Source organism: Plasmodium brasilianum, chromosome 5 (assembly GCF_023973825.1).
Source record: "Plasmodium brasilianum strain Bolivian I chromosome 5, whole genome shotgun sequence".
Classification (NCBI taxonomy): domain Eukaryota; phylum Apicomplexa; class Aconoidasida; order Haemosporida; family Plasmodiidae; genus Plasmodium; species Plasmodium brasilianum.
In genome coordinates this window covers 1,547,619-1,691,797 of record NC_090118.1, presented here as the reverse complement: position 1 = coordinate 1,691,797, position 144,179 = coordinate 1,547,619, and the positions used below count along the sequence as shown (strand labels likewise).

The window sequence follows — 144,179 nt, the reverse complement described above, 5'->3', positions numbered from 1 at the left end:
AATATTATAATTTCTTTTGAACCTAACACCAAATAAATATAATAATTGAAATATAATCATGAATTTTATTATAAAAACTGTTATATGCAAAAACATGCAACGTACATTCATTTGATTAAAATGTATCTAACCAAAAATGTAATGTCATTCATCTATAAATTATGTATAAAAATAATAATACATTTTTTAATATTGTTGTATAAAAAAAATAAGCATTATAAATGTAAATGAATTAGCAATAACATTATAAACTATATATATTTATATATATCCTTAAAATCTTATTAATTTATTATATGATATATTTATAGATATAAAGAAACTATATATATAAAGTACTTTCATTTTAAGGTATATATGTAGAAAATAGATATTTTTTTTCATTGCCCCTAAAAGTAATATAGCTTTTCACAGATCTATGCACATATTTAAAATTGCACTATTGTGGAAAAGCATAGAAACTAATTTATTCACATTTTCAAATAATATATAATTGCATTTTATTTTCCGTTTAACATTTTATTGATGTAAAAAAATAAAAAAAATTATGTACTTTTTTTTTTCTATAAATTTTCATTATAATATATATATAGCTAATTTATTCTAAATTAAATTAATTCCAATAATATGCATTATAAGAAATTAAAAAATGCTTCTAATTATTCATTTAATTTTTTAAATATGGAAACAATAAGTTCATAATTATAAATAATTGTTATTTAATAAAAATTTTATTTTTATTATATATTTATAACTTCAAATATATATCATGAAAAAAAAAATAAAAATACGTTAAAAAGCTTTTTACAATAAATATCTTTTTTTACAAAATTGTCATGAAATATAACTTATAGAATAAATATTATGTTTTTTTTTTTTTTAAATTTATGAAAATCAATTAAACGTAATATAATTACTTTCTTTTCATTAAATACGAAATAGAAAACATTTGCTGCTAATATAAAATTAATAATGCATTTTCTTAATAAACCAAAAAAAATAATTCTTTTATATTAGAAAGGAATAAATACATAAATTCAGAATTTTTATATTATATTCAAATTACCACATTTCAATAAAATTATATGAATAGTTCTATTATGTATTCATTTTAAGATATACACATTTATTTTTTATGAGAATCTATATTAATACAAAAAATATTTAGATAACCATCATATTTAGCAAAGATAAAACAATAGCTTACAATACATATATAAAAATTTTAAAATCTAAAAATTGTCAAAAAAAACTAAGGCCATATATTTTTATTGTTCTATATCAAAAATAATAGGTATAAGAGTGCGTATTTATAAAATTTAGGCAATAAAATGAATATTTGTTATGAATAAATGTAATGATATTATTGATATTATTCCAAATCGTATAATTCATTACATAAATAGATATATTTCGTAATATTACTTTTATCTTTTCCTAAATTTAATCTTTTCATATTTCTTAACTTTTTTATGATAATAAAAAACCCCTAATATAAGTGTGACACCTAATATAAAGAAAGGTATAAAATATATTAAAAAGTCCGTAAAATTCACTGAATAATCTATAACTCTCACTTTTTGTTCCTTACCACTCACTGATTTAGTAAATTCTTTCATCACACTCTTGAAAAATTCACCTATAGGTGATTTATGCAGTAATCCATTTATTTTCTCGTGCCACGGTAATGAAGTAATTTTAAACAGCTGAAACAATCCATTTATAAGTCCATAAGAACCAGAAAAATCTAGTATGATCGATAGTAAAAAAAAAAATAACAGTAATACAGGTATAAAAATCCGTAATCCGAATTTTTTACGTATTACTTTTTTATATACCTTATCGCTAATTATTCTGTCGTTTTTAAGAAAATCTATGTAATCCAATTCTTTGAATATTTTTTTTTCAAGACGAGAATATTTTTTTGTTTCAAATATATTATAATTATTTTTCATAACTTTTTTATTGCATCTTTCATTCTTTGACAAACCTCCACTTAATTGTTTCCTTTTTTCTAGAAAACCTTTTTGGTTATTAAAAAAGTATTTTTCTTCCTGTATTTTATTATCTTTTAAATTTTGATTCAAAGCTACATAACAGGAACCATTAAACTTTTTACTTCTCGCTAGTATTCTATAAAATTTCAGTGATAATTTTTTACCAAGAATGTAATTATTTTCCAAATTTTTGTTAGGCTTACACTAAAAAAAATATAAATATTTATTATTTATCTAATACGTAATTTTCATACTCATAAACTTACAAAAAAAAAAAAGAAAATAAAGAATAATGAACTTATGCTTAAATAATATAAAAATACCACATCATTATTAAAATGACATGTCCAATTTAAAAAGATAAACCAAGAAATTTTAATAAATAATGGTATCTTAATACTTTTTTCCATCATATATATTTTCAATATTGTATATTCTCAGAAAGAAAATACTACTAATAATATAATATTCTTCTAATGATGAAGTGTAATATATAATTTATTTAATTTTTTATCTAGATGTTGTTTATTCGTTTGTAAAAACATAATAAAATATATTTATCTATAATCTTCTATACAGTAACTATAAAGAATAACTTTAGAAATATATTATAAAATTAATATCTTAAGGATATTTAATAGAAAATTTAATTTATATTAAAATAAAACATATTTATTTCTTATATAAATATTAATATATATTATTTAATTATTTAATATAGTAGATTAATTAAATAATTAATTTGTTAAATCATATACAAAATAAAGTAAAAAACTAAAAATACAAATTTTCTTAATTTTTATAAAAAGTGAATTTATTCAGATTACGTTTTCTACAGTTTATAGTACTTACAAAATATGGGATATACTTCATATAGAAAGTATAGAATACAGAATGTATATAATATAGAATGGAGAGAACGTACAAAATAATCCTTTTTGTATATTCAGATAATAACAATTATATTTATAAATTCTTTTTACTAATAAATCTAATATATGAATATTATGTTTTGGCAAAATTTTTGGTTATTTTTAAATGACGTTACATATTATGATAATACAATAGTATTAATAATAAATAGATAAAACTATATTTTTTTACAATGCTTTGTATTATATGTTTTATAGCATTCACCATGTTACCACTTAAACATGAATTCTTTTATATTTTGTAATATATTTCAAAATATAGTTTTCATAATATACAACCAAACATTTAAAATAATATATATATAGGTATTTGAATTATAATATTTCAATTTTGTATAGTATGTTTAAAAAAATACAATTTTTAATTTTGTTTAATTCATATGATTACTTGTAACTTAAATATTTCTAAATTCTACTACTTCATTTTTTTTTCCTATTTTTTTTTTTAAAATATACATGTTTAGCAGAAATATAATAAAAAAAATGAAATCAAAATAACAAAAGAAATAAATTATAAAATAACTTTTTCATGAAATGTGCTAACATCAAAATGATTTTGTTGGAACAATGTTTTAGCATAATTACTTCATGCATAAAAATATATAGTATGTCTAGTTATGTATTTTTTTTATCATAATGATTGAAGTAATTTTAATAATGTACTATTAAATAAACAGTTGCGTAAATATAATAATAAATTATTAAATGCAGGCATAATCTTATCTGTTCATATATTATAATGATAGAAATTTATTAATAGTCCCCTACATCAAATTTTTACTGTTATAAAAATTACACAAAATTTTTTTTAATATTTTATAGAAATAGTATGAACTTTATTATTTAATGAAAAAAGCTACATTTGTAATTATAAATTATATATAAAAAAAAAAATTATTTTTTTTAGTATTATTTTATTTAAAAAGTTACTGTTATAATTATAAAAAGATTAATAATGATCAATATAAATTATACCTATTTTTATATATTTTAGTAATAATACTATATCATTACTTAATATATTTATATACAACCATAAAAAATAGTACATACATATAATGAAAAAATTATAAAAATAATATATTTATTTCAATTGATAACTATATTTTAAATTGTTAAATATATATAACTCTTCAAAAATTTAGAATTATGTTAAACAAAAAAAAAAAAAATTTGTGCTTAATATCTATAAATACATAACCTTTAATTAGTTAACATAATATTTGAAAAAAAAGAAATAAGAAGAAGAACATAAAATGTATCTATTCATTAATTTTAAATTTAATATATATTTAAATACTTCTTGTAAAATTGTATTTACACAATAATTAAATACAAACATAAAATAATTTATGGTTCTTTTATTTCAGTTGTATATACATAGTATATTCATGTTAGTAATTAAAAATAATATATATTTAAAAGGTATATTATTTTATTATTTATTTATAATATCACATATATACAATATAGAAGAAACGTAAAATATATAAAATTTTTACATTTAATACATTTTATTACATATTTCACATAAATGATATTTCATAGAACAAGTATTATGTTTCTACTACAGTAAAATATATTTAGATAAACATCAACTCAAAAAATTGTATTCAAATTATTAAAAACAAATAAGACACATTTATTGTTAAATTAAAACTAATAATACGTTTTATAAATTATCTCAACAAATTATTATTTTTTAATTAAACTGGACGAAAAGATAAAATTATTTTTTAGTTAAAATATAAATTAAAATGCTTAAATAAAATTATATTGTTTGTGTTATTATATATATTTTTTACCGCGCACATATGTATTTTTCACAACATTTATTTAAATTCATAAAAATATATATTGATCTTTAATTTTTAACTAAGCTAGAACATCATTTTAAAATAAAAATTACTGAATGCGAAAACATGTACATTTACAATAAACAGGGAATACAATTTTTTACTACTATACAAAAAGATTAGGTATGCACAAATGGCTTTTTGAAATTATAGAAATAATTCATATAATTGTTGAGCACATAACACTACAGATATAAGACATAAAACATCATATTAATAACGTACTTATGCAGAAATGCATGTTCCTTTTTATTTATACATCAACTTAATTTTTTTATATTTTTCATTATTCCTCAAGATTTTAGGAATCGCTATTATAAGTATAACTCCTAATACAATGATAACTATAGAAAAAAATATACCATAAGAATCTTGGTTTACTCCTATTTGTTTAAACGCGGTATCTATATATCCCCAAAAAGTTTTCATAAATTCTAAATTTTGTCCAAATTCCTTTGATGCTTCTAATCCTTTTAATATAGGTAATCCTATTCCTAACAAAAAAAAAAGAATAAATATAACAACTCCAAAACTGTAATTCCTAAATTTTATTTTTTTTAAAGCTATATCTGTAACTCTACTGTTTTTTTCAACAAAAGTATCATAATCTTTTTTCTTAATCCATTTTTTTTCAAAATGGAAATGTTTTCCATCAAACATGCTATTATTATAATCCACAACTTCTGTATAGTATCTGGCATTATTTAATGAATTTCTATTCGATTTTTTGTTATTTCCTTTTTCCCGCTTTGCACTAATTGGTTTATCTCTTTTTAAGCTTAAAACATTTAAATTTAATTCTTGCTTAGTTTTTGCTAATAATCTAGAATTACTTATATATATTTTTCTACCAATGTTGTAATCCTCATCAAAATATTTGATAAAAGAAAGCTAAAAAATTAAGTAAATAATTATAATTTAAAATAACAGATAATGTGCCTCACCAAAAAAGAGTATTTATAAAAAAACAAGAATAGAAATATTAATAATAAAAAATATTCTTAAATAATATTAAAATACCTTATAATTGTTAAAATGGCATATCCACGTTAATAGGATAAAAGCAGCAATTTTGACATATAAAATTAATTTAATATTTTGTTCCATTGTATAGATTTTTTATATTGTAATATACATAGTAAGCAGAAAATTAATATTAATATTATATACATTTAACGACAAAGGTACTATATCTATTTTTCTAATTTTTTGTATTATTTTTTTGTAAAAATGTAATTAAATGTATATGATTGTAATGTATTTACAATAGAAATCAGGAAAAATAACTTTAAATATATATTATAGAATATTTATCTTAATTATATTTTTAAAAAACTAATTTACGTTAAAATAAAATAATTTGAATTCATTCATAAATATATATCATATATATATTAATTGTTTAATATAGTAGAAATATAAAATTTTTATGTTTATTAACGCTTATCATAAAAAAAAAAAGATATATATTTTACTTCATGATATTCCTTTATATTGAGTTTATATAATATATAGAATATTTAGAATAGAGATAACGTATCCATCCATATTTTAAGAAAATATTTGAAAAATTAATAATCATTTCCTATAAATATTTCTAATTAAATAAATATTATATAAATGTAATATGCCTATTATTTATAAAAGAAAATAAATATTATAATAATATAATAATAATTATAAAAAATTAGAAGATCTAATTTTTTTAACAATTATTTATGTTATATTAATCATGCTAGTTCTATTTTTTTATAATCCATAATATACTTAAATAATCATATCTATAATATACTACATAATATATGAAACGATTTTAATTTTAAAATTAAATATTACCTCAATTTTTATATCAATAACATAACAATTTTAAACTATAGTTGTTATCTAATTTTAATTCTTGTCAATATTTCTACATCAAATATATTTTCTGATTCATAGTCTTAACATATATATATGTCCAAGAAATGCTAATATAATAAAAAAAAGTTAGAAAGATATTAAAATTAGTATTAGTAACTATATCAGCTTTTTTTTCATATTTGCAAATATTATTTTCACTTGCTCTAGATCACACTATATTTTAGCAAAAAAAAAAAAAAAAAATACATAATTTCAATCGTTATTTAAGACAATAATATTTAAATACATATATCTTGATATTAATAAATCGAATATTAATCTAAACTGTAGTGTTATATTTTATCTTATAAGCATAGATATTAGGCAAAAAATAGAATTTAATCACTTTAAAAGCTTACAAATTATTTGCAACATAATTTATATAATCAGTACTTATATAATTAATTCTTTTGTACAAAATAAATCTTAATACTTTAATTAAAATATATCAGATCTTACAGCATTAATATAAATATAACAATACTTTTACTAATTGAATTACACGTATAACATGGATTTTCTTTTACATATGATCGTTCTATAAAAAAGCGGATTGCAGTATTCTATTAATTAATAATCATTAATATAAGCACCTTATATTTTTACAAAAATTTAATATCATGATACTTTTGGAATAAAATAGCATATAAAGAAAAAGTGAAAAATATCAAAAATGCATAAATGTAAATCTCTATAGAATGACGTTATTCAATCAAATTCATTTATTCTTAAAACTAACTTATATATCATTATTAGATTGACTGAACTTCATTATATATATATATATATATTATACATTTTTGTTAAGACAGATATAGTCTAAGATAGAGGAACAGGTATAATTCATGTAAGTTAAAATTTAATTTCAGCTTAATATTCGTTTAAAGATGTATTCATTTAATATTTTCAAAAATAAGAAAGTATATTAGTTTTTCATTATCATGTATTTTTTTATTTTATATATATAATACATATAAATAAATTAGATTTATGTACAATATTTATATAAATTAAAAAATAATAATAATTTATCAAAATATATACCTTTATTTAATTATAAATCTTTATCAATTCTATAATATTTAATGCGCTATTAAACATTTATTTTTAAAATCAAAAATTAATAAAATGTGTTTAGATATCATGCATAAAAATACAAAATATAATATTACATGAAATAAGCTTCAAAACACACATTTTTCTAATTAATTTATTTTCATTTACTATTTGATTAATATTGATTATTATAGAAATTACATTTGAAACAAAACAAAAAAAATGAAATATGTATTTCGTTATAATAAACTAAGAAAAAAATTATATATAATATATTATAAACATTTTCAAATAATTTTACAACCCCATACAAACATACAAAAACAAAAAACATTGTCGTTAAATATATAAATTATTTCACTATCTGAATTAAGTTGTATTAAGTCAGATTTTATTTATTAAATTAAATAATACTATGATTACTATAATACAAGTTTAAATAAGACGTTTGCACTTAAAATTTTTTCATATAAATCACATATTTTTATTACGAATATTTGATAATATCAATTTCGCATTTTTGTTTAGCAAAATAAATGTATAAACTATAAATAAGAATACTAACTTACTTCATAAATATATGGTACGATAATAATAATAATAATATAGAAATATTAAATTTTTCGTAAATAATGTATATTTTTTTACTTTGTTCGCCAATATACATAAGTACACTATCTAGGCTGCAAAATTAATTTTGTTTATATATTGGAAATTTACTTTTGAAAACATTATCATTAAGCATAAAATATAAAATGATTAATTATGGAATAAATATATTTTCTTAAATAAGCGAAATTATTATATATGGGTTTGTACACCATTTCTTTTCACATAAATTGAAAATTCCAAAAATTTTATCAGTATATAAATAACAATTGAAAAACATAAAAAAAAAATAAGGCAAAATACCATTTCCTTTCCAGCTTATTCGGGAAAAAATATTATATTAATATTTACTAATGAAAACAGGTTAAGCTGATTCCACAAAAACCTCTAAAATAAGTAGTGGAAATATTATCATAAAAATTATTACTGGTAGACCATATATTTAAACCGCATTAGTATATGCTGAACATTTTAAACTTTTTTTCTGGAGAGAATCGGTAAATATCTTGAGTTTATTAATAGAAATAAATTATATATATAGTAGTTATTCAATGAGAGCTATATCTGGAGATTTTACATATAAGCGATGGTTATTTCTTGAATAATTTTTCAGATTTATCTCTTGAATTATGGTTGTCTATATATTAATCCTTTCTATAATAAGTTTGTTTAATGTCACTATATTCATTTTATGAATCATCTCATGCATTTTCAGGTAGCTTATCTGTTAAATATAAATTTATTTTTTCCTTCTTATATTTTAATAATGATATATCAGATCTAGAATTTAATGCTCCATCGGCAGAGTTCTAATCGTCTAAATATTTATCAGAAGTGCACTAGAATTAAAAGAAAATATTTTTTTCATTTATAATGTGATGAATTTACTAACGAATAAGGAAATTTTTCTTATAACTGTATATCTATATATATATAACTTGCAGTATCCAAAATTATAGAAAAAAAAATTTGCCAGGTCATAACTTACTCTTTAAATAAGTATATATTCAAATAATAAAGATAGATTTAAGTGTTTTAACTAAAATAAAATATTGATTTTTTTATGAAAATTGGAATTACTTAATTTTAGAATATATATATATATATTTCAAAAAAATTAATTATTTGTACCCATATTGCAGATAAAGAGATATAATTATTTCCTCTGTTATTTTATTTTATTTTACTTTATATTTCAAAAAAAATATTAAATATCAAAAATAAAATAAATTGCATAAAAAAAAATTTTATATTAAAAATTCATTTACAAATATTTTCGGAAAGTTTACTTATAATTAAATTAATATCGAATAAAATAATTTTGAGCAAAACTATTTTTATTAAGAATTCTCCAATAATTTATATACATTTTATTAGCGTAACAGAATAATAATAAATTTTTAATATCAATACTTTTTAGATAAGAATTAAAATCGCTTCTTTAGGGTATAAATAATTTATTTTATAATAAGAATAAAAAGAAAATATATGCTGTGAGAATACATACATCAGCATATATTAGTAATATATCTGTTAATTTTGTTTTTAATCCCCTTAATAGGTTTAACCAACTTTACATTTTATTCCCTTAAAACCTTATTTTATAATTGAAAAAAGTAAGTCACTGCATACATATAATATTATTAACAAGACTGGGGAAAAAATAATAAAAAGAGGCTAATTAATTTTATAGCACAAATTGAAACCTAAGATGTACCATATGTCTAATGTATCTAAAGAACTTACTCCCAAATAATATAAAAATTTCAGTCCACTATTAAATTTACATAAGAAACTCTTATCTTTTAATAACTACTATAGATTTTAACACTTTATGTAGTTGTATCACACTACTATAAATATGATATTATAATTTTTATATATTTTAATAAAACTACTTTTTTATATTATTATTAATATAAAATTTACTAATTTATATTTTGTTTTTTTTTCTTTCTTTTTTTTTTTTGCTAAGAAAAATATAAATCTATACGTTCTCTAAAAATGACAGTATTAAATAGAAAGAATCAAATTGTAAATGAAAAAAATAAGAAATTTTTAGTAGATATAACAGTTAAAAAAAACAATTACAGCAAAAAATTAATATTATTACGAAATAAGAAAATATAACATATAAAATAACGTATAATGTAATTTAGGAAAAGTTTTAATCCAATATTTTTATTTTTCATATTTTTATAGAGGATATAAGGGTGCTTAATTTTTACTGATTAACAAATAAATAATACCTACACCATCAATTAAATTGCAACTTCTATGTGATATAGATAAACAAATTAAATGCTTTATGAAACACACCTTTAAACGTAAGAAAATCTATTTTTAATAATGTTTGCTGAATGGTAAGTATATATATAACTATAAAAATATAATATATTAAATATGTTATTTTATTTATATAATAATAAATTTATATTATTTTGTATGAGAAAAATCATTTTCATATAAATAATCATTTAAAAACTTTATAACAAATGTTTTAAATTTTAATATACTATATACACACACTGCCCTAAAAAACTTTATAAAAACAAGTTAATTGTCTTTTTATTTTATTTTGTAACATATATAGATATAAACTTATTTGATAAGATTTATACTTCAAGAACTTTCTGTATTTCTTTCTTCTGAATATGTTTTACATAATCAAGCATTAAAATTTATCATTTATCTAAAAAATTTTTATAATACACCTTAATAATTAATATTGTATTTTATAACTAACATATAATATTATAGTTTACTCATTTTATAATCTCACATTTAATATATATGTTCTAAATGTTCATGTAACACTATTTATAACTTTTTATATATTTATTTTTATCTAAATTATTTTTTGGATGTTGTATTTATTATTAATATCCAAATCAATTTAAATTAATTATACATATTTGCCAAATTTTGCTAATAATCTATAAATAATTGTCCTTTCGTCTTGACATTTTCATGTACTTCCTGAGTAAATGTATACAAAATACATAAATAGTATGATTAAATATATATAATTATTGTATATAAGTATATCTATTAAATTACATTCATATATTTATATTAATCACCAAAAATTTTTTTGTTTGTTGTAGATATATTGTCCACTTGTAATAATTATTTAACATATATATATATTTTATTATGATGGATTACATTCCTTTTAATTGATGGTGTTGCATGTATTATAATAATAACATTTTACATGACTTTTTTTTATTTCAATTTATTATTTAAATATAAATTAATGTCCGTAATATATTATTTTCAGTGAAATTATTTTTTTAAAATTACTTCGATAAGTAATATTTTTATGACTTTCCTTACTATAGAACTACTAAAATTTTTCTACAGCACTATTACCACAATGATTTCTATTGAGATACTTCTACACAAACATAAATGTATTGAAATAAACGCTAAGATGCGCATTATTACTCCTTTTATCTTCATGTTTTTCATTCTACTATGTAATATTACAGGTAATTAATTTTTCTAATTAATTTATTTTTTTCTATACATTTTTTGCTGTTTTATATTATAAGTTTACACACATATAACAATTGTAAATCTTATAACATAATTAAAACAAAAATTAAAGTATAATATTTTATTTTTTCTATGATCCAAATAAATTAATACATTACGTGAAAATATGCATACGTAATATTCCTGCGCCCATCTTTAATTATTACATATGTATACTTAAATGCTTGCTTAACGGTGGAAACAATTATTAACATATGCATTATCATGCAGATACAGTATATGTATTCATATACTTACTTACTTATATAAGATTTTTTCTATTATAAGAGGACAAACTAATAGCATGCGTTTGTACATTTATATTTGTTTTCCTTATACTTTATTATTTTCTATGTTCTTATTTTAACGTTCTGAATGCTTACGATAAACATATTAATTAAACTCCATATAAGAATATTCAATATAGTTAATCAGAAGTACGTTAAAAATATTAACACAATATTATAAAGACTGCTGTTGATCGAATTTTCTTTTCAACTAATTAATATAAACAGCTCTCTGTTCATATGACTTACAATTTAAATTTTTTTTTATTCCTTTTCTTTATTAACATTCGTAATGGAAATAGCTGTTACAACTAATTCCATTCATTGGAGCTATGCTTCCTTGTCATTTATCTGAATCTTATAATGTGATTTATCCTTTTCTATGTAAATAAACTTAATATTATTTTTTTACATATACAACAAAGGAACATAATGTGGTAAAGTAAATAATTACATGTAAATAAGAATCCAATATTCTAAAGATTGTATATTTATATACATATGTATGTTCGTTCGTTTACAACTCTTGAATGTAAACAAGATAAAACATCCAATAAAAGCTAGTCTAAAATAAAAAAAGAAGCAATTATGTATGTACATGCACCTTATATTCATAAATAATTGATAATAAATAATGATATCATATACATATACATGTACATGAATATGTCTTCAAACTGTGTATGCTATTTATATATATAAAATTAACAACAAAAGAAAAAAATCTTATTCTATTTATTTTTTTTAAGAGGATTATGTTCTCATTAGCTTCTTTATAAATGTATACTTCTGATTGAGTTACTTAGCTTTACATATGATTGGGAGATTACATAAAAAAATTTTTGAATAAATACGTATGTATCTCGCGCATAATAAAAAATTGAAGAAGTATTATCATAAAAGAAAATAGACAAACTATAATATATATATTGCATATTATTTCGTTTATTATTTCTAATTTTATCAAGTTTACTCTGTGTAGCAGTAAATCCTTGCATCAGCCCTTTTAAATATATGAACACATAATTAAAATATTTAACTAGATATAAAAATAAATATTCATTTTATGAAATATAGAAATGCACGTATGCGTAAATGCATAAATGAATACATAATCCTATCCAGCATATGAACACATATCTACATATGCACAAGATACTGCAGCATTTTTGATGCATAAAATGTTTTTGTAAATAGTAGATTTCATTTTATATGCCTCTGAGTCCTAAAGGAGTATATAATTAAAAATTAATTTTTGCATATTTTCGTCGTCTCTAACTTCCTAAGAGAAAAATAACAACATGCGCAATTACCCTTCCTCTCTTTTTAATTTTTTCTTCTTTATGTATCATCTGTATTAACAATTTATATATATATCTATCTTCATTTTTTAGAAGTATATCTCTCTAATTGTCCATTTACAAAGGGAAACAAATTAAAAGAAGAAAAAAAAGATTTTTAAATGTTCATTATTGTTATATATTCATTATAATACATAACTATACTTTGTGTTATTTTATTTATTTTTTTTTTTTATGATTTCTGTTACATTTTTTCTAGTTTTATTTTTGCATGATCTTTCATCTATCTTTTATCTTCTTCTCCGTTCTCTCTTTTTTTATATTAACATTTTTTTACGAAAAATAACACATCCCGATAGAAATAAAGGTAGCCAAAAAAACGAAATTGTGTCTTCATTATGGTAAAATTTCAATTCTTATAATACACATACTGCTAATACTCTCTATACTCTATTTTATTTTACGCTAAAACTTTTTCATGTACTAGACCGGTTAATAATACAATACACAGTATACCAAAAAAAAAAACTTAATAACATTTGCAATTATAATTACATACAATACAATAATTATTACAACTTGTTAGCTCTCGATTAACACATTAGTGACTTTTTCATAATGACAAAAAAGAATTCTATTTTTTTTTTTTTTTTTTAAATTCCTATAAAAATTAGTATACTTAAAATTTTATAATTTTCACTTTTCATTTATAATATTTCAAATATAAATTAAAAAATAATAATAATAAAAATATGTTAAAAACATAAAGCATAAATTTGAGATAATAGAGGGAAGATTCAAATTTAGTTGAAAAGGAGGCATAAAAAATATTAACAATGCTTTTGAATTTTAGATACATAATTAATATGTATTAACTACTTGTATTCACGTGTAAATATTTATAAAAGTTTAAAAAAATAAAAGAGGCATAAATATAACAGTAAATATGGAATTTAGTAACACATGCATAAAATAATATCTATATAATCCATTTAACCAAATATTTAAATAAATACAAAGATGTACAAGTAAAGAGAATAAAAAAATAATGCCCATACAAAAACACGTACAATGTTTTTAATAAATTCTTATTCCATATTGATAAAAGTAATAATTATAAGGTATCTTTATTTTTCTTTTTATAGGAGTTAATTTTTATCAACTACACTGTTATATATAAGAAAAATAACTAATAAGGTAAGATTATAATTGTTGTTCTAATTACTTCCTTATTTTAATATACTGGCCTATATATAATTATTATGTGTAAATTATACATTATTGCAATTAAATAATAATTACTTTAAAGATTATATTACAATTTTTCATGTGTATATCCTCATACTTACCATATTAAACAAAACAATACAGACGTATTAAAGTATTTAATAAATACAAATTAACTAAGCACATATTTCTATATCGACTATATACATATTATATTCTATTATTTATATGTTTTTTTTCCGTATATTATATTTTTCTAATAATAGAAAGGAATAAAATTTTAATTAATTTTTTTTTTTTTTATGTTATAATATTTTTTAAAATATGAAATATAATATTACTTAAATTCAGAAACAATTTAAATGACTATATAATAACTAAGGATCATGTTAATATATGTTATTCAATAAAAGTTTACTAATTATTCTTATCTTATTTCCTTATTATTAAGTTATCAAAATTATTATTTTTTAAAAGTCCTATATAACTTAATAATAATGCATTCATAATAATAATAATCAAAAATAATATTTTACTACTTGCTTAATTATAAGATATAATATAATATATCAATTATAATAATTAAAATATCATGAATTTATTAACTCATCTTCAAATATAAATAGGTACAATAAAGTTGACTTTGTGTATGATCTCTTGCGTACACATTTTTCGTCTTAGATTTAATAATAATTACTAGTCAATAATTGTAAAAAATCAGATATAACTCTTTCTCTATTTCTCTTAATTAATAGTACATTTTCATTTTTAATTTATATAAATCTATTAAATAACTGAAGGTTAACTGCATTATTATAGCTGTCATTCCGTAAAATTTTCATAAAATATACGTACATTACATGTAAAATATTTTTAACAATTCTAATATACACTTCAAATATTTCCATAATAAATAGTTTATAAGAAAATGGAATAAATATTTCTTTACGAATGCATAATAAGTCTTATTATGATCAATATAAAAATTATTTTAGCTAATCTTCTTATGTAACATATAGGAAATAAAAATATTGTAATAACTTTTATGCTCTTAAGATTTTTTCTAAATTACAGAAAAATATATATACATATAATTAATGATTAAATATTTCCTAAATGAAAGGATTCCAGTTAAAATAGAATTTTTTATTTTACAAAATATTATGTTTATTTATTACATATAGAAATGTAAAAAAAAAAATAATAATAAAATAATGTAGTAATATAATTATTCTACATATATATATATATATATATAATATAAACAAAAAGATATTTTTTTATAACATATAGTCAAACATAATATTATAAAAAGAAAAAAAATTCATTAGTTTTTTTATTAAAATTTTTAATAACAATATTTTCTGTTCCAAAACTAAATTTTTCCATATGTACTCTTTTATGTGTACACTTTCATAAGTATACTTTTATATAAAAAAACTATTAATGTGTTATTTAATTTACTAAAAAATTATTTTTAAAGTTAATGAAACTATTATAACTAAAGCATATATTTATATCATATTATCATTTTCGTTTGAATCTATACATAAGCGAATATAACAGATGAAATTTATTAGCAAAACTTTTGCAAGCAAAATCATTCACATAACACTTGATTAAAACGTGTGCAAAGTAATACAGTTATATTTTAAATATATCTAATTAAAACTTATTTAAGTAGAAAAGCAGTATTATCTATTTATGAGTTATTTATAAAAAAATAATAATTTTTCTTTAATTTCGTTCTATTAAAAATATGGGCGTTAAAAATATAGAGAAGTAATTCTGTCGTAGGTCTCATATATAGTTTATGTATCTTTTAAATAATACTAACTCCTTATATGATACATTTGTCAACATAAGAAATAGAGAATATAAAACAAACAGAATTGTACTGTTCTATATGATTGTAGAAAATATATATTTATTATTAATACCACCTAATATTATATATCTTTATATATATATATATATAAGTAATTTTACCATAATAGAAAATCAAAAAAAAAAAACATTTTATACATATTATATGTTAATATGGCACTATATTATTTCATTAAGTGTATCTTTTAAAAATTCTTAAAGTAAAAAAAATAATTAATTTAGTAATATATTTTCAATAAATATATATTTATTTAAACATTCCAAAATTTAATTAACATCACAATAGAGCACTATAATAATAAATTAAATAGTTTATCTCTTCATTTAATTGTATATATTTTTTATTCCTATGTTAGTAAACTATTTTAATTAAACTATATTTAAAAGGGATATTTTTTTTTTTGTGTACTTATAACATCACTTTTATGTCTTGAAAAATAAAATTTTGAATATATTAAAAAACCTTTTAAAATAAAAATGTTTTATAATATATTTCCTATAATACATAATTAAAATTGTACACATTAGGCTTTTGCTTTGTTAAGAAAAATATATATATAAATATATATCAAACGAAATATATCTACTTTTTTTTCATTAAATATAAAAGAGAACACTTATATTTCCAGTACGAAATTGATATGGCATTAGCTTAATAAATTAAATAAATAAACATTTTGGTTTAGCATAAAATTGAAAACATAATGTAACTAATTTTATAGAAAATAAAAATTAACTCACTTTATATAATTTTATGAGTTGTCAAATTTTATATTCGTTTTAGCGCATGCATATATATTTTATGAAAATCTATTTAAATACAAAAATGTTCATACGAAATCATTATGTTTATTCAGGATTAAGTCTAATTTATAATACAAATTAAAAAATATTAAAATTCTCAAATTAATAAAAATACTAAAAACATATTTTTTTACAATTATATATCAAAAAGGGTATGTATAAGTAGTAGCGTTTATAAAATTTAAGCAATATTTTTCATTTTTCTTAAGCATAATATTAAATTTATTACTATTATTACTTCAAATTAAAAACTTAAATAAATAAAAAAAATATATCTTCTTATTCATATTACCTTTTTTTGAACTTCAATTTTTGATATTTCTTTACTTTTTTATGGTAATAAAAAATCCCTAATATAAGGGTAATACATAATATTATTAATGGTACAATATATACTATATAACCAAAAAAATTCTCTACATAAATATGATCTTTTATTGCCTTCCATTCGCTATTTTCTATCGTCCCAATATAATCTGTTATTTCTTTCGAGGACTTAAACAACCAACTTAACTTACAATTTTTCAAATAATTATGTAAATTACCGTACCACACAGTACCAAGGCATGAATTCAGTATCATAATCAATGCCTCTATAAGCCCACTAAAAGAAAACACATCTAATATGATATATATTGATAACAACAATAATAATGCTACAGGGACAAAAACTCGTAATCTGTATTTTTTAAATATAGTTTGTTGGTAGACCTTATTACTAATTGTTCTGTTTTTTTCAAGAAAATCGAAATAATCCAGTTCTTTGAATATTTTTTTTTCAAGATTAGAATATTTTTTTGTTTCGAATATATTAGATTTATTTGTTGCAATTTGTTTATGGTCTTTTGCATATTTTGAAGAACTTCTATTTGAATATTTGTTTTTTGCTTTGGAGGATTCTTCAAAAGTCTTGTGTTTTATTTCTATCTCTTCATTATATGGAAAAAATTTTAACCCTACCATACTTGAATCATTATTGTTCTTACATTTTGCAAGTAGTCGATAATTTCTTGCATTTAATTTTTTTTCAATATAGTTCTCATCATCTAATGATTTATTAATAGAACTCTAAAAAAATAAAAAAAAAATGTTCAACATTTAAAGGAATAAATAATATAAACGTAAAAAGTAGTATTAATAAAAATAAAATAAGTAGAATATTAATAGTACATATACACTTAAATCTTATTATCATACCATATCATTGGTGAAATTCCATATACAAATTAAAAAGATAAAAGAAGAAACATTAATAAATAAGAGTGACTTAATATTTTTTTCCATAATTTATATTTATAATATTGTAATGTACTAAGCAAAATATTAATTATAATATAATACAATTCTAAGGAAAATGGAAGCTATACTTATAAATTTTTTTAATATTTTCTGTACAATAATAATAAAAATTTTATAAATCAAATGCTTCGTACAACAAATATAACGAAATATATCTTTTTTTTATATAAGTTTTATATTAATTTTATTTTAAATAGTCGAATTATCATTAAAATGAAATAATGTACATTTATTTATAATTATTCAAAAGACAAAAAGTAATTATTTAATATATTATATTACCTAAGTTATTCTTTTATTATCCTTTTAAAAATAAAATAAAAAAATATATAAGTTTTCTTAATCATTGTCTATATTGGGTTTATATGGATCGTGGAATATATAGAATGTAGAGAATATAGATAATTTTTTGCTCTGTTTATTCAGATTATAAAAACAGTTTTTAATGATGTTTTTCTGTTACTAATTAACATTATATTTTTTAAAAATAAGTTACTATAGTCAAATAATATTAATTATTATAATAGTATAATAAATGCTGTAAAAAATATTTTATTAAATATTTTATGATATTTTAATTATATCACTTTTATTCTTTAATTGTATATAATATTTTTAAAAAATGGAATTTATATCATATTACCACATATATACAACAATATATATTTTAAATATGAATAAATTATAATTTTTTATTATTGTATAACAATTTTAGAAAATCACAAATTTAAGTTTAATTTATATCACTATATAAGATTAAGGTGTTTTAAAATTTACGGACTTTATTTATTATATAATTTCTACATACAAATGCATTTTCACGTACTAATATATTATAATATAATAAAAAATAAATATATTGTAAATCGTGTATTAAAAATATTATTACCGTAATATACTTCATTAATTCATAATCTTAATTTTGACATTGACGTATATAGATATCACTTTTTTCATCAATGTACATTATGACAGTTTTTTAGAATAAACCTATAAATAAAAGTGTAAAAACAACTATGAAATTATTGTAATGAAATAATAAATATTGTTATTTCCCTATTTATTGAACACTATACAAATACACAAAACTAGTAATACCCTGCATAATGTTACTACTAAGATTAAAATTACACTTATACATGTTGAAAACTTATTATCCGTAAAATAAAAAAATAAATCTGTATTTATGGTTTATATGCATAAAACAAAATAGGCTTTTTTTTTTAATTTATTTAAACTATTATTGTTTCAAATATGAATGAATTAGTAACTGTCAATATAATCTATTTATATTTTTATATATATTTGAAATAATATTAAATTTTAATTAATATATTTATGCAAAACTATAAATTTCAACTAAAATACATAAATAAATACCCACAAATAATTAAAAAAAACGGAAAAAAAAATATTTTTTCTTGAAATATTGATGAAAATTAAAATTATATTTATATATCACATTTTTTGATATTTACAATTATGTCAAAGAAAAAATAAAAATATTTATATATGCTATGTATTAATATATGACTAAATATATTTTCTTATTTTAGTCCTATAATAATATAGAAAATGATAACAATATATAGTATATTTATTTATAAATATTCTCTATAATACATATGTATTGATAATTACGTAAAATTTAATTAACATCACAATGTAGCTTACTTGTACATAGATATATACGTATAAATTTTCATATAATTGTAAAAATTCAGGATATATAATTTAGAAAATATTTTAATATATTCTATAAATAGAAAGGATATTATTTTATTATATATTTATAATTTCACATTTATATAATAAAAACAGAATTATATCTGATAAAAATATCTTTACAAATAAGGTTTTTTCTTTCACATTTCTCATAAATTTATTTTATAGAATAACAGTTTAATTTTAAAGAAAAAAAATATATGTATATATAAATATCACTGCAATAAAATTCATTCACTACATTTTATAAAATTCTAAAACAGATATATTTGTGGTTAATTTTAATATAATGACACATATTAATTCATATAATGAACAAATAATAATTTTATTGTAATAGAAAGTTAAAAATAGAAAGCATCACTTTTTATTACTAATCCTTTTATCACAGTTCTATAAATATATATGAATTATAATATTCTATATTTTCCTTAAAAAACAAATATATATTTTCCATAGAAATATATTTAACTACATAAATATAAGCATTATGTCATATATATTTAATTCAACTTTTATAATAATTTAGTATACACATTTATAAACATAAGAACATTAAAATCCCCAAAGAAAAGAAAAAAATAATTTTTTATTGTTGTTAATTAAAAAACTAAGTATGCAAACGTACATTCGTAACATTATGACAATTCCAGGTATGCTTATTAATAATATACCACTAAGAATCTTACATACATGACTTCACATTGAAGGCTTCTTGATAGAATAATATATATTCCATATTATTCATTTTACTCAGTCATCAATTTAATTTTTTTATATTTTTCATTATTTATTAAGATCTTTGTAATTCCTACTACTATTATAATAGCTAATATAAAAAGAAGCATAGAAAATAATAATGGATAAGTATAGGATGGTACTGGGATGTCATCTGCTAACTTAAAAGCGCTTTTTATTGATTTCATGATAATTTTCGCGACAGTTTCCAAGTAACCTAATCCTTGTAATATGGGATATCCTATTCCCAACACGAAAAAAAAAAAAAGTATAGCAACTCCAAATTGGTAATTCCTAAATTTTATTTTTTTTAAACCTATATCACCAATTCTCCTGTTTTTTTCAAGAAAATAATCATAATCTTTTTTTTTTATCCACTTTTTTTCAAAATGGAAATGTTTTCCATCAAACATTCCTTTATTATGATTTATTACTTCTGTATAATATTGCGCCTTATTCAGTGAACTTCTATATGATTTTTTGCGTTTCATTGTGTCTTCTACTTTATTAAATATATCTATTTGAGAATAACCTATATTATTAGGTATATCATCTTTTAAACTTGCACTATTTGAATCCTTGCTCTCCTTATATTTTGCTAGTAATCTGTACTTCTTTATGTCTAATTTCTGAACAAGGTTATAGTTCACATCCAATATTTTGTTAAATGAAATCTAAAAATGATAAGAAAAGATTTTTTTAATTAAAAAAAAATATATTTTTAAAAGTTCGTATTAAAAAAAAAAAACAAAATATATAAAAAATACATATAAATTAAAATAATATTCTAATACTACATCATTTTCAAAATTTAGAATCCAAGTTGAAATTATAAAAAAAAAAATTTCAGTAAATAAGAATAACTTCTTTGGCATTTCCATTATATGGATTTTTATTATTCTTATATAATTAGTAAAGAGAAAATTTTAAATTATATAACATATTTCTACTAATAAATAAAATTTTTTTTACTCAAAAAAAATTTTTTATTATTCCTTTGTAAGTACGTAACAAAATGTATATAGTTGTTATTGTTTTTACAATATATACAAAGAAACATAACTTTAAAAATATATTATATTATGTGTATTTTAATATTATTATAAAAAAAAAATTAATTTTCATTTGAATAAAATAATTCGAATCCATTTATAAATATTCTAAATAAATTATTTAATTATTTGATTAAGTGCAATTATTATGTAGTATTTTTATGAATACGTTTCATAATAATCAAAGTAAGAATATGAGGTTTCCTATTATTTTGAGTTATTGAGTATATATAGAATATTGAACGTAGAGAATATAGATCATACATTAATCTATAAGTTAATACAATAAGTACAAATCATAAAGATATTGCTCCACTATTAATTCTAATTTAATAAATATTATACTTTGAAAAAGATAGTAACTTACAATAAAATGTAAGTTATTATAATAATATAATAATAAAAAATGAAAAAAAATAACATTTATGTAATAAAAATTATGATAAATACTTTAGTTTCTTCACAAGTGTATAAAGTCTTTTACAGCTCATATTGTATTTAAATAATCTAATTTATATGCTACTATCTAATATATGAAAAAATATATATTTCAAAACAAAAGGAGGACTGAATTTATATTTTTGTATAATCATTTTTAAAAATTATAATATTAATTATATTTAATTTATGTTATTAAATCTAAATGAAACGTTTTTCCTTTAATCATCGCATATATTTTTTAATTAAATATATATAAATGCGAAAATTTTTAAAAGAATAAGCAAACAAATTAAAAATAAAATTAATATAGAAATATTGCATATTAATTTTAAGAACATATCAAACGAGAAAAATTCACAATTAAATTGCAGGATATAATGAGTACATAACATATAAAGATAAATAACAATATAATCTACAATAATATAAGATTTAGTAATTGTTCTATTTATAATTTTATAACGAATATATATATTTTTTTTTTGTTTTTTTTTAAATACTTAGTTCCAGTAACACATTTTACAGATACATTATCATAAATCTGCATACATATATAAATAAAGAATATTTTATTAAAAATACATTTTCAGTATTAAACATACTATATCAATAAAATTTCTTTAATTACGTATTGTAACCATATGAATTATAATTATAAGAATATTATATATATCATATATTATCGTAACCATCCGATATTTAGATTTATATTATTTTTTCCATCAAAAATTTCACAATACTATGTGAATAGTTAAAAATATGAAAAAAATAGGCAATCCTAAAATAATTTATTTAAGTTACCGAAAAAACAAATTAAAAAATACAGAAATTAATATTATTATATATTTATTGCTTTTTCTCATATACTAACTTCGTTATAACATTCATGAATAGTCTTATTTAGGTTATCGTAGTATTTTAAACAATATGAACATATAACACCCTTAATATTGGTTAATGTTTCCATTTATAATGCTCTTTAATCTACTTAAAATTTTTATAATATCCTAAATATAAAAATTGTAAAATAAATTATTAAAAATAAGTGCACTGTATAAAAAATTCTTCTTGATACTTATGTTTAACTATCTTCAATGTTAGTAACACAAGTTATTCCAAAACATTTTATAATATATTTTTGGAAAAAAATTTTATATTTATCTAAATTATTTATATCCTATAAATTAAGAAGTCATACGCAAATACATTAATTTACATTGAAATATTTAATTTTTCCCTTATTGAGCATGCATACTTACATTATCTTTATATATATATCAGTAAATTTTATATACTTTTCAAGTTATATCATTTTTATATTTATTTAATAATATTAATAATACTCAATACGAAAGCAAATAACATGATAAATAAAAAGTAATATTAAATTTCAATTCACAAAATATGATTTCCATAGTTATACTAATTGCACGTTTCAATATCCCCTCCAAATGGTATATTCATTTAAGTATCCAATTTTTATCGAATGCACTGTATTATTTATATGGTTTAATATATAATTTACTTAAAGAGATTATTATTTCTACATTTTTACTAATATAAAATTGTTGAAAATTTTCGCTTTTTTATATACCTAATACAAATTATTTGTTTTACTACCTCTAAAATCTTTCCAAATTTCATATACAATTGTAGCCGTCGCTCTTATACTAAAAAATATAATTGACTATGTAATAGTCATTTAAATAAATATGTTATACTTAATGCAATAAATTTTGTACACAACTGGAAAACTTTAATAATAAATATCACCTTCGTAAATATCATATGTTGTAGCACATAAGAATACATCTCTTAAACCATATTAATGAACTACATGAAGGTAATGGATCTCTAAGTTATACAATTTCAGTAAAATTATTATTTGTATGTTTACTAGCAGAAAAAAAAACAGCATCTTAAATTATGTTGTATGAAATTATATTTTTATTTTCATTAATTACATTAATATTCAGGTATTATTCTTGATGTTTCCCTTTTTCTAGTATTACAAATTAATTTATTCAAAAATCTGAACGTTCTTCACGATATGTCTAATATGCTACTACAAGAAATTCCTGTTAAAATGATGTTGTACATACAAAAATGCAATTAATTAATACTAGATTATATGCCTTGTACTTTGATTTGAGCTTTAGAGCTTTAATAAGAAAATATAAAAATATGTATATGAAAGAAATACCCCAATATAGATAAATTTTTCTGAAAAAAATAGTTCATTTTCGGTTAACATAAAGTAATATATAACATTTATTCTACAAAATTATAGTCTGCACGTTTTCAGTATATACATCTTGGTGCATATAAAAAAAAAACCCCAAACAATTTAATAGAAATATATATTAAAAAAAATTTTTAAAAAAATGATTACAACAGTTTTTTTAATAATGGCACTACAAATGTAATAAAATATGAGTGTTATTTTAATATAACTATAAACTTTTTTTATATTAATGTCCATGTAAAAGATTTAACAACGTAAAAAAAAGAAAATATTTGAAATTAAAGATAAATATTTTACTCAAATTTGTGGGTAATACAGACATAGAAATATAAACAAGAATTAATTTTAACTGAATAACCAATATCCAGTAATTCCTTAACATTAAAATTCTTAGTATATATAATATTTCTTATATGAATAGACATATAGCAAAAAATACAAATTAATAATTTAATAAACGTAATATTCTTGGTAGATGTAGTAATAAAGAAAAAGTATAATTAAAATCAAATAATAATTCTCAATATTAACAACATGTCTTCTGTTAATTTACTATTTTTACATAAATAATAATTTTTACACTAAGATAATTAAATTACTAGATATGCTATATATTAGAGACCTCAAAATTTGAAAGATGCATACCAGAACAATAGAATTTTATGAAGAATAAATTATACATAAAAAAATCTTATTTATATCAATAAAATTATATGACACTAATTAAATTATTAAAATAATATCACATATTTTATATTACATTATTCTTTATAAATTTATCTTATTTCTTTTTCGTTAAAATACTTACTATAATAAGTTTCCTATGTAATATGATAAGACTATATAGTTATATGCATAAATAAAAAGATATTAGTAATATTAAGTCCTAATTAACATAAAAATCAATTTTTTAATTTTATTATTCAGGTGTATTATTATTTAAGACTGTTTACACTATAAAAATATGTTAAGTATTATTAACTCTACATTGAATAACAGGAACTATAAATTTAAATACATAAGTATCATTTTATAATAATAGATACTAGAACATTTTCATTGTGTTTTTTTATATATTAAATAAGAAAAAACTATAAATTATTATTTAAATATGTACATTTTCCTATGTACATTTACTTATACATATTTTTCCACTTATAAGCTATTATACTTTTTATGAATTTAGCATTTCTACTAGCTTATATTATGTTAATATTTTAAATAAAGATATAAATTATTATATTAAATATTATCTTTTAAATAAAAATTCAAGTAGTATATTCATAATATTATGAAGAAAACTTCATTAATTCATACGAATTGTTATTTATTTTGTATTATTTTTAAATAAATCAAAAATAATATATAAATTGATGTACTATAAAAAAATTCTGATAATATAATGAAAAATATAATTAAAAATACATAAACAAAGAAAAAAAATATTTTTTTGTAAATATTTTAAAACTAAATTTACGTATTTTTTATTGAAATAATTTCAACTGTTTCAAAGAATCATATACTATTTTTTGTTTCCAAATTATTTCACAATTATATGCTCATTATATAAATTATATTTACATATATTTATAATATATATTCAAAAACGGAAATATAAATGAAATATATTTTAAAACATAATAAGTTATTTTTATGTATATTCTACTATATACAGTTATTAAGTAATATATTTAAAAAAATAAATTGAAAAAAATATATGATATTAAAATAAAAAGAACAGAACATTGAACAAATAAATTCTATATAAATACATTAAAGCATAAAATTAATTTAATATATAACTCATTATTATAAATTATTTATTAAAGATAACCAAAATAACGTAATTTTATATGTAAGTCAATCAGTAACGGAAATTTATAATAAGTATATTTTTGTTTAATCTTCCAATCGTTCTTTATCTCATATGTACTTATTTCAAAGGAAACATTAGAATATGTAATAATATATGTACATAATAATATAATAAGCTATGTTGTTGGTTATAAGTTAAAACTCTTCTGCAATTTAATTTGATTATTCGTGTCATAAAAAGAATTATAAATAATATACAACTTTTTTTATTTTGTATACTAAATAAATATTTACTATATAAAAAATTTATTTTATGATGGTTAAATGTATAAAAAATCAAAAAAATATATAATATATATTTAATCTACTTATTAGAATATATCTATCAAAAATTAATGAAAAATAATTACAAAGCTTCATTTTTTTTTTTGTCTCATGTAATTTAATATATTATTCTATTTACATTTAGTTATTATGTTAATATTTTTTATTATAAAATTATAATATATTTTATACTTTTTCAACAATATTTTATAAATTATTTTGTTATAATTATTTCTTAATTATATTTCATACTTATAATAAGTAGCCAAGCATATTTTTATTAATTATTACACCAAAATATATTTTTCGTTAATCAAAATATTGTCTAAATAAAATGATTTTTCTATAAAAGTCATAATTATCCCATAAAAAAGAAAATAAATCTTTAATAACATATACTTTATTAAGATTATTCTACTGAATAATATGTACTAGAAATAAAGAAACTTTAAGTTGAATATATAAATATAATATTAAGTATTACAGTCACATTTTAATGATAAGTACTTTCCATAGAAATAGCAATAATTTAGTATATTTCATATATTATTAATGCTGATTCGTACTTACAATGTGGTAAGTATTTAAAAATATTTAGAAAATAATTATAACACTATACACGTCTCTACCAAAAATAAATAAGAAAAAATAAGAGAGAAAAATATATATATATATATATATATATGGTATCCGTACTAATAATTATTTGGTTTACAGATCATATATTCCTAGAAAAAAGTAAGAATATAAAAAATTTTTTACATTAATATAGAAAATAATACATATATTTATATGTTTGTATTTAAAGAAAAAAATTTATTATATAGATTGATGATATTTTTACAGATTAACTTTTATATTACATGTTGATATAACTTGTATGTACTTCGTTATTGTTAATATCTTGACTTTTTGTTTATAAAGAGAATATTGTTTGTTCATAAAAATATATAAATTGTTATGCATTCATATAAAAATATTGTTAGAATTTATCTCCATTTATAATATATTAACATATAGTAAAAGCAGATATGAAGTGTACAAAATAAATAATAATGTATTCAATTATTTTGTAGGAAAAACTTAAATTCTTATGAAAATTATTATTTTATAGTTTTTTATTATATAAAAATATTAATCTAAATTTACACTAAGAATAAATAAAAAGATACCAATTTGTATTTTTATTTCAGATTATTATATTGAACAAACTGCATTATTAACTTAGAATCCATATGGATTCTTGTTTTTCCTCGGTAATATTCATTGCTTTTTATGATGCTTAATTTTATTTATAAGTAATTTATAATAAAGAAGGTGTTTATACATATCTAATTTAAAAATTATAGCTTATATAATTTTTAATAATATTTTTGTTTTTAGTATGTTCCTATTTTAGGATATGAAGCGTGGAGATTCCGTACAAAACCCGAATTTAAAAAGATTATAACACATGTACAACAAAAAACGAATTCCTTGAAAAATGAAAAAAATAAGCAAATTTTCCGGAATGTATGCCTAGAATTGGCTGAATATCTAATTATGAAAAAGAAAGAACCACCACATTTTGAAAGAGAATATAAGTGGGAATTAGCACTGAAGTACTGGTTACAACAATACTATAAAGGGCTAAATAAATATGGCGGATGTTTTATAATTTTAAATGAAGAAGATAAAAAAGTTTTAGATTTTATATATGAAGCAGAAGATTTCTGCGAGGAAAAAAAAAGAAAAAGAAATAGAATAAAATGCATTAACAGAGGAAATTCTAGTCCGGCTAAATGTGATAATAATTGTTCTAGTAAAATTGTTGAATATAATACTTGGATTATAGATAGAAAGAACTATTTCACTAATAATAAAGAGCACATTTATCAAAAATGCAACACAAAAAATCGAATATTACCATTTCCAAATAATTCCTGTGACGTAAGTAAACCAGAAACATTTGAAGCACTTCCTGAATGCGAGCTCTCGGACCCACCTATAGATCATACAACTGTACAACAAAATAAAGAGCAACATCCAGATGTATCTCATGATTTAACTATAAATCAAGATCAAGATTCATTAAAATCTTTATTGCAAATACAAAATTTAACTACGCAACAATCTGAATCTGCACCAGATCATCAAGCAGAAGATAAAAAATCATTATCTGGAACACCAAATATGAAAAATCAAGCTGATGTTGCAGAATCACTACAAACCGAAACTTCAAGTATTCCTAAAAATTCCGACATTTTATCTTCAGAAACATCGACAGAATCATTATCAGCTGCTTCAGATACTGAAACCGTAATGTTACCCCATGGTCAAGGAATTATTCCATTATTTCCTGAAACATTAGAACCTGTCTCTAGCACCTTTATTTCCCCTGCACTTAATAAAACACCAGGTATCACTAATATTCCCTATTATTTTAATTTTTTTAATAATTACATTAAATAATATATATATATTTAAGAACATACTATAGGTCAAGAAGAAAATGCTCGTAGCACAAGCATATCATCTATCCTAATAAGCTTTATGATTATTATTGTATTTACCTTTTTTATTAAAGTCAGATAAAACATAAGTATTAAAAAAGATGCAACCATTCAATTATGGCCGTAATTTATTTTAAATATCTTCAATTTTTTTCTTTTTTGTAGTGCGCTTTAATAGGATTATTAAAAAAAAAAAAAAGCATAAAAAGAAGACAAGTAAAATTACTTCGAGTACTAATACCTTCACATTCTAACAGAAAAAAAAATTTTTTAACGCATGATCATCCAGAAAATACAATATATGATGAGAAACAAATTATAAAAAAATTAAAAATACATGAACATGATATGATAAAAAATATAAAGTCGTCAAAGCAAAAAAAGGATAGATTTAAAACCATTATAGAAGTACATATGGAAGTACTCGAAGAATTCAAAAATGAAGAATGGGAACACAAAAAAGGAGAATTTTTAGAGTTATGCCTAGAAGTGTTTGCAGAAGAGGAATATAGAACATATCCTAATTTGAGTAATGGAGAACTGATAATGGCAAATACTAGAAGTATTAATGACATTGAAAAACAAAAAATTTTATGTAATAAATGGATAAAAGAACATCGAAATATTTCTGAAAAATTAAAAAGAACAGTATGGTTTAATTATTTGAAAAATGAATGGAAAAAAGAAAAAGCTTCCATAAAAGAAACTGAAGAATTAAAAATGAATTTTTCAATTGAAATTCAAAAAATTTCATTTTCAGAAAAAGAAAAGAATTTATGGAGAGAGTGGATATCAAAAAATCGTATGATTATAGATCGATACATGGAACAGGAATGGGATGAAGTATTGACACAAGAATTGCTCAATATGATAGATGAGTGTGTAAATGAAGAATTTAAAAATAATATTTCACTTCTAAATACAAAAGAGTTACAGCAGAAGGTAAGTTATGAAGAATTATATAAATATATAAAAAAAAAATTACTAGCAAAATTTTGTATACTAGTATTCATGATGGTATTGGAAGAATGCAAAAAAGAAGATTTTATAGAAAATGAGGGATTACATTTGGATAGTTACATAAATGACTGCACAACAGAAGTAAACTTAGGGAGGAAATCAGATGTTACAAAAGAAATAATTGAATTTAATGGCAATGTTTTAGAAAATACAGAAAATACAAAAATTCCTGCTTATACAGGGGAGGAAGGTCTTAGACAGGAAATAGAAGAATGGATAAAAGAAGATGATACAGGGGCGAATTTCATATATAATAACAGTGTAGAATAATCCTATTAAATTGTAGCAAAATACAATCTATAAATTCATAATACACACCAAAAATATATTAGAACGATATTTATATATAATCGGATGGTGCTTATAAAACATATTTCATACACATTAGGAAATCTAAAGGGATCATTAATAAAAGTTTATTAATTAATGAATAACATAAAAAAGAAAATTAGATGTGAAATGTAAAATTTTTAATACAGATATCTTAAAAATATTCATATTATATATACTTATTTTAATTTATGTAATAATAACTATTATAAAGTTATATTAATACCTAACACAATATATGTATTAAAATGCTAATAAAGATATCTCTATATAAATTAATAGTAATATTTTCCAAAAATATTGAGGGAAAAATTAATATTTTCAAAAATAAAAAAAAGCAAAAATAATAATTTTTAAATATTTTTATGAAATCAAAAAAATAAAAGCTAAATATGAATATATATGTAAATTAAAAAGTACTAAATTCATAAGCTTCAACATTTTTTTAAAACAAAAAGGAAATGAAAAAAAATATAATTATTTTGTAGAAATTTTAAAAAACATTATATATCTTTTATATTTGCCCTTTCATTTAAACCTAAGACTTCATTAATATTATGTTATGTTAATAAAAAATATTGACTTACTTTTCATTTACGCTTTAATGATAATTTATATATTTTGACTTTCATCTTTTTTTTTTTGATTTTTGTAATTACACAATAATTTTTTTAATTTTTCTTCTTAGTTAATAAGATTATTGAATATTTTTTTTTTTATATTATTTTTCTATTATAACTGTATATATATATTTAAATTTATAATATAAATTAATATTAGTCTCTTAGTGCGAAAGTATAAGACACATTTTGATATATTATAATTTTTGGTTGTTACCATATACCATAAAAATACGTATATTATAAATTTCTATTTAATTCTTTCTATTAAGCAAATAATATTACAACCCCATTTTGTTTATTGTTTCGATAAACTAATTAATTCAGGAATAATGTTAATAAATAAAATAAAAAAAAATATATTCTTCTTATTTATTATAATTATCACGAGAGGATAATAAAATCATAGACAAAATGTATATATTCATTTTTCTTAATATTATATCCTTATAATATATAAAAAAGGTATATTATTATATATTAATAGTATTTTATTTAGAAAATAATTTTCTTTAAATAATATAAACATAATCCAAGTTTCACGGATCGTGAATAGAATCATTTGAATTTAGATATTATGACAATATATTACCATTAAAAAAACAGATGTGCTTTTATAGTATAGCATCATAACGTACAAAAGAAACTTTTCAATAAATACTCTTATGCTCTACCACATAAGATAAAGAGTATATACATATTTAATTAATATAAAGCATACATTATAAGCACAATATATATTATCGTTCTCTTTTTTTTTTTTAAATGAAATTCGAATACATTTTTTAATTTACCTATAATCCCTTAAAACTATGGCGAGTATATTAAATATATATTAAAAACTAATAATTGTAAAACAATATTATCATACATAAACCTATAAAAACAACTATAAATTGATGTAAATGTCATTATATTAATACCTAAATATATTCCAAATTATATTTAATATTTTTTCAAAATATCTATTTTATTTAAAGAAACATATTTTAAAATTAAAGAAAGACATAATAATATTATAAATAAAAAAATTTTATAAAATGCGAAAATAATTATATTATTTATATTAATAATAGTACTGTAATAATAGAAGAAGCATCGAATATTCATAGAAGAATAATTTTTTAAAAGTACTTATTTTAATAATTATATTAACTTCTGAATTATTCGTGAAGACAATTCGCTGAGAAAATATAGTAATAAGAAAAAATAACTTTTCTTTTTTTTTTTCAGAATTTCAAATAAGACAATTTTTGTTAAATTGTATAGAATATGGAAATGATACATTTAATTATAATATTAAATATTAATTTCATTATTTTTGTTTTCTTTTACTATTATATTTTTTTGTTCTTATAAATTATTATTGTGCTGATATATGAAAACGAATTATTAATGAATATATATTCAAAGAATTGATTCATGTACAAACAGAATTATTATTGTTTTTTTTGTTTCATTATTAATCCGAATTTCATTTTATTTCAATAAAAATAATGTAACTGTTACATTTTATTTGTTAAATATAAGAAAACATAACTATATTACCTTAGAATTTTTTTGATATGAATAAAATATTTTAATGAGAATAATTTCATCATATATTCTACACTAAATATAAGTACATGAATTAACAATTATAATGAATTCTTAATAAATCTTTGCCAACAATTATTATATCACTTCCAATATAATATAATTCTGCATATATAATAATATTTTAATTATATGGCATAGAATAAGAAAAAAAAGAATTAATTTCAACATATTATATATTGGTATATATTTAAATTTAATTTATTAATATATTCTTTAAATATTTAAAAAATAATAGAAATATATAGTACAATTATGAATATATGTATATTTCTATATAAGATATATTTAAGAAAATTTGTCAAAATTCTATTTTTGATACAACTAGTCACAATAATAAAATAATAAATAACTATAACTTTTCATTTAATTCTAATTACTTAGAATATATATATTAGTAAACAGCTATAAATAATCCATTCTAAAAAATCACATTATTTCGTTATATATTTATAATTCCCCAATTCTGCCATTAAAAAACAAAAAAAAAGTAGTTTGTTAAAAATTCTTAAGTAATAAATATATTATATAATATATTTCTAATAAAACTTATGTTATACAATAAATGTTATGATTTTTTTTTTTGAGTAAAATATACGTAATATAGCATAATACATTCACTTCATTTGATTATATACAAAAATAAACATTTTTATTTTCAACATAATATCAACAAATTAACTTACTTATCACGTCTACCTTTAATTATTTTAGAATTGAACAAGGCAAAAATAGAACATAGGTATTTTTCATTTAAAATATAAATTGTAATATAGAATAATTTAAATTACATTAATTTTTATATTATATATTAATTTTGATTCAATACATACATATTTAATAACAATTTACTTTAAACACTCAACTATATATATTAAGCAATAATATTTATCTATTTTGAAACAACAATTTATAGTACAAAATGAAAATCATTAAAACATTTAAATCTACAAAAAAGATAAAAACTTAATTTATTAATCTTCGTACAAAAATTATATCTTATACACATGTGTATTTATAAAATTATATATATAATAAATAATACTATAATGTATATAACAGTATAGATATTACATATAATACATTCTACTAATAATTAATTTATGTGAAAGTTGAAATTACTTATTGTTCATTTTACTCCATCATCAACGTAATTTTTTGATATTTTTCATTATTTCTTAAGATCTTATAAATAGCTATTATAATCAAGACTGCTAACATAATGAACGTTACAGCAAATAATAATATATAAGCATTTTCATTACTACCTAAATATAATGTATTTGAAAGAAAAGATAAAATATAATTATCTATGCCACCACTATTGGAAAGCCTAAATGCCTTGGATACCGGTAATCCTATTCCCAATAGAAAAAAAACAATAATTATGGAAATTCCAAATTTATAACTTCTAAATTTTATTTTTTTTAAAGATATATCACCAATTCTCTTCTTTTTTTCAAAAAAAGTATCAAAATCTTTTTTTTTTACCCATTTCTTTTGAAAATGGAAATGTTTTCCATCAAACATTCCATTGTTATAATCTATAACTTCTGTGTAATATTGTGCTTTATTTAATAAACATTTAAGTGATTGATTATTTTGTCTATTAGTTCCTACCTCATTATTAGATGTGATTTTTTGTCCAATGACTTCATTATTGGGAAGCTTTCCTTTTAACCATAGATTATTTGAATCCTTATCCTCATTATATTTTGATAGTAATCTATAATTTCTTGTATCTAATTTTTTACTAAAGTTATAGTTTTTATCGATAAATTTGTTAAACGTACTCTAAAATAAATAAATATAAATATTTGTTGCTTATACGATAAATAATTTTTACTAGAAATAATTATTAATAAAAATAAAACATTAAAAATATAAATAGTGCAAATATCTTTAAATTATATTATCATACCTGCTCACTGTAAAAATCGTGTATCCATGTTAAAAGTATAAATGTAGAAATCTTTATAAAAAGGAACAACATAATTTTTTGATTCATTATATAGATATTTAATATTTAAACGTATTCTAAAAGAAACAAATTGATAATAATGGAACATGTATCTAATACCAAAAGATTCTATATTTATGTAAATATTTATATTTGTTATTCTTTCATAAATACATTACAAACTATATATAGCTATAATTGATTTTATCACGTATACAAAGTAAAATGACTTTAAAAACAAATTATATTATTTTTATCTTAATATTATTTAAATAAAAAAATTAATTTCATTAAAACAAAACGATATGAATTTATTCACAAATGCTTAAAATATATGATTTACTTATTGTAGGGTACTAACTAAATAATAATTTTATTAATATATTTAAGAATAAACTAAGAAATAAATATGTTATGCCTTATTTATTCAAATATCAAGTTTATCCACTATTCAGAATGTAGAGAAAATATATATAATATATCCCTCTGAATACTAATATAATTATTGCAAATTTAAAGGATGTAATCCTATGAATTATTTTAATTTTGTAAACATTAATTTTTAGAAAAAAATGTTTTTTTAAATCAAATATTATAATATAATAATAATAATAACATTAAATGAAAGAAACCATATATCGTATTACCTTGATTATAACATATGCTTTAGTTCCATTTTATGTTCAATATTCTACTGGATATAAGGTTATTAAAATGAAGAACGTATTAAGTACTGCCTAATATTTTAAGAAATACGTACTCTAAAAGCAAATACGAACTAATTTTTTATTTTTGTATCATAACTTTATAAAATTACAATATTTTATTAGGATTCATATGTATAATTATTTCTAAATTTAAAAAATATATGTTAATCTACTTAATTTTATAATTTTGTTTTAATTATACATATAATTAGAGGAAATAGTAATGCTGTAAAAAAAAAAAATTCTTAAATATAAAATTGTTACAACAATGTTATTTGCATAAACATTAGTTTAATGATACTTATATTGAAATAAATTTATAAATATATGTAATTTATATAATGTATAATATTTACATGACAAATAAGAATGAATAACTTTGTATATTACTTAAATGTATGAATTAGTAGTTTTTATATTATTATTTTTTTAAGGATAGTGCTATTTTTTTTTATTCCTTTGGAAATATATAAAGTTAAGAACAAATTTTAAATGTTTAGTATAATAAATTGACATATGTGTATGAACAACATATACTGCACTAAAAATATATTTAGAGGTAAAATTATATTATAACTAAATATTTATATTCCTTATGAATTGTAACCTGAACAATGATAATTATGAAAACCAGGCAAACGCGGAAAATTATTTTAATCACCTGAAATATAATATTTTGTTATTGTTCTCTTCAATAAATATTATTTTTCCAAGTAAATAATTAAATAATAAAAAAAATTGAAAACATTACAAATAATATTAGTATGGTATTTTTATAGTTTTTCATTATTTATACACTTGTCACGACATTTATTAAAACTCCTGTTTATGTACCAACATCTACTACGATGATTCCTCGTTTAACGTTTATTCTTATAGCTAATACTTTTATATTAAATATAAGACACCAAAGTTTTAAAATGTAAAATAATACATATAAATAATATAAAATTAATTAGTAAAAACTAGAACGCTTCAACATATACACTCTCATAACAATTAATTATAAATAGTTATTTTCTGTTTTAATTAAATTTGTGATTTAAAAATATATTTTTAACCTTTTTTTTTTAATAATGCAGTTTTTCCTAAATTAAGAAATAGTAAAGAAATATATAAATTTTCTTAAAAAATATTTATTTTTTTACTTCCTTAATATGTATAACATAGGTGAATTGTTATCTTATATATATATTCTTATTAACGTCGTAACATTATTACATTTATCTATAGATACAGAATTATTTTCTGCAAGCCTATATTATAAATATGTTATTTATACTAATATATTGTATTTTTACTTGATAATGTTTTCTATTATATAGGAATTTAGAATAATTCAATTTATTTCCTTCATTGTTATAGTATAAAATTAATTAGCATACTTTTACAATTATAACGGAAATTTTACTATATTTTTTTATATTTTAACACTTGTAAATTCCTCCATATACTTAATATTAAATTATTACACAAAAAATTTATACAAAAAAATGCAGAAATATTTTTAATAGATATAATTAAAACCCAAGTCATCAAAGAGAACAAAGTAATATATTTATGAATTGTTTATAGATAAATAATTTTTTTTTTTAATTTCATTTCATTTAAAAAAGAAATATTATTAATATAAATTAATTAGCAATTTTCAATATAAACTACATACATTTTTATACATCTTCAAAATAATATTAACTATTTACATAACATATTAATATACATATAAAATTGGGAAGTATACAAAATAAAAATAATTTCATGTTACTATACAAATGTAGAAAAATTATATATTTTTTTATTACCTTTAAAGATAATTTATATTTTTACTTATATATAAATATACTTAATGTTTTTCCATTATGAAAGAAACAGTATTTATACATATTATACATTAAGAATTCATTACTTTTAACTCATTAATTTAATTTTTTAATAATATAAAAAATTAAAAATATATATAGTATATTTATTTATATGTATTCTATATAGCGTATATATAATTAACTTTTCCCATACTGAATTAACACCACAGTTCAAAAAAATACTAAAATTATAAAATAGAGTAACTATCTATTTAATTGTATATATTTAGAATTGTTAAAATATTGAACTATTATAAGTAACCCAAATTTAATAAAGATATTTTATTATATATTTTTATTTTATTTTTTATATCATGCAAAAAAAAATTATAAATACTTTGAAAAGCGCTTTACGATAAAATTGCTTTATAATATATATCTCAAAAAACGTATTTTATATAATAAATTTTATGTTTTCTTTTATGTAATATATATATTTACATCGATACAACAAAATAAATTTGTTCCATGTCACTTAAAATAAATCAAGATACATATTTTTTTAATTTAATTCTTATCAAACGTTTTCCAAAATAAGTAAACATATATTTATTTTGGACTAGTAAAAGATAGAATAATATGAAGAATTATTATTTATAGTTAAAATATAAAATTACACAAGACATATAACATAATAAATAAATTGTCCTAATATTAATTAATTACAACAAAGAAGCACATATTTTCCATAGGAATATATGGAAATACACAAGCGTATACATTAAGTCAAAAATAATCAATTAAGCTTAAGCAATAAATACAAATTAAAAAAATTAAAACATTAAAATTAACAAAAAAATAAGAGAAATTCTTTTTACTAATGTGTATTAATGATACCATTTACATGTACAACCTTTTATAAGATATATGCAATTATGAACATACATATCACATGTGTCATTCAAGATAATGCACATATTAGCTCATATTGAAGTTTTCACTGCAGAACGAAAAATATTTTTTATAATTCATTTTATCTTTTCGTAAACTTAATTTTTTCATATTTTTTAACTTTCTTATGATAATAAATAACCCCTATAATAAGTATGACACCTAATATAATAAAAGGTACAAAATATATAAAAAATCTACAAAAACTTCCTGCAACCCTATTTCCAATTATTTTGGGCTTACCACCTATATTCTTAAGCGCATTTTGACCTACAAATAACCATTTAAATGGGGAATTCCACAATTTTGAAGTTAAATCTTTCATCCAATTGAATCCTGAGTACTTTGTTATTAATCTAAGCAAACCATCAAGCATCCCATATCCACAAAAATTATCTAACACGAATGATATTGATAAGACCAATAATATAAATATAGGTAATGCAAATCGCAATCCGCATTTTTTATACATTATTTTTTTATAAGTATTATTACTTATTGTTCTGTTGTTTTTAAGAAAATCTACATAATCTAGTTCTTTGAATATTTTTTTTTCCATATGAGAATATTGTTTAGTTTCAAATATCCAAGATTTATTTTTCATATTTTTTTTATAGCCTCTTACATTTATTGGGAAACTTCGATTTGACTGTTTCTTTTCTCCTGAGACCAATTTTTCACTATTAGATATATTTTTTTTATCGTTAACTCTATTTGGTATTTCTTCCTCTAAACATACAATAATTGAATCCTTATCCTGCTTATATTTCGCCAGTAAACGATAGTTTCTTACGTATATTTTTCTACGATGATTGTAGCACTCAACCAAATATTTGCTTTGCTTACTCTGAAAAAGCAAAAAAAAAATTATTATTTAATCAAATGAATAAATTCACACTAAGATAAAATCTTGAAAAAAATAAAACTCGAATAATATAAATAATATATACACATTTAAATAAAACTATCATAACCATATAAATGTAAAAATGACATATCCAACTTAAAAACACAAAAGCATAAATTTTAATAAATAACAGTGTCTTAATTTTTCGTTCCATAATGTAAATCGTTAATACGGTAATATACTGATCAAGTATATAATTAAAAATAATATAATATTCCTTTAATTATAAAAAACGCTATTATCATTTATTTAATTAGTTTTTTATTATTTCTTCATAAAATTAAATCAAAAATATGTAACTACAATTTCTTTTTCTACAGAGATAAAAAAAAATTAATTTCATACATAAACTCTAAAGATTTTATCACAATAATATTTAAAAAAAAAATAGATTTAATTAAAAAATATAAACTGAATGCATTAATAAATATTCAACATACATAATTTATTTAAAATAGTAAATAATTTTTGTATTAATTCTTTTCAAAATAAAATAAAAAAGCAGATATATGATTTCATAATATTTTGAATATGGTGTATATATAGAATATAGATAGTAGAGAATATAGATAATATATTGTTCTAACTCCTAGTAGAAGTATTACAGATTCCAGTGATGTTTTCCTATTAATAATTCTAAATTTTTTAAAATTATATTCTAGAAAATATAATTATTTGTAAAAAAATTTTAATTATTATAACAATAAAATAAAGATAATTATAAAGAAAACTACACTTTTATAACTTTGCATTTTATTTATAGATTTTAAACTGGTAACTAGATAAACATATGAGTAATATTTTGGTCTTTAATACAAGTAAGAAATCAAATTTACAACGAATCACCTAATATGCTGTAAAAGTATAAATTTCGAAGATATATAAAGACTGGTTTTTCATACTCCCCAAATTATTTTTGGTGGATATAGCTCTTAATTGGATAAAAATTAAATTATTATTTGTTAAATGAAACATTTGTAGTTTTATCTACGTATTTGTTCTTTTTAAGTTAATATATTTATTTAGAAAAAGTATAACAAACATATAATAAACATATAATGTATGAATATATCATCTGCATGAACACATAAATAATCGTATTAGAAGAAAGTAGTTTTTTAATTATGCGAATTGTAAAAATGAATATAATTTTTTGTTATCATTATATTTATAGTATATATTTAAGCAATTATTATAAAAAAGAATTAATTCTAACAATTACATAAGATAAAATATAAATTTCGAAATGTTATTTAAGCTACTAATATAATTGTAAAGATTTAAGAATTCTAATATTGCTAATACTCTATTAATAATTCAATTTTTAAAGGAGAATATCATTATATTTTACTTATAATTTCATATTTGTACTATAAAAAATAAATCTAAAAATCTATCAAAGTATTCTTCAAATAATCTATTAAAAACACATGTTTCATAATAATTTTTTTAAAAACTAAAATTGTTATGATTACTTTTAAATAAAAAATATATGTAATAGCAAAAAAACCAACTGTTTTGTTTTTATTAAATGGAGAACAACGTAAATATTAGAAGTAATATATAATTAACTTTTAAAAGAAATCATTTATATGATCACATGTAGCCATTAAAAAAAATAATAATTGTTAAAAATATAAATTATCTCATTAGATTAGTAAAGTTGCATTAATTGTGATTTTATATATTAAATTAAACAATCCTTTTTTATAGTAAAAATCTATGAGAAACATTTACGAGTATAATATTTGTGTAGAAAGCACATACTTTTTAGTGAATATATATCAATACTAATATCACATTTATTTGAATCATGAAGAATATATTATATATATATGTAATATCAAAAAACTAAATTTTTTTAAAATAAATTACAATACTAAATCAAATATATAATATAGTAGCTGTTAAAAATATTTAGTATATGATTTTTCCTTTAAAATATCAACATATCTTTGTATAATACATATTCTGTATAAGGAAAATATTTAATGAAGAACAATATTTTTTAAGCATAGCTTCATTAAGTATATTGAAAATGTTTCTTAAATAAATGAAAAAATTGTATATGATTACAAAATATTAATTATAACTGAATTTTGATATTATTTTCTTCTATTTCTTTGACTTATTTTGAGATTTTTTTAACTATATAAATAAAAAATAAAATACATAATTAAATAACTTACCATAATGAAGTTATATCTCCCACTTCAGAATTTAATAATAGTCTTAGTATTCATTACATATATTATAGTAAATTTCGTAATGTAATAAGAAGTAAAAAGAGTAATGTAATTACTCTTAAAGGAAGTATTCCTACGGATTAATTGCTGAAGTAGCACTCGTAAATATGTAATACGTTAGAATTTTTTTTAGGAAGTATCAGTACATTAATTTTACGCATCCATATAATTGAGATTCATATAGAACAGTTTTTTTAAAAAAAACAAAATATATTTATCACATAAAATGGTTTATATATCACAAATGTCCATTTCCTAATCAATTTTTTGATTACAGTTTTTGATTTATATTTATATTTAGACTTAAAATTTCCATTGTATATTCAATATTGTAATCCTCACTGTCTTAAGTATCATGTCCATTTTCAAATAATATATCATTAATCCTATATTATATGTTTCCTTATTTTTTATGACAACAGTATAACGAATCTTGCGTCTAATAACTCATGCGCACAATGTTAACTAATTATAGATTCATTAAAGGTCCACTACAATGAAAAACAAATGTTTTTATTATTTAAATATATATTAAGTATACTTACTCATTAGAAATTTCCATATAAGTATATTCACATATTTATATGGCATGAAGCAGCAAGAAATATAAGGCAAATTTTCTACTATTTTATTTCAACGTATCAGTGAATTAAGTGCATATCTATAAAAAAGGACAAATATAAATGCTTTAACTAAAATAAAAGAATTAATTTTTTCATTTGTACTAGAATTAATGAATTTTATAATATATATAAAAGTAACTAAAAAAGTTATTGTTTATTAACAAGGTAGTAACATAAGGGTATTATTATTTGCAGTGCTAATTCATTCTTCAAAAAAGTATTAATTAGTATAAATAAAATAAAAATATAAATTATAAAAAATAAAAGATACTTTTAATAGTAATTTTGTAAAAACTTTTAATAAAGTTATTTATGAAAAAAGCAAAATCAAAAGAATTTATTTTAATACAAATTATTTCAATAAACCCTCAATATATATATATATATATATAGTAGTATATAACAGAATAATTCTAAATTTTAGTTATGAATTCTTTTAAGAAAAATAATAAAACAAAATACATTTTTCTTTTTTATAAAAATTTTATTTGACAATCATAATAAAAACAATATATATGTAAAGAGAACAGGTACATAAACATGTATGACTAATATAGTTATTGATTTTTTTGTCAGTTTCCTAATAATAAGCTTAGTTATTTGTACATGCTAAACTTTTAAATACTATTTTATAATAGAAAAACATAAATAATTGTATAGCATATTATATTATTCATATGATGAAAAAAAAAGAAAAACTAAAAAAGACATTTTTTTTTATAACACAAAATATAATGTTACATGTGCCGCATACCTACGACATGTATAACTTCTATTTAAGAATAATTTGAAAATTACATTCCAGGAATTATTTTGTGTACAAAATATTTATATTTTAAAATGTACTATCGAATTTAACTCTCTTATATATTTCTATTACATTTTTTAGTATGCAATACTTCATATAAGTTAATATAATTCATTACATGTAATATAAATAAAAAAAATAATTTTAATTTAAGAATTGAGTAATTTATATCTTATATATTTTTTTCTTTTGATTGTTTAAAATATAAATTTGCAAGTTTTAAAGAAATTATGATATTAAAAAAAGGAAAAAAATCTAAAAGTATATGTAATAGTAAAAATACTTTTAATAATTATTCAATTAAAAAGAAAATTACAGCAAAAATATAATATCTTTAGGAAATACAGTATGATTATATATAACGTAACATCCAAAAAATATTAGAAAATTCATTAATGCATTATTTTTCTTTTTAACGTTTCTATTTAGGATATAACTGTGTATATTTGTTATTGATTTATAAGTAAATAATATCAAAATCATGTTTTAATTCACAGCTTTTATACATCTTAATAAAATGATTAAATATATTATTTATATACCAAAAAAAAAAAAAAATAGAAATATTTATATTACAACTTTCTGTAGAACATAGTTAATAAAAATTAATATGAAAATATAATATATTAACTCTATAATAAAGAATTGATACTAATACATGTAAGAAATATACTTATCTAAAATATAATTAATTAAAAAAAAATATATATAGCCTTTAAAATTTTAAAGTGTTATATGACGCATATTACCTTACAAATTACTACATAAATAAGATAAACACTTTTTTATAATATTTTTTCATGTGTATATATATTTATATAATTATATATATATATAAACGCATTTAAAATATTCGTTGTTCTGGATACTTAAATGATTCTTTCATTTGGATATACTTAATTCTTCTAAAAATTATAAATTTATCTTTATATAAAAAAGAACAGGAGCACAACTTAATTAATATTTCTGTCTATTATGAATAATCTATAATGATAAAAATTACATAAATTTATAAGCTTCATTTTTATAATTAGTTTCTAAATGTCCATGTAACTAATACGTTGGTAGTTTTTAGTAGAATGGATTTTTTTTTCTAAATTATTATATGCATGTTGGAACTATTAAAAATATTAACGTCAATTTAAATTAAATAATTACATATATTATGTAAATGAAAGAATAAACTAAAAATAATTTTCATTTTAATTAAAACATTTAATTAGGTCCTATGTGAGTACTTGCAGCATCATTATATATCATTCTTAAATACATATATTTATTTCATATATATCTATCTATTAATTCATATATATTCACATAAATACTGCAATATTTTTTAAATTATTGTAGATATAATGTCAACTATAAGAATCATTTAGAATAAATATAACTGTTGTTATAATGTATTAGGTTTCTTTTAATATAACATGTTATTAATATTAAAATAATAAGGCTTATTACTTTTTTTATTTTAATACTTTGTTTAAAAATTAATTAATGCGTGCTATACATATATTCAGTGAACTTATAATTTTTCTACTGTTTCATTAAGCAATATTTTTACAGTCCTCCTGATTATAGAACTACCAAATCTTTTCTGCTATACTATTACTTCAATGATATCCATCGAATTATTTCCACACAAACATACATAAGATAATCGCTAAAGAGCATATCATTACAAGTTCTAACTACACTTGTTTTATTCTACTCTATAACCTTAATGGAATTTATTTTTTCTAATTAATGTATTTTCTATATATATGTTTAACGGTTTTTTGTTACAAATATACGGATATACATATATCTAATGTACTTAAATAAAAAAAAAAAATTACATTATTATTTTTTTCTTTTTTCTACGTTTTATATGAATTAATTCATTACGTACAAACTTTCATACGTAATTTCCTTTTGTATATTATTCATTATTATTTGTTTATACATCCTTAGATGCCTGTTTAACATGGTGAAAATTGTTAACATATGAATTAACATATAAGTATAGTTTACGTATATGTACATTTATTTACATATATGAAATTTTTTTTATCATTCTAAGATGAACTAATAACTTTTGGGTTTTTCCCTTATATATTTATTCCTCATGCTTCTGTATTTGTTATATCCTTTTTTTTTTTTGCTTCCTCCATGCTTACGATAAATGCTTTAATTAATATCTACATAAAGTTCTTTAATAGATGTAATCAAAGATACGTAAAAAAATTTGATGTAATATAAAATGGCATATATTTAAACGAATTTCTTTTCTGAAAAATTAATTTTAAGAGCTCACTTTTCATGTAACATATATATTTTTTTTTATCGTCTTCCTTTATTAGCATCCGTATAAGATCTAAATGTTTCAATGAACATCATACAGTGTTATTATCCTCTCTTTTCATTTACCTGAATTTTATCGTGCACTCCATTATATTTTATGCACATAAACTTATTATAAATTGTTCACATCCATAACGCATGAACAAAAGTTGTTTATGTTAGTAATGTCATGTAAATAAATTTCTAATATTCAAAAGTTTATATATATATATATATATGCACACGTTTTCCCGTTTATAACGTTTCAATTTAAATTATCTAAAACATATAAGGAAAGATAGCACAAAAAAATATATATATATGCGTGCGTATAGTATGCATAGATAAACGTTTAATCATGAATAGTGCTATCTCATTAACGCGCATAAATTTTGAACGCATTTGTGTCCTCAAATTGTTTCAGTTATTAACATAAGATTGTATTCCCATGATAAATGTTTTATTCTATTTATTTTGCTTTAAACGGATTAAATGAGAATTTGTGTCTTTGTAATTGTATTCTTCCTATTGGCTCCTTTATTCACGTTGCATATAATTGGTACAACCTAATAATATTTTTTCATTTATATATATTGAGCTCAGCCATAATAATGAATTGCTGTAAGGAATTCATATGATGAAATACACAAATGAAGCTATAAATGATACATATTATTTGTTTTATTAGTTATTATTATTATCATTTACCCCCTATATACATAAGAAAATATGCTTACTTCAACCCTAATAATAATATAGTCAAATAATTTAATTTATTTTTTTAAGTTTAAAAACAAAGATGAGTTTTTTGAAATATAGGAATGAACATGTATCCGAGTATGTAAATCGATACATTATGTTATGCAAGTCTACATATCTACTCTTGTACATGCATCTATATGCATATACATATATACATGTTCATGTGAACAAGTTCATATACGCATTTACATATATTCATGTTTACATGCAGATGTACATATACACATATATATATACAGGTACATCTGCACACTATATCAGTACAAAGGACACATCACAATTCTTTTATAATAATTATCCTCAATACATGTATACCTAATTCTCAAGAAAGTATATAAACACATGCTTATTGTGCATCTTTTAGACTTTTCATAAAAATTAAGACAAGAAATAATAAATTATCAAAATTACGTAAAGATTTTCACTTCCTTTCCTTTCCCCTCTTTCTCATTAACATTTTATATGTATAAAGAGCTGCGATTTCTAGAAAAACATCTTTGTAATCCAAATTTAGCATATAAAAAAACGATAGGGAAAAATACCTTTAAATTTTCATTATTCTTATATATTTAGTATTATTCTTAAATAATTTTAATTTTTTCTTTCATCATTTTATTTTACTTGTTTTAATTTGTTTTGGTGCTACATCATCATGTATCTTTAAGACTTCTTATGAATTCTCTTCATTTTCCTTTTTTTCATTTTAACATTCGTTTGGTATGATAAGAATGTCCTAGAAAAGCAAAATATGTGTTAAAAATAAGAAAGAGTATTGTTCGTGACATGCATATTGAGAGTTCTTAGATCTACATAATGTTAATTCTAGCAATTATCATTTTTTTTTTATTAAAATTCCTGCACTTACATTCTATTAATGCATAAGTATATAATGAAGAGTAGTACACTAAGCACATAAACTATAATGACATATATCGAAAATATAGTTATAGAAAATCAATGTTATGTTCTTAATTTAGCGATGCCTTCTATGTAAAAAAATGAAAATTCTCCATAACCTTATTCTTAAAAATTCTTACAATAATAAATTCTATAAAAATTTAATAATTTTTCTTTGCATAATTTTAATTCACATGTATTAATTTAAAAGGAAAAAAAAAAATAAAGGAAAGTAGGAGAAAAGAGAGAACAAAAAAATTAAGTAAAGAACGTTTTTATTACAGACATATATAATTGAATACATTCAAAAAAAATAATATATATAAAATGGTCTATATATATATTTTAATTTTTAATAGTAACATAAAAAAATTAAAAGCTTGATAATATGAGGATTAAAAAAATATTTTTCTTTTTACTTTTAAGGTTAATTATTTAAGTGAACTTCATTTTTAAAGCTGTACATACACAAAATATTTTATTATTTACATGAGTATTTATTGAGTAAAGAAGAATTCTAAGTTATGTTTTTAACATCATGCATATTATAAAAACACAAATAAAAGAAAAACTAATAGTATTAAAGAATAAGATTAAATACTTGTGAAATAAATCTTATTATTTTATGAAAGCTTTTTGTTACTATTTTTCTATTTACCATATATTATTTCTGGTAAAAATAAATTTTATTCCTTATATTAAATAATCCTTTTGTTAAATATCTCTCTTTTCTACCTTATAGTAATGTTCTTTCTTTAATTTAACTTTTTGTTTTCATTTTTTTCCATATAAGATATTCATATCTTATTATTAATTTTTAACGGGTAATTGATAAATACAGGATATGAAAATTTTAATAAAATTCTTTTTGAAAAATATGGCATAATAAATAATATATGTGAAAAAAAAAAAGAAAAAAAATATATATTCCACTAACATAATAATTTTACATATTTATATATATTATTTACCCAGAAGATAATGTTTTAATAAAATACAGCAATAATAATATTATAAAAAAAAATAAATATAAATATTTTTTTATTAAAATTCTTCTCAGCAACTTTGCATAATCTTCGTATACAGTTATCTATATATATTCTATATTCTTTACATGTATAATGCATTTTTGCAAAGAAAAAAATATGCACGCGTAATTTCATTGTCCAGAGAATCCTATTTAATAGCATGTAAATGTGATAACTGAAACATGTATTAATATTATATTATAATTTTCATTTGAACCCATAAAGATCAAAATTTAATAAATTTAATCTAATAATGAGAACTACTACCATTACATTTTTATGTTAAACATATATATTACCTTTATTTAATTAATTTCTTGTTGAAAAAAAAAATAATTTTGAACTATAAAAATTAAAACTTAACTAAAAATATAATATTTTATAAGTAAGAATTATCTCAAAAATAAAATAATATATTTTTTCTAGTTTTATTTAAAAAATGAGTGTTATAAATATAACTGAATTATTATCTTTATATAAAGTATATTATGTGTGTCTTTAATAACATATTAACCCTTTATTAAATAAAAATGTATATATGGAAAATAAGATATATATATATACCTGCAGAATATTGTATGCTTGTAGAAAAAACGTATACTGTTTTGTACTAATAATTCTAATATATCCTTTTACAGATATATATACATATTAAAATTTTACTATAATAAGTAAAAAAAAAATGAATTTACTTATATTATCTATTAATTTATTATTATATTTAATTTATCAATATAATATATTAATAATGTAAAAAATAAAAATATATATATATTTTTAATTTATTTATAAATTTTAGATAAAATATATATTTAATTGATTTGTACAGAATTTGGTTAACACCAACATTAAGTACATTTATAAATAATTTTAAGTTTTCCTTTTAATAGTAATTATAAAGAAGCGATAACCTGGTAAATAAATGTAAATAATCTGTACTTAATAACGATATTCTTTTATCGTATATCTCTAACTTTAAATTTATGAAAAACAAAATAAGCTAAAAATGAATTTAATTTGCTTTTACAATAAAAATATTTTATAAGATGTTTCTCACAAAACATATTTTATAGAATGAAATTTAAGTTTTTTAGTAAAAATACCTATAAAAATCCATAAATCTAAATACATTCACCTTCTTTCACTAAATTCAAAACATTACATATGTATTACTAATTTAAAGTAAATAATACATATTCCTAATAACATGAAAGAATAACTATTTTAGACTAGAACAATATATAAAGTAGAAATAAACAATTTTTAACTAAAACATAAATTAACACAAGTACTTAAATATATTAAATTTTATGTTATATATTAATTTTATTTCACACATATAGTTTTTCTATAAAAATATAATTAAATATAAAATATATATGTATATTATGACAAGGATATTTAGCTAAACGTGGAAGATATTTTATAATACTCATGAGAAAATATTAAAACGTTCAAATTCACTGAAAAACTAAGAACATATTCTATACTTGGGCATTAAGGAGTTCGTGTGGGGTTAGGTGTATTTAAAATATTTAAGCAATTATGAATGTATTTAATAAGCTCATAACTATAGATATCTCGTGTGTTATCTTATATTTATTACTTAATTACAAGAAGAAACATAATTCTTTCTATGCGTTTTATTTCTTCCTTAATTTAATTTTTTCAAATTTTTTAACTTTTTTATGATAGTAAATAACCCCTGTTATAAGTGTGACACCTAATATAATGAACGGTATGAAATATATTAGAAAACCAAATAAAGTGCACGATACATGGATTTCCGTTACCCACTTATTGTCCTTCAATACTGACACTTCGAAAAACGGTTTTAATATTTCAGACCAATACCTCCCTAAAAGTATACTCAATTTTGGTCCTAACGTTTTCCAAAAATCTGGGGCGAAGGCAATCAATACCTCGCCCAATCCTCTTAAAAGGCCTGTACCACTAGAATAGTCTAATATTAGTGATAATAATAATAAGAAAAGGAGTAAGAAAGGTAGAAAAAGTCGTAGTCCGTACTTTTTAAGTACTATTCTCTTATATAATTTATCACTAATTGTCCTATTACTTTTAAGAAAATTTTCATAATCAAGTTCTTTGAATATTTTTTTTTCCAGACGAGAATATTTTTTTGTTTCAAAAATACAAGATTTACTTTTTTTATCTAGTTTATGACTTTTCTCATTATTTAAAGAACATCCATTTGATTTACTCTTTTTTGATATGTCTCTCTTCACATTATTACATATATTTGTTTTTTCGTTCTCTACATTATATGGTATCACTTCTCTTAATCCTAAAATACATGAATTTATGTTCTTTCTATATTTTGATAGTAATCGATAGATTCTTGTGTCTAATTTTTTAACACCATTGTATTTTTCATCTAAATATTTTTTAAAGGTACTCTAAAATAACAAAGCAAATATTAGTAATTTAAAAAATAAAAAATTTCTTGCCAAAAAAAATTACGAATAAAATTAAAACAATAACAATCTGAATAATGTAAATATTCATAAATATTATTATAATACCAGTTCACTTGTGAAGTTTCCTATCCAAGATAAAAAAATAAACATCGCAAGATTAATTAAAAACAATAATTTCTTCCTTTCATCCATTATATAGATATTTAATATTGAAATATATTAAATAAAAAGTTAACAATATTATAATATTTTTTTAATGATACAGAATAGTATAATTATTTATTAATTTAAATTTTCTTTATCCTTTTTTTTTTTTTCGCAAAAAATAGTACGTATGTAACTGTAGTATATTTTACAATATAAAGAAAGAAATAGAACATTAAAAAAACATTAAAGTATTTTTATATTATATTTTCACTAAAATCTAATTTTTTATCAAAATGAAAAATCTAAATTTATACTTAATATTAAATAGACATAATTTAATGTAGTAGTGTAATTAAAGCATTTTTGTTATTGATTCTCTTTAAATAATATAATAAAAAAAAACTAAAGATTACTTATTTTTACCAAGTAATCTTTATGCAGAATATAGAATCTATAGAATATATAGAATATAGATAATTGGTTGTTTTCTGTATTCAAAGAATAATAAATAAGATTAAGTTTGTTTTTCTGTTATAATTTATAATTTTATAAATAATACATTTTGAAGAAGCAGGTTATTATTTTTAAATAATCATAATCATCATGACAACATAATAATAGTAATAATAAATTAAGGAATTAGTATTTTATTCAATTTCTCATTATACATTAATAATAACACTTTCATTCTCTATTAGTTTATTATATATTTAAGAAATTGTATTTATATCATACTATCAAATCTATAAATAATATATATTTTTAAGATGAAATATATATTTTTTATTTTATATAAAGATATTAGAAAATTATAGTTTTTAATTAAGTTTAGTTCATATAATTATTTATAAATTTAACGTTTCTAAATACTTCTAATAAACTACTTAATCTATTTTGTTAACTGTACATATTTAGATGAATTATCAATAAAAAACAATAAACAAAAAAAAAAAAAAAAATGTATTTCTAGTATTAAATGTACCATTATCATAACATGCCTTGTTCATTAATTATTTACCTACGTATTAAAAAATAAAAATGCATATATTTTTTTATTATCGGTATATTATATCAAAGATATTCAAGTAATTTTTATAAAAAGGAATTTAATGAACAATAATATAATTGTATTTATAAGATATTAAATATACTTACGTTTCATTTTATGCAAGAGTATTGTATTGCACAATATTAATAATCTAAAATACACAGTTATTATGGAAATCAAATTTATGTTAGTAAATGTAGATTGTTATTCACTTCCAAATATAATATGTTCTCCTAATATATAACGATAATTTTTATTATTTATAGTGTATTAACTTAATATTCATAAATATTAAACATTTTTCTTAAAAATTTTTTTACATTAAAATACGATACTATAACCTCGATAAAATAAATTATTAAATATGAGAACAAGAAAAAAGAAAAAATACCTCAAAAAAACGCAAATGTATTAAAAATGATATTACAAATGTACGAAAAGCCTTAAAAAAAATATATAAAAACTCGATATGCACGAAAAATAAAACAATTAATTTTTACAGCTATATATTATTATTTTTACATATAATTACAACGATTTTCCAAAAAGAAATATAAAATGGTAAATATATTTATTTACATATATTAATAGTCATTTTATTTTTTTTTAAATATATTAGTATATCCTTATATATATATCTTTTCTCGATTTCTTCTTTATATTATTATTCCTAAATAATACGTTATGTTTCTGTATCTATTTGGATTTATTTAAAGCCATAATTTTCATGTACTATTAGTAGTAAATGTTATTCATTTTTTTTTCCAGTTTTTTTTACATGCATATCTAGTTACATAAAAAATTATTTTTATAATAAGCCCAAGAAATAAAAACATTATGAACAATTATTAAGCAGTACTTATATACGTAGACACTAATACATTTAATCGTACATTCAATGTAAATGGAACAATATAGCTAAAAAAATTTTTTAGTATACTTTTGTTTAATTCAAAAAAAAAATGAAAATATTGAACATTATAATACTTGAAAAATAATAACATGAGAAAAATAAATATATGTATGAGTTGATGTTTTGAACTTATATCTATAATTATGACTTTTATTTTTGTAAATATTTTAGCACATAATTTATTATAAGTTTTTTTCAAGAAATGTATACTATTAGAAAAATCTAAAAAAATTTATTATAAACTTAAATAACTTAAGTATAATTAATATTCTGAAAAAATTATTATAAGATTTTTCTTTAGAACAATACATTATATAATATCGCTAATAAAGAATAAAATTATGTAAAAGCCAGTATTGTATAGATTATTATTTTACTCACTTATTTTTATTGTTAATATTGCGGGGATATATTTATATATTTTTATTTTTTCTATACATATTCAAAAAGACTTACACGAAACTCCAAAAAATAATATATATATTTTTTTTCATATAAGTACTAGAATTAATGTGAATAGTTTTTTACCAAAAAATTAAACTGCATTTTATTTAAAAGTAGTACCATAATATAAATTAAAGGTATTTTTAATATGAATTTATTATTCTTTATCTGAATTCAAAAATATTATTAAATACTTAAATTCATGAATATGCATATATTGCACATTCATAAATTTAGGACTTTTTATTGTGTAAAAAAGAGGTTGGAAACATATTACTGATGAAATATTATAAATATATTTTTAAGAATTTTATTATATTTATATTAATGGACAAGAAAATAAGTAGATATGATATGTCATGTATGGAACTATTCTTATAATGAAATAAAACTAATGTAATAAAATTTGTGCATTAATTAGTGATCTTGTAACAAATTCCAAAAAACATGAGATACAATTTTTAAAAAAAATATGTAGTAATTTATACATGTATAAAATTAAAAACAAATGAAATTCTTAGTAACATAAAAATAATTATTGAAATATGTAACAGGAAATGTTCAGTTTTATAGATTATAAAAACAACGTTATTGTTTTATTCTAAAAGCTCTATCAATCATGCACACTAAAAGGTATAATGAATTAAGTTAAATTAGAAAAGAAAAATTTAATTAAAAGAAATATTAAAAATGTGAATTATATAATGAACGAGATTAATTAGCGATATTTTCTTAAATTGAAAAAAAACATATAATTTTTAATTATAAAATCATTTAACCATTTTCGATGAGGGATTGGCGTGCGAAATATATCATTTTTTATTAGAATTAAAAGCTTTGTCTTATTCGAAAAATAAATACATATATTTTATTTTATTTAATAACAATATTTTAACCCACTTACTGAAGAATTTAATCTGAGATAGTTTAAATTAAATTCATGTGTAATTTATAATATCTAACAATTATTAAAACGAAAATTATTTCAATAAATGTTTCATAAATATTTAATTAATTTTAATTCATCAGTTTAATCCTTTAATAATACAAACAAACAAATAAAATATATATCTTATTCATTTAACGACTTTTAGTAACATATATATTTTAGTAATTTTTATAAAATTGAGCTAATGTAACGTTAATAATAATAGTAAAATTATATATTTTTTTAATTTTTTATTTTATTGAAACGATTAAGTATCTCCAAGTTAGTAAGAACATATAAGTAGCTAATAATTATAAAGTTATGTTTTTTTATGATATAAATTAATTTCACATTTATACAAAAAAAAAAAAATAAAAGTCACTATAATTATTCTTTCAATAAATATGTTTTATTCCATGTTTCTAATGAAATACACTTTATATAATAAATATTAATTATTCTTCTTAGTAATATATACATATATATATATATATATATATATATATATATATATATATGCATATATGTATAAATGTATCAAACTACATAAGATCCCTTTCATAATATATAAAAAAATACATATTTCTCTATTTAAAATCTACAATGTGTTTTCATAAAAACCTAAACAAATAATAATTTCAGACTAGAATGAGATGCAAAATAATAAGGAAAATTACTTTGTAGGAATATAAATTATCACAATTCAAAATAATTATATGAATTGTGGCATTATTTATTAATTTTAAAGAGCAAACATATTTCTATAGAAATGTGTTTTAATATACAATTGTTTATATTGAGTTAAATTAATAGTTTAAAATACCTGTTTGAAAACATTAAAAAATTCAAATACACAAGAACATAAAAAATATAACTATTTATATTTTTATATCGAAGACATCAGATATACACACCTATTTATAATACGTTTGATATTATATGCATGTTTATTAAGTATATCACTAATAATATCATAGTTTTTCATATTAAAAGCTTCTCTAGATAAAGATATATATTCCCTATTATTTATTTTACTCAGACATTAACTTAATTTTTTCATATTTTTCATTATTCCTTAAAATCTTATAAATTGCAGTGATAAGTATAACAGATAATATAACAATAAAAATGCTATAAAGTATAACATAAGGATCCATTTTTAAAAATTCTTTCAACTTACATGTAATATCGTAAAAAAACTTACCTAATGGATTCTCATTAATTGTTGTCCATTCAACTTTCAAAAATGTTAATCCTGGTGATATTGGTATTCCTATTCCCAGGAATAAAAAAATAAAAAATAGAGTAAAACCAAAACCGTAATTCCTAAATTTTATTTTCTTTAAATCTATATCACAAATTCTCCTCTTTTTTTCAACAAAATCATCAAAATCTTTTTTCTTTATCCATTTTTTTTGAAAATGAAAATGTTTTCCATCAAACATTCCATTATTATAATCTATAATTTCCGTGTAGTATTGCTGCTTATTTAGTAAATTTCCGTTTGATTGTTTGTTTTTACCTTTGGTCAATTTTTTATTATTATATATATTTATATTCTTGCATTTCATATTATTTGATATATCTTCTGTTAAACCTACGGTATTTGAATCCTGATCCTTTTTATATTTTGCTAGTAGTCGATAGCGTATTGCTCCTGATATACTATCGAGATTCCATTTCACATTCAGTGATTTGTTAAACACGATCTAAAAAAAAAGAGAAGAGTAAATATTTGTCACGTATTAGAATACAGAATGAAATGATAAAAAACATCATTAATTAATTTATAAAACTAAGTATATAAATAATCAAATTGTCTTTAAATGGAATAATCATAGTACATCACTGCTAAAATGATATATCGAAGCTAAAATTATAAACGCAGAAAATTTAATGCATAATATTAGCTTAATTATTTGTTCCATGTTATAGACCATTAATATTCTAATATGTTAAGAAAGAAATAAAATAATATTATTGTAATATAATTCAAATTAAGAAGAATACTACATTTGTTTAAAATATTTATTTTTATTATTGCTTCTTAAACAGTTAATATAATGCAAAAAACTAAGTGGAGTTTTACATCTACAAAAAAAAAATTAAAACTTTATATGTATATTATAAAATTTTTAACTTAATATTATCAAAATAAAGAGCAAAATTCATTTATAAAAAAATATTATACATTTATAAATATACAAAATATATAATTTTTTTGATTAAAGTAATGCACTGATAAGATAATTGTTTTTATTATACTTTTTCATAATAATGTAAAAATGAACAAATATGTTTTTTAAATATTTAGAAATATTGAGCTTATATAGAATACATAGAAGGTATATAATATATATATAATACGTTTCTCTACATGTTGCAAAAATAATTACTAATTTTATTTAATCTATCCTATAAATTATTCTAATTTTATTAACATTATAATTAAAATAAAAATGTTATTATTCTTAGAAATATTAGTCTTATAAATAACAAAATAGCTTTAATAATTCATAAAAAAACATTATATATTACGTTAATTATAACACAGTTTAGTTAGTGCTCATTTAAATAACTAATTTATAGACCATAATATAATTAAAAAAAATTATTTAATTTCGAACTAAGTAATTCTTGAAAAAATATATTTTTTAATGGAAAATAATGACTAATTTTTTATTTTTGTAAAATAATTTTTAATAATTATTATTTTTAATTAATTTTAATTTATATGATAATTTGTAAGTGAAATGTTACTTAATTGTTAATATATTTTTTTTAGTTAAATATATGTACTTAGAAGAAATTCAATGAAAAAGAAATAATAATTCTTACACAAAATATCTTAATATCAAAATAACCTTGATTCAGTAATATGTGTGTTTAATTCTTTCATTAATATATATATATATATATATATATCTCGTTAGTTATAAATTTAATTTATGATATATATTTAATTAATATTTACAAAATTAAAATAAATCAACAATTACGAAACTCCTCTAGAAATATCACAAAAGTAGGTATCGTTCAATTTACTTCTGACATATTTTATTATTTAAAATTAATCATATCCCACGTATGATATTACTAAAATTATAAATTACACTAATATATGAGAAATCCTCTTAGCAGTATTATTAATAATTAAATATAACTTATTTATAGTCTTATTTATACTGATTAAAAACACTAATATAATTACATAAACTTTTGCAATATTTAAAACCAACAAAAAAAATAAAATAAAATAAATGAAAGTAAATTTATTAAAATAGCAATTTTAGAATTTAGTATAACTTAAAGAAAATAACTAATAAAACAACATAGAAATAGAATAAATTACGATATGTAATAATATCGTTAAGAAATACGAAGTGTTAATATATAAAATATTAAATAATATATCTCAGAAAATTATTTTATATATATATATTTTTTATTAAAATATTATAGAGTATAGAACAAATTATTTATATCTTATTCATGCATAAATAAATACTTCCCTTTATAAAATATGAAATTTTAACTTTTACTCAACTAATATAAATGAAATTAAGGTGATTTTTTACGAAGTTTACATTCAAAAGAATAAATATTAATATACAAAGGTTTTTATACATTACACACAGTTGCATCTTGTGAATGGCGATAACTATAAAAATATTATATATTTTATATATTATTTAAACAATATAATATTAATTTCATAATAATTGTACTATGAAAAATTACTATTATAAAAAATAAATAATTAAAAAAAAAAAAAAAATACTTCTAAATTATATATATATTTATTTAATAATTTACAGTTATTTATATAATTTGATTGTTTTGTAACTTTTGTAATATAATTTTATTGCACAAATTTACTTTAAACTTAATTTGTATTATCTTCAGCTATTCATATTATTCAATTTTTCATTAAAGTATTTTTCTTGATTTGTTTTTCCTTGTTTAATATATATACATTATTATAGCAATGTTATATTATATTCGTGCTGTAATTATATATATTTTATTCATTAATAATTTTATATTCTACTCTACATAATTAAACTATTATTATATTTCTTTCCCCAATAAATGCAACAGTGGGATCATTATTTTGTATAAATATTTTTGTTCTATTATACAAGTTATGATGTATTTTATTCTTTAAAATTTTATTTTTTTTCTTTTTATATTTCATCATTAAATTTAATAGTGCATTCTTTAGACATATATAATATATTTTACTAATATACAATTATACTAATAGAATATATTATACATTTTTAAGAAACAATATAAATATATATATATATATAATACAAGTATACATATACAACACAATATTTTTAACTTCTTTTTATCTAATAAAAGGTACTTTTACGTTTAGTAGATCTTCGTTTTATACCAAATAAGAAAATATCTTGATAAGATATTTGACAATATACTCATTCGATTCTTCTGTAAAATGATAATAAGCATAATTTTTTTTACAGATAAAAATGCTTTAATTCTATTGTTCTATTGAGTTTTATAAAACTTTTTGATGATCAATATTTATTTTGTTCTTGTATAATATTTTCTAAAATGAGAAAGTATAATGAATATACAGTATATAGAAAATTTATTTATAAATATAAATATATAATAGAAATTACTTAAATTATAATTATTATTTCTCTGCTTAAATTTTCATTATGCGTATTAAGAGATGATGATACACTTATGTGGCGTATTTAAAAAAAAACGTTGTTTTATGTATTGTTATGCATCTACATAAACTACTTCTAAAATTAAACTTTAAATTGTATATGGCCGAATTTACAATATATATAAGCATTTTCTTTATTGTTTATTATTCACTGCACTACTGGCATATAATATATGATATATTTTTCAGTATGTACTTTTTTAACGCTCTAATAACAATTAATTACATCGAAATGTTTTAATCTATCATTTATACATGTTATCCTAATATTACATTACATTATAACTTCCTTCATATTACTCCATATAAAGAGTATTTAACTTGAATAAACATAATAAATTATAATCTCTATATCAGACTTAATTTTATCTTTGATTTCACATTTGGATTATGAAACCAGTAAGTATTCAAATTTCTAACTTAATTTTTTCATTTTTTTTACTTAAAATGTTCTATATATATTAATAATTCTTTTTATATAGATAATATGCCAAATTGATATCTTATTTTATATTAAATTACAATATTGTGTTCTATAGTTTTATTATAATATATTCTTCTTAGATGATATAATTTCTGAAAGTTTCTTCTTTTACTTTTTTTAATTTTGTCGAATAACTGTATTATGTTCTGTCTCATTATATATATAGATTTATACTTTTTTTATTATATAAGTAATTTATATGGTTTATATCATTCTATAAACGAATATGTTTTTCTAAATTTTCTTGTATTATGAATTTACATTTTTAGATATGTCCTTTTTAGTTTCCTTTAATCTATCCTTATCCCAATGGTTCATAATTTTATCAAATCATTCAACAATAATATTTTTATATTAATGTATTGTATGAATATATTTTTTATTATTACCATGTAATATTTTTCAATATATACTAATTCTTTTAAATATCTGATTTCACAATAATTTTCTAAAATTATTTAGCTTTTAATGCATCATAATGTTCCATGTATAAGTTCAACCAATTTTAAATGTTTATTTTTTTATTATACATTTCATGAAGGATGATAATATATATGATGTCCATCTGTGCGATAACTTTCACTCAAATGTTCTTGCATATATTCTTCATCTTCGTAATTCTGAATTATTTTCTTTTTCAATAAATGTGATTTTAACCATGATTTAAATGTAGTAAACTAATTAAAAATTAAAAATATATGATATATTAAATTTTATTATAATAATAATTAACATTTTATGAAATAAATTATAACTATTAAAATATAGTATTTAATTTTTACATACGATTTGTATTTACTTTATACAAAATGAATGAAAAGAAAAAAATTCCTAAAAGTGGGAAAATAACTGCCATGATAATATTAGAAAATGGAATAGAATCTTTTTGTTCTGAGATTGCAGATGACTCTTTTTCCATACTTATCACAATATGTCCTTCCGTATCAATGATAGTTTCTAAGCCTTTTACTTTACATGATAAAGGGTAGTTTTCATTTATATGAGCCCCTTTAATATAATCAAATACTTTACAATATTTCTTATTTTTTATATTATCACTGTTACAACTATTTTTTGTATTAATATATATTTCATAATTTGCATTAATATAATTGCTCAAATTTTGATTGCATATAAAACTTTTATCATTAAGATATGTCTCAACTGTACTATAATTTGTAGCATAATCGTATACACTTTTCATTTTATCAAAATCCTCTTTCAAATGAGGAAAATTAAATAAATCACATATTTTAACATTTTCAGGCACATTAAAATTTTCTTTTAGCTTAAGAATAATTTCACTAATATCATTATTGACTTTTTTGTCCCTAAATGGTAAATTAAATAAACGATCATATAACCAGAACTTCACAATTGTACATGAATCATGATTGAATTGACCAGTAAATGACAATTTAGCAAAATTTTCGAAAATTCCTGTATAATTCTCACAAAATTCGAAAACACCATCGTAATTATTTAACTCATTGTCTAATTTTCCACATATATCATCGGATATATAGGGCTTATTATTATTTAGTTTATTATAATTAAGTGTATAAGGAAGTGAAATGCCTAAACCATCCTGATAATTGATAAAAAATAAATAATATGTATATATTTATAATAAATAAATCCTTTACTTGAATATAATCTTTTTTTTTATTTCTACGCCCTATATTATATTAAAGTAAAGAGATATGAAAGAATATATTTTAATGAATATACACTTTATCCGACATTATTAACATTTATCGTATTTGATAAAATATATACTATCGGGACAATAATAATATTTAGGGACATTATGTTTTTATGTTTAAACAATTATAACTCACGATATGTGTACTCTTATTTTATTTTAATTCTTATAAATAATAAACTTTTTCTTGAAAAAACATATTACTCAATTTTAAAATATGTAAAAATCATAAAAACATAATTATGAGTTTATATAACGACAATCTTTAATAATAATTGAAAAAATATAATAATATAATATAATTAATAAGCAATACATGTTTATAAAAAATGGTGAAAAAAAATTTTTTTTTAATTTTATTTATATATATATTTTTCAATTCTTGCTACATTTTACTTTTTTAATGTAAGTAGTCTTTTTTATAAACATATACAAAATACATGATTCCAATAGATATATGTATGTATATTCATTCATCATTTAAATTACCTATTTTATTAAAATAAGCCAATTCTTTAACATTATAAAAATGATCTTTATATTAATTTGGCAACTGTTTCTTATGTAAGTATGCGATTTCACTATATTAATTATGTTTATATATAACTTATAATGAGGCATATACAGATGAATATAAAATTAAATTAAAATTGCTTATAAATTAACGTAATTTGCTTATATAAATATCGTTCATATATATTGAAATAACGTAATTAAAAATATTTTTATAATAAGAACTAAAAAAAAGTAACATACAGTCATAACTGTATCATTAAAGTTTTTTTAAGAATAAATGATTACAATGTTCAAAACAATTTCTCAGTATCTCTCCATTTCATCCGTTTATTATACTCGATTATTACTATAATAATATAAATTTCCAAACATACATATGACTATATTAACAAATATAATATTGTGTACATTTCTAATTAATTATATGTATTTTTATTATGCACAAATAAGTTAAAAAATAAATACAATTATTATAGTAGTTATAATATATAATAATGATTCTTAGTCCCCTATATAAGGAAACTAACAATTATATCTCTTATATATATATTTTATGGATTTGTTTGTTTTTTTAAATAATTTTATTACTTTTTTCCCTTATAAACTTTAAAATGATGAATAATATGAACTTTTCATAAGAAATATAAATAAGTTGTATTTTTCAATGTTAACGTTCTTAAGTTCCAAAATGTAAAGAAAATATCAAAAAACATTTAATTAAGTATACTAAATAGTATCTCATTACACTTATATTATTTAAAATTATATTATGTATATCCCATATTTTAATATATATCCTTGACATTAAATGCTCTATACTATTCTTTAATAATTCTAGTATATCATTCAGAAAGAATAATCGATATTAAAAATAATTACTTATAATATAATTCTAATATTTATGCTATTATTTATTTTTATTAAAAATATATAAATTTATATTGATATTTTTTTTATCAATTTATTCTTTTTTTTTCTTATAATGTATATAATCATATTTTTTTATGTCACTATTAATATTGAATTTACTTAACAAGCATATAATTCAAAGCAATATTAATGATTCAATTTGTTTATATATATATATATATTTCCTCTATCCTTTATTTATAAAAAAATTCATTCTCTTCAATATATCAACAATTTCTTTACTAATTAATATTCACATCATTTGAAATATTTAAGGTTCATTGATATTTTTAAAAATAATATTATTTTTTAATACGTTATTATCTCATTATAACAGCTTATTTTTAAATAAATTCTAAATTATATATATGTTCTTTAAAATTATATAACATTGCTATTAATAATTTAAAGATAAATTTATTATTTGAAAATTAAAGTAATATATATCATTAACGTATATACTCATATAAATCATATATTACTCCACAAAATTTGTCTCATGTTATAAGGATGTTTATAAATATATATATATATATATATATATAAATGAGATTAAATCTTCGAACAAAAAAATTATTATATAATAATTTACTGTTATATTTTGATTTCATTTTTTCAGTTATATTAAATAAAAACACTTTTTATTCTTAAAATTATATTTATAAGTTTATCGATATACAATAAAGAATAATGATTCCACTTTATTTTCGTATAACCCAAAACGAATAATAAGTTTTTACTATATTAAATTAAAAAATTAGCCTTTTAAATTAAAAAAATTATGATTTCACAAATATTATATCCATATTCAGTATAAAAACATAAATAAATTTTTAAAAATGTATATGTATTCCCATATATATTAAAAATAGAATAGAGATTGGTTTTATATTTTTTATTGTAGTATAATTATATATATATTATCACTAATAATTTACTAAACCGTTAATATGTAGTTACATAAATTAAAACAAAATATATTAAAGGATTACATAATTAAATATAGTGTATTTAAATAATTCAAAATTAATATATATATTAATGAAAAGATGATTTATTCTTAGAATAAATAATAATATTATTCAATGAATTATGCATATTTAGAAATTAACAAATTACGAAAAAAAAGAAAAAATATGGTATAATTATTATACTTAAAAATATGTATATATTAAAAATAATATCTGTGTATTAAAGTTTTGTGTATCATTCTATGAACAAATCGTAAGATAAATGATTATAAAAAGTAAAATTAATATATTCACATAATATATTAAATATTATTAATTAATTTATTAATTAATTAATTAATTAGTATATTAAAATATTTGAGTTAGAATAATATTTTTAATTCAGTGATCTCATTTAATAAAGTTTCTTACTTCTTATTTTATATAGTGTTCATTATATTAAACATTTTTTTACAACTACCATAGTTAGTGTGAACATGTACTCATCAACAATTATTTTCATATATATTAATATCTGTGATACATCTTCTTTTATCATGTGCATTATAGTTCATTTAATTATGATAATGATTATATTATTTCTATAGATATACATAATACTCCATAAGACTTTAAATAGGAATTTTCTGTATTTACTACAATAAATAACAAGAATTATGCAAATATGAACAATACACGAAATGAATTTTCTTTTATTGCACGTTTTTTTCATCATCCTTATAAAAATTCTTCATTATATGTTAAATTATCACTTTGTGTTACATTTACTATGTTATATTACAAGCAATCTATATATTATTTATGTAATTTACTGATTTGTACCTTATCAAAAGTTTTCTTTTTATATATATTTCTTCTTTATAGTTGGAAATAAGTTATCTTTGGCATTGAGCTCACTTAATGCAAGCTTTAAAAATAAATTAATTTTTTTTATTCTATGCCATTATTAAAAGTATCCTAAAAATTAAATTCTAATTAGTATGCATTATTCTGCTAATTTATGTTTTCTTTCTCGATTGGTTTATAAATTCGGATATTTGTTAATCTATATTATCCACAACTGTTTACTTTTACTTATTCCAGAAAATATGAGATAAAAGCGCAAAATAATACTCAGAAAAAAAAAAATGTACTCTCAAATTTTCAATATCTATATTATACCAATTTCTATTAAAATTTAAAATACAAATTGTTATACACTATTAATAATTTGAATGGAATTATTATTGATAATATCAAAAATAAATAATGCTAAAACTATTAATAGTAACATAACAATTCTTATTAATATGGTAAATGATCTATATTTCCTTTTGCTTAATGCTAATTTTTTTTTTTCATTTATTAGGATATAATATAGTGATATGATTTCTATAGTCCTTCTAAAAATCTTTATATTTCTCAAATATACGTTATTATATGTATCAGAATAACGTAAGTGAATCGTATATAGTTTAACCCTCCAATATTAGTTAATATATTTTTTATTACTACAAAGTATTCTCTAATAAAAATCTGTAAAGGTATTCCTAAGGAAATAATACCTTTTAATGATTTCAAAATTCATAAATTTTAATATATTTTATATTGTTTTTGTTATATATGTTTTATAATATTTATGTATATATATCAAATTTTAGTAAAATATTAATATATCTTATTTAGCTATTTTTATATATTCATCCTTGATCTTATAGACAGTTTTACAAATATTACTTTCTTCATATATATTATAAAAATGAAAGCTTACTTCTAAATAATTTAAATATTTCATGTCAGATATAAAATGATAAAAAAAAAAAAAACACCCAGGATAGCATCTAAATAAACGAAACTTTCATAATTATATGGTTATATAGTTCTGCCTGTAAATTTTTTTATTTAGAAAATAAAAGTATAACGCAATACTAAAAATTAAAATAAAAATTATGGTAACAAAATAATGAAATAATGTTTTTACGAATTATTTTTTGTTTTTTTCCAAGAATAATGAAATATTCAAATAATACAATTTTTTTTTTATTATTACTCAAAATAAAAATATAGAATTTTTTTCTATGTGAATAAAATATCATACCTTTATAAAAACAAAATTAAGCTCAATAATAAAATTATATATGTTTTTAACTCTTTATTTAATTCTAAGTGCCTAGAATACCAAACTTAGTACACTATTATTAATATTTCATATTTAAAAAGATTATTATTTTATTATATATTTATAATATCACATTTATTTCGTATAAACAAAGAAAAGTAAACATACATTAGATGTTTTTTTACAAACACTACATTTTATAACGTATTTTTCATAAAACATAATATATAAATATTAAAGTTTTTTTAAGTATATATATATATATATATATAATACAATACATTCACCTTTTTTTAACAAATGCAGAACAAGACACATACATTTTTAATTTTATATGAATAATGCTTTATTTTATTTACTCAAATGATAATCTATTATGGATTTACAAAAATATAAAAAAAAAAAAAAAAATAAGATAAATAAAATAAAATGGATAAGTGTATAAACAAAATAATATGAATTGTGCCTTTATATATATTAATTTTAGGGATCATACACATAATTTTCAAAATATTTTTGAATAATAGAGAAATATATATATTAACTATAATACTTTGTTAAACCGAAAACGTCTTTAATATACTAAGTAGAAAGCATTAAAACATTCAAATTAAGAAAAAAAATTAAAGTGTACAATTACACTGTTAAAGATCAAAAGGACTAGACGTGTGCATATGGATTTATTAGATATAAGAGGTTATAGAACACAAGAATTTATAGAAACTTACAGTTATAAATAGTTATTTTTCATTCAGGATATGCCGTATTATGCATTTTAATCTTCATATATTTTATCTTTCCATATTTTACAATTTCTTTGTGGAGATAAAGCATTATTATAATAGCTATAAGCACAAATATAGAACATAATATAAACATTCCTTCATACCAGTCCAACTTAAAAGTAGCTTTTGCCTTTTTAATATTATATAATATTGGAGCAGCTCCTATTATTCCAGTTATTAAAAAGAAGCCTGATAGAGCAAAGATAATACATTTGTTAACTTTTATATCATTTTTTAAAAACAAAAAATCAGCCTTCATAAAATTTTTAACTTTATTTTTATAATATATTTTGTCTAACACTCTTTTTTCAAAATGTAAATTTCCTTTATTGTATACAGAAGATTTACTTTTTTTAGTCTGTCCATATTGACCTGCACCATTTAATGAGCATTGGATTGGTTTTTTATTTTTTTCTTTTTCTATTGTAGAATTGTTAGAATTACCCAATTTTGCGTAATCTTCTATAGGTTCTATATTTTTTTTTAGCCATGTAATATTTGGATCCTTTACATGCTTATATTTTGCTAGTAATCGACAAATTCTTATATCGTTTGTTTCATCAATATTGTTTTTTCCATCCAAATATTTATTGAAGGTATACTAAAAAAATAAAATATTCAATTTTCAAAAGAATAAATAATTTTACAGTGAATCAAGTATTAATAAAAATAAAACAAAACGACAAGAATAATATAAATATATATAAATAAAATCATCCTACCATATCATGATTAAAATAATATATCCAACTTAAAAGTATAAACGAACAAATAATAAAAAGGGGTAACATAATTTTCTGTTCCATTATATAAATCTTTAAATTTTAAATGTATATAATATTCAAAAAATTAACAACTATATAATATGCATTTAATGACATAGGAAGCCTTATTTATTTTGTAAAATTTTCTATATTATTATGTGAACTCAATAAAATAGATATATCTCTAATTTATTTTACAACACTAATGAAGAATAACATTAAAAATGAATTATGTTACTTATATAAAAAGGGTATTTACAAAAAACTAACTTTAATGAACATAATATAATTATAATTTACTTATAAATATCTAATTTAATACAATAAATCAATAAATAATTTTAAATTTAATCCATTTAAAATATATATATATATATATATACATATGATTTCTCTATATTATTATATATTGTTATAATAGAGCATACGGAATATATGAAATATTGTTATTCTATTGTTCTTTATATTAAGAAAACAAGGAACAATTTCATTGATGCTTTTTTATTAATAATTCTGATATTTTTAACATTAAATTATAGAAAAAGGGCTTACTGATGGTAAAATATTATTACTATATCATAATAACAATGATGCTGGAAAAAAAATTTTTTTTACAACATTTTTCCTTATATCACTTAAAGCATTGAATTATTTAAAACGTAACTATTTGAAATTTTTTATATTTTATAGTAAATTTATAAAAATCTAATTTGTTGCATGATATATGTTCTTTGAAAAAGTATAAATTTTTAAAGGTAAACTAAGAATGTTTTTTTATTTTATTAATATAACTTATGAAAGTTATAATATTAATTATTCATAATTTATATATATATTACTATATGAATATTTTTAAACTCAACTTTTTTTTTTTTTAATAACATATATATATTTAAAAATATTAATATAATAAGAAAAAAATCCGTGATATATAATTTATATGTTGTTTTAAAGTTTAATGTTCTTATAATAAAAAATTATATTTGTATTTTTTTATGTTTTGAAATGCAGTATTTATTTTTTTATATGAGAGTAGCTTTTATCGTATATAAATTAAATTAACTATATTTTTTTTTATACCTGTCCATCTAATATTATTTTACTTTAAAATTTTTATTATTATTCGAAATACATAACTAAATAAATAGTTCATTAATGAAATAACAATTGTATTTTTTATAATAAAATCATACTAAAATTTTTATAATTAAAATATAATTATTACCATGAATGTTATGGTATAAACAAAATAAAGGTGGTATAGAGTTAATATAAATATTTCTTAAACAATTCAGTTACATTCAATTATATAGAAAACATTAAATATTAATCAAAATACAATTTATATACTTAACACTCACCGTCGTATAAATAGATATATTATTGATGTATTTTTTTCATATTTATATTAATATACTTGTAAAATACTAAAAATATTTATTCTTTTTTTTAGATAGAATATTATAATACTAAACCATACTAGAAAGTTAAATGAAATATTGCAGAAGTATTATATATATGAATTAATATTTACGTATCAAAATGAAAAATATATATTTTCTTAATGATTATAATATTTGTAGATTATCTTAATATGAAGGTTAAAATAACATAAGAAAAATTTATATGAATACGAGTAACACTTTATATATATAATTTTGACAAAAAATATAATTCATCTATGACTGTCAATTGCAATAATGTAGTGTTATTTTTTTTTTTCATAATTTCATTCCTCATATATTGAAAATTAGCTTTTAATTAGTACGCATAATTTATTTTATTAATGCTTAGTTATATAACAAGTCAATTAGTATACAAAATAAACTACTAAATATTTTATTTTATTAACTATTAAATTTTTTTAGATATAAAATGTATGCATATTTTTTGCAAGTATAAAATATATTGTACATATTTACAAAATTTAATCTATCTAATAAACATATTCACAAGGAATATTACTATAAAATAAAGTTAAATAATCTCGTTTAAAATAATTTATAAATCGTTTAATCTCGTAATGTAACTATAAAAAATTTAATGAACAAATTTTATAAAAAATATATTATATAAAATATAATAAATTATTAAATGAAAATTTACAAAAATAAAAATATTAAAAAAATGTGTAATAAATTAAAGAAATGAAATTTAATAAGTTCTTTTAAAATACTAAAAAATATATACGCAATATACATGTTAAGAAAAATTACATGATTTATATTAGTTAATTAAATCTATGAAAATATTTATATATATTATTTACAAACAAAATTTTATTTCCCTCATGAATTTGATATTCAATTGGATGCTTATGTATCTTTAAAATTTTTTCATTAAATTTTTTTATAAGTACTTTTTTTTGTTTTATAAATAATTTTTCTATAAATATAAAGATAAAATTTTTTTTTAACATTGAAAGATTGAATAATAAAAATTCTTTTATATAATAATTTCTAATAGAATTTCATCTAAAAATCTATCTATAATTATTTTACCGAACAACAGTAATATATAATTTTTTAAGGACACAGTTTATTTTCTATATATAATTCATAGTATATCCTGTTTTTGTTTTTTTTTTTTTGATACAAATAATTGTTTTAATTTTTTAATGAATAACTTTTTTTAATTCACTTTGTAAATTATATTTATAATATTATCCACTAAAAATCATATATATTAATAAAAGTGTTAGTATCTTTACTATTTAACTTTAATTAAGTGTATATTTGCTCAAAGTTTTGTGTGCTATATTGTTCGTATTATTCATTAACTTCATCTTACATATAAAAATAAAATATTTGCCAGAAGAAATTTTATTTTACCAAAAAAAATAAGATAAAATAAGAATATATAAATATTATATGAAATTAAAAACAATTGTACGTGGAAGATAACATAATCCTTAGTCTTAATCTTAATTTTCTATTTTTATCTTTTTATAAAATTGAACTAATCTTAAGAATATTATTTTATGAGTTACATCAAGATTACAATTTGAGAAGTTCATAGATCTACTATCTTATTTCCCAATAAATTTATTCTAAATTAATTATATCTATGAATTCAGATATATTTTTTTATTAAATATAACTATAATAACTTCCTATATTTGAAGCTTTAACAAATCAATAAACATAATACACTATATCATGAATAAAATTAAAATATATAAAATTATCCTACCAATAGTTTATTGCAATTTATTGCGTATTGAGCCTTAAATTATAATTAAACGTCAAAATCAAGTATATTTTTTTATATATAGGAAATAATAATAGAGTCTGCTAAAATTATAGTAATTTAAAAAAAAATTATTTTGAAAAAATTCAATTAATAATATTATTAAAATGTATACAAAGAAATACAAGCAAACAAATATAAAAAGTTAAAAATAATATATTTTAACTATATCTCCTTTTTGTTTGTTTTTTTTAAATATGGCTATTATATAAAAATATATATTTATCTCACTTTGCTATGTTTTTTAATATCTTTAAAATAAATAATTTTATAATCTATATAATAGTAATGGAATGAAGTTCATTATTCTATATTTACTACACTAAACCTCCTCCTGTCAGAATTTCTATAAGTACGTTTTATGAATCTCCTTGGTATTCTTTGCGTATTTAATTGAGCTAAATTAATCCTATATCTTTTTTTTCTTTTTTTATTTTTACCTACATATGATCCAAAGGGAGTAAACTAATAAAAAAATCAAATATGTAAAACACATAAAGTTTGATTATATTACAATTAAAACATTTTAAAATAAATTTATTATTAAAGGAAACTTATTATTTACTTATCATATAAAACGAAATTTATTATTTACTTTAAAATAAAGGAAAAAGACAAAAATTATGCCCATTACCGAAGTACTCACAATGGAAATACGAACAAAAGTGTTCTGCAAAATATTATATTCTGTATATTTTTCAGGAATTACTTTTCCGCTTGAATTTGAAGCATAAAAAGTCTCTGCTCTTTTATGGACTATATCTTGTAAACGTCCATAATCCTTCAAATTTAATGAACTAGATTTCCCTAAATTTTCATGTCGTTTATTTCTAGTTACACTTTCTAAGTATTCATGTTTCCATGATGGGCCCCTCTTAAATTGGTAATCCTTAGAATCTTCTGTTTTTGCATAAAAATTATCTTCAACCAATTCTTCCATATAATCACACATTCCGTATTCATCTTCTTCTGGTTTATTAGGTGGACAACGTAATGTTCCTTTTCCAAAATTCCATCTAAATTCATTATTTATGATTTTTTCAGATTTCCTTTTATTTTTTTCTCCTTGACTAATAGCAACTTCTTGTTTTTTATTTTTTTCAGATGGAATGTCTGCTAAATATGTTTTCGATGTTGTCACCTGTACTTGCAAAGACGAACCTCCAGGAATATCTTGTTGTGCCGTTTTTCCATTTTCAGTTACAATGCTACGTGGATTGACATTTGCTCGGAATAAATTGCATGACATACTACCATTATTTGATGAAGATCCGTCACTTTTCAGAACAGGACATCCAGTAAAATAAATTGATTTCATAAATTCTTGATTAAATGGTGTAGAATCAGAATTTTTCTCAAATATTTTAGGTGCAATGCTTTTTAGTCCACTACATCCTTCGTTATTTGTGGAATCTAATACAGAAAGGAGATTATTTGGATTAACCTCATCACCACAGTGCAAAAAATATTCTGGACATGTTGATATTTTTTTCTCACAACATTCACGCTTTTTTTTATTATATAAATCACGAATAGAACTAAGATACTTTTTATAATTATTAATGTCAACAGAAGTACAAATATCTCTACTTTTAATAATATCGTAATTTGTAAAATATTCATACAAGTATTTCTCTTCCTTTTTTTGATTTAATTCGTTTAAATTTTTATGAACAAATTTATAACTACAGTTATATATCCGATAAGTTTCAATAATAGTAGATTGTAATTCAATAAATTTAGAAATGACATCTGCTATATCATTATCATTCACACCTTTTTTAAACATTCCTCTTATTTCTTTATATATCCAGTATATATAATGTGTACAGTAGTCTTTATAGTTTCCGGATTTACCTTTTTCTGGAAAATTTTCTAAATTTCTTACAACTTTATTACAAAGATTAATACATTTATTTTTGTATTCTTTTTTTACTGAATTGAATATATTACAATTAATTCCGTATGATTCTCCACTGACCTTAGAGCCATATTCTTCATATATTTTATATGAGGGTAAACTTTTTAAAATTTCATCCTGAAAATAGAATTAATAAAAGGACGTATTAAAATAAATGTAAATACCTTATAAAGAGTATATACATTCATGTTGTTATATCAGATAAACTGTATTAAAATAAATCATATCATATTATTCGTAATATGAAAAATAAAATTATACATAAACTTCTTCATTCATTTCCATAATTGCCCTTCAACTTGACAAAGTATGTAGTAGATTTAATAATTTAAACTGTACATATATAAATATTAATGTATAAATAATGAAAAATTATTTACAAATGGAATTATTTCTGCTTTTTTATGTTGGTATTTACATATATATACACATTTCTCAATCAGAAGAATAACCTAATTTATTTAACAAAATAAATTATAATTATATAGATTTTATTACGTAAATAATTTTAACTGAAACGTAAATAACTTTGGCGTTCATTAAGTATAATAAGAAACTTTAAAAAATAAGAAATATAATATAGTGCAACTTTATAATATATACATACATATATGTAATTATTCATTATTAGCATGTGTTTTTATAATCGATAATAATATATGTAATATAAAAAGTTAAAATTTTTATTTTTAATGCTTTATATTTTTTCAAGTATTTTTTAACTATTATATATTTTTTATATTGCAAATAATGGCCACATAACCGAATTACGAAATATACTTTTTGTTGAAGCAATTATTCCATTAAAACTATATTTCAATAATATTGTGGGTATTACAATAATCATACATGCATTATAATCATTAACCAAACACTTATTACTATAATTAAAAATATATAAATAAAAGAAGAATATAACAAAAAAGTGCCAGTGAAAAATATATAATAAATGATTTTTCATATGATAATAATATTTCTTATATTATATTTATTATAACTGTTATATGATATTTTTTTAAGTAGCATGTTTTAGTTGACTACAGATTGTTCCATTCCTTTAATAGCTATTTTAAAATATAAGTCAAGTTTTTATTTTTAATTCTATATTCCAGTTCCCAAAGTTTACATTCTGTAATTCGACTATATATATATATATATTAATAAAACGAGAGTTATTTTTAGTAAAGCATTTTAAGATAAACTCAGTAATACTCAATGTAATGGAAAACAATATAAAAACATTTTTTTATTTGTGCTGTACAATGAAAATTTTATTTCAAGTTTAACTAAAAATTTCTTAAAATAATCTGAATATTATGTTCTAAATTTGCAACATATATTTACAGTATCTATTTAATTTATCATAGTTACTAAAACTATATCTATAAGTAACAATATTATATGGAAAAATTTATATGTGTTCTCCAATATTTCTTATAATTTTCTTCTCTCTAATAATAAATAGACTAAAGCATAACTTATTACATCAATAAATTAAGAATGTAATAAAAAAATATTTTATTATGAATATGCTATTACGCCTTTGAATTGCAGTAATTTAAACATTTATTCGTAAAAATTATTGTAATATCAGCATTAGGAAATTATCTCGTAAAATAAATATATAAAACGTGAAAAAAAGGAATATTTACTTCGATTAATATATATATTGAAAGTATATTTCATTGTGAATTAAGCATAAGCAAAATGAAATATTTTATATTATTTATTTGTTTATTTATTTTTTTTTTCTTCTTACTTCATTGATACATATAATATGCATTATTTTAATTTGGAAATATAACGTTACTTTTTTTTCTTTTTTTTTTTTTTGATTATTATTTATTTCTTTCATAATATATATATGCATAAATTTATCATTTTTTTATGTATCTTCAATAAGCAAAAATATAGAATAATTAATATATTATTTTGCCAGAAATCAAAAAAAATTAAAAAATTAAATAATTTTTTAAAGGTTATTTATTTGTTAATTTTCATTTATTATATTTATTTATTAAGTTTTATATTTTCTTTAAAATGAAGATTTAATAATTTTACTGATTCAGTGTATTTTTAATGTAATTAGTGTAATCATACATAATAATATAACTATGCTTTAATAAACATAAACATAATTCTAATAAAATATTTTAGTTATTTTGTTTGTAATATTTTTTCTCAGAGTTAATCTTCAATTTTTTTTCTTTTTATATATTATTTTTGTTTTATCATACGGGAATGCACATTTTGTACATTTATAAAATTATTCTTTTGATAATTAGTATTCATATTAAATTTAAAATATCTAATATATGTATAATTGCTTTATAACGTTCATTTGTTTTTATTTATTATTTTAAATATGTTACGTTTCAATAAATAATGCTCATCATACTAATATTTACTATAAAAAACATTCTTTTTAAATTGGAACTAAGGACTTGAGTAAAATTACAATAATATTTTCGTCTTTTGATATTTAATTCTAATAATATTGATTTGTTTTTAAAAATAGAAGATAATTTTTAGTAATAATAACATATATTTCATATACTAAAGTATAATTTATTTTATTAACAAGACAATACATTTAGAAAATCCTCCAATTTAATATATTTGCAAAAAATTTGATATTTCTCTATCATATGTAATAAATTATTGCTGATAATAATTTTTTTTGTAACGTAATATACTAAAAGCAAAAAAAATCCATTTTTAATATCTAAACTTTTTGTTTATATTTAGTTTATTTGCGTATGTTGAGATATCCTTGAAAACGAAATTGTTATAATATATTTTTAGATAAGAGTTAAAATAATAATTATATTTAAAGGTGTTGAAATATAATATTATTTATGTGGTATGAAATAGATTAATACTGAAACATAATGTTAAAAAAAAAAGAAAAAATATTTATATTTTTTTTTTCTAAATCTAATGAAATATTTTAAATGATACAGAAATTATATATTAACAAAATACTAATGTATATTTCATTTTTATGTTTTATTAAAATCTAAGCAAAATACTTATGATATAAAACTATTTTTCTCAATTTATATTTCTCGTCGTAAAAGTTAATTTCTCGTTATTTTTCTTTTATATATTACGGGTACAAACTTATATAACTTAAGTATTTTAAGAGTTACATATCATAGATATAAAGGAATAAATGCATATACAGTAAATGCGGTTTAATGAATTATAAATTTATATTAGAAATATAAATAAGTAGCACATATTCAATAGAATACATTATCATAATGCGAAAAATTGTTTCATTTAAAAATTATATTAATGAATTAAGGGTAGTTTATTAAAGGAAATTATTTACCTCATAAATAAATTCCTTCCACATTCTTATATATATTATGCATTTATATAAATCTTTTCCATGTATATATCTATATGTATAAAATAATTAAACACAATATTTATGGTTAAATTTCTACTAGATAATTCAATAAACATGTTCATATAATTATGATCATATGTTTTTGGTTAATTAAAAAGATAAACGAATAAAATAACATTACAAGTTAAAAATGTAAAACATTTTAATAAATATATAACATTTTTATATTTGTCCTAATCTTGTATAAAAAAAATTTTTTTCTATTATATTTTGTTATATATTCGACAATACTGAATTTCTCATTATATATCTAATATATATTTTTACACAACTTAATCGGAATTATAAGGCATGTATATTATAGTTTCTAGCTTCCTGTAAATAAAATAATATATATAGATATATTATATACAAACATAAAACATAAAATTTATTAATTTTTTATTTTTTAGAATATCCTTAATATAACATACTTTACTTTTCAATGCTTTACATGGAATATGTTGCCAACAATAGGAATTTATATATATTTAGTTAAATATTTAATCCACATGCTAGTGTTACATTAAAAATATATATATATTCCATAATGTAAAGTTTAGAATTCAATACTTCATAAATTAAACAAAATTAAAATTAACCTAAGAAAAATATACCAATATATTTACTAATTAGCTAGTATATTGAATATATATTATTAGGAAATATAAAAATTTAGTATATTCATAAAAATTAATAGTATAATAAAACATTTTAATAATAGATGAATTCATAATAGGATTTAAATATTTCTTTTAATATGTATTATCTAATATGTATGTTTAGTAGTTAGTAAAATATAAGCCCCCATACTCTTATTATAAGTTTATTAATTAATACAACCAAAAATTATATTAAAAAAAACATAAATAAAATTATACATAAAAACAAAATAGATAATATATATTATTGATAAAATAATTCTTATACTGTCTTCATTTCGATAATTGTGTCAGATCCCATGAATTAAATTATCTATTATATATAATGTAATTATTAGCAAAATACATAAGTAATAGCATATATTATATTATTAAATGCTATATAAACATACCATTATTTAATCCAAAATATATGATATTAGGAAAGAAATCCAACTTAATATATATTAATGCTTTATTTATTTATGTCCATTAGTATAAACCTTTAATGATATATAAAATATATAGATTATTTAATTATAATTTTCAATATAATATATATTTAAGTAATGTGTGAATTTTTGAAGAAACACTACAATTAGATACAAAAATAAGATAACAGTTGGTTTAAAAATTTCCTTTAATTTTAGCGATTTAAAATTCTCATTTCTCTAAGTATTTATAAGTAATCCATTTATAAAAAAGTACATCATTTCATTATATATTTATAATTTTACATTCATATATATATAAAATTAATTCTATTAAAAACATACTTACATTTAGTACTTTTTATAATGTATTTAGTATAAAACATATTTTATGGTATAAATATTAAGATTCTTTTGTTTGTAAGCAAAAAAATATATTTATGTATCACTGTAATAAAAATTATTAATATATGTACACAGAATAAAAAAAAAGACATATTTATTGTTAACAATAATTACACATTTTTTTAAATAACCTAAAAGAATAATAATTTTAGACTTGATTGATAAAAATAAAAAAAAAATATTAGTCAAATGAAAAAAAAAAACTACACTAAAATTATGCGAATTATTATATAATAAATAAATTTTAACACGTATATATATATATATATGTATTATTCATAAAATCTACATTAACAAAAAGATGTATATATGGAGACAAAATATTTAGGAAAGATATTGCCATCCTTAAAATAAAAATTTAAAAATTTTTAAATCGTCAAAAATTCAAATTAACAAAAGAAATAGCTGCACACTTTTTTACTGTTTCCGATAAAAACATTAATATATTTAGCCGCATATATAAAACATAAATAGTTCTTTTTATGGCTGCAAAGTGTATGATCGAAGACACTACTATTCCTTAAGTTCATCATTAGAAAAAAACACTTATTACTTTTTATTTATTTTGTTTTTGAACTTCATATTTTCATATTTTATAACTTTCTTATAGTAGTGAATCATTCCTAATATAAATATGACAACAAATATAAGAAAAGGTACACAGTAAAAAAAAATAGTTCCTGCCAATATTTTATCTGAATTACCCCATCCTCCTATTTCAAACAAGGTACTCAAAAGCCCCTCTATCGATTGTGCGTCACCATTTTTTTTCAAGTACAACAACCCTAATAAACCCAACAATCCACCATCTATAAATTTTTCTAATGAAAGATCTAATATGGGTAGTATCAATATAAAAATAACTAACAAAAATAAAGAAGTTCGTATTCTACGTTTTTTACGTGCTACTTTCTTATATTCCTTAACTTCTATTGCCTTGATGTTTTTAAGGTAATCTTTATAATCAAGTTCTTTAAATATTTGTTTTTCAAAATTAGAATATTTTTTTGTTTTAGGTATATCAGGTTTATTTTTTTCATTATTTTTACCGTATTCCTCAATATATAATGAACTTCTATGTGATGATTTGTGCTTTTCGTATGTTCCTTTTTCATTATTATATATATTTTTTTTTTTCTTCACTTCATCATTTGGCAATTCTTTAAAATTTAGAATACATGAATCTTTATCCTTTTCATATATTGTTAATAATCGATAATTTCTTGTATTTGGCTTTCTACAAAGATTGCATATTTCATCCAAATTTATATATAAAGAGCTCTAAAAATAAAGAAAAATTTATATATTTCTTATTTAAATGAAAAATTATTCTCATAATAAAAAAATAATTAATTAAAATAAAAAATAAAATATAAATAATACAAATTTCTTCCAATAATACCATCATACCATGCCATTACAAAAGTGACATATCCAAGGTAAAAGTGTAAACCCTGATATTTTAATAAATACGAATATGAATTTTTTGTCCATCTTATAAGTTTTCAAAATTGTAATATATTCAGAAAGAATATATATATAATAAAGTATTATACATTCAATAATAAATTGAAATACATATATTTTTTCAATTTTTTTTTATTATTTCTTCATAGAAAGATAATTATATACATATAGCTAAAATGCATGTTACAATACGGACCAAAAAAAAATACCTTTAAAAATATATTTAAAATTTTTAATATTTACGTTATGAATAAAAAAATGACTTTAAATAAAATATTATAATATTAATTCTTTCATAAATATTCAAAGTGTACAAGTTAATTATTTAATATAGTTGAGTAGTTAAATTCTTTTTATAGAAACTCTCAAAGTAAAAAAAAAAATATCATATATTATATAACTAAATACTCATTTAATTTACAATATTAAATGTATAGAATATAGATATGTGAAAATAATTTATATATTAGGATAGTAATTTCTAGATTTAATGATGTTTTCCTATTATCAATATTAATTTCTAAGATATTGCACTTTGAAAAAACGTATTAATTATTTTGTTGAATATTAATTATTATTATTATACAATATTTGTAATAATTAATGAAGAATTTAATAACTAGTAAAACCTTTTTTCTTTTGTAAAATATAACACATTTTTTAGTGTTCACATGTATAGGTGTATATGGTTATGGTTTAAAATATATTTAGAATGTTCAATTTATAACATATATTCAATCTATGACAAAATATATATACTTATAATGTTAATAAAATCTTATTTTTTGTTTTTGTGTCATAGTTTTAAGAAATTTAAACCTTTATTAAATTTAATTTTTTTCATTATTTAGAAATGAAATTTTTTTAAATTAATCCCATTAATTCTTTCACTTTTTATCTACATTAATATATTTGATGTAATAATAATACATTAGAAAAAAAAAAAAAAAAAAAAACACAGTAAAATAATTATATGAATTTTTCATATAATTACTTTAATATAAAAATATATCAGTTAATATAAATTTACCTACTAATATAGCATACAGGTTTTTATGTGTAAATTAAAAATAAGGAAGTGTAACAATATGATTTGCAATATTGTATTATTTAGTAAAGTTTGTAATTAAAATGTCAGATATAATATATTATTTTTTGTTTGTTTATTCACAAGCATGTTTTGTCAGAACAATAATTTTGCAGATACAGATTAAACATTGAATACAAATAAATAAAAAATTTTTTTTTTAATATTAAATATGGCAAAAAAATGGTTCTTTCTTTAAATTCTCTTATATATGTGCTATAAATCAGGTAGTGTCAATTATACAATTATTATGTTCGAAAAATACTACTTTAAAAATCCTAAATTTTACTTTATTTTTTTTTTTTTCTAAAGAAACATATTGTTTTTTGATCGAATAAATTAAGAAAATAAGAACAAATACAAATATATGAAATTTAAAATGCTATTTTAAAATTAAAAAAAAATATATATATCAATACCATAATATAATCACTTAGCTTCGTTATATAAAAAATCAGTAACATTAATTGTTATTTTAAAAAAAATAATTCCTTTTCTTAAAAATTTAAAAAAATAATAATTTTACACTGGGGGATGATAAACAATCATAAAGCAGTAGTATTTATAATTAAAACCTAGATTAACTAATGAATTCAAAATATAATATTATCTATTCTGTTATATATTGATTTTAACTTACAAATATATATTTTTTGTTGAAATTCGCATATAAACAGAAATATATATATATATATATATTAAGCCACAATAATTAATTCGAATGAAGAATATATTAAATTGCAAATTAAAAAATTTTCAAAAATTCAAATTCACAAAAAAAATAAAAATATATTATTTTATATTTACATATAAATATGACTACGTATATGTAATTTCACATATAAAATATAAGAAATTATAACTATGTTTAATATTTCACTAAACATATTATATGTAGTACATAACTTTAAATTTTCATTATCGAAATAAACATATATATTACCATTCATGAAACGCTTCCAAGAACTTAACTTTTTTATGTTTTATAAATTTTTTATGAAAATAAAAAATTCCTAGTATAAGTATAATACTCAATATTAAAATAGGTACACAGTATATTAGAATACTTCGGGCTTTGTATGCTACAGAAGGATTTTCAGAAAAATAAGATAGCCACGATGTTCCCGAGGCACCTGCACCTTCAGGTGTGGGAGTCGAAAAACCAGATGATGTACCATTTTCTAATAAACTAACTAATTGCAACAATAAATCTCCAATGGATAAATCTACTATAGGTATCACAGATATCAACAAGAACAATAATAAAAGTAAACAGAGTCGCAATCCGTAATTTTTACGCTTTAATTTTTTGTAATCCTTATCATTAATTAACAACATTTTTTTAAAAAAAGCTTTATCATTAAGTCCATTCATAATTTTTTTTTCATAATGGGTATATGATCTATGCAACATGGTATATTTATTTTTCATAAGTTTTTTAATCAATTTTTCCTTATATAATAAGCTTCTATCTAATTTTTCTTTTTTTTCTTTCTGAAATTTTTCATTATCTACTGTAAATATTTCTTCATTCCTCCTTTTTTTATAATATGGTATATTTAATTCTAAATCTCCAATATTTGCAAAAATACTCTTTTCACATTTTCCTAATAATCGATCAATTCGTTTATATAGTTTTTTATCAGAGCCATGCTTTTCATCCAAAATTTTGTTAAAACTGCTCTAAAAAAAAAATGTGAATATTTCATATATAAGTGGATAAATATTCCCATTCCAAAAAAATAATAAAAATAAACAATGTAAATATGAATAAAACAAATTCCCTTAAAAAACGTCTATGGTACCATGTTACTGTAAAAATGACACGTCCAAATTAAAATGATAAACATAAAAATTTTGATAAAACATGCGAACTCAATACTTTGTTTCATGATATAGACTCTAATATTGTAATATATAAAATAAAGAAAAAATGAACATCACTTTAGGCACTTCTAACAATAAAAAAATACCTCTTTTATTTTTATTAATATTTTTTCTTAAAAAATTAAAATTTATAGAAAATTTTACTAATTAAAAAAAAAAATACTTAAAAAAAGATTCTTTAAAACTACATTATTGATATTATTTATAAAAAATTAACGATAAGTAAAATTACAGGATTTCAATTCGTTCATATATATTCACAACATATACTTTAATTACATAATAGAGTGATTAAACAATTTTTTTCTCATTATTTTTAATTATTAAAAAATATTAAATTTATATAGAATGTACAATGTATAAAATATAGGTATATGCTATTGTTCTAGGTGTTTCTTGAATAATTACTATTTTTAAATTTCCCTAGGAATTATTATAATTTTATAAATATAATATTTCGGTAAATGTAGTTATTATTGATAAAAAAATTAGTATTTATAACAATAAAACAAAAGTGTTAAAAAATTAAAAATATATATTTTTTGCGAATATATCCTTGTTTTACTAATCATAACACATGCTTTTTTTTTTGGTATAATACATGTTAAAAATATCAAATTAATTATATATTTTTGGTTTTCAATTTAATTTTTCATAGAAATTCTAATAATTTTTGTAAAACTAAACTAAATCAACAATTTATTAACTTCACTAATATTATCATTAATGTGTGAATCATTTAATTTATCTGTAATATACTTTATTAGTCAAAATTAATGATCTCTTATATATATTATAGCTAAATATTTTGTTTATACTAATATATTTGAAATTTCTTTCCAGTATTTTGAAATATAAACTAAAATTATATTATACACACAAGTATAGATTTTACGGAAAATAATATAATTACTTAAAGTATTGTAACATTTAATAGTAACACAAAAATGAAAAAGTACTAAGATATATATTAAAATGTTTTTTTGTAATGTAATTAACCTTTTTACTTTCATTTATCTATATGTATACCTTAATTATTCAAGATCGAACTATGTATTTTCAAAAACAAATTAAATATTTAAGCTGTTTTATATTCTAAGGTATGCATTTTTATATATGCAAAACGCACAATTACCAAAAATAATATTGGCTCTAATCCTTTATATTAATTTGAGTTTAAGAATACCACTTTTAAGAAAAATAAATATTACGTAAAAAGATCGTATATAAATTTAAAGTCATTTATTATTTTTATATAATTAAGTCATTTACTCTAAATAAAACATAATATTTTAATGAAGATATACTGAAGTTTATACCATTAATAAATGCATAATTTTATATGGAAGAATTTACAATATAAAATAATACAGTTTAAAAATACAAAATTTTATATACAAAAAATTTACTAAAACTCAGGAAATTTTTTTATGCATGAATATTTTTCTTTTAAATATTAACGACATTGAAATAAGGCATTTATGATTTATACATAAATACTCTCGAAATAATATATTACATAGTAACTCTTTTGCAACTAATATAAATAAAATAAATTTGATGTTTTATTAAATATAACTTTGAGAAAAAAAATATTTATATTTGTACGTTTTTATTCCTTACACTTTTATTCATTTAGCGTTGTAGATAGTTATAAAAATATTATATATTAAATGTATTATTTTAATAATATAATGATAATTTATAGCAGTTTTCCTAGGAGAATTACTTTTGTAAAAACTAAATTATAAAAGAAAAAATGAAATTGTAGATCTAAGGTGTATATATAATGAACATTTTTTAGTTATTTTTTTATTTTTATTTCTTTAGTTAACTTTTCTTACTATTTTTATTACATAATTTATATAATGCTTAATTTATTTTATTTATATATATAATTCAATTTTTGTATAATATGCTTTTTTCATTTTTTAACCCTTACACATTACTAATGTCCTAATTTTACAGTATATATTTCCTATGATAATGTATATTTCAAAGTTCAACAATTTTGAATTTTATTGTAAAATAATTGTAATACTTTTTTTATTCTCTCATCCATAGATAGTTTAATGGGATCATTGATTTGATTAAATTATTCTATTCTTTTATAATAGCGCTGATATATATTATTCTCTATAATATTATGCTTTTTCTTTTAATTTTTCTTTAATAAATTTAATAATACTTTATATATATATTGACCAAATATGTTTCCTTATATATTCATATTTTGACTATATATAATATATTTTTAAGAAACAGTATCTATATAATATAAAATTACAAGAATGAAACAATATTTTTAATCATTTTTATTTAATATAACTTTTTGTTTATCATCATTTTATATATAATAAAAAAAAAAACTTCATTAATTACAGATAATTGCACTCAGTAGATATTTCTATAATGTTATGTTTAGGAATACCATTTTTATCAATAAAAATGCTAAAATCACTTTTTTCTGTGATGTCTTATAAAATTGTTATTATCATGATTTTTTTTATTTTTGTATAACATTTTTCTTTAATGTAAAAATATGAAGAATATTATGCAGATGTAGCTTTTATTTATATAATTATTCATAATAAAAATTACACAAATTATATTTATTATTTTTACCATGTAAATTTATGTTATGTATATTAAGAGCTAATGAAAAACTTATATTTGCATATTCATATAAAAAGTTATTTCATTTAATTTAACAGAATATGCTATTTCCAAAATTAGCTTATATATTTCCGAATTTATAATATATATAGTCATTTATTTTATAGTATATTATTTATTGTACTACTGATACATTATATATGACCTGTATTATACGGTTCACATTACTCTTGTCATAATAATAATTATTTACAATGTACTATTACAAAGAATTAATTATTCCTTTTATGGATTTTGCTACTTTAATTTGTGAGTTTCAACTATACTACTATATATAAAAAATATTTAATTTTAATAAACTCCAAAGATCCAAATATTTTAATTCATTTTTAATTGCATTTTGACTAATGATACATAAATTAAAAGAACGAAAAACATAGAAATTTCCAATTTAACACTCCTTTTTTTTTATTAATTTTAATTCTCTATATATTTTACTTAATAACTTTTTTTACAATGATAATATATCAATAATGTATTCTTATTTACAGTAAATTATAATATCAATTTCTATATCATAATTTTCTGTCTACTGATATAGACGTTCTAATTTATGTATTTTTTTTCTTTTTTTTTCTTTCTTTTCTAATAGAAGAATATATTAACAAATATTCTTGTTAAAATTATATTCTTAATATAAATTTAATATATACTTTTCGTAAAAGATTACTCATGCGGCATGATATGCTACATTTAGTTGTTTTCTACCTAAATTTGATTTTCTTTGTTCATTAGTGTATTCTGTTAATTCCAGTATATCCATTTCATCCAAATTACGTCTAATTGATTTTTTCTTTAATACTTTAGTATATATCCATGATACAATTGGAGTAAACTATTATTCAGAAGATATATACAAGATGATTATATAATAATTATTTCATCGTTACTTTTTATTTGTTTATCTATTAAACAAATATAAATGGAAGTAAATTAAGATATTTAATTTTATAAATAATATTAATAATTACTTTATATAGTAGGAAGCCAATGAAGAAAATACCGATAAAGGGTAGAACAAAGAACAGAAAAATTTGCGATGAACTAAAGGCAGATACATTAATTACAAATTGTGGATCCAAAATAGTAGTGTTATATTGACTTGTACCTGGGTTTTCTGCGGACACTTGCTCTATTTCACAATTCAAATGAGATAACTTTGTTTTAAAGCAACTAGGATCATGCTCTTTAAGTACAGAACAATACGTTTCAGAATTATTTTCTGTATAATTATATATTTCATTATAAGCACTATTAGCTTTAACAAGATAATTATTAACTTCTTTAGTACACTTATTAATATGTCCTTCAAGAGTATTCTTAATGCTCTCGTGATCTTTACAATAATCATGCACAATCTTCATTTTTTCAAAGTTTTCCTTTTTAATATTTTTAAAAAATTTACATTTGCATTTAACACCCCCAGAGAGAACATTTGAAACATCCTCAAGTATTCCAATAACTTCTGAAAATGAATCTTCCTCTAATTTATTAAATAATTCATTTCCTAACCAATAGTACAAATAATGACATTGCTTATTACATTCATCTCCTTCATTATTAAATGCCACATAACACAAAGGCCTCATAAGCTTATCTGCAATACTTTTAATTTTTCCATTATTATATATCTCAGTTTTTTTGTCTAGAAATTTTTTTTCATCTTCAAAATGTAAGCAGTAATTGTCATTTGACTCAAATTTTTTTCTATAATATATTTTCGATGGTAGTGATTGTATAAAAGTTTCCTTAGAGTTAATAAAAAAAAAAAATTTTACATAAATAGAAAAGCCTTATTTCTCAGATTAATTTTATTAACGTAGTTCAAGAGAAAAAGAATATTCCACTGAATATGCATAATTCTCAATTTAAAAAGTTATAAACCTGTAGTACACTGGACATTTTATGACATGTCTTCAATCTTGGATTATTCAAAATGGGGGAATAAAAAACATTCTAAAAGCATATTTATTTATATATTATATATAAAAATACATAATATATTCATAATTTTCATAAGATTTATTAAAGATTCTAAAATAAGAAAATTTATTATTTACTAGGAATCATTTTTACAATTTTATAAAGTACAATTTATTATAACATAATTATACTTATGTAGTGGAAACACTTATATATGTTACGTAATCAGTACAATAGATAATTTTATATAATAATAAAAAAGGAATTATAATATTTTTAAATTTGTTCTTATATTAAAATGATACAAATTATAATTACATATCATAAATTTAATATTTCTCCTAAAATACATATGGCAAGATATTACATGTAAGAATAAATACAATTTCATCATTTAACATTCTTAAAAATATATTATTTATTAAATGGTTTCTTCATAATTAATGTAAGGAATTTTTACCTAACATATTCAACTAGATATGTTCATATATATATAATTGCATTTTCCTAATAAATTACTCTCTTAGTTAAGTTACTTATAATATCATTGTAAATGTAAAAATCAGGAATATATGTATTGAACATAAAATTCATATCATGCTTTTGAGAAAAATTTATTTATTTAAATATTATTTTAATATTTAATAGTATAAATTTCTGTAACTTAGAATTAAAAATTAAAATAAATATATCTTATATACATTTAGCTCGATATATAAAGAGTTATTTCTTTAATATATACTATTTACATCGAATATCTCTCCATATCAACTTATTGGAATATTATGTTTTTATAATTAGTAAAATATGATTGTTAAATTTATTTTCAAAATTTTTAATTAAAAATATTAATATATATACCAACATATTATCACTTATATTAAAGATTATTCATTAATATTTTTATAAATTTACAATAAATAATAGATATTGTATTATTATGATTATATTAATCAAATGATGAAAATAATATGATGTTACATATAATTTATTATTTAAAGATATATTTATTTATATTATTCTTAACTTTTCATTATTATGTGACATTTAGAAATATTGATATAAAACTATTTACCATAAAATTAGGATAAAATCAGCTTTGCATAGTTTGTACTCATCAAAAAAAAGCTTATAATGAAACAAATTCCTTAAATATATTAGCATTAAGAAAATATAATTTATTTAATACCTCCTTTTATTGTGAAATGTTTATAACTATTTTTGACTTTAGATTTAAGGAGTAATTAATATATTCAATAAATATTCCTTTGTATTTTTTATCATAATACAAAAAAAGGAGAACTGCATTAACTTTAACTATCACAAATATTGCATTGAATAAATTATATTTTGAAAATATTAATAACTTCTTTTTTATTAGTTTAAAATTATATAATTTTATTTTTTATGTATATATTGCAATATGAAGACATTATTTTTACATTATCATTAATGTTATTACATAACCCTAATTTTAACATTTTTAAATATATCATTAGTAATATATATTATTATTATATATCTTTATGATACCTCTCTAACATATATAATTAAATTTTATTCATTTCTTCAAACAATTTTATATACACATACTGATTACTCTTAGCTATTGGAATTACATATTTTTTTATTATTATTTTCGGCCTTTAATTACAAAATAGTTCATATTATTGTTACATAAATATAAGTATTCTTAAGAATGTTCAATTGTAAAAAAATTATGTTCTTTAAAAAAATTATTATTGAGTCGCTAATAATGTTATTGACAAAATTATATTAATAAGAATAAAAATATCCTTACATATCATGTCATATATTCAAAAAAATTCATTCATTAATCATTTATTTAATGGGAGCTTTATTTTATTAAATGCTCATATTTATATATTTTTTTTTTATTATGTTTAATGTCTCTTACTTTTTGATTTATTCATTAGTAAATATAAGATTATATTTATGTGTAAATTTTTTTTGTTTCTATTTTATTTTGTACATAATATATGATATAATTTATTAATTTATCAAAAAGTTATTCAAATTTACATATACACAATAAAAACATTCTAGCACTTTGTTACATTTATTTTCTCTAGAAAAAAATAGTTCATATAATAATATATGTAATAAATAGTGTATAAAATAAATTTGTAATATTATAATTATGCATAGTTTTCTGCTAAAATACGTAAAAAAAATTAAAAAATAAATTTTATATTATCATTTTCTAAAACAAATATTTTGTATTTTAACAATAATAAAAAATTTTCATTATTACACTCATTCACTATCATTAGACATTCCTTGACAAATATTTTCTTTTTGAGTTTATAATTTAAATATAATACAAAATGCATTCCACTATATACATATAGATATATATACTTTATTTTTGTAAATTATTTATAAAAATTCATTTCTTAAAATCTTCAGAATAAAAAAATATCTTTTAAAAATATGCCGCTCACAGAGAAACGTCTACATGTTTCAATTTATATTTTTATTTATGACGTAGTCATAATTATATTTATGTTATAATTTATTTAATATTTTAAGAAGTCATATAAAATCATATATTAAATATTATATGAATTCAATTACTAATTTTCATGTGTTATTTATTTTTAATTTTGTTACAAATTTTATTCTTATTTAACTTGCCATAATAATTTCGAATACTACATAAAAATAAAAACATTTCATGTATTATTAATATATTTCTTATGTTAATATAAATTTGATCAGAATATTTTTGTGAATTATTATATACTAAAGTAATTAAAAAAAATTATATATAATCATAAAGTCCATTTTATTTTATTATAAATTTTTTATATTAGTTTATATAAAAATACATCAAACTATAGTAATATGTTAAGTAAAAGGAACCTTACAACAAAAAGTAAAGAATAATATCAAAAAATATAAACACTAATTATTATTTTATATATACAAAAAAAAGAAATGTATAAATTATATATATAGATATTTTCATGATATTATTCTTATTATTTAACTTCATTTATAATTATTCTATAACGGAATTTTGTAAAACAAATTTATCATTGTACATAATATTTGATTATTAAATTTTCTCTTTACGATATCAATCAATGATTTTTTTTATCACATTTTATAATAAGTACATTATTTATAATTACTTAGAATATAAATTATAAAACACTATTTGTACTTTTTTATAGTTTTAGAAATATATTTATAATAAAATTTGTTAAATCTTCATATTTTTTTACTTAATATCTAATATTTATCAATATATTCTAATCTATTTATTGATAAAATTTTATTGTTAATTTTATCATATGTAAAATATGTGTCATTTTGTATTATTAATTTAAGGAAAACATATTTAATTTACGTTTACGTTATATAGTTTATAATATCATACAAAATTTTTATGTTTATTTATTTTCTTGTTTAAGTATTTTTTTATTTCTTTATAACATTACTATTAGAATACTTTATAACTTTCACACTTTAGTTCTATGATATTTATAAATATGTTTTTATCCTTTTAATTTGAACTTTTTCTTTTTCCTTCTTTTATTTTGTTCTTATAAAATAACATTACTTATAAATTATAATTTATTATATTTTAAATACTCATATTCTAATTCACTTCGTTATATGGGTTATACTAACACAAGGTAACTTAAATAAGAGAACAAGTCCTAATTACTAAATATCTTTTAAGATATCTACCAAAACTGCTTGATGTAGAAGCTTATGATGATTTGCTTATATTTTTACATGAATAATTCTTTATTTTTCTCTTTTTTGTACGTTTTTGTAACTATGAATATAATATAGTAAACTAATATAAAAATGCATAATATGAAAAAAATATAATATAGTTTTACTTTATAATTATAAATTTTTAAGGAAATTTAATTATATACAGCATTATAAAATATTTATATATTAATACGTAATTTGTTTATACTTTGTAAAAAAGGAGAAAAACGACAATTACTGCTAGAATATGAGCAACTGATATACCTAGAGAGAATGAAATAGATATAGACATATTAAACTTACTTAAGTATTAATGTTATCATCAACAATGTACAAACGTTTTTTAACTTTTTATAAATCTTCTGTATAATTCAACTTTAATTTATTGGATCCTCTTTTGTGGGCCTCTGCTACTGTTAATATTGGGCTTCGTACCGGAGACGGGGAATTTTGTAAAACTTCTAACGCAACAAATTTTGAAAAACTATAACAATCTTTCTATCTAATAAAGAAAAAGGAACACATAGCTACTCCTTTTCTTTCAGATTTTTAAACATTACTTTCCTTATCCGAGATATTACTTCCAGTATTTACTTTTTCTTATATATCACTGAACACTAGCACTTTATACGCAAATTCAGTAACACCTAATTCAGGCTTCACTTCAATATTTTTTCATTTAATCATTTTTTTTAGAAACTTCTGGTGTTATTGGTATGCTCTTACATGACTATACTTACTTACCATAAGGACTTCCCCCTCTGATTGTATCCAATTGAGTTAAAAGTAATGATTTCTTCTGGTTGAAAATTCTCGCTTTCCCTTCTTACATCCCGGAGTTATGTGTAACAGAATTTTTTGAGAATTTGAAATCTTGCTTTTCTCAAAATAAAATTTATTTATTAAATAATTGTGATTATGTTCTTCTTCACAATTAAAATAATCTTTGCAAATATCCTTCCAAAATTAACTACAACAATTCATTCTCTGCATGTTATATAGTGATTTAATTGAATTAAGGTATTTACAATATCCCCAATACATAAAACCATCAGAACTACTAGAATAAGTATCAGTAGTACTGTGGTTTGTGATATAATCATACAAATCCGTTTATTCCTTCCAATCTTTCAAATGTACACTTGAATTGCACTGAATTTGACATTAACTCTTCCTTTCATTACTAATATTTTCATATGTTTTAAATGACGTTAACTCTCTCTTAAGGCCATTACGAAAATTAAGAAAAAAATACGAAATGTATAAATACTTAAATAATTTCAATAAATAAAAAGTTATTGTTCTTCTAAAGAAACGAATCATTAAAATAAAAATATTTCAATATTATCGTTTATTATAAACCCAATACGTGCCAATATGAACTCCCTTATAGATTCTATTTTATTATAGCATATCTGTGTTCAATAATATAACGTTTTTAATTAATATAACTTTCTAAATATAAAAACAAGAGCCCATGATCTTTTATTATGTTATGTATAATTTTATATTTATCTTAAAAATTAAATTGATATTCATTAGTATTAACATGTTTTTAAATATACGTGATTATTATATTTGAAATTACCATTTATGTCATAAAAAACTCAAGCATTTAATTTTGAAAAAAATATAAAAATAATTAGGTTAGTAATGTTTTAGTAAATTATAATAAAGTATTATTTTCTAAAATATTCATATATATCAATATTATATGATCTTGCGGTAATATATAATAAAGCAGTTAATATCAAGGTTAGATAAACATAAATACTAATTTTTATTACAATATATTCATACGAATTTTAACTTACATATCAAAGAAATTATTATCCACTTGTATATTTATTTTCAAAATAATAATATTTTTTATGAACGTAGATCATATTTCAGGATGAAAATTATGATATACTAATGTATTTATCCAACTTTGAGAGTTATTCTAGTACATAATATCCCTTTAATGTTAAAATAGTTTCTTTTACTGATATAAAAATTTTAATTAATGAAAAAAATATTATGCTTTAATAAATGTATTATTAATAATTAAATTATATTATATATAAAGTGCTTCTTAAGAATATTTTTATTAATTATATCTAAAATACCTGAAAGGATTGTTATACACTAAAATTATAAAATTACACACATCGTTTTACTTCTTTTAAATATTGGAAACTTAAAATATTACGTTGTTGTATATTTCAATTGTATTTATATAATATTATTTATTTTACACAATTTATATCAATATATATACGATTGTACCATGATATTATGAATTATTCTGAATAAAAAATAACATAAATAAAAGCTAAATAAGTTCATTTTAAAAACAAAATACAATAATTAATATATATTTTCAAAATAAAAAAATACAATTTCAGATGTAAATAAGTGCATAATCTTGATAATATATATTATATAATATAAATATATATGTAACAGCTATTTCAAATTTACCTAAATTCTTAATAATTATGAAAATATATATTAAATGATTTTTCAAATATATATAATTATATTCTGCATTTTCCTGAATTCATTATTATTTTTAAAAAAGAATAAGTATATTTACGATCTTTATTATTCGTATTATGTATTTCCTTAAAATTTTTGTAATCATTTTATATAGTTTATTAAAGTATCATTCATTCCAAAAACAATAATCATAATAAGTTATCAAAATCATTAACATTATTCTCTATATGGTATTCGCTATATGTTTATACGAATTCAAATAATTTAAAATACTTTTCTAAGAGTGATGACAATATAAATTGATGTCTAATTTTTTATATTAAGTAATAATATAATACACCTTCATAAGAATAAAATTTTTATAAAGCTCTATTAACAACAATTATCATAATAAAATGATATATAAACATTCATATTTATATTATTTACCCATTAAGTTTTAATATATATATATTAAATAAAATAAAAAAAAATTTGAATATAAATATATAAAAATTAAAAATATATAGCAACATATATTATATTTGTTTTGCAAACTCTGAAATAAATTTTTAAATTTACATAAATGTATATTAGTAATAGTTGTTCTTTTAGCTTCTGAGCTTAGAATATAATAACGCTATTAATTGAGAACACAATAAACATTCATAATTATAAAAAAAACGAAATATATTTTTATATTATAATATTAAATAAAAATATAATATTATTGAGTGAAATATTAAATAAAAAAATATTCATTTGCATTTAAAGCATATATGTATATTAAGTTTTTATTATTTCTTTTTATTTGTACAATAATATATATTTTTGCTTTCCAAAAATAAAAATTGTTAATACATTTCCCTGTGTTTTTTAATTTTTTATTATATTTTTTATTTATTTCCTAAATTACCCTTTTATTTTTTAGATTTCCAAGTATAATTTTCCTTTAAAATATAATATTATTCTAGATTAAAAATAGCCTTAAATTAATACATAATTTGTGTGCATTATTTTTATGCATCATAGAATATAAAAAATAAGTGCATTACGCATATTAATTATATTTACTGCTTTTTAATATAATAAATAAAAAGAATATTATATTCTATGATACTAAATAATTATATGTGCAAATAAAAATAATCATATAATATTATAAATAAATCTAGTCATGTTAAATACAAATTTAAGTTATATAAAAGTTTGTTAAAGAAAATTTTAGAATATGAATAATATACTATTTTTCCTATTGAAAAAATTATAAAAGAATTCATAATATACTATTCTGTTTAAATAAATACTATTGAAAACATATTCTTAAGGAGAAACATAAACAATTAATATTTTTACATAACATAAAAATTTCTTATGACAAGAAAATGATTTTGTAACATGTTATTGTTACACTTTCTACATTTTTACACAATTAAAAATTAAAAATCCATTATAAGCAAAAAATTATAATTACTTAAAAAAAAAAAACAAAAAGTAAATTATTACAATTAAAATGGTTTTTTTGAATTGCTAAATCAAGTTTCGTAAAATGAAATAAATATATTTTTATTCCACTAATGTATATGTTCATATGTTTACATTCTTAATGACAACCTCTTGTATTCCTTACAAACATTTATCATTTCAACAACACAAATGTTACCTAATTAAAAAGAATTTTTTACGTATAAATAAGTTAAAGCATAAAAACTGATAAAGTAAACAGTAGACAAATTGTACTATCAAATAAATTATAATAAAATGTAAGTTCCATTTAATACAATTAAGAGAATACTTTAATTTTTTTTACATCTTCAAAAATTCATTGGAATATTTATTTATCATGATTTTTTTTATTTTTTCCTTTTACTTGTTTAACAATGATAATAATAATGTGCAATTTTATTATATCAAAATTTTTTATGTAATATATTTAAAACATAACTAAATCAACAATTACTTAATTGAAATAATTAAATAATAAATGCAGAAATACTTTGATTTCCTGGAACATTATAATTCGCATAAATCTAATAATCCCTTACATGCAGTTTCTACTAAAACTAAAATTCCATTAATAAACCTAGACTATATTTTAGATATAGCCTGAATTCCAAATATATATTAATGAATTATATGAAAAAAAATAATTCGATATTGTTACTCTAACCTTATTAAAAAAATAATAGTTATAAATGTTGGTAAATTATTTATGGTAAAAGTAAACTATATATGTGCATAAAACCATAAAATAATATAAATATTTACATAATTTATTTGTGTATTACCATAAAAGATTGCACAAATATAAAAATAAATTCTTACAGATAATGAAAGGGTTGTAGAAAATACATATTTATATTAATTAATGAAATGATAATTTATGTTTTTGTAGACATATAAAACATTTATAGAATATTACATATATTTCTGGAAAGAATAAAAATCTTTTGTACATATTATCTATTAATATGTGATTAAATTTAATTCGTTAATTAAATATTTGAATGATAAAAAAATAAAAGTCTTATACATTACATTTATGTATAAATATACAATGTAATTTAGTTTTAATTAATTTTTTCATAATCGAAATAACAATGCAATTATGAAGAATAATATAATTATAAGTATTCTTAACTTTATATTAAAATGTAAGAATTTAGAGTTCCTAAATTAGTGAACTATTATAAATAATCTATATATAAAATGAAGTTCGCCCTGTTATATATTAATAATTCCCCATTTTATATCTTTCAAAAAATAATAGTAAATGTGTTTTAGTAAATTTTTACAGCAAATATGAATAGTACATATCTCAACAGAGATATTTTACAAAATATATATTAAGTTTTTCCTTTAGTAAATATATGTATACATATCAGTGCAATAATATATACTCACTTCATTTCATTAAATACAAAAAAAGACACATTTATTATTAAATTAGAACTAATAGGTTATTTTTCTAATTACTTAAAAAAATAGTAATTTTCTTCTAAGAAAAGAAAAAAAATAGTATGCATTGTTTATATTAGTTTAAATAAATATAAACAAAAATACTCTATTAAAATTATGTTAATTCTACTGTTATGTATGCTTTCTAAAGCACAAATATATACTTTTCATAGAATGCTATTTTAATACGCAAATATATGTATTATTCAGTAATATATAATTACACAATATAATAATTTAAAACACAAGTTATAAAAAATTAAAACATTCAAATCTATAAAAAAACTAAGAACATATATTTTTATTCTTTGGAATTAGAAAATGCATTAATTTGTAATTGCTTGCATAAATTTTCAGCAATTAACTATATGTTTATTATACACATAACTAATGACATTATAGATATTACATCATATTAAAGTATACGTTACCTTAAAAAAATAAATTCCTTATTATTCATTTCACCCTTTACTGAACTTAATTTTTTCATATTTTTTAGCTTTTCTATGGTAATATAAAATGTACGATATAAGTGTGACACCTAATAATAAAAAGGGTATAACAAATAATATAACACTAAATAATGGTCCTAGTACACTACTGGAAGTGCTATCTGCTGAAGTCAATAGGGGTTTTGATAACCATTCAAGATAAGGCATCAATACTTTCTCATATTCTTTTAAAGTCGTTCCCAATCCTGATAAATTCCAAAATCCATTTCCATCAGATGATAAACGCAGAGATATATCTACTATAAGTATAGTTACTAACAACAAAAACAATAATAAAGGTGATCCTAATCGTAATGAGAATTTTTTACGCATTATTTTTTTGTAAGTCTTATCACTAATATTCTTGTTCCTTCTAAGAAAATCTACAAAGTCTAGCTCTTTGAATATTTTTTTTTCAAGATGACTGTATTTTTTTGTTTCAAACATACAGGATTTATTTTTTTCAAATGATTTATTGACTTTCGAATTCTTTAATGAACATCCAGCTGGTTGTTCTTTTCTTCCTGTAGGTTCTTTTTCATTATTAGATATATCTTTTTTTTTTTCATATACTCTATTATTTGGTATTTCTTCTTTTAATCCAACAATATGTAAATCTTTATTCTGTTTACATTTCGATAGATATCTATTAATTCTTGTACATAATTTCCCATCAACAATAATCTTCACATTTCCACAATTATAGAAAGTACTCTAAAAGATCAAAGAATACATTTAATACTTAAAAGAATAAATATTCTATTATTAAAAAACACTATATATAAAAATAAAACACCAAAAATAAAAAAAGCAGAAATATAATTAAATGTTAGTGCTATACCTTGTCAATATAAAAATTATTCATCGAAAAGTAAAATATATACGTAAAAATATTAATAAAAGGTAAAATCTTTATATTTCTCCCCATTATGTAGATAGATAATATTGTACTATATTTAATAAGACAAAAATTAACAACAATATTATATTCTTTAAAATATTAAGAATACTATTTATTTGTTTAATTTTATTTCTTTATTTTTTTTTGTTAATTTTATTTTTAAGATCTTTATAAAATATATAAAATAATAATGCTTTATTAATAGAGACAAAGAAAAAAAGTATTAATATATATGATAAATTTTTTATCATAATGTTGATACAAAAAAGAAATTTTCATGCAAATATTATATTTTGAATTCATTAATATATATTAAAAAAATATTAATTAATAATTTAATCTAAAATAGTAATTAAAGTTTTTATTAATTTTTCTCAGAATAAAGTGAAAAAAAATATATGTGATTTCTTATCATTTGGAAATAATTAGTTTATATAGAATATAGAGAACGTAGATATAACGTTTTTCAATATATTAATAGAGTATCACCTAATTTTGATATATTTTCCCATTAATAATTCTAATTTTTTAAAAAATATATATTTAGAAAAACATAATATTTCAAATAAAATATGAATTTTTATAACAATAAAATAATTTTAATAATAAGCGAAAAAAATATTTTGTACAATTTTTAGTGCTACATTATTTGTATTGTTTGTATTAGTAGCCACAATAGCCCATGCATCGTTTTAGAATTAATCATATATTTAAAAAATATAGTTTGTAGCATGGTATCTAATCTGTAATAAGTATGTATTTTTTAAAGGTAAATAAAGAATAATCTTTTATTTGTTTTTACATAATTTTTAGAGAATGAAATTTTTAATAATGGAAAATTTGTTCTATTATTCATAAATTTAATGACTTTTTTTTTCTTTTTTTAATTATATATATATATATATAGAACGAACGTAACAAAAAAAAAAAAAAAAAAAACATGTTACCGAGTAATTAATCTATAAATTCAATAACATCAGAACAATTTTCTTTTAGTTAAGCATTTTTTTTAAATTCTATTAAGAATAAAAATATATATCCTTCTTCGTTACCATTTAATTTTTTTACAAATATTTATGTAAAATTTATTAAACACTATCAAAACGACAATTAAGCAAGCTAAGTGAGAAAATCATAAATGTATCTACCTTTTATTTTTTGCTTAACAACCGTAATATTTTAAAAAATAATCTATTATGTATGCATCTATTATAATCTAAAATTGTATTAAAAAATGTTAATCATTCCCTATGAATAATTTTAACCCTAAGTAATAATACTTATATATATATGTGCATTTTATTTACAGAAAATTATATAATTTCATAAAATGTTATAAATTTTAATACTAATAAAGAAAAAAAAGAAATTGTTAAACATTAATATTTTTACAAAGATTGTGATGAATTTTTGTGTATAGATTCAAATACTAATACCATTATATCTTCATCTAACTATGTTTTATGAAAACAATGAAATAATTAATATGTTTCATGATATAAGGTGTGCACTTTCAAAGGTATATACCATTTAAAAAATAAAAAAAACATTAACCTAAATTTTTGGAGTTCAATTTCATATTGCGTTATTGAATGTTTAAAGGAACAAAAATTTAATAATGATAAAAGTTCATATATAAATTTAAGGGATAATGATATAATTGATTACTATATTCAAAATATTGCTTAATATTTTAATTAAAATATATTAGAAATTATAGCATTAGTAAAAGCATTATAAAAATTTTACGAATTTAGAAGTATAACGTGGATTTTCATTTAATTATTTCTATATTATTAAAAAAAGTTTTACGAATAATAAAAAATTCGTAATCGTTTATAAAATTTCGCAATATTTTGTTACTTATTTAAAATTTTACTGCTACTGATTGAATTGCATTTATAGAACAAAAATACATGGTATCACAAATATATAAATGATTATAAATATATAATATTATTCACTTTCATTCATGTAGTTATTGATTTAGATAGTATAAAATAAAAATTTGATTTTGGACACATTTTTTTATCTCACTAATGTTAGATAAAAGAAAAATTCGCTTGATAATGTGACAAAAAAAATATATTAATATTTTATAAACATTAGTTTTATTATAGATATCTATGTAATAATTATGTAATGGATTTATATAATCCATTTGATTTAAAAAATTACATTATATATAGAATTTATCTATTTGTATAATCGTAAAGTTTCATTAATTCTGAAATTGGTAAAATAATATTAATAATTTATTTTTATACCTAAAAAAAGCATTAGCACATATTCGCAGTTTTTTTCACAGATTATTCAAAAAATATAAAAATTTATTAAAAAAAATATATATATGATATAATATCTGAATTTCATATTTCTCATAATATTTTATTTTAAAAAAAACACTTGTTAAGTTTATATATAAATAAAAAAAAACACATGTACAACAAAAAAATGGACCTAGTTTTATTAAAGGTATATTATCATGTTGTACTAAACTTAAAACTAAGTTATAATAAACCTTTTTAAATAATTTATCTAACAACTATTTACATTTATAAAAAAAAAAGCGATAAATAACATGATTATTAAAAATATAAATGAACTCATCAGCTCTAGAAATGTTGCTTTGATTATAACATTATATATTAAATTAAATTAACTCTTATAAAATATAATAATACACGTTAACATAAAACACATATATATATATAATTTTCCCATTTTAAGCACATATTTCTCTTCTGAACAATGATCTACATTAATTTCACCTTTTTTTAAAACTAAATAAATATCTTTCTATAACATATGTAGATTTAAATATGTTACACTAGAATACTAAGTACTCAAATAAATACATTATAGGACAAAAGAATATATAAAAATAACCTAAATTTTATAAAAATTAAGCACATATTTTTTTGCTATTGTTCAACTATATACATAAGTATACATCTAGATTGTCTAGAACAATTTATCTGCATATATGGGATTTTTTTTTGTCAAATAACTTCACTTATCAAAAAGTATATCTTTATTAGTTACATAAAATTTTTTTTTTTCATAGAAAAATTTATTCGTTATTACTGTTTTTCAATAATTTCATATTTTTCTTTTAACTCTTTTGCTTTCCTCCCTCATTATATCGCATACTTTAAACATTTTCTATATTATAATAACACATGAATAACTTTTAAAATACCACATATTAATGAACATTTAAGATATATTGATTATAGAGATTAAACAATAGCCCATATAACTGTTATAATAAAATGGGCTAATATTCCACCAAACGCTAAAATATATCTCTTTAATGAATCATTCACTAATTACGATTTCGTATCAATATCAGTACATATCATCAATATTTTTATACCAGTTAATGCTTCATTTTCAATTTTTCAAAAAAATTATCTGTAGCTCCAGAATTTTTACCCAATGCAGATGTTCTCTTCTTGTCTAAGTCCTCTTCTTCATTTTTGGAATTTTCAATATTTCCTTATTCAGATTTTTCATTTCTTTGAATTACCATCTTTATTTCCAGAAAACTTACCTTCTGTAGATTCTTCATTTCCTGTTTATACTTAAGATTTGATAATAATCTATAAGTTCTTGAAGTCAATATGCTATTTGCAGTTATTAACTGATGATTCATAAACGTTACATTACAAATAAGAGAAATATATATATTATATATAATGCGTTATATTTATTTACTATGCAAAGTTTCTTATAAATACGTATATCTATATGTATATATAATATGAAGCAGCAAAGTATATTAATCAACTTTTCTGGGATGTTTTCTTTATACCAAATTATTTAAATATGAATATATCCAAATTAAAAGGATAAATGTAAAAGTTTTAATTAAAATAAAATATTTTATTTTTCCGTACATGTTGGAATTAGTTCATATTACAATATCTTTCATTAGTTAACAAGTTCAGTTGATACTCGAAAGATACTAATATCATGATACTGATATTTGTACTATTATTTCATTATGTATCTTATTTTAAAAAGAGCTTTAATTTCCATAAATAAAATAAAAATATTATGTATTGAAAAAGGAAAAAAATATTTAAATATATTTCCCCTAAATTTTAGCAATAATGATTTATTTACAACAAATACAAGACTAATTACAATAATTATAGACAAAAATTATTCTATTGATAAGAGATCAGAATATATGTATATTTAAATTATCTAACCGAATTATTAGAATTTTTAGTTATTAATACTTTTTAAAAAAAACATAAAACAAAACGGCTTTTTTAGCCCTTAAAGTTTTTATTTTTATATTAAAAAATATATATATATATATATATATGTCCTGAATAGGTACGTTAACACAAATGGATATATAACTATTAATTATTTTGCTATATATCCTAATAATGAACATATTAGTGTGTAAATATCATATTAAACATTATTTTATAGTTAATATTTATAAATTATTGTACTGCATATAATAGCCATAATATGAGAAAAAAAAGAAAAAAACGACAAAATATTATTTATTACGCAAATTATAATCTGTCATGTGATATATATTCACCATATATAAATATTTAATATAATGTTATTTTTATTTTGTTTTATTAAATTTCATTAAAGTCCAAAATCTTCATATTTACAAAGGAATAACTCCCAATTGTTTTATATTTTTGTATTTTACTTTTATAATAAAAATATTATAATTTTCGGAAAATAAAAAAAAATAAATATTAACTATTTTTACGAAAAATCAACTTTTAAAATTTAAAAATTCTCTTATTTTCTATTTTCCCTTTTTTTCTTTTTTTTTAAACATAAAATTTATAATTTCGATGGAAATATTAAATAAAAAAGAAAATACTAAAAATATTTAATTAAATATAGTAAAAAATATATTTTTAATAAATGTAAAATTTGAAAAAAAAATTTAAATAAAAATTAATTTCAATTAAAATATTTTACAAGATAAATATTCTTAAATAATAAAAAAAAACGTAAAATATTACATATAATGTAATTTAGAATGAACATGGATACATTATTTTATCCTTGAAAATTTCAAGGAACGATAAAATTGTATTTGTTTTTTCATGAATTATATGTGTGAAACCATGGATATTTATAATTCCAAGATTTTTATTCCTTCATATAACTATAATGATTGTAGATTTATTAAAATAGGAAATATATATATAATCTTAATTATATAATAATAAATTGATACTAATTTGTACAAAAAAAAAATTACTCTTATAAGAAAAAATTAATTGAACAGAAAGAATTAACGAAATAATCAAATTTAATATTTTATATAATATTATCCATATTCGTTAATAAAAAAAAAAGAAAATTACTATTTTATATCATTATTTTTTATGTGCATATATACATAAGTTATATGCAAATTTAGAAATATTTGACTTTTATATTATTAAATATTTCTATTATTTGGATGTCATCTTGTTACATACTACATATTCGTAATTATATAAAAATAATTTAATTCTCATATTAATAACTAGAATTATATTTTATGAAGAATTTATTTTGATACAGACTGTATATGTGCACCATTTTCTATTTAGTATGTATTTTCTAATTTAATATGTTACAGATTTTATTATCCTTCTTTAGGAGTATATATTTTTTCCTAAATTATTTTTTGAATATTATATCTAATAAAAATATGCATGTTATTTAAAATTAATTAATTATGCTTATTCGTACAGATAACAGTACCACATATGAATAATTTTTTATATTTATGTGAAATATATAGTTTTTTCCAAGTGTATAAGCCTTAAGTTAATAATAATATTAGGTGCATAGATATATCAAATAGGAATATTTAATTGACTTCCAAAGATAATATAATGCATAAATGAGAAAAATATATGTTTAAACCCAAGTAATTTTTAGGAATACACATTAATTTTCGTTTAGTATATAAAACTTTTCTCGTATATCTAAGTGATTTTATAAAAATTACATATATTAATATTTAGTCAAGTAACATCACTAAGAATACACCAAATTTTTGTAGAATTTAAAAAAAAATAATGTTTCGTGGAAATATATGTTGATTAAAATATGGAATATATACTCCTTTTATTGGTAATTGAAATTTTTATGTATTTATGAAAGAATAGTTAAGTATTACACCACTTGTTCTAATGAATATTACAGCCTAATAATATGTAGTTACAAAAGAATGGAACAAGAAAAATATCATTAAAACTTTTGCAAGAATTATTTCAACATAATTCCAAAAATATATTTTATTACAAAATTCGTCTTCCTAAAAAATCTGATCTTTATTTTATCTGTTTATATATAAGGAACACCATCTAATACACATTTTTTATGTTATTTATAATTTTTCATATAAAAAATTCAGCATAGAAAATATTTTTTTAGCAATATATTTGTCTATCCTCACGGCATTTAATACTTCTTCAAAATGTTTGTACATTAATTTAGGTTGTTCTTCGTTCATTTTATTTTACTTTTTTCTAAAAATTCGTTTAATTAAATAAGTCTCTAATTTTTTTAAACTAATTTTCCTTTCTATGTTTTTGACTGATTATTATAATTCTTACTTTTTATTTTTTTGCATTTTACATACCTTTCTTCATTTTCTAATCGCAGTTCATCTTGTCATTATTAAGTCATAATTTTCCGATACCTTTTTTTATTTCCCTCTACATATTGCAATTGATATTCTCTTTCGATCTTTACTAAAATTAAGCTAGTTTTGATATCTTATAAAATGCTTATATTCGTCTTTCATGGTAATTTTACCAGTAGTACTCTAAAAAAAAGGCATAAGTATTATTTATTATGTATGTAAATCTTCAATTTCTTAATAAGTGAATATTGTTTTGAAAAATAAAACAAATAATCAGGAAAACAAAAAATAACAATAATACAAAATAAAGACACATTTTAATTATACAACATTATTATAACATCATATCCATATAAAAAGTATAAATGCAAAAGTTTTTGTTATAAATAGACTCTTAATTTTACTTTTTGTTTCTATTACTTTTTAGAAATTATAATTTTAGTAAGCAAGAAAGTTCTCATTGAACGGTTCATAATGATAATTTTTATAAAAGCGCTATTTATATTGTTATATATTTTACTTATTTTTTTTAATTTTATCGGTAGGATTTATTATGCTATATACATATTTTTACGCATATATGAATGCATAATAAGCCACAGAAAAGGAAAACTATAAAAATATTTAAGAAATATGTCTTTTGTAAGTTCTTTAGGTAATAAGAACTTAAAATATTTTTAACAGAATTAATCCGTGTAAATTTTATACTCAGTGTATATATAAATTCAAAATTTTGTTAATAATTTTTTTTTACATAAATATAATTTCACTAATAAAATGACTGCTTTCAATTGTATTTAATGGATATAAAATTTAAATATAATAATTTTTTTTTAGATGAAAAAAATATTTTTCAAATTTGCACTGTATTTCCTATAACATCCTTTTTTTTTTTGTGTATATACGACAATGTTTTTAACTATACTTCTACATATTCTTATGATTATAACATATTATTATAGTTCCATGAAAACAAATATTGTTAATTGGATACAAAAAAATTATAACAAACCACGTATTTTTACTTTCTTGCAAAAGAAAATTTAATAACATTTAAATTAATATTTTAAAAATACCAGTACAAATATAAAAGTTTTATATTTATGTACCAATCATAAAGAATTTAATTACCTGCACTTTGATCTCTTCATTTATTTTTTTTTTTTCTCTGTAAGTAAAGAAAATTTTCCAAATACATACAACATTTATATTTATTTTTCTTTTTTAAAAAATATTAATTCTATATTTAGCAATACAAGTTAGCCATAAAAAGAATTAAAAATTAAACGGGAGTAAAACTAAAAAATTAATCTTGAACACTGAGTACTTAACTCGATTTAAAAAGAAAGGTATTAAGTTATACATATACAACTTCATATTTATTCTATGCAGAATTAATAAAAAGCCTATTAAATATATTTTTTAAAATAAATTCTTTAATATTTACATATAATAATGTTTATATAGTAAAATAAATTTTAAATTTGCTTTATGTTTAAAAAAATAAAAAAATATATGCACACAAAAAAATTATATTCAAGTCATTTTATATCACTATAAACAATGTACATTTATTCATAATTTTACAATAATAATACATTTTCATTATAACATAAACAAATAGTTATTTAAAACTAGGAAAAGTTATAAAGCAAATGGTAGAAATTTTTAATTTAAATATAAATTATGACAGTTATATAAAATTCTTTGAACTGTTCTATCATATATTCACTTTAAAACAGAAAAAACATACTTTCATAGAAATCAATTTTAATATATAAATACATATATTACTCCAAATATAATTAATTAAGCAGATAAAGTGTATTAAAATTCAAATAAGAATCAATAGAAAACATATGAATTCATAAAAAAACTCATAATACATTTTCTTACAATTATGTATCAAGAAGACAAGGTGAGGATACAACATTTATAAAAATATAGCAATTATAGTTACGTTTATTACGAACATATCACTTAAGATATTACGGATCTTACTGCATATTAATAAATTCCTTACAAGTAAATAATGTGTTTCCTATTATTAATTTTATTCAGCCATCAACTTAATTTTCTTGTATATTTCATTATTCCTTAAGGGTTTTGGAGTGACTGTTACAAGAGTAAAAGCTAATATAATTATAAGTGTTGAAAAAAATACTAGATAATATAAAATTAAAAAATTATTTAATTAGAGAAAAAAATCTTTCATTTATATAAAATAAAGTGTATCTTGTAGAAAATATACACATAAAAGTATTCTGAATATAATTATCAACTTATATTTTGTATTGAATTAATGATTCTAATAAAATACTTGTTTTTTCTAGTGTTTCATGTTATAGCTAAATAAAATTAATTATTATGAAAGTAAAAATATCTGGAGCTATAAAATATATTTTTCATTATATATATATTATTATGTATCTAAAGAACTATATGTTATTTTGTAATTTTTAAGCATATAATAAAATTTACAGTTAAAAAAAAATATGTACAAGTTTTCATATTTTTTAAAGTACTATAATAACGAGCATTATAATTTTTTATAATGATTTTATAAATTTATACCATTCATTCATATACTAACGAAATTCGTTAATATTTAAAGTGATGTTTAAATATTTATATATTTCATACTTTATGTTTCTTTAAAAAGTATAAACATATATTTATAAAGGAAAAAATACTTCCAAAAAAAAAAATAATAAAAGGAAGTAAAAATAAATTTACCATAAATAACTATTGTATTTAATGCAAGAATTTCAAAAATAATTGTAGTCATATATTATTCCAAGCAAGCATAGTCACATGAAATAAAAATTTAGTATATATAAAATAATGGTAAACACGGACTATGAAATATTGAAGATGAACCAAATTTTTTGATAAAGAAATTTTTGAAAGAATTAACATTTTACTATTTTATATAAATAGATACTAAAAAATTATTTTTAAAAGAAAATAAAAACAACTGTATCATTTATATAATGTATAATTTTCATATAACGAGGAAATTATTTCATATACTCTTATTTCTACTCCTTGTATATTATAAGAAAACAGACAGTAATTATAATTTATTATAAGTAAAACATTATTTCCCTTTAAACAAAATAATATTAAACTATTATAGTTTAAATAATTTTTTTGATTTACTAAACTAACATGCAAAAAGTGAAAAGTATATTTTTTATTCCAATACTCTGTATGTGCTTATTTTAACATTAATAATGGCACTCTCTTAGTATTCTTCATTTATTTTTATTATTTCATTAAAAAATATTTTTATGAATTAAATTTTTTTATATATAAATAAGTTATCACATAAATACCTGTAAAATAAAAAGTATGCAACTTGTGTTAATTAACAAATTATAATAACGTACACCTTCCATTTAATGTAATGAAGTAAGTGAGTTAATTTTTTACTTTCTCAAGCATACATTGAAAGGTTTATTTAACTTAAACTTTTTTTTTCCTTTTATTTAATAGAAATATTTATTTATTTATTTCCTCAATAATAGAAATAATACGGTACAAGTAATTTTTTTATGTCAATTTATTTTATCGTAATTATTTACTCAATACATTTATAATAGTATATAATTAACCGTTATGTATATGTAATAATAAAATAATTAGTATAAGTACATTATAATTCTTAGTAACTGTATAATTAATGCAAATCTAACAATCAATCACATACGAATGCTAGTAAGACTAAAATAATATCAATAAATCTAGCTATTTTTTACAAGAAACGTGAACTTCAAAGTTGCATTTATGAATTACATGTAAAAAAGTAATTCTATGTTTTCCTTATATTTTATTTAAAAAAAATATGAGTTCTAAATATCAGAGATTTATTTATGCTAAATGTAATTCATATATTTTTTTATATATCCTCAATATATTACTAAAATATTACATGATTTATATATAGAAAACTATAAAAAGAAGCACAAATGTATATGTATATATCTACACTCGAAGAAAGGATGATATAGAATACATACTTATTTTAATTACTCCTACTGTTAATTTATATATTTACAGATATATAAAACTTTTTGAGAGAACTACAATATAGGAGAGATAAAATAAATTATTTGCATATATGATCTATTAATATGCTATTGTATTTAGTATTTTAATTTAATATTTGAATGACATAAAGAATTAGGGCCATATATACTATATTTATCTATAAATTTTCAATGTAATTCATATTTAATTAATTTTTCCAAAATCAAATTAACGCACAATTGGAAATCATAATAAAATTATTAATAATTTTAACTTCTTATTAAATTCTACATATTTAAAACTTCAACGTGTGTAAACTATTCCTTTTATAACTCAAATAGAAAAAAAACCTTACCTTATTATATATTAATAACTGCCCATTTATGACTTTTATATAATAAAATTAAATTTATATTTGAAAGATTTTTACAATAAATATTCTTAATAACTCCTACCTCATATAACTTATTTTATACAATAAATATTTTAGCTGTTTCTTAAATAAATAAAATATACATATATATTAATGCAACAAATTCTCTTCATTTCCTTTCATTAAATAAAAAACAAGACACATTTATTGTTAAATTAAAACGAATCTTATATTTTTCAATTACATTAACAAATAGTAATTTTCATCAAAGAAAAGATAAAAAATAGCACACAGAATTTTTATTATTTCATATATAAAGAAACAAAATACTCTAATAAAAGTGTATTAATTATACTGTTATGTTTTCACTTAAAAATATATGCATATATTCTTCGTAGAAACCTATTTTAAATCAAAAATAGATGATATATACAGTAATATATAATTAAGCTAATACAATAATTTAAAATACTAATTTAAACAAACTAAAACATTCAAATCCATAAAAAAACTAAGAACATATATTTTTATTCTTTGGAATTAGAAAATGCACTAATATGAAATTGCTTGTATAAAATTTCAGTAATTAACTATATGTTTATTATACACATAACGAATGACATTGTAGATATTACATCATATTAAAATATACATTACCTTAAAAAAAGTAATTCCTTACTATTCATTTCACTTTTTACTGAACTTAATTTTTTCATATTTTTTAGCTTTATTATGGTAATAAAAAACGTACGATGTAAGGGTGAAACCTATTATTAATAAGGGTATAACAAATAATACAATTGTAAATAATGGTTCTAATACACTTTGAGATGTACCTGTCAATAACCAATTAAAATATGTTTTCAAAGTTGATTCCCAGTTATTTAGAATCGATTTCAATCCTGATAATTCCAAAAATCCCTTTCCTCCAGATGAAGAACACAGATATATATCTACTATGAGTAGAGTTGATAACAACAATAACAATAATAAAGGTGATCCTAATCGTAATGAGAATTTTTTACGCATTATTTTTTTGTAAGTCTTATCACTAATATTCTTGTTCCTTTTAAGAAAATCTACAAAATCCAGCTCTTTGAATATTTTTTTTTCAAAATGACTGTATTTTTTTGTCACAAATTTAGAATATTTATTGTTCATATCTTGTTTGTGTCCATCATAATTATTTAATGAACCTCTATATAATTCTTTCTTTTTTTCTTTGCACTCCTTTTCAGTATTAGATATATCCTTTTTTTTATCCATTCCATTATTTGATATATCATCTCTTAACATTACAACTTTTGAATCCTTATCCTTTTTATATTTTGCTAGTAATCGATATATTCTGTCGTCTAATTTTATAGCAAGTGTGTACTTTTTGCCTAGGTATTTGTTAAACGTAATCTAAAAATCCAAAATAAATAATAGTTATTTAATGAATAAATAATATAATGATGAAAACATTATTCGTAAAAATATAAAATGAAAAATATAAATAACAAAAATATTCTTAAATAATTTTACCATACCACATGTTTACTTAGATGCTGTATCCACGTTAAAAAGATAAGTACAACAATTTTAATAAATGAGAAAATCATAATGCTTTTATTCATGTTCCGTTCTTTAAATATTTTAAAATATTTATTAAAAAATACATAAAAAGTTATACTATAACCTCTTAAAGGCAAAGGATATTATAGTAGTTATTTAATTCTATTTTTTTTTTTTTTTTGTATCTACTTAATAAAATTTATATAAATGTAAAATATTTTATAACATCGATATACAAAAATAATATTAAAAAGGTATTATATAATTTATAACTTTATAGTGTTTATTAAAAAAAAATAACTTTCATCTAAATAAAATAATTTTAATTTATATAAAAATATTCAAAATATATATTTTAATTATTTAGAAGAGTAGTTTAACTAAATGATTTTTATTATTAATTTCATTCAGAATATATTAGAAAAAAATAGTATTTCCATATTATAAGGAAATACGGAATTTATATACCATATAGATCGTATAGTATACATATAAAATACATTATTTTATACTCCAAAGCAATAAGTAATGTTATGAATATCTTGTCATTAAAAATTATAATTTTATTAACATAATATTTTGAAAGAAATTATTTGTAAAAAAATATTAATTATAACAACACAAAAACAGTAATAATAAATGAGGATAACTATATTTTACATAATATTTTGTAATATGTTAATATATCAGCATAATATATATATACATAAAGGAAATACGATCTTTTATATTCTAGACCATGCTTAAAGAATCGAGTATATATGGAAATAGCTAATTTCTGAAAAAATATATAAAGTTAAAGAAGTTCTAATTTTCCTGTTTTTTCGAAAAATTTTGAAATTTCTAGATTTAATTAAAATAAATATATATAATTATTTAGAAGTGAAAACTATTTATATCTAACTACTTAATTATTTTTAATTAATTGTAAACATTTAGAAGTAATATTAATTTAATCAAAAAAAAAAAAAAAAAAAAGAAAGGAGATTAAAGATATAATAAGCATTGATATAGTACAAATAATTTGATTAATTTGGAAACATATATTAAATAAATTTACAAATAATATACAGAATAAAAATGATTTGTAACAAATCATTAAGAATAACAATATAATTTACTAAACAGTATGGATTAATAATTTTTCTATGTATGATTTTCAAATAAATTTATTATTTTGTTTTTATTCATTTAAAAATACTCAATGCTTGTAATGTATTTTAACGGTAAATCATAATAAATCTTTATAAATATATAAAAAATAACATTTTATTAAAAATACTTTTAACGGAAGAAACATATTTTTTCCAAATAATTTATTTTTTTAAAAGATAAAGTGAGGATTATATTTATAAAAATATCATAATCGTAAAAATTTATTGTAATAATCTTATATATAATTTTATATTGTTCTTATTAAAAAGTCTTAGCCTGCAAGTTAATAAGTTGAAAATTGAAATAGAAAAAAAATTTCCTAAATTTAAAACGCCATTTTTAAATTATAAAAATTAAAGTTATTATATATTTATTCCTTTAATGTATATATTATTATAGTAACAACACTTAATAATTCTTTTATTTAGTCTCTTTTAGGTTTTTCTCAAATTTTATTGTCCCATTTTTTTAATTTTATTTAATGTTTCTTTATATAATATAATTTTACCGATTTTAAAAATATGTAATAATCCATGTCTATATATTATAAAATAATTTTCGAAAAATAAGGATACCACATAATTATATCCTTCCAAGCAATTATTTAAAAATACGATTTTCTTTTCTAGAAATACTGGTGATTTTTAAACTTTTTTTTGGGTCTTCTTGGAAAATATATCATTATTTTTCACAATTATTTATACCTCTCTTAAGTTAGAAAATAATGAATTAATAGTTTAATTTCCTTGTAAAATATTAATTTTCCTCCTTATTTAGTTTATATATCATGGATAAATTGCTCGGTTATATATATATATTACTCAATAAAGTTAGTGTAATTTTCGTATTATGTATTTTTTACATTTAATAAATAATATAATTAATATTTAATGCATACAAATTAAATAAGTTAAATATATAATAACATGAAATTTAATTATATTATTTACATTCCTGTGCAAAATATATAACACAATATCTACAAAAAACATGATATCTTTTTTGAATGTTCAATAATTATAGAATTTAATCCACGGTTTATAAGGTTTCATCATAATTCACATAGAGTAGCTTAAGTTTTTTCTTTTATACAAAATAAAAATATTTGAAATGTTTACTATTTTATAATTTTACATTATAATTATATGTTCTACTAGGTCTAAAAAAATTTCATTCTAAAATTAATAAATACACTCTTAACATACAACCTAAAAATATGAACGTTTATATATTAATCATGTAAATGGATGTGTGATACAGAAAATATCTAATATTCCTATTTAAGTACAAAATTTTAAAAATTAGTGAAGAATTCATAAAAATTATATTATTAAGTGCATAATTGTACCATTCTTAAAATTTCTGATTATATTAAGTGAATCTATTCAATTATAATGAATCTCGATTATTATAAAATATTCACTAGAACAGTTATACAGGCAAGCACAATCTTCTTCTACTACTACCTTTTAAGAATTTATCTTATAATGTCCAATGGTTATATTATCATTTAATTCATTACTTTTCATATATTTTCTCTTTTATAGCACTATAATTTATTCTAACTAAAAGAGAGAATACCATTCCACCACCCCTGTAATCTATGAGGACAGGAAATTTTTGGAGTAATAGTGTTTTAATTATATATATATACATATAATTTATATTAATACTAGTTTATTTGGATTCTGTTAATGTCCTCAATAAGAAAAAATAAAAATATTTTGAAATTTCTAGATGAACCATTGGATAATATAACGATAAATGATTCTTAAAATGCAAATATATATTCAGCCGATAGCATATATTACATGACATACTATAATGTAAAAAATAACTTTTATATATTAAATAATAATAGTTTTTTTTTATATCAATTAATGTCCTGACAATTTTTTTTGGAAATTTATTTAAAATAAATACAAAAAAAGGTTTCAAGATAATTTTTTTAATGATATTATTACAAAATTACAGATATATAAATTATTTTAAGTCTAATAGAACTATAAAAAATACTTATATAAAGGTGTACATAAACTACTTTAACAAAGTAAACAAAAATATTAAATTATAGCATAAATATTTTATGTAAATTTACATATTATGTAGAAGAGATAGATATAATATATAAATTCTTTATTATTAATATTATTACCCAAATATTTATTTAGAACATCGATTATTTATTATGAGAAATCAATTCCTATTATATGTATATAAGTGCAATTAAATAAATAATTTTGCATAACCGTATCATTATGTTTAATGGAAAGATAAAATTATCATTATATTTTCTAAAAAGAGGTTATAATAAAGATATTCCACACATGCATGTAATTTTGTTACATCAATAATGATTTTTACTTTATTATAGATAATTTGTCCAAAATATGAAAAGTTACGTAACTCGTTTTTTCAAATATCAGTGATAAAACCATAGAATATGATGTTAAGTATATCATATAAAGAAAGATAACGAATAATAAAAATATCTTTAAAAATACTACCATACCAAATCACTGTAAGGATGTTCTATTAAATCTAAAAGTATAAGCATAGAAATTTGGATAAAAAAAATTAACTTAATCTTTTGTTCCATGTTATAGATTTCTAATAAAGGAATATTTTTGATAAAAAAAAATTAACATTAATTTATACCTTTCTAACAATAAACAAATATTTTTTTTTATTTCTTTTAAATATTTTTTCGTAATATATTATTCATATATTATGCAGTATATTTTACTACATAAACAAAAAAAAAAAACCTAAAAAAAGATATTACAAAATTTTATAGATAATATTATTTATAAAAATTTAACTGACATAAAATTATACAATTTGAAGTCATTGACTACTCGCACAATATATAAATTAATTATATATTAGAGTAATTAAAAATTTTTTGATAATTTTCTAATTTTTGGAAATTGGGAATTTCTTACAATATAAAATGTATAGAATATAGATATATTTCATTATTCTATATATTAATAGAACTGCTACTATTTTTAAGTTTTCGCTATAATTATTCTAGTTTTATAAATAGTAAAATTTGAAAAAATTAGTTATTATTAATTATGAGATATTATTTATTAGAGCAATGAAAATTAATTAATAGTATATTAAAAACATATATATTTTGTGGAAAATTCCGTCTATCACGAATTATAACACACGCTTTATTTTATGGGGTATAATATATTTAAAATGTATAATTCATAAATTGATGCATTCTCTAAGAACATAATACATATATTAAATGTAAATGTATATCAACTTTTTAATTTTTTACTATAGTTTTAGAAGATCATAATTTTCAATAATATATATATATATTTCCAGATGAAGAATATTCATATTCATATGCTTAATAAAAAAATTTCTTCTTTAATTAAATATTTATATTTAGAAAAAAATATTTCATAGTAAAATACAATAATGTTGTTAAAGCTAAATATTTTCTAGAAACACTGCAAACAATTGGATTAATTTAAAAACAAATCAAATGAATATGTATACAAATATATACAGGATATAACATTCTGACCTAAAATAAGAAAGCATAATAATATATTTTATAAATGTATTTGGTTTAATAATTTTTGTGCTTATTATTTTAGCAGGAATATATTAATTTTTATTTATTCTTTTAGAAATATATATTTCCAATAACAAAGTTTAAAGGGACATAATAACAAACTGCCATACATATATATATATATAATAATAATTTATTGAAATTAATATTATCACACTTTTATGGACTCATATATTAATTTCATTATAACACTTATGAAGTATCATATCTGACATGTTCTATGTTTTCACACAATATGTATATATCACCTTTTTTGTTATTAGAAAATGTTAGAATATATAATGCTTTTAATCCATTTAAAATTTTTATAATATCCTTTTTACATAAATTGTAAAATAAATTATAAAAAATAAGATAATTATACAATAATGCACTTCAATATATTTATTCATAAATAAACCTTCACATTTTTGTAAACATATATTATTCCAATATTTTTTCAATCTCTATTTTTAAAAAATAAATTTGTATACATTTAAATTAAAAATATTCCATAAATTAAAAAAATATATACAAATGCTTTAATTTAACGGAAAATATTTAATTTTCTCCTTATTAAGTATATATATATCTATGTTTATTTATATATATACACATCAATAAAGGTTAAATGCTCTGCATTTTATATAATTTTGATGTATAGGAAATGATATTAATAATATTTAATATGTTCAAAGAAACCAATATAAAATAATATTACATTTTAATTTTTAAAATATAATTTTCTCAGTTCAACTCTTATACATTGAAATAACCTCCCCAAATACTATATTCACTTAAGTGCTTAAATTTTATCTAATATATTATGTATGTGGTTCAATATATAATTTATCTAAAGGGATTATTATTTTTACGTTTCTACAAAAATAATCTTGTTAAAAATTTTATCTTTTTTATTTTTCTAACATAAATTATTTGTTTCACTATATCTAAAATGTTTCCATAATTCAATTATATATGTATTTTTCGCATCTATTCTGAAAAATATGATTATATAATTATCATATAATAAATGTTACGCAAAATGAAATAAATTTTGCACACAATTTGTAAACATTAAAGATGAATATCGTCTTCGCAAACTTCATATGAGTAAGCGCAAAAGGGTACATCCCTTAAAGTATATCAATGAACTACCTGAATGTACTGAATCTCAAAAATATATAAATTCTAGAAAAATCCTCATTTTTTGGTTTACTGACATATGAAGAAGAAACTTTTGAAGCTAAAGCATATGAATTTATCATTTTATTTTAAATAATTACATTAAAATTTATGGCAGTGTTTTTCATGTTTCCTTTTGTATAGTCATATATATTAATATACTCAAAATGGTTAATACTATACATAATCCCTGCAATATGTTACTGCAAAAAAATTACAGTTTTAATAATGTTTTATATACAAATATTCAATTTATTTAACAATACATTACTTCATATGTATTTTACTTCGGAATTCAATAAGAAAAAATAAAAATATGTATATAGACAAAATGTTCTCATAATGATAAATGGATCTGAAATAGATCAAACATATTTGGCCGGTAGCTCGTATCATAAAAAATACATATTACAAAATTTAATTTATATATGTTCAGTAATACGTGTATTTGTACATATAATATAAAATTTTGAACAACTTAACTGAAATGCATACTGAAAATAAAAAAATGGGTTATAACAATTTATTTTAATAATAATACTACATATGCAATAGTAAGTAAGTATGCATCTCATACAACTATAAAAGATTCATATATAAAGATATATGTAAAAAGTTTAACAAGGTAAAAAAAAACAATATATGAAATTAAAAGACAAATATATAAGAAAAATTATGAGTAATAAAGACACATAAATATAAAAAAAAATTAATTTTGATTAGATAACCAATATTCAAATTACTCATTAATATTAACATACTTAGGATACATGATATTTCTAATATGAAATCCATCCATACAATATATGCAAAGGAAATGTAGCAAAAAGTACAAATCGATAATTCATTAAACATAACATAATCAATAAATGCGATATATAAGGAGAATATTAATTAAAATTAAATAATAATTCTTAATATTAACAATATGTCAAATATTAATTTTGGGTTAATACACAAATAATAAATTTTATAGTATGATTATTAAATTATAAATAATGTTATATATTAGTGACCTCAATTATTGTATGATGAATACTTTAACAATAGTATTTTATAAAGAATAACTTATACATAGAACGATCTTATTTAATCCTATAAGATGAAATGGTACCGATTAAAACATAAAAATAATAGTACGTATTATATATTATCATAATATTCATAAATATAATTTTGTCACTTTAATCGTGAAAATATATATTAAAATATATTCTCTTAATAATATGATACGATTATGTACATATCTGTGTAAATAAAAGAATATTAGTAAAATTAAGACATTATTATCATCAAAGTGAAATATTTTATTTTATATTTTAGATACATTATTATTTAAAACTTTTTAAACTATAAAATTATGTTAATAATTAAGAATTCTTGTTCGATAACATGAAATATAAATTTAAATACTTAAGTGCCTCTTTATAATTATATATACCACAGTTTTTTTGTTCTGTTGTTGTACATATTAAATAAGAAAAAATTATAATACGTTATTTAATAAAATGCATCATTGTAAATGTATTTACTTTTACATATTTTTTTAACTTCATGCTGAAATAATTTTTATGCATATAGCATTATTACTAGCTTATGTTATGTTAATGATTTACATAAAAATATATCTATTCTTAAGTTAAGCATTATCTTATAAATAAAAGTCTAAATATAATATTCATAATAAAATGAAAGAAAACTTATTAATTCATATGAATTTATATTAAGCTTGTATTATATTTAAATAAATGTAATGTATAAATTGTAGTATTATACAAAAATTCTGATGATATATTAAAAAAAAATAATAATAAAAAATACATTAACAAAGAAAAAAAAATATATATCAATAAATTTATAAAATAATAAAAAAAGAAAAGAAATATTTTTAATAATAATCCTAAAACTAAATTTGTTTAGTTTTTATTCAAATGACATCAAGTATTTCAGATAATCATATGTTTTTTTTTCGTTACCACATATTAATCGACAAAAATATATTCATGATATAAATTATATTTACATATATATTTATATGATATATTCAGAAACATAAATATAAATACAATATACTTTAAAACATGATTAATTAATTTTATTTGTAATCTACTGTACATTGTTATTAAGCAGTATATTTAAAAAAAAAAAAAATAAATATTATTTAAGGGACTAAAATAAAAAAATCAGAACAAACAAATATATTTTACATAAATAAATTAAAGAATAAAAATACGTTAAGATAGAACTCTTTAAAATAACATAATTATTAAAAATAACCATATCAACGTAATTTTATACGTGAAATAATTAATTACAAATATTTATTATTAATATATATATTTTTTTAATTTTCTGACCATTCACTACTTCGTATGTATATATTTCAAAAGTAATATTAAAATAAGAAATAATATATATAATTTACACTATAATAACCTTTTTCCCTGTTTATGAGTTTAACTTGTTCTTTAATTACATTTCATATTTTACGTCTTAAGCAGTATTTTAAATAACACAAGATCTTTTTTATTTTGTGCGCTAAATAAATATTTATCATTATAAAAAAGTTATTTTACTTTAGTTATATATATAAACAAACAAAAAAAGATGTAATATATTTTTAATTTACTTATTATAATATATCTATCAATTATTACAGAATAACAATTACAAAGATTTAATATTCTTTGTTTTCTCTAATATAAAATATTATTCTTTTTAGGTTCAATTACTATCTTATTATTCCTTATTTAGGAACTATAATTTATTTTATATTTTTTTAAACTATATTGCATTCATGATTTTACTATAATTGTTTTTTTAATATATTTTTATATTTTAAATAAGTATGCAAATCTTTTTATAATTATTTAATACTATAAATATACCTCTAATTAATTAAGCGTTTGTATAAATGTATGAGCTCATATAAAAGTTTTAATAGGCACTTACAATATAGTAAATATAAAAAAAATTAACAAAATAATTATAACGCTATAATGGCCTATATCAACAATAAATAAAAAATAAAATAAAATAAAATAAGGACATACTACCATTATTAATAATGTTCTGGTTTATATATTATTTATTTTAATTAAAACCTAAGAGCAAAAGGAATTATTTATATTATTATATGTAATAATATCTATATATATATGTGTTTCTAATAACAGAAATAAGGAAACGGTAATTAATGTTATTTTTACGGAATAAATTTTATATTACATGTTGATGTAACTTATATATGTTGTTTTGTGGTTAATATTGTGACTTTTTCCTTATATAAGGAATATTATTTTTACAGAATCATATATACATAATTGTGAATTAATATTAAAATATGTTTAGGATGCATCTCCATTTGTAATATATTTACATAAGTTAAATGAAATTATGAAGCACATAAAATAAATACTAATGTATTCTATTATTTTATAGTTCATATATAAATTCTTATGTAAATTATAATTTTATAATTTATTTTTGTTTAGAAATATAAATTTAAAATAACGATATTGATAAATAAAATATATAAATTCATATTTTTTCTTCAGAATATTATTTATCATACACTAGAGTATTAATGTAAATCCATTATGGATAATTGTTTTTCTTCGGTAATAATTTTTTATTTTTTTATATTAATGAATTATTTATTTATTCTAAAACAACTGTTAACATAAATAACACAAAAATTAATTCTTGAATAATTGTTTTGAATCTAGAAATTGAATGTTCGAGATTCTGGATTTTTGAGATACTATAATGATCTAAATTTCAAAAGAATTATACAAAATATAACAAAGAAAACTGCTAACGTAAATAAGAGTGACAAAGAAGAATTTAGAAATGTGTGTAGAGATTTGAGTAAATATCTAATTGCAAATAAGTCTCCTCCATCATATTATAGCCTTTTTAAAGATACATGGGAAGGGGCATTAAAAAAGTGGGTACAGTCTTACTATGAAAAGATTAATATACATAAAGAATGTCCTGTTATTCTGGAAGAAAATGAAATGAAAATTTTAGAATTAAAATATGATGAAGAAGATTTTTGTGAAAAAAGAAGTACATATCTTAGTGAAATAAGACAGTTAAAACCTGCAACCTTAAAGACGTGTGGTGAGGAGTATTTAAAGAAATGTAACGAATATAAGGATTGGATTAATGAGAGAAATATTTATTTTCAGGAAAAAGTAAGCCCCATTAAAAGTTGTTACAGAAAAAAACCAATAATGGTCAAAAGAGGAAAAAAACAAGAATCATTATGCAACATACTCTCAGAAGAAACCTTTAGAATATCATCTGTATGTTTACCCACCAATCAAATTCCAACTTGCAGAAACTTACTAGAAAGAAAAAAGGAAGTTTTACAAAAAGGAGATCAAAGAACAGCTGAAAATCCATCTAAAAATGAAGCTCCAATTGAACTAGCCATTCAAACATTACAAAATGGAGAAACTAATAATTCACAGATACCTCTAACCCCAGAGAAGTTATCTCATCAGCATCGACCTCAAACTCAAGATCAGTCGGAAACGGAAGCTCCAAATCCCCAAGTTAAAAGTGAAGAATCTGAAACTATTCGAACTAATCAAGGTCCAAAAGAAGTAACAATAGCAAAGGCTAATCATGATGATGCAGTATTACCAGGTACTATCACACAAAAAATTTCAGATTCTGATATGCCACAAGTAACTCAATCTTCCGAACATCATGCATTAAAAGCTGTATACACAATGCCTTCCCTACGTTCATTTAATTCTGCTGAAATCCCTAAATTTTCAGGTACCATTAATTCTACTTATTTATCCATTTGTGCAATGAGAGAATTATATATATATATATATATATATACTTTTTTCAGGTCCATTAGAAAGTTCATCTAACACATACACGTCATCTATTTTAATCAGCTTTATAGTTATTTTTATATTTTCTCTTTTTATTAAAGTAAAATAACACTTACGTAATAAAAATATGATAATCATTTTATTATCGTAATAACTTGTTTTAAAAATTCATTTTTTTCTACTGTAGTATGCTTTAATAGGGTTGTTTAAAAAAAAAAAAAAGATAAAAAGAAGACCTGTGAAATTTCTGAGAATATTATATCCTTTAGTTTCTTGGAAAAAAAATGAGTTCTTAGCACATGATCATTTAGAAAACACATTATATGATAACGAAGAAACTATAAAAAGAATAAAAATAAAAGAGCATAACATGAATTATAATGTAAATGCAACGACTCCAAGAAAGGATACATACAAAACTATGATAGAAGTACATATGGAAGTACTCGAAAAATACAGTAATGAAGAATGGGAACACAAAAAAGAAGAATTTTTAAAAATATTTCTAGAATTGTTCACAGAAGAGGAATATACAACATATCCTAATATAACTAATGACGAATTAATAAAGGAAGATACTAAAAGTATTAATGACATTGAAAAACAAAAACTTCTATGGAATAAATTCAAGAAAAAACATGAAAATATCTCTGAAAAATTGAAAAACACAGTCTGGTTTAATAATTTAAAAAATGATTGGAAAAAAGAACAAGATAACTTTAAAAAAAGAGAAGAATTAAAAAGGAAGATTTCAGATAGAAATCTAACTATTCCATATTCAGAAAAAGAAAAGGATATGTGGAGAATGTGGATATCAAAAAATAGTATAATTATTAAGCAATATATTGAACAAAACTTGTTTAATTATTTGACAGATGAACTCCAGAATATATCAGATATATATGAATATGAAGAAACTAAGGATAATTTTCTATTAATAAATATAGGAAAATTAACCAACAGAGAAGGTTATCAACAATTATATAACTATATTAAAACACAATTACTAAAAAAACTTTGCATCCTCGTGCTTATATTAGTATTAGAAGAATGCAAAAAAGAGCAGGACTTTGAAAATAGAGAAACCTATTTGGACAGTACTATAAGTGCATACATGGAAGGTGAAAAATCAGATAGTGAACCAGATTCTATAGAAAATATGGGTGAGTTTAACGTAAATGTTTTTGAAAATAAAGAAAATCTGGGTTATACGGTAGATGACGGATTTAGAATGGAGATAGAAAATTGGATAAGATAATATGCATTTAAGCTCTATGGAAAAGAATTATAGTTCTAACGAATATGAATGAATTATGCAAATATACATTTTGTAAATTTATTATATACATTCTGAATATATTAAAAAGTAATGTTTGTGTAATTATGTAACCTTTATGAAACATATTTCATTAATTGTATTATACGATGAGGAAAAAATCAATAAAATAATCTTAAGAAATGCATAATAGAAGAAAAAGGAAAAAAAATAAAACATAAATATATAAATGAAGATATATAAACATATTACAATTATATATACTTTTTTATTTTTTTGGGAACATCAATAAGAAATTTATATAAACATTAGATTCAATAAAAGTAGCAACATATATACGCATATATAAATGAAAACAAAATTAAATTTATATTTACAAAAAATATTAAAATACAGTGAAAATTTAATATTTTGAAAAATAAAAAGAAGCAAAAACTATAATTTTGTAATAATAATTTTTAATTAATTTATGATGATTACATATATTTTTATAATTCTATGATATTTCATTATTGCTTGATATGCATTTATATCCATATTCAGAAAGGTATATATTTGAATTCTTTAAATATTTCTACATTTCAAACTTTTATGGTTTTAATTAAAATAAAAAAATTTTCAGTAAAAAAAAAAAAATATATTTTATAACATATGAAATTGTAGTGAAAATACATACATAATTCTTATAATATAATCTATTATAAAAAAAACATATTTTATATACTTACTGTAATACTTCCAGGCTTTTATGATTTATTAGATTTTCATATTTTAAAAGCTATCATTTATTGTAAATTTGTAACACTTTATTTGTTATATAGCAATATTATTTTTTTGAATTATTTATATCTTCTCACAAAGAAAAAATCTTATTTAAAAATTCTATTTTTTAAAAAAATAATTTAACTTTTTTTCATAACAAATATTGCAACATAAATGAAAGAAACTTTACACATATATATATATATATATATATATATATATATATATATATATATATATAATATTAAAGTAATATCTTTTGTTTATATAACATTTATTATAATAAATTTAAAAAATCAATGAAATTACCAAAGTGACTATAATATATTAATAATGAAATTATGCTTAATAAATATATTTTTACATTAACCTGTATTTAATATTAACGTTTAAAAAAATATATAAACGAATACAAAAAAAAAAATTCTTACGATCCATTTCTTTTTTCTTTTTTATATATTATAAGTTTTTAATATTTTCGTGATATCAAAAAAATAAAATATATATATAAAAAAATATATAAACTAAACTGTACTAAATTGATAAGTTTCAACATTTTTTTAAAATAATATGAAAATGAAGCATAATAGAATTATTTCTTAGAAATATAAAAAAATTTCATATATTTTTATTTTTTTCATATTATATTGATAATAATTTTTTGACTCTTTCTGCGTTTTGAGAAGAATTTATAAGTTTTGACTTTCTATTTTCTTCCTTTTTCGCTTTTGTTTAATTACAGAATAATATATTTCACATTATTATTTAATTAATAGGATTATATTTTTTTATTTTTTTTTATATTATTTTATACATTATCTACTTATATATTTTTATTTATAAATTAAACCAATACTAGATCTATTTCTGCAAAAATTTAAAGTCCAATTTGATACAAAATATTTTTTTTCTTTTTTCATATACCATAAGAAATAAGAAAATTATGAAATTTTATTTACTCCTTTTTATACAGTAAAACTATAATAACAGCAGTATGCTTACTTTTTAAAAAATATCATTACTGCAGTATTAACATTAATAACAATTATAAAATATATAATTTTCAGATTTAACTAAAAGTATAACAAGCACGCAATACAATACAAACAGAAATTTAAGTTCATCTTTTTAACACAATATCCTTATAGTACATAAAATAAGTATATTGTAATATATTAATAATATTTTATTAAGTAAATAATTATTTTATCTTATTATCGATATTAATATTATCCATGTTTCGACAATATTTAATAGATTAAAATGAATTATAATATTCTTATTTTATATTACTAATAATAAATACATAGTTCTTTTAAAGTACATTATTTTAATATAAATAAGGTTTTCATCAAAAAAATATAATTATGTTATATAATATAATATATATAGCACTTATATATTTAACTGAAATGGAGTATACATTGCAAGAATATTAATATGTATATTGTTTTTTAATTTTTATATTTGATATGTTAACTTAATAAATATGTTAATTTAACTATAAGCATATAAATATATTACATAGGTATACAAAATATATTATATATGAAACATTGTAAGAGAATATTAACATACATATATTTATAAATGTATTTACAAATTAATAAAAATTAATTATATCAAAATCATAATGTTCTTTTATATAAAATGCTCTTTAACAACCATTCTATTTTTTTAAGTGATACTCTTATGAAAAAATTAAAAAAAATATATTTATGTTATAAATTAAAATATAAACTAAGTACCAATGAATATCCACTCTACATTAACCTTTAAAAAATATTTATTTTAAGAATAACGATAATAATTCTAATATTTTGATTTCTACATTGTTCATGAAAAAAGAGACAATTCAATCTATATATTAAATAATAATAAAAGCAGTTATTTTTGTTTATTTCTTTTTTTAAAATATATTTGATTATATGTTAAATCTATTAATACAATTATTATATAACTTATAATTAATATATTATACTAAAATAATATTATCGTAAGATATTCTGGAACAATAAGTTATAAATATAAAAATAAAGAAAAGAAAAAATAATGTAATATTATTTTCTGCGTACCTTGAATTAAATATTATTATGTTGGTAAACCCATCTAACATATAATATTGATAAATAAAATAACAGTAACATATACAAAATTGGAAAATATTATGATATTAAACTTCTAAACTATTTTATTAAATACTGAAATAAAAACACATATCATAAAGAAGATCTCTAATAGGATGTATTCCCTATAGATTATAATTATAAATTTTGATTGACATATTAATCTATATTATAGCTATGCTACAAGCACAAACTATTTCAATGATATATATTTTTAAAGTAGTTAAGATAATTATAAAATTTTTTTTTTATTTTTAATATATAATTATTATCAATTTATAGTATTAAAATAATTAAGTTTTCTGTATACATTTATATACTTAATATAAAATTATATAATATATCACGCAGTTTATTCCGAAAAAGAATATAAAGTTTTAACATTCAAGTCTAATATAACAGAGACATGTAGAAGATTATATTACGATTATGCTATATAGTCTATTTATGTAATATTATATATATAATTAAAACTATTCTCTTGAGGGCGTACATTTTTAATTTAACACATAAATACTAATTTTCATATACTACACTACATTTTATTTAAATTTTCTTTTCAATTAATTAAATTTTAATTTTTGTAATATTCGTAAAGTTCAGATTCTTAATCAATTTATATATTATTAAAACATATTATAAATATTATTTGAAATAATATGAAAGTTATTATATTATCAATGAAAAAAAATATTAACAAAATAATAGAGAAAATTATATACCTTATAAATAGTTAAAATTTATCTATTTATAACATTTTATAAGTCCAAAAAATATTCCTAATTAAATATTCCAACATAGTAAAAAATTTATATGAGAATGAACTAAAATTAATTTTTTTTTTTTCTATAATATATCATTACAAATATATAATTATCACATGAATAATATAATAGGAAAGCTTACTCTTATGTATATGTATTTTTTTTTAAAATAAAATAACTCAGTTTTTTAAAACATTATTTTGTCTACTAAAAGTCTTTGTTCTATATTTTACTATGTTACCTTATTTTTATATTAATAAAAAGTTAAGAGAAATTTTTCCTAATTATTTTTTTTTTTTTAATTTTTTGTATGAATAAAAAGGAATATCCCACATAAATATATTATATATTTTTTCATATATATAAATATTAATATGATACTAATATAATTTTTGTTATTTATTTCACGTACACCTATATGCAATGACATCTGTTAGTACAGAAGAAAATGCAAAAGTTATTTTATTTTATGATTATTATATATATTATTGTATCCAGAGGTTCGTTGTTCTCGATATGATATATAAATACATTTAATTAACATATCATTTTGTGTACTTATATATTATTATTATATTTGTTTTATTTTTAGGAGAATACCATGACATTATATCTTAAATATAGAGATGAATTTAAAGATACTATCTCAAATTTTTATGATAATATTGACAGAAGGGTTAATGAAAATCCTGGAAAGTATTGTGCTACTGATGAATATAGAATATTTCAAACTGCTGATAAAAACATTATCTCCTTATGTCAGGAGATTGGCATAAATTTATTTAAAATAAAGAGAGATAATTTTGACAGAATCAAGCGTTGTAAATATTTAAATTACCTAATAAATATAAAAGGAAAATATAATAGTAATCCTCTTTTATTTCAGATGTATAATAAGTTTTCAAACGACACATGTAATATATGTATGATTATACTAGAAAAAATTAATCGTGATATTTTAACCAAACTTACAGTTCTGTATAATTTATATAAAGGTTTTAACGATTTTATATCTGAAAAAAATAAAGCTGCTACTAGTTCCGAAAATCCAAAAAAATATTATGATTTTTATATTCAACATTCAAGAAATGTGAAGTAAATGTAATGAACTAATTTTGCTAAGAGTTTAGAAATTTTAAAAAAGCATATGATGAAACAATGAGCGATGTAACTATGTGTTATCATGTACCAAAAATTTTAGCACCTCCAAAAAGTTATGTTTTTACTAACGGTATAACAACGATTGTAATATTACTAACATCTTTTACCTAATTTTTTTTATATAAGGTTAATAAGAAATATACATAATAGGGAGAATATTCTATCACATTTTTTATGTTTATTTTAAAAAGTAATTACTAAAACAAAATATTGTATTTTTAAGAATATACATGTTTTTCTCTTTTTTCATATAGTTTACTCCAATTAAATCGTGGTTACATAGTAATTTACAAAAAAAAAGTATAATTAAATTTAATAAAGTTGAAAAAGATACAAGAGAATCTTCACAAAACACTTTTGAAGTAGTACATACAAATTATGAGGAACGTTTTCATAATATAGACTATCATCCTCAAGGAGTTGTTTAATACAAAAAATACAGTATATGTTATATTCACTAAAAAATTTAAAATTCAGTGACATAAATGCTGGAGTTAAGTGGGAAATACATTAATAAATAATATATACTAGAAATAAAGAAATAGATGCTTGCGTATACATATCACAAAAATAATGATATAAAATCAACAAAAAGAAAAGGATAATATAAACGAAATGCTACTGTTAGACTATGTAACACAAAATTCCACTTATACGTTGATTTTGTTTAAAATTCAAAACAATTCATTTTAAAACATAAATATATAACATAAGATTATTAAGTAAATGGTGCTTTTATTACAGAATAATAATAAGTAATGTTTATTAACCAAGTATTAAAAAAGAAAAAAAAAAAAGAAGAAAATTAGAAATATATATATTAATTACGACACACATAATATTATTATATATATATATAAAAAAATAGAAATTAAAATAAAAACCTTATTCTATAAATAATAAATAAATATATTTTATATATAAATAACATTTTTTTGAGATTTTATTATTACTTCTTTCTTTGAAATTATATTGAATTAAATATATAGTGAATTATACAAAAATTTTGTCGTTTTTGTCTTCTAAATATTGTGTAAGGCGCTGTACTAAAGATATTTATCAATGACTATAAGGTATAGTGATTCAGCTATTGGTTAAAATTTAAATGGGAACAATTCTATCCATTATTTAATAATTTATATATGTGTTCTTTTATAGAGCCACTTTTTAATTTTTTGTTCCCTTAATATTTTTTTATTTATACAACATCTATGTTAAGTAAACAATTACACATATAAAAAAATAGAAAACATATGAAACCATATTGGAATTATAAAATTTTCACTAAAGTATATTACAGTAGAATAAAAAGTATTTATACTCCTAGGTTTAACTTTCATTTATTTTTTACAAAAGGAAAAACATGTGAAATACTTCCATAACTAGTAGCAATTAACATAACAATATATAAGGGATAAAAGAAATTGAAAGGTAATTCTTTTTTGCTTTGATATTTCATGTAGAATTCCACTTCTATAGTTCTCTTGGGAGTTATAAACAGAACTCAACATATGATTTTTTAGATGTGGATAAACCAATTTTATATCATTTCAAATTTTCATATGCTTCACTAGTTCGTACAGTAAAAAATACACATTATGTTCTCTTTTTAATTACTGCACATAATTACTTATGTCTTGGGGTTTTACCATATATGTGAACATATGTTATTAATTTAAATAAGAGATTTTTTGTATTATACGTAATAAAATATTCAAAATAATAAAACAGAAAATATGTACTACTGTAATTATAATACATTAACTCGATATTTAGATACGTATATTAAAAAAATAAATGCAAATCGTTCTTTAATTAGGGGCATTTTATATTATTTTTTATAGGAATTTCTTTATGATAATTATAAACTTAGTAGAGATAAGAGATGTCAGAATATCGTTCATACTTCCAATAAATATAAAGACATTACTTAGTTATGTCTTTTCTAACCTCACTCAAACGATTTGTTATACTACATATATATATATATATATATATATATATGTACGTACATTGTCAACAGCATAATAAGGTACATAACAAAAAATATTATAAAACAATCAAGTAATATCCCCTTCCTAATTTATTTATACCTTACCAAAATGAAATATTTTTAATAGAATTAATCTATAAATATTATAAATTTAGTTCTACAAATTCAAAATATTGTTAATATTATATTTTTTATAAAAAGGCAATTAATGTAATAAAAAAATTACTTTTATTTATATCTTAATAATATAGGATTTAAATAAAAAGAAGTTTTTTCACAAATCAAAAATATATTTTAGAAATATATATTTCATTATATTTACCATTTTGTTATATATATATATATATATATAAAACATATTTTAATTTCTTAAATTATCGAAGCTTATTTCCTTTTTTTAGGGCAGAATTAATTGGATATATAACAATATACATAAGCAATGAACTTAAAGAAAAAATGTAACAGGAGAAAAATTAAAATATCTACTATAAAACGTAGACTTCGAATACTAATTAAAAATTATATTATTTACATTATATCAATAACTTCATATTTTTAACGTATAAGTAAAAAAAAATATCTTTTAAAATTTTTTTTTAAATAAATATGATTCATATTTTTATTATAAAATATATTATGTAGAATAAAAATGAACTTTATTTTTATTGTTAAAAAAAACATATCGAAGCGAGATATACAATCAGTTCGTTTCATTATTTACTAACTAATACATACTCATTTATAATTTTAAAAGTACATTACACATTTTTTATTCACTTAACACCCTATTATTTAAAAGTAAAAAATATTAAAAATAATTAAGACACTTTTTTATGATAATAAATACAAAATACCTCACAATAGCAATAACTTTATATAAATCCGTTTTTACTTATTAATTTTAAGGACTATACAAATAATTTTTTAAAAAGATCTTTTTGAATGCAGAAACATATATATGAAACATGATATGATATTAGATGTAGAAAATATTTTAAATCCAGTGGAAAAAGTCAAAATAGTCAAATTAAAAAGACAATAAAAAGTGTTTATTTTTAATGTTCATCATAAAAAATGATAAGTAGATATGAGGAATTTTATAAAATTTAAGCAATTACAGGTATATTCGCTATTTTTGTATAACATTCAGGAAATTATATGTATGTATTGTTACAAAAAAAGTACTTTACGGAAAGAAGGATATGCCGTATTATTTATTTCACATTTTTTATATTTTAACTTTACATTTCTTATGAGTTTTCTGCCTATATAAATAACAACTGGTATAACTATAATCGCTATTACCAACAACGCTATACTTGTATCATGCAAATTAAAATTGTTTAATAAAACTTCTAACCTTGTATTATCCTTTAAAGAGAAATATCTATAAAGTATGACTGCTAATGCATATAGTACAACGAAGATAAATAAAACAGTAATAACATTTAATTTTAATAATATATCCTTTCTTAAAAACTCAAAATCTGAATTTATAGCGGCCCTAACCTTATTTTTATAGTATATTTTGTCTAACATTCTTTTTCCAAAATAATAATTTTCTATGTTACCCCCAGAAGACTTACATTTTTTATATTTTCCATAATCTCTTGCATTATTTAATGAACATTCATTTCGAAGTTTATTTTTTCCTTTAGATACTTTTTCATTATTACAGATAGGTTTTTTTTCGTATTCTCTATTATTTGGAATTTCTTCTTTTTTCCACATCATATCTGAACGCCTTCCCTGTTTATGCTTTGCTAATAAACGATAGTTTCTGGTAACTATTTTTATATTAGCATGGTTCTTTTCATTCAAAAATTTATTATAGATACTCTATAAAAACAAATATCCATGGTTTACAAGTATAAATAGCTTTATGATAACAAAAATTATTAATAAATAAATACTACAAAAAAATAGAGAATGATTCATATATCCTTATAAATAATAATATCATACCATGTCTATATAAAATTTACATATCCAAGTTAAGAAGAGCAAAGTACGTATTTTAAAAAAAACGTGTAATTTATTTTTTTCTTCCATGACATAGAACTTTAATATTAAAATATATTTAATAATGAATAAAGTAACTATTATAAAACATACATTTAATTGTAAAGATTTGAATATTTATTTTTTAAATTTTATTTCATTATCATTTTATTTTTTATATAATATATAATTAAAATATTTATAACTACAATATACTTTACATCATAAACAAAGAAAACGAATTTCAAAGAATTATTAAATATTTTTTAATACTATTTTTAATATACAAACATTCGTTTATATAACATAATTCACATACATTCATAATTATTCAAAATATTTAATACAATTATTTAATATAGTTTAGTTGTTAAATAATTTTTCCATTAGTTTCTTCAAAAAAAATTTTTTTAAATATATATTATTCCTTATTATTATAAACAAAATGAGTTTGTTCATTTTATAAATTATAGAGAATACTTTTTTTATATATTGAAAGAGAATAATTATATATATAAATTCTTATTTCAAATTAATAATTCTTATATTATAAGCATTATATATTGAAAATATAGTAATTACTCTTAAATAAATTTAATTATCATAATAATATAACAATAGTAATAATATTAAATAAAAAAGTAAATTTTTGTATATCATATTATATAAATTATGAAACTTGAAATCTATATTATCATACATTTAAAAAGTAAAATTTATACAGTACTACTATATAATATTTTAAAAAATATATAATTTAACGCTTATATAGAAAAATATTTATTATATCATCATACTTAAAATTTTTAGTTTTTTAAAAAAACTTAATTTATATCATATATTCTGAATGAAGAGTTTTAAATTCAATACACTTAACTTTTTTTTTTTATCAATAAAATATATATATTTAAAAGCGTATTAATAAATTTTAAAAATGTTTAAAAATAATATTCTTACAAGAATCTTACTTATAATTATATTAAATAAAAATCTATTAAAAATTAAAATTTTTTACAAATACGAATAATATATATTCCGTATAATATGTACATAACTTTTTAGAGTGTGAATAACCTTAAATTTACTAAAATACATAGTTAATTAATTTTATTTTGTTATTTAAAGGAAGTGTATATCATTTTTTATTAGTCCCTTTGCATAAGCAAAATACCAGGATATTTTTTAAAGGTTAATCATAACCAATCTACATAATTATATAAATTCCTAAAATATTATTAAAAGAATTTTTAATAGAAAAAATATATTATACCCAAGTATTTATGTATTTTATATAAAAATTTTTTTTTAACCCTAAATATGATAATAATAAATATATGATATGCGTAAAATTATATTAATCAAACAAAATAAAAATTTATACATTTGTTTTCTTTAAAATATATTATATTCTTCGAGAAATAATTAAAAAATTATAAAAAAAAAAAATAGATAAATTTAAAATACTACTCAATTTCCCAAATAACTAAATTTTCAGAAATTAATATTATACTTCTTTCACTGGTTTAAATTATTTATACATTTTTTATCATATTTTAAATTATTCTTATTTAATATCTTTTAATTTATATCATTACATTATCTTATCATTCATTAATTCACATTTAATATTTTTTATATGAAATATATCTTTAGTCAATTAAGAATTCATATTAATTCATATATAAATTATAAAATAAATTATGAAAAATGAAAGCCAAATATAATTAAATCCTAATAAAAATTTACATATATAGTAATTCATGAGCATTGAAAATATATAATATTTTCATATATATATAGTTTTTTACTGACTATATTTATAGACAATAATGAAAAATAAAAAATATATACAACTATGTATTTATATATAATCAAACTATTTTGCAATATATATATTTATTTTAATTACCCTAATATTAATTTAAATTTTTATAGATTTATAACACATTTCTAAAACTATACATTTATAAGAAAAAAAAAAGAGGATTTGTCGATATTATCTGATTATATATGATTAAAATTAATTTTTTTATATAATACTCCAACGACATAAAAAAATATATCAAATAAACAACATTAGTTAATTAAACTTCAATTCCATATATTTTTAAATAATATTTGAAAAAATAGATTTTTTCAACAATCATGTACACTAAGAATATAATAATCCTTTTTAACTGTTAAGTGCAAAGATTTAAATAACCCTAGTTTGTAAACAATTATAAATAATTATTATTAAGGTGCATATAATTTTATTATACATTTATAATTTTACTTTAATAAAATTCAAAAAAGCTACATGTTCCTTATAATGACTTCTACAATAGATATGTTTTGTTGTATATTTTTCGTAAAGCTTATTTTAAATAATAAGCAATAACTGTGTTTTTAAGCGAAGAAAAAAAAATAAACATATATATAAATATCAATACATCATTATACTTTAGCTTCTTATAATTAGGTTCAACATAAGGACAGTTTTATTTCTAGTTTCATGTTAATAATATAGTTTCGTAATAAACTGAAATGTAATTTTAGACATAATATGATACAATATAAAGAATAGTACAATTTAGTAGAAATAAATATTACCAGAGGTCTATAAAATTATATAAGTTTTGATATTATATATTCATTTTAAAGCAAAGACGTAGATTTTTCACAAATATTTATTTAAATATACATATATATGTATTATTCTAGATATAATTAAGCTGAAATAATACATTAAAATTCAAAATGTATCTTTAAAAATATTTAAATTCAAAAAAAAATTAACGAAATATATACTTAATTTTGTGTATTAATATATCAAATTATACACACATGAAATTATGGAATTATTCCAATTATAGGAATTCATATTAGGAATATACCACCAAAGACTTTAAATATATTACTTCATATAAATAACTACCTTTGAGAAAAATTCACATATATTATAACTTATTTTACTCCATCATCAACTTCAATTTATTATATTTTTCATTATTTCTTAAAATATTGGGAAGCGTTATTAAAAGTATTACAAATAATATGAAAATAATTGTTCCATATGATATTATAAAAAAATGATATTTTGCATTATCTAACCATGATTCAACAATATCCCAAAAGGATTTTACCCATGAAAATGCTTTAATACTATCTCCTGCACTTTGTAGCAATTTAAATCCTTGTAATATTGGTAATCCTATACCCAACAAGAAAAAAAGTAATAATATAATACCTACAAATCGGTAATTTCTAAGCTTAATCTTTTTTAAAGCTATATTTTGAATTCTTCTCTGCTTTTCAAGAAAATGATCATAATCCTTTTTTTTGATTAATCTTTTTTCAAAATGGAAATGTTTTCCATCAAATATTCCATTATTGTAATCCACAACTTCTGTATAGTACTGAGCCTTATTTAACATATTTTTATTGCATTTTTTGTTTTTGTCTATATACCACAATATATTATTATAAATATCTTTATTTTCATTTGCACCATTAATTGGAAATCTTTCGTTTAAATATATATTATTTGAATCTTTATCCTGATTATATTTTGTTAGTAATCGATAATTTCTTGTATATAAACTTTTACTCATAACGCAATTTCCATATAAAAAATCTTTAAACGTAATCTGATAAGAAAACAAAAAACAAATATTTATTATTAAAATGTATAAATAATTTAATTGTAAAAAACTGTATTAATAAAAAAAAAAATACGAAAATTAGAAATTATACAATAATATATAAAATATTATCATACCCCATCATTTTTAAAAAAGAAAATTCCCGATAGAAAGCTAAAAGCAGATATTATATTAAATAATATTTTATTAATTCTTAGTTCCATATAATATATCTTTAATATTGTAATATTTAAAATAATGAATAAATTAATAATAATATAATATTCGTCTAATGATAAAGGACACTATAAATATTTATTTAATTTTTTTTTATTATTTTTTATATTTTTGAGGTAAAGTGTTGATGAAATATACATAACTAGAATGCACTTTGAAAAAACTACATAGAAATATAAATGAAAAATATATTATATTATTTTATGATTAAGTATATTTTAATAAAAATCAAGAGCCTTCAAAATAAAATAATTTGAATTGAACTATAAATATTCAAAAAAAAAAATATTATTTAATTATTTATTTAGTTAAATATTATATAATTTTTTTTTATTTATTTCAGAATAACTTAGATATATGACATTTCTAATTATATGTAAATATTCAGTTTATGCCTAATAGAGAAGATAGAGGATATATATATAATACATTACCCTATATATTAAAACTATTATTAATAAATTTGTGTAATTTATGCTATTAGAAATTATAATTTTGCAAATTTTATATTTTAGATCAACCACTTATTATTCTTAATGAATATTAATTATTAAAACATATATTAATTGAAGAAAATATTTTGTGTCATCTAAATTAAAATTTATGATTTAGTTGGTCCTTATTCATATAAAGATTTTTACATTCTAAATATAATTAAAAAAATTTATTTTATAATGTTCCAACTAATCAACAAAGAAATATATGTTTAAAGAAAGTACGAACTAATTTTTTATAATTGCACCTTATTTTTTAAAAATTATATTTTTTAATGTTATGGAATTGTGTTATTTATAAATAAAATATTTTTAAATTCATCAATTTATTTTCTTTTTTGTTTTATTAATATTTATTTTAAATATAATATTTCAATTAAAAAAAAACATAAAAGAATTTGTATATTCACGGTAGAATGTTTACATACATCTATGCTCATACATGTTATTTGTAGAGAATAACATATTTTAACTAATTATAGTATTACTTTATATTAAAAATAAACACAAGGTTAAATAAAAAAAGTAATTGATTCTTTTAGCAAAATTCTTTTTAGTCATGTTTTCATTTTTCCATAAAGAATATTCTATATATATCCGTCTCATTCTCTGTAGCTCAAATATATATTTAAAAAAAAAAAATTAAAATTAATGTACATGGATTATTTTAATGAATAATCAATAGTGTAAGTATATATATTTATCAAACTAAAACATATATAAGTACTATATTAAAACATTTATTTGTAAGGAATAAAAATATAATTTATTGAAAAAAAATACTCGAGAAATATTTTCATATTTATGCTTATGTATTACGCTTATCTACTTATTCCACGTAAAATAAATAATGTATACTATAAAACAAACCTTATTAAAACTTAGTTGATAAAGAAAATCTATATTACTCATTAATGTTTTGCTTACAAAAAAGTAGTTCTTCTTTTTTTTTTATTTTTATATTATTTTAAAAATGACATTATGAATATAAATGAATTATTAATTTACAATATAAACTATATGTATATATACACACCTCCAAAATGGTAATAACTAGTATTATAAATATTCACGTAAAAAATAGGAAATATACATATAAAGAATTACCTACACATTATTATATGATCATGTAAAAAATATATATTTATTTATCTCCCTTAACAATAATTCACCTTCTTATAGACATAAGCATATATTTAAATTGCTAAAAATATGAAAAACGAAAGAAAAAGGGAATTTATATGTATTATATATTAATATATTTTCAACTTCAATGAATTAATTTTTTAAGTATGTGAAATTTAAAAAAAATATATAGTTAATTTATTCATAAATTTTCTATATAATATATATTTAAGTCTCCAAAATAGAATTAACACAATAATAAAGAAAAATATAAAGTAATAAAATTAACTATCTATTTAAATGGAAAGATAAAAAACGTATAAATTCTTAAAGAATTATAAACAGTGGATATTTAATAAATAAATGATATTTATTATATACTAATGTCCTAATAAGGATATCATTAAGAAAAAAAATAGCATATATTAAAATTTTTTTTTTTTTTATTTTGTTTCATAGTTTATTTCCCTAAGAATTACTTCTATACAATAAATTTTAATTTTTTTTAAGTATATAAATATATATATATGTATCATTCTAAGAAAATATATTGTCTTCTAATCATTATATAATAAAGAAGACCTATTCAGTTCGAATACAATATTAATAATACATTTTCTTAATGGAAAGAAATTATAATCATTATAGATTAGAAAAAAATAATGAACAAAAAACGAATGTTTTATATCAATTATAACTTATCACAATCAATATCATTATATGAATCTTGAATTACATTATTCATTTTAATACACATAAATATATATATATTTTTCATAGAAAAAAATTATAAAACGAAAAAATATATACAAAACTATTATATTTATTCAAAGTAGTACAATATATTATAATGTAAATTAAAAAATATTAAAACATTCAAATTCCGAAAAATCTTAGAAAATATATTTTTACACATATATATCAAAAATACTATATATATATATGAGTTCAGCTCCAAAATATAATCAGTTATGAGTATTTCTAATAAGCATATAGTTAATGATATTATAGAAGCTATTTTATATTAAGGAATTTATTACAAAAAAGAAATACATTTATTAATATTCACTTTATCTTTTCCTGAATTTAATTTTTTCAAATTTTTTAACTTTTTTATGGTAATAAATAATTCCTAATATAAGAGTTATACCAAATATAAAGAAGAGTACGCAGTATATTATAAAATGAAAAAACGGTGTTATATAAAAATCAGTAGTACTTCCACCATTTTTTGGTACTGAATACTTGAAAAACGAGCTTACAGCGGATTTCAAATAGCAATGAAACTTCCCCATTATTGACGGACCTAATGAAAAACTCAATAACTTATATAACCCCCTACTAAGGCCACAATTATAAGAAAAATCTAATATTAATCCTAATGAAAACAACAAAAACAATAATAAAGGCAAAGCAAACCGTAATCTGTTTTTTTTAATTATTATTTTTTGTACAACTTATCACTAATTGTTCTGTTGTTTTTAAGAAAATCCTGATAATCAAGTTCCTTGAATATCTTTTTTTCTATACGAGAATATTTTTTTGTTTCAAATGTACAAGTTTTATTTTTCATATATTTTTTATGACCTCTTGTATTTCCTGGTGAACTTCCATTTGACTGCTTCATTTGTGTTTTCACACTTTCTTCATTATTACATATATCGTTTCTATTATTTAATCCAATATTTAGTATTTCTTCATTTGTACATATAAAATTTAAATCCATATTATGTGTACACTTTCCTAGTAATCTATAATTCCTTGTTTTTTGTATTTTCTTAAGCTCGCAGTACTTATCCAATGATATATTGAACATGCTCTAAAAAAATAATACGTAAATATTTGTTATTTAATAGTATAAATAAGCTAGAAGGAAAAAAAAAGTATTAACAAAAAAAACAGAAAAATATTAGTATTTCAAATATCCTTAAATAATATTATCATACAACATCAATGTAAAAAGGACATATCCAAGATAAAAGGATAAACCCAAAAAAATTAATAAATATGATTGTCTTTTGTTTTTTTCCCATTATATAGATAATATTACAATGTAATCAATATAAAGAAGTTAATAATATTATACTATACATCTAATAATAAAAAGCAAAATTCTTTTTAAAATTTTTTTTTTATCATTGCTTCTTAAGTAAGTAAAAAATATACATAGCTATAATATACTTCAAAACATCTATGATACAAAAATAAATTTAAAATGTATTGCATAATATTTATCATAGTCATAATTAAGAAAAACCAACTTTTCTTAAAAAGAAATAATTTGAATTAACTAATAAATATTTATAATATCTAATCTAATTATTATATATAGGAAACTAATTATATAATAATTTATTTGTTGTTTTATCAATAAATTCTGAAATAAATACGTAAATACTTTTTATATTTGAATATTTATTTTATATAGTATATAGAATGTAGAGAATACATATATTATATATTCCTGTATATATTAAAATAATTGCTTATGTTAAGAATGCTATACCATATTAAATTCAAATTTTATAAATATTTATTTTGGAAAAAGTTCAAATTTTGAATGAAATATAGATTATTATAATAATACAATAATAGAAATAATAAAAAAAATAAATATTTTTGTTAATTTAATTATAAAAAATGCATTAATTCATCGCCAAGTAGACACAATTTTTTTTTAGTGTATAATTTTTTTTTAAAGGAAATATCTAGCGATCTACCTAATATATGAAAAAATATATATTCTAAAAACAAATAAGGAGTAATTTTTTATTGTTTTACTATAATTCATTAATATTTCTACTTTAATTAAGTTTAATTTATATCACTGTTTCTGAATTATAAATCCCTACATTAATTTACATAATTTTATAATTCTCTATTAATTAATTATATATATTTAGAAAAAATATTAAATAAGAAAAAAAAAAAAAAAAGAAACTAAAATCAAAAATGGCATCAAAATATTACATATAATTTCATTAATTTAGAAATATATAAAATGAAATAAATTTACAAATAAGAATAGTATATGCAAGATGTAACATATACATAAGAAATCAAAAAGAATAACAATATATTCTACTAATATATATGGTTTAGTAATTTATCTGCTTATACATTTAGAAGGAATATATATTTTTTTTTATTTATTCTTTTAAAGATACATAATATAAGGAACATATATTGTTGACGATGATCAATGAATCGACGTAAATATATAAATGAATAATATTTTATGAAAAATACTATTAAAATCATCAAATATAATTCCTACAATATTTTGTTCTTTTTATGATTTTTTAAAGAGAACGATAATTTTTAAATTATTGTATATATACCAAAAACTATATTAATCCTGTAAAATATAACATTATAATATCCTCATTAACAAGTATTTTTTTCGAATTATAATTAAAAATTTAAAAAAGTAAATAAATAGCTAAATTTATAACACAATTTTTAAATTACATAAATTAACATAATTATATTTGTATTATTTTAATGTATATGTAATCTAGTTTTTACAATAATGAAAAAGAATCTTATTTAGTTTCATTTAGTTTTTTGCACAATTTTCTTGCCTTAGTTTTTTACTAGTAATGTTACTACATAAAAAATATAATAACCTATTTTTAATATTTACAAAAATATAAATATAAATTATAAAATCAAAATAAAAAATAAATAAACTATATAATTTAATTCCTATAAAAATTCAGCTATAAATAGGCCTTTTTAATTTTAGAAGAACTGCTTATTTCTAAATATTTTTTTGTTCTATTTTTTTAAACAGTATATATAATTTTTCCTATATTAATTATTTTTTTTTTTTTAAATAGGAATTCATATGCAAATAGTTTAATTTTGTTGTAAAATATTAAATATACTTCTTTTTAAGTATATATACAATATGTGAATTGTGCTATTATATAAATATATATATATTAATAAAGTTTACATGCTTTCCATAAAATGATTTTTTATATTTAATACATACTAATAAAACTTGTCAAATAAAAGATAATATTAAATTTCAAAATATAATTATCATATTTACCCTAAATATACAGTTAAAAACTTACAAAAATATACATTTTGCATTTAAATGTTCAATTTGTATAGAATGTAATATAACGTTTACATTGTTAGAACTATAATTTATTTATGTATATCTATATTTTTTTTTGTTTTGAAGAAGAAAAATTGCTTACAGATTTCCTCTTTTTTATATTTTTAATATAAATTATTTGTTTAATGTTTCTAAAAAATGTAAATACTTAAATCAATACATACACTCTATAAATACATGCTAAACAACAAGACTAATTATATAATAATTTATAAATAGATGTATTATACATATGTCAAATAAGTTTTTTTAAAAAATTGCAAAATTTAAAATATAATTATGGTACTCGTAATATTTATATGACTAAGTCATAAGGTGGACTATTCTCAAAATTTGTCAATTAAGGGAATGAAGCTCTTCAATATAAATGAATCCTATATCCTGAAAAAACATTCTCGCGAGAAGTTTACACACGAGAATAAGTACATACGTACGATCAGTAACACTAATTAATCTAAAGTTTTTCTAAAATTACGGTAACATATATTTATCATATTTCATATTTTTTCTTTTTTTCACACGATAAGTTATTACAAATATACATGAAAATTCTCTTCTACAATCCATTTATTCTTTTACAACAAGAAATTGTTGATCTATTAATATCACATTTACAAATATGTATTTTTTTTTATATAATTTTACTCCATTTGAAAAATTAAGTTGCTTCAATAAAAAAGCATATAATATTTTTAAAATATCTATATAAAAAAAATGATCAATTAACTATTCATTATTCTGAGAATTATCAGACATATATGTGTGGAACGACATACAATATAGTACATCGTATCGAAAATAATTTTAACTTATAATTGTTCAATTATAATAATCATACGAAATATAAAATACATAACTGTACATGTTAATATAACTGCGTTTTAAAAAAATATCAAAAAAAAAAAATACAGAATAAATTTTTTATAATAATAATATTGTAAAATAATATGATACAGCTGAGTACACTTCTAAGATAACTATAAAAAGTCCATATATAAAGATTAGTGCTAAATATTTTAGCGAAGTAAAAAAAACACCCTGAAATTAATTAATAATTCTTCTGTTGAAATATTTTATATCACTAAGAAAAAAGATATATTCTTTAAAAATATATTAATATTAATTAATAATATTAATATTATTACTCACGATTAACATACTTAGGAAGTACGATATTTATTATAGCAACTTCATCCATATAATAAAAGTAGGAACAATTAAATAAATAAATTGGTATAATACTATCACTAGGTACTGTGAAAAATAAAATTTTCTTTATGTCGTCTAATAATTAGTAGTAATAATAATAATAATATGTTATAAATTAATGTAGAATTAATACAAACATAATAATTTTTATAGCATGATAACTAAATAAATAGTTATGTTATAAAATGTGAGATCACGTTTTGAAATATCAGTTCTAAAGTTCTACAATTTGATATTAAATATATTACATGTAGAACGAATACATGTAATTCAATAAGATTAAACGATATTAATTATATATAAGAACAATATCACTTGTTTAGATTATTATTGTATGTATAAATATAATTTATTTCATTCTCACTACAATCACATATTAAACAAACTTTTTTTATGCAGTAATGAAACTTTATATTTATCAGTATAACTAAAAGAATCTATATAATATAAATATATATGTATTACGAGAATAATTTTTTTAATTTTATTTTCAAGATATTTCATTCTTTAAGGATGAATTCACTATCATAATATATAAATTATTATTAACTCTAATATGAAATAATATGCACTATAAATTTAAATGTGTATGGGCTTTTTTCTAATAATATATACCGCAGTTCTTACTTTGGGCATTTACACATATTAAATAAAAAAGAAGAAAAACATAATTTGTTATTTAAACAACTATATTTTTTTAAATACAATTACATTCAATTATACTTTTTTTTCGTTTTGTGTTACTATTTATTGTTGCAATATATATATTTATATTATGTTCAAAATTTACATTTAGAAAGAATCAATTTTAATATTATATATTTTATTTGTAATAAATATATAATATATATATTGTACTATAAAAACAGCTCCAATGAATCATATTAATTGTTATTAGTTTTGTATCATTTTTAAATAAATGTAATGTTTAATTTGCAGTATCACTCTATGTTTTTTATAATATATTAAAAAATAAGAAGTATATGAAAAAAAAAAAATAAAAATTTCACATATATAAAAAAAATTGTATATAAATAATATATATCATATAAACACAATATAAAACTCCTTAGTTTTTCTTTTTTTTTTGTTTCCTTCGCATTTTAATTTTATCATATATAATTCATTCCACGAGAATTTTGTTAACATAAATATAAAATATTTCTCTTGATTTCATAATTTTTTTTTTCAGAGGATCTTCATGTTTCATCAAATGTACAAAATTATTTAAAAAAAACCAAATAAATTTATTAAAAAGAAAAAAATAAAATCAAAATAATAATGCTCCCCTAAAATTACAAAAACTTGAAAAAAAAAAAGTAATATACAAAAGTAATATGAGTAAAATATTGAAATACAAAATGTATGTTATAAAATGATACTGTTTTATTTATTTGTTTTTATTTTTGATTATATCCATCCTAATTGTATAATTGCAATCTTCATAAAACAAAGCATAATAAAAGTATATATTTTATAGTTTTAATCTGATTTTTAGCACTATATTATTAGAATTATTGACATTATATAAGAATATACATCTTTTTCAAGGATTAAATGGAGCATACTGTTAAATACTTATACAGATCAAAAATGTATTATATTTTTTATTACATAAAGTAAAACTACGTATATATTATATAATTATATTGCGTAATCACAGTTTTCATTAATATAAATTATACTTAAAATGAATAGTATATATATACAAGCATAAGTAATATATCATTATTTTGATATGAATATGTATATTCTTCTTTGTCCACTAATAATATATATCGAAAAATTTTTTAAAAAAGATTACAGGATAATTAGTATATAATCTCTAGAAAACTCTAATTATTCAACATCTAACAACAGCTTTAAACAAAATTGTTCTAAAAATTTTATTTACATACATAATAATGTAAACGTTACTAGTTAAATGTTATCCTCTATTATATCCTTAACGATGTATTTTATCTATGTATAGTATATATAATTTTTTTTTTTCAAAATAAGTACTATATTGTTGATTAATAATTATTATACAATTCTATGCCCCTAAAATATAATAAATCCTATTTTATTAATTTTATTTTAATATTATATCGTATTAACTCTTTTAAATGAAATACATAATTCATATTTTTAATGCTTCATTTAAAATGTATGCATAAGGGATAGAGAATGGTGAGAAATATGAAAATGAAAAAATATATGGATAAAATGTTTTTCAGTATCATTGTTTACGCAGAATATTTAATTTGTCATAATTACATTTAGTTAACATATTACACTTATAAATTGTTAGCTTGATTTACTTTTAATTTTTACGCTTTTTTATATACCATTAAACAGTTCAAGTTTTTACTTTTTATAGAGTGCCTGCTTTTTACTGCAATTCGCGTCAACATATATATCGTGATTATGATTTACCTAAGAAGATAAGAATATTTTACTTTTTTTTACGGTATTATATATTTTAAATTTTTATATGTGAATAAAAGAATTATATATAATATTATGATCAAGAATTATGAGTTTATATTAGTGGAATAAAAAATGGAAATGGAAAGTAAAACAGAATATTCCAAAATTTATAAAACTGCATGAGGAGGAACGGATAGAAATGTTTTCCTTCAATGATAATATTTCTTTTTTTTTTTTTTTTTTTAATAAACATAGGAAATAACTATTATGCTTTATTTATGCATATTCTTCACTTTGCTATTTTATATGGACATAATTATTGTATGATACCCTATTTCACAAATTGCAGCTTAGGGATATCAATATAGAATAATTATATGTTCCTACTATTTGTTGAATAGTTCCTATTATTAGTATGAATATGTTAAATATTTACTTGGAATATAAAACTTAATACTACAATGGCTATTTGAAGCCTATTCTTTTTTTATATTAAATAACAGAATTGGAGTATATAAAATTTATTAAAGGTGGTCGCTTGCAATATGTACATGAGTAATTCCTCTCAGTTCTATCCATTGTGACTATAGCAATAAATTCATATTGTCAATGTATTTCGATACTGTTTTACGCTTATTGCTTTAACATTTCAACATGTTAATATTTCTTATATTTTATACTAATTAGAGAAGGCGTAAGTAGAACATATATTTATAGGGATTCGCATCATTAGTGAAATTCAAATAATTTTTAAAGAATTATTTTATTATTATCGACTACTCTAAAATGTTCTGTTAAATATATATAAGAAACACATTAGGTGTTAATGTTCATATAGTGCTATATCAAATGTATATATGTTCTACATTTATTTAAGTT

The 144,179-nt window shown here is 18.7% G+C and overlaps 24 protein-coding genes across 24 annotated transcripts; 4 read left to right on the top strand and 20 right to left on the bottom strand.

The window, feature by feature from the left end:
* Window positions 1-1,427: 1,427 nt before the first annotated feature.
* MKS88_001599 (uncharacterized protein) lies at window positions 1,428-2,407 on the bottom strand (the record flags this gene model as incomplete). Its single annotated transcript, XM_067214540.1, has 2 exons — window positions 1,428-2,201; window positions 2,321-2,407. 2 exons carry the CDS (start codon window positions 2,405-2,407, stop codon window positions 1,428-1,430), a joined length of 861 nt encoding a protein of 286 aa, XP_067074965.1.
* A 2,627-nt stretch (window positions 2,408-5,034) lies between these two features.
* Window positions 5,035-5,892, bottom strand: MKS88_001598 (uncharacterized protein; the record flags this gene model as incomplete). The annotated part of the gene is made up of 2 exons (XM_067214539.1): window positions 5,035-5,676; window positions 5,806-5,892. 2 exons carry the CDS (start codon window positions 5,890-5,892, stop codon window positions 5,035-5,037), a joined length of 729 nt encoding a protein of 242 aa, XP_067074964.1.
* Window positions 5,893-17,683: 11,791 nt separating this feature from the next.
* Window positions 17,684-18,679, bottom strand: MKS88_001597 (uncharacterized protein; the record flags this gene model as incomplete). The annotated part of the gene is made up of 2 exons (XM_067214537.1): window positions 17,684-18,463; window positions 18,593-18,679. 2 exons carry the CDS (start codon window positions 18,677-18,679, stop codon window positions 17,684-17,686), a joined length of 867 nt encoding a protein of 288 aa, XP_067074963.1.
* Window positions 18,680-21,168: 2,489 nt separating this feature from the next.
* MKS88_001596 (uncharacterized protein) lies at window positions 21,169-22,038 on the bottom strand (the record flags this gene model as incomplete). The annotated part of the gene is made up of 2 exons (XM_067214536.1): window positions 21,169-21,831; window positions 21,952-22,038. 2 exons carry the CDS (start codon window positions 22,036-22,038, stop codon window positions 21,169-21,171), a joined length of 750 nt encoding a protein of 249 aa, XP_067074962.1.
* A 6,231-nt stretch (window positions 22,039-28,269) lies between these two features.
* Window positions 28,270-30,816, top strand: MKS88_001595 (uncharacterized protein; the record flags this gene model as incomplete). Its single annotated transcript, XM_067214535.1, has 3 exons — window positions 28,270-28,290; window positions 28,418-29,432; window positions 29,705-30,816. 3 exons carry the CDS (start codon window positions 28,270-28,272, stop codon window positions 30,814-30,816), a joined length of 2,148 nt encoding a protein of 715 aa, XP_067074961.1.
* A 3,410-nt stretch (window positions 30,817-34,226) lies between these two features.
* Window positions 34,227-35,100, bottom strand: MKS88_001594 (uncharacterized protein; the record flags this gene model as incomplete). The annotated part of the gene is made up of 2 exons (XM_067214534.1): window positions 34,227-34,886; window positions 35,014-35,100. 2 exons carry the CDS (start codon window positions 35,098-35,100, stop codon window positions 34,227-34,229), a joined length of 747 nt encoding a protein of 248 aa, XP_067074960.1.
* A 3,494-nt stretch (window positions 35,101-38,594) lies between these two features.
* Window positions 38,595-39,573, bottom strand: MKS88_001593 (uncharacterized protein; the record flags this gene model as incomplete). Its single annotated transcript, XM_067214533.1, has 2 exons — window positions 38,595-39,359; window positions 39,487-39,573. The coding sequence occupies 2 exons, from the start codon at window positions 39,571-39,573 to the stop codon at window positions 38,595-38,597; spliced, it is 852 nt and encodes a 283-aa protein (XP_067074959.1).
* A 10,175-nt stretch (window positions 39,574-49,748) lies between these two features.
* MKS88_001592 (uncharacterized protein) lies at window positions 49,749-50,735 on the bottom strand (the record flags this gene model as incomplete). The annotated part of the gene is made up of 2 exons (XM_067214532.1): window positions 49,749-50,522; window positions 50,649-50,735. The coding sequence occupies 2 exons, from the start codon at window positions 50,733-50,735 to the stop codon at window positions 49,749-49,751; spliced, it is 861 nt and encodes a 286-aa protein (XP_067074958.1).
* Window positions 50,736-55,054: 4,319 nt separating this feature from the next.
* Window positions 55,055-55,951, bottom strand: MKS88_001591 (uncharacterized protein; the record flags this gene model as incomplete). Its single annotated transcript, XM_067214531.1, has 2 exons — window positions 55,055-55,732; window positions 55,868-55,951. The coding sequence occupies 2 exons, from the start codon at window positions 55,949-55,951 to the stop codon at window positions 55,055-55,057; spliced, it is 762 nt and encodes a 253-aa protein (XP_067074957.1).
* A 3,797-nt stretch (window positions 55,952-59,748) lies between these two features.
* On the bottom strand, window positions 59,749-61,024 carry MKS88_001590 (uncharacterized protein; the record flags this gene model as incomplete). The annotated part of the gene is made up of 3 exons (XM_067214530.1): window positions 59,749-59,892; window positions 60,066-60,803; window positions 60,995-61,024. The coding sequence occupies 3 exons, from the start codon at window positions 61,022-61,024 to the stop codon at window positions 59,749-59,751; spliced, it is 912 nt and encodes a 303-aa protein (XP_067074956.1).
* Window positions 61,025-66,161: 5,137 nt separating this feature from the next.
* Window positions 66,162-67,005, bottom strand: MKS88_001589 (uncharacterized protein; the record flags this gene model as incomplete). The annotated part of the gene is made up of 2 exons (XM_067214529.1): window positions 66,162-66,800; window positions 66,922-67,005. 2 exons carry the CDS (start codon window positions 67,003-67,005, stop codon window positions 66,162-66,164), a joined length of 723 nt encoding a protein of 240 aa, XP_067074955.1.
* Window positions 67,006-70,515: 3,510 nt separating this feature from the next.
* On the bottom strand, window positions 70,516-72,418 carry MKS88_001588 (uncharacterized protein; the record flags this gene model as incomplete). The annotated part of the gene is made up of 3 exons (XM_067214528.1): window positions 70,516-70,677; window positions 70,847-72,250; window positions 72,395-72,418. The coding sequence occupies 3 exons, from the start codon at window positions 72,416-72,418 to the stop codon at window positions 70,516-70,518; spliced, it is 1,590 nt and encodes a 529-aa protein (XP_067074954.1).
* A 5,138-nt stretch (window positions 72,419-77,556) lies between these two features.
* MKS88_001587 (uncharacterized protein) lies at window positions 77,557-78,501 on the bottom strand (the record flags this gene model as incomplete). The annotated part of the gene is made up of 2 exons (XM_067214526.1): window positions 77,557-78,288; window positions 78,418-78,501. The coding sequence occupies 2 exons, from the start codon at window positions 78,499-78,501 to the stop codon at window positions 77,557-77,559; spliced, it is 816 nt and encodes a 271-aa protein (XP_067074953.1).
* A 1,999-nt stretch (window positions 78,502-80,500) lies between these two features.
* Window positions 80,501-81,453, bottom strand: MKS88_001586 (uncharacterized protein; the record flags this gene model as incomplete). Its single annotated transcript, XM_067214525.1, has 2 exons — window positions 80,501-81,244; window positions 81,367-81,453. The coding sequence occupies 2 exons, from the start codon at window positions 81,451-81,453 to the stop codon at window positions 80,501-80,503; spliced, it is 831 nt and encodes a 276-aa protein (XP_067074952.1).
* Window positions 81,454-84,794: 3,341 nt separating this feature from the next.
* MKS88_001585 (uncharacterized protein) lies at window positions 84,795-86,026 on the bottom strand (the record flags this gene model as incomplete). Its single annotated transcript, XM_067214524.1, has 3 exons — window positions 84,795-84,959; window positions 85,096-85,872; window positions 86,009-86,026. The coding sequence occupies 3 exons, from the start codon at window positions 86,024-86,026 to the stop codon at window positions 84,795-84,797; spliced, it is 960 nt and encodes a 319-aa protein (XP_067074951.1).
* Window positions 86,027-95,679: 9,653 nt separating this feature from the next.
* Window positions 95,680-96,637, bottom strand: MKS88_001584 (uncharacterized protein; the record flags this gene model as incomplete). The annotated part of the gene is made up of 2 exons (XM_067214523.1): window positions 95,680-96,423; window positions 96,551-96,637. The coding sequence occupies 2 exons, from the start codon at window positions 96,635-96,637 to the stop codon at window positions 95,680-95,682; spliced, it is 831 nt and encodes a 276-aa protein (XP_067074950.1).
* An 11,702-nt stretch (window positions 96,638-108,339) lies between these two features.
* Window positions 108,340-109,271, bottom strand: MKS88_001583 (uncharacterized protein; the record flags this gene model as incomplete). Its single annotated transcript, XM_067214522.1, has 2 exons — window positions 108,340-109,059; window positions 109,185-109,271. 2 exons carry the CDS (start codon window positions 109,269-109,271, stop codon window positions 108,340-108,342), a joined length of 807 nt encoding a protein of 268 aa, XP_067074949.1.
* A 2,611-nt stretch (window positions 109,272-111,882) lies between these two features.
* Window positions 111,883-112,963, bottom strand: MKS88_001582 (uncharacterized protein; the record flags this gene model as incomplete). The annotated part of the gene is made up of 3 exons (XM_067214521.1): window positions 111,883-111,965; window positions 112,176-112,249; window positions 112,872-112,963. The coding sequence occupies 3 exons, from the start codon at window positions 112,961-112,963 to the stop codon at window positions 111,883-111,885; spliced, it is 249 nt and encodes an 82-aa protein (XP_067074948.1).
* Window positions 112,964-118,728: 5,765 nt separating this feature from the next.
* Window positions 118,729-121,243, top strand: MKS88_001581 (uncharacterized protein; the record flags this gene model as incomplete). Its single annotated transcript, XM_067214520.1, has 3 exons — window positions 118,729-118,749; window positions 118,858-119,920; window positions 120,186-121,243. 3 exons carry the CDS (start codon window positions 118,729-118,731, stop codon window positions 121,241-121,243), a joined length of 2,142 nt encoding a protein of 713 aa, XP_067074947.1.
* Window positions 121,244-125,336: 4,093 nt separating this feature from the next.
* On the top strand, window positions 125,337-126,012 carry MKS88_001580 (uncharacterized protein; the record flags this gene model as incomplete). Its single annotated transcript, XM_067214519.1, has 2 exons — window positions 125,337-125,369; window positions 125,506-126,012. The coding sequence occupies 2 exons, from the start codon at window positions 125,337-125,339 to the stop codon at window positions 126,010-126,012; spliced, it is 540 nt and encodes a 179-aa protein (XP_067074946.1).
* Window positions 126,013-126,071: 59 nt separating this feature from the next.
* Window positions 126,072-126,502, top strand: MKS88_001579 (uncharacterized protein; the record flags this gene model as incomplete). Its single annotated transcript, XM_067214518.1, has 2 exons — window positions 126,072-126,158; window positions 126,329-126,502. The coding sequence occupies 2 exons, from the start codon at window positions 126,072-126,074 to the stop codon at window positions 126,500-126,502; spliced, it is 261 nt and encodes an 86-aa protein (XP_067074945.1).
* A 2,735-nt stretch (window positions 126,503-129,237) lies between these two features.
* MKS88_001578 (uncharacterized protein) lies at window positions 129,238-130,119 on the bottom strand (the record flags this gene model as incomplete). Its single annotated transcript, XM_067214517.1, has 2 exons — window positions 129,238-129,906; window positions 130,033-130,119. 2 exons carry the CDS (start codon window positions 130,117-130,119, stop codon window positions 129,238-129,240), a joined length of 756 nt encoding a protein of 251 aa, XP_067074944.1.
* A 2,900-nt stretch (window positions 130,120-133,019) lies between these two features.
* MKS88_001577 (uncharacterized protein) lies at window positions 133,020-133,915 on the bottom strand (the record flags this gene model as incomplete). The annotated part of the gene is made up of 2 exons (XM_067214515.1): window positions 133,020-133,697; window positions 133,829-133,915. The coding sequence occupies 2 exons, from the start codon at window positions 133,913-133,915 to the stop codon at window positions 133,020-133,022; spliced, it is 765 nt and encodes a 254-aa protein (XP_067074943.1).
* Window positions 133,916-136,988: 3,073 nt separating this feature from the next.
* MKS88_001576 (uncharacterized protein) lies at window positions 136,989-137,580 on the bottom strand (the record flags this gene model as incomplete). The annotated part of the gene is made up of 2 exons (XM_067214514.1): window positions 136,989-137,366; window positions 137,494-137,580. The coding sequence occupies 2 exons, from the start codon at window positions 137,578-137,580 to the stop codon at window positions 136,989-136,991; spliced, it is 465 nt and encodes a 154-aa protein (XP_067074942.1).
* Window positions 137,581-144,179: the final 6,599 nt, after the last annotated feature.